Source organism: Pinus tabuliformis, chromosome 9 (genome assembly GCF_031772625.1).
Source record: "Pinus tabuliformis cultivar Carrire ecotype Pingquan chromosome 9, CPIR1, whole genome shotgun sequence".
In the NCBI taxonomy this organism is placed as follows: Eukaryota; Viridiplantae; Streptophyta; class Pinopsida; order Pinales; family Pinaceae; genus Pinus; species Pinus tabuliformis.
In genome coordinates, this window is record NC_142307.1 from 638,817,260 (window position 1) to 638,961,438 (window position 144,179).

Sequence of the window (144,179 nt, forward strand, 5' to 3'; positions counted from 1 at the left end):
CGGTGGGGAGAGCTGTTAGAGCTCGGAGTTAAGGTGAAAAGCACGAGGGAAGTCATTTAAAGCTGTAGACAACCTCCCTATAAACATGCAATGCCACCTTTGCTGTCTCTTTGCCTCCTTTTGCGTGGTCTTTTGCTCTCTTTAATGCCAAGAACCTGAAATCATCATGTATTAGTCACATAGATATAATGCCTGCCCTTCTTCCTACAAACAACACGAATATACTAAGAAATGAATGCATAAGTGGTAAAAGATGAATGGTTGAACAAGGTAAGTAGGCAAATATGAGCCCAAATTGTACCAAAAATTGGGGCTCATCATCACCCCCCAGCTAAACTATTTGCTCATCCTTGAGCAACTTTGCTCTGGCTCCTCGTCTTTGGCCGAGAACTAGAGCCTGGAGCATGCTCTTCCTTTCCTGTTTTTGGTGGCCCTGCCTTTTCTGCCCCTGGTGGTGACGAGGGTGGCGCTTCTTCCCCATTTTCCATTTCCTTGAGCCAGGCTTCAGAAGGCGATTGGCCTATTTTTCGTGTCCAGGAAGTTATTTTTGGGCTTCCCCTCTCGGGGGTGGCTGATGTTTTAGAGGGGGTTCTTGCACTGGGTGAAGTAGGGACATCCCCTAAAATGGTTTGGCTGCTGGGTGGAGGCTGCGGCTTGCCCATGTTTATCCTCTTACTTCTCCTAGCTTCAGATGGTAGAGGGTTCTCCCTCTCTCTCTTCTCCTTCGGCTTTGGAGGTGTACTGAGGGCGGCCAGCGCAGCTGCTGCCTCCTTTTCGAGAATACCAGCCTTCTCTTTCTTGCATTTTGCTTTCTCAGAGCTCCTTGTAGAGGGCCCCTTCTTTTCAGATTTCGGGCTTCCTGTAGAAGACCCTGCTTTGCCCACTTCCGGGCCTTCTGTAGAAGATCCTTTCTTTACCAATTTTGGGCTTCCTGTAGAAGACCCGGTTTTAGCCACTCTCGGGCTTCCTGTAGAAGCCCTTGTCTCTGTTTTCGGGCTTCCTGTAGAAACCTGTTTCTGCTTTCCTGTAGACACGGGTGTCACCACCTTTTCTTGCTTAGCCGCATTGGTTTTGCTCTTTGCTTTGGTTGCAGGTGCTGATGAGGTACTTGGGCTGACGTGGACTACCTCAGCTTTGTCCATTCTGCTCTTCAACCTCTTCTCTCTTGCTGACAAGATGGGTGTGCCACCTTTTTCTTTGTCATCCTTTTCTTCATGCTTCTTCTTTTGTTCCTTCTTCTGTACTGTGGTCGGGGTCTTCTGGGCTACTTCTTTCTTCCCCTCGGCCACTGCTTCTTGTTCCTCACTGCTAGAGGAACCACTTTCTTCAGCCAACATCTTTATGTCTCCATCTCGTGTTAGATTCCTGAATGCTTCCCATGAGAGGGGGACCTTATAGGAATGAAGTGCATCCTCCACAAGCAGCTTGATCAACCCATGGTGGGCTACCTGATCCGATATGCCATCCTTTAGCTTTGTGGCACACTCCATTAGAGACTGCAATAGGAAATAAGGGATGCTCAGTTTTTGTTCTACAGGAAGATCAATCCGGTGCCTTAATTTAGTGAGCAACCGAAAGTGATATGCATACACGATGCTAAAACGGCCTTCACAGGTTATATATTTCATTATCTGTAGGCTGACTTCGTTCCAAGGTGGTAGCAAACTGGTTCTGCGCACTCCATTTTTGTCCTCCGAGAATTCCTCCTCAGGTGGAAAGAATTCTTTCTTTGCCTGCTGGCTCAGCTTTCTTTCTTCCTTATCCCACGGAAAACCCATAGGAAGTTCTTTAATCCGACTGATATACTGTGGGGTGAGCTTGAGGCTTAGGCACCTGAAGGTTACTGTAGCCAGTGTTTTGGATTTCGGCCTTAGAGCTTGCAGAAATTCTTCGGCCACTTCATCATCGTAACCCTGCAATTTATCACAAAAAGATATCCATTGAACCCGTGTGAAGAGTTCTACCACCTCCTGGTTTTCCCTTAATTTGGTTGAATCAGTGGGTTCCCATCTTATAAACCCACCTGGCATGATGAACACGGTTGTTTTAACTAAAGGTGGCAAATGCGAAAGAGATTTGGTCTATTGAGACAGAGCATGCACATAATCCACAAAATTTATCCCTGATGATCTCAACACAGTCTAATTACACTGACATCCTGTAGAACGACAGTATAGGCACAACAAACAAAAATCTCACCGATATCTTTATGACCAGACTGTGGACGATGATCCTGCCACCTTTGAAAACCAATTGCATGAAGAGTTTCAGGGTTACCTTTTTCTGTGACCTTTTTTACGTGGGGAACTCGCCTTCCTGTAGAACTGCGTCCCTTTAGAGACTGCGTTCCTGTAGAAACTGTGTTCCTGTAGGAGCAGTGCGCAAATTTCGGGGAGGACTATAGTTGGCCTGCGCTCGAGGTGTGCTTCACCAGCGTTCTGGTAGCCAAAAGCTTGGCGTATCAAAGTGCAGAAGAGATCAGAATAGCCACTCGAGTTTGAAGTGGTGGTTGATAAATGCATGCGCACAATCTAGCCGATTAGATTTTGAATCGGCACAATCCGTGGCGCGGGGGGTGAGCTGTCCCCGCCGGACCGTTGGGCGACGTCATCCATCATTCGCCTGCATATTCACTTGCTGCCGCATCCATTCCCACAGATTTGCCGCCGCCTCTTTCTGTTAAACTCATTGCTTCCGACGGGAGTGTTCTCACGTGCGTGCTGCTCATTCTCTTTGTCGTGGCCGCCACACAAACATCCAACTATACCATAACTAGCCGACGTGGCCAGTCGACTGGCCATTCGGCCGCTCAACCATTCAATTTTACGCTGTGCAAACAATTCAAAGTAAAATTCATGCGATTTGATGGAAGGAAGGGTCGAGACACTTACCTGCGTGGCTGCACACGATTTTTCCAGTTTTTGGACGATGGTGAGTTGATCTACCTGCTGCATGCGAACTTACACAGACCCGGAGGCTCATGGTTACAGGTTGCCGACGATGGAGTGGATGCTTTGGTTGCATGCGCCCGCGTTTCATTACAGATGGCGGTGCTGTGAATGGTATCCACTCTAGCAGGTTTAACTATTACAGGATTCCCGCGGGGTGTCTCATAACAGTTCTTCCTCCTTGGGTGCATGCTGCACGACGGAGGATCTGGCCTTTCGATCACGCTCCCGGAGCTTCTGATGCCTGTGGTATGAGATCTCAGCACTTGTTTATCTTTGAAAATGGCTTTTCCTGCGAGAACTCATCGATCTGCTTTGCTGGTGGAGGGAACTTGGTTGCATGTCGACAAGGATGGTGGAGCAAGGTAACAGCAATGTGCAAGGGTGCCAACAGAGGCTTGCATGCGTCCAAACCGATCCTTAGTTGCTAGATCTCCTTTTAAAATGAATTCTGGGCCGTCCAAAACTTCTACAGGAAGTTTCCTGTAGAACACAGAGCTTCCTGTAGAAAGTTCGGGCTTCCTGTAGAAAGTCTGCACTTTCCTGTAGAAAATCCGCGTCTTCCTGTAGAAAGACTGCATCTTCCTATAGAAGATTCAAACCATGATAAAATTGCACATACCTTGAAAAAACATGGGTATCCTTGGAGGAGGTGCTGGTGAGGTCCCTTGACAACATGATAAGGACCCTTCGCTTTGAGTTGAGAGGCTTCCTCTCCTCCATAGAACATCTGCAACCTGCATGCAATTTTACCATATTTTGCTTATTGTTTTTTTCTTTTTGTTTTCCTCTTTTTTTCTCTTTTTTTTTTTGAAAGATAACAGGGGCGCCTCAAAGAGGTTTTCACCCGTGCCATCTGCCCTGAGCGCCTCAGAGAGGTTTTCACTCAAGGATCTTTTTCAAACCTTTTCCTTTTTTTTTGAAAGACAATAGGGGCGCCTCAATGAGGTTTTCACCCCTACCACCTGCCTTGGGCGCCTCAGAGAGGTTTTCACCCAAGGATCTTTATTATTATTATTATTATTATTATTATTATTTTTAAATCCTTCAGGGTATGCCAAAAGCAGAGGCAGAACCCTTCTCTATGACCAATACAGATTTCTCCATAGTTTTGATGAACTCTTGTCTTGAGAGAGGTCTCCTGTAGATCTTCAATCGATGCCCATTGACAAGCATGGGAATGGCTTCCTCATCAATGGTTCGAATAAGGACAGATCCATTGTCATGGCATTTTTCCACTGCATATGGTCCTAGCCATCTGGTTCTCAGCTTCCCCTTGAAATCTTTGTATCTGGAGTCATACAACAAAGCCCAATCTCCCAGCTGAAATTGCTTGTCATGGAGATGTTGGTCATGCCACACCTTTCTCTGAAGTTGAACCACTTCCGAGTGAAGGAGGGCCTACATTCGGTGCTCATCCAATCCATTCAGCTGCAATAACCTTTCTTGCTGTGCATGGCTGAGATCTAGGTCCAGCTGAGCTGCCATCCTCAAAGTGTTGTATTCAAACTCAATGGACAACAAAGATTTTTTCCCATAGACCAACTCATAAGGTGTGAAGTTGGTGGTGGTCTTCCAAGTGGTGTTGTAAGCCCATGTGGCTTCAACCAGGCGATCTGCCCAGTCCTTTCTGGTGACTTCCACCTGCCCATTTGCTTGAGGGTGATAGGGGGTGGAAGTCCTATGCTTGATCTTGTGATGAGCTAGTAGATCTTCAACCAGGTTGGATGTGAACTGGCTCCCTTGATCGGTGACCAGCTCCCTTGGATAGCCAAACTTATAGAAGATGTTTTCTCTTAGGAACTCGGCCACCTTTTCTTCTGTTGCTGCTTTGATTGCTTTAGTCTCTGCCCACTTTGTCAAATAGTCAGTACACACAATGATGTAAGACCTTTGCCTCGAAGGAGGGTTGATTGGACCCACAAAGTCCATGCCCCACTTCTCAAATGGCTCAAGAGTCACTTGAGGTTGGAGAGGCATCTCATCCCTTTGAGTCAGTTTCCCCATTCTTTGGCATTGGTCACACTGGCTAACATATCTTCTGACATCTTGATGAAGTGTGGGCCAATAGTAGCCTGCCTGCAGGATTTTGAAGGCAGTTCTCTTTGCTGCAAAATGACCTCCACAAGGCCCATCATGACAAGTGAGGAGGATATCAAAGAATTCCTCCTCCCTTACACAATGCCTTAAGATCTGATCGAGGCCAAGCTTGAACAGATTGCCCCCGATCCAAGTAAATGAGGCACTTTTTCTGATGATTCTGCTCTTCTCTCTGGAAGATAGGTGCAGAGGAAACTGTGCTGAAACGAGGTAGTTTGCTATATCAGCAAACCATGGAGAGAGTACTGAAATAGAAAACAGATGTTCATCGGGCATCTGGTCATCCACCGTTCCATCCTCATCTGCAGACAAATCCAATCTAGATAAAAAGTCAGCAACAACATTTTCTCTACCTGGTTTGTCAACAATGGTCAAATCAAACTGCTGCAATAGAAGTAACCATCTGATAATACGAGCATTCACATCTGGTTTATTCATTAAATATCTGATTGCAGCATGGTCAATATGTACAAATGTTTGATAGCCAGTAATATAATGTCGGAACTTGTTCAGTGCATGGACCACAGCCAAGAATTCTTTCTCGGTTACAATGTAATTCAGCTCAGCTTTGGTCAAGTTTTTGCTAACAAAGTAAATGGCATATGGAAGTTTTTGCTCAACTTGTCCTAAAGCTGCACCTATGGCTTTGTTCGAGGCATCAGTGTGGATGTGGAAAGGTAGGGCCCAGTTTGGACCTCTTAGGATTGGTGCTGACACCAACTTGTCCTTTAATTCATTTAAAGCCTTCTGACGATCGTCAGTCCAATTAAACTCCACATCTTTTGCCAACAGGCCAAACAATGGCGAGGCTAGCTTGCTAAAGTCTTTAATGAATCTCCGGTAATATCTTGATAATCCCAAGAAACTCCGGACATCCCTTACCTTTTGAGGAGGTGGAACCTTCTTGATGAGAGCAATTTTGTTAGGATCCACCTGTAACCCTTGGCAAGAAATGGTATGGCCTAGCACGGTCCCTTCAGTCATTAGGAATTCACATTTTTCAGGACTAAGGGACAAGTTCATCTCAATGCATTTGGTTAGGACTTTTCCCAGATTGGACAATGCTTCCTGGAAGTTGGCCCCATAAGGAGTAAAGTCATCCATATAGATTTCCATTGCATCATGGACCAGCTCCGAGAAGATGCTCAAGACAACCCTCTGGAAGGTAGCAGGAGCATTGCATAGCCCAAAGGGAAGAACTCGGTAGGCAAAGGTACCCCAAGGACAAGTGAAGGTGGTCTTATCTTGGTCTTCTGGGCTGATTTGGATTTGGTTGTACCCGCTAAACCCATCCAGGAAAGAGAAGAACTTCTTTTCTGCCAGTCTATCCAACACTTGATCTATGAAAGGTAGAGGGAAATGGTCCTTCTTGGTAGCTTTGTTCAGTTCATGGTAGTCCACACAGATTCTCCATTTCCCATTTTTCTTGGGAACCAACACCAGAGGGGACACCCATTCACTATCTGAGATGGGGTAGATGAATCCTGCATCCAACAATTTTTGCAATTCTTCCTTGACAATGTCCTTAAGAGCTGGATTCATTCTCCTCTGGGGTTGCCTAACCGGTTTACAATCCTCTTTGATGTATATATGATGGGTACAGACCGAAGGATGGACTCCTTTTATTTCCTTATAGCTCCAAGCAAAAGCATCTAGGTGGTTGGCCAACAGACTACACAACTCCTTTTTCTGGGAAGGAGATAGGGATGAGCTGATCTTCAATGCTTTCTCAGGGCCGAACTCCACATTCTTGATTCTGGAAGTGACAGGGTTGGTTGTACAAAGATCCACTAAGGTGCTAGCTTGGGCATCCTCCACCAATTTCTCTAAGGGTAGTGCACTGGAAGGTGGATTCTGGATCAAGGTCTCGATCAAGTCATCCTCGGTTGGGGGGTCTCTTCTAGTGGTCTCTAAGGTGCACAGAGGTGCTGAGTACACCTCGTCTTCCTCTCCTTCTTCCAACCAGAGTGGTAAGTCATGCTCTAAGGAGGGTTGGGTAGGAGGGTATAGGACTAGCTGCTTGGACATGGGACCATTTTTGATGGTCATGTTTCCTGCACGACAACTTATGTAAGCATCTGCAGTAGCTAACCAAGGCCTTCCCAAAATGAGGGGATATCCAGTAAGATTTGCCTTTGGTTGCAGAACCAGGAAGTCTGCAGGGTATTCCCAAGAGTCAATAGAGACCAAGACATCCTCCACAATCCCTTCGGGAGTCACGGTGGAGCAATCTGCCAGTTGCAGTATTGTCGAGGTCTTCCTCAAGGAACCCTGAAGATTGAGTTTGAGCATGGTATCCCTGGTCATCACATTAATGGCAGCCCCCAGATCAATCAAGGTGTGAGGTATGATGGTGCCATTGATGTGGACATCTACTACAGGACTTCCAGGATCTAGGTACTTTGGGCAGATGACTTGTCCTAGCATCAGGTCAGACAGTTGTCCTATGACATTAATGGTTGAAGCATCTTTCTTCCGCCTGCCTGGGTGTTTGAAGCACTTTTCCTTAACCAATTTGTTGTATATTGGCACATCCTTGATGGCTTGGAGAAGGGGTATTTTCACACACAACTGCTTGAGCTCTCCCAGAAGCTCATCCTCCTCTGGGTTGGGTTGTGTGGTGGTTGTTAGTCTCTCAGGAAAGGGTGGAATAGCCTTCGGTTCACTCTCCTGATGGTCTTCCTCATCCTCTGGGGGAGGAGGTTGGCGATCTGGTAGAGTCTTTCCAGATCGAAGATTGATCTCCTGGATCTCCACAGCATAGGTAGGGCATGAGGTCTCCCCAGTGTATACCTGCTGGACCTGTCTATTGTTGGGGTTCGGGTTCGGTTGAGCAGGCATTTGAGGTTGCCTTGGAGGAGCAGGAGGTAATGGCTAAGGTTGAACTGGAGGTGGAGGCAAGATGGCAGGAGGAGTGTTGTATTGGGGCCTCCACCCCAACTGAGGTGCATTCCATTGAGGCTGTGGCTGGGCATGTGAATGATATGAATGAGAAGTAGGTTGAGTGGGGTACTGAGGTGGATAAGACCATGGAGGAGGCATGGACCATGAAGGATGAGTAGGGGGACCCCAGGAAGGCATAGGAGTCGATTGGTTGGGGCTGTAATAAGCTTGAGATGCCCCTTGCATCCCCTGCTGATAAGGTCTAGATCCTTGTGGCCTCCTTTGGTTGAGGTAATAGAGAGGTTCAGTGGGAGCTTCTGTCCCTTGGTACATGGCTTTAAACCCAGGTAAGGTTGGACACTGATTTGTGGGATGGTCCTCCTCACAAACGAAACATACTTCAACCGAATGCAATGGGCATTCGTTCTTAGGGTGTCTCCTTGTGCACCTAGGGCAGAAGACAGCCAAGGCTCTCTCAGCTTCTTCTTTCTTCTGCTGGATTCTGAATGTGTCCAGCTGCATGGCAATGGTCTGTCTCACCTCACTCTTGAGATCTTCTAATTGATTTGCAAGCTCATGTTTGGAGAAAGGAACACTAGTTGAGAGGAGGTTTCCCCTACCTCATTTCCTAGCTGCCTTGGAGTGGTTTCTAAACATAGTCTTGATGTCCTCATAAGGCAGTTGGTAAATGTCCCCCCCAGCTAACATGTGAAGGGTATCTAAGAGGTCTTCAGGGACTCCTCGGAGCATGACCAACTTGAGGGATTCAGGGTCAGGTGTGCACCTGGCCCGCTTATAGCTTAGTTGGAACCTCTCCTCATAATCCTCTAAGGACTCATCATTTCCCATGGTCATCCGAAAGATTTCTCCCTTGGTTTCCTTAGACCTACAATAATCCCTGTACTTGGTATTGAAAGCTTGCTGCATCTGAGCCCAAGTGGTGATACTATTCCCAGGTAATCCCATGAACCAACGCAATGCTGCATCTTTAAGAGTTGAAGGGAAGAGTTTCAGCTTTTGCTCATCTTCATTATAGTCATAGGTTCTACAAAGGATAGCAAACTCAAACAGGAAGGTATCAGGATCTTCAGTAGTCAGTCCATGGAAGTGAGGTAAGGCGGAGGGGCTAATGTTCTTCATTTTCATTTCTCCATTGGTCTCTCGGATGGGGAAGGCACCTTCTATTCTCTCATCTTCCCTTCTATTGTCAGCCATAGCTTCAGATGGAGTGGTCTCTAACTCTTCTTCTACTATAGGATCTTTGTGTATCTTTGGATGTTCACCTATAGGTTCTTCTGGGTCACTGTCACCAAAGAAGAGAGAAGGGTGACTCAGTGATGTGGTGGGGGTGTTTGGTACGAATTTGCTTGATCTATCTCAGTTCCTACGAGGCATGAAATGGAAAAGACTTTCTTTTTCTTTTGATTGTTTGAGCTTTTTATTTTGTACCTGCAAAACTGAAACAGATTGATCTACAGCTAACTAGAAAGATGCAGAATTAAACTGAAAGTAGGAAAGAACTAATCTACTTTGCTCAAATGAAATTGCAGAAATGAAACACTAGTCTACGCTTGCAGAAATGAAAGGCTAATCTATGAAACAGGAAATGCTAATCTATGAAAGCAGGAAATGCTAATCTATGAAAGCAAGAAATGTCTATGCTACTTTTGCAGAATGGAAATGAAATAAACTACTTAGCAGAAGATTGTAGTGGAAAATAGAAGAAAAGCAACAATTACTAATACTTTGACGCTTCCTCGGCAACAACGCCAAAAAGATGGTGGGCTCCAGTATTGTAGCAATAATGCTACAACTCCTGGGGCTCCCTATCTCTAATTTTATCAACCCGGTAGTTCGTACAAACTTGGAAGCGACGGTGCTGTATGCACAAGTACTAGCTCTTGTCGCAGCTGTCACTTGGTCAGCTGGCACAAGTCCGCTAGGGCTCAAGCAAACTTCTATATGCTCTCAGAAGAAGCTTTCTAAATGATGGACGAAGGCTATCTCAAGGGAAATTGATCTACTTTGCAACAATGAACTGAAAGCCAACCAAAGCATGGAAACCCTAGTAAACCCTAATCTGACTAGTTTAACCTCTATGATGCAATGGGTGGAGTGCAAGTGTCTGGAAATGATGCCATTACTTCTAATGATGTGAAATGCATGAACTTAAACTACTTTGATTGAAAAGAACATGTTTTTGGATTTTTGCTTAAGTGGATGGAGTGATTGTGAATTTGTTTCTTATTAGGGTTTGGCTGTGCAGAGGTGGTGCGAAGGGAGAGAAAGCTTGGGAAAGGTCAGGATGGCTAGGAGAGGTCCCAGAGGGTCCCTAGCATTAGTCCACAGAGGTCTACAACATTCAGATGCTCGGAAACCAAGTTTGCAGGCTTCTACAGGATGTCTGTAGGGGATCCTACAGGAAACTAAGGAATTCTACAGGAAGTCTGCTGACTTCTATAGGATGTGCTGTAAGTGGAAGTTTTGGGTGATGGTGAAGGGATGGAATGGTTTGGGTGGATAGGTAAGGTGGAGATGGAACTGGTGATGACTCAAGGGCAGAGAAATAGGACCGAGAATTAGTGCACGAAGTTGGTTGGTGGATAGAAGGATGGCAGCAACGAAAGGTCAAAAAGATGAAGCTACGTGGCAATGGATGAGTTGGAGGGTAAACGAGCTGGACAGAGGTCGAGTAGGTGGCTTGAGGAGAGGTCAAGAAGAAGAAGAAGGAAGTGGAATGATATGGAGCAATGTAAATGAAACAAATGACTTATGTCTTGCACCAAAAACGAGAATTCATTGACCTATGATACCTGTGCCATTAAACCTATGAACAACAATGTAAAACAGAGAAAAGAAACCGTGCATGGAATGAAAAATGTAGAAGTATGGTTCAATATCAAAAGTGCATGGATGGATCTTCAATGAAAATGGCTATGTTGCAGCTTGCATGGAAGTAAAAGACTGCGTTTCTTTTTGGTGGTTGATATGGACTGCACCCCAATCCCTAAACAGAGATGGCAGTGATCTCTAACAACCTTTTTCTTGGAGCTCCTGCGTATTACAAACCTCCTATCGAATCTAAGAAACTGAAAGCAAAGTAACCATAAGCTAATCCTACTCAATCACACAAAAACTAAATCAGCAGACTGTAAATTCGAATTGCATGTCAAAGTAAAGAAACAAAGTGTTGGAACGAAAGGCAAATAACACTACAAAACAGAGGAGGTCTATTGCTCTCAGGTTGGGCCCTAACCTGAGAGCTATAGCTCCCTTAAAAACTCAGAATTAGATCCAAATCTGCTTGCCTTTATTCATAATCAAAAGTCTAATGTCATGCCAAAACTGGCTTACAAAACAACAAAAACCGTGCTGTAACTCGTGCTCAGAGATTACAATAGTAATTCCAAAAGTCAAAAAGCTTCTAACAAAGGCTACGGCCTCCATATTTATGCAAAATGAGGATCAAGCTGGCTGCCTTCATTCGTGGAGCTTGGCTGTCCAACTGAAAGTCAAACTGCTGTAAAACTGCTGATCCTGTAGAACGTGTTGGCTGCCTTTGAGCTCAGTGGGGAGAGCTGTTAGAGCTCGGAGTTAAGGTGAAAAGCACGAGGGAAGTCATTTAAAGCTGTAGACAACCTCCCTATAAACATGCAATGCCACCTTTGCTGTCTCCTTGCCTCCTTTTGCGTGGTCTTTTTCTCTCTTTAATGCCAAGAACTTGAAATCATCATGTATTAGTCACATAGATATAATGCCTGCCCTTCTTCCTACAAACAACACGAATATACTAAGAAATGAATGCATAAGTGGTAAAAGATGAATGGTTGAACAAGGTAAGTAGGCCAATATGAGCCCAAATTGTACCAAAAATTGGGGCTCATCAGCCTACATAACAATAATAATGTAAAGACACAACAACAACAATAGTGGGCTTCTATGGGGCACAACAATAATAACATGGGCATCATAATAACAATAAGAGGCTACACTAACAATACCAATAAGGGGAATACACTAGTATTATAGGGACCTAACATGTCCCTCTCCTTCAAAAAAGTGTTGTCCTCGATGTTTGAGTAGTTATGGATGCTTCTGTATAAAATTATTATCCTCCCATGTGGAATCTTCAGCGGGTAATTTCTTCCCCTTAATGAGATACTCTAAAAATAATTGATTCTGTAGTTGTCGAATTCTTGTTTCCGTGACTACTTCAGGCTCAAATATGATTTTTCCTTCTTCTTAAAGTTTTAGAAACACTGTTTAAGCTAGGAACATGTCACTGATAACCTTCTTTAAGCATGAAACATAGAAAATTGGGTGTACTCGGGAAGGTGCAAGAAACTCCAATTTGTATGCCATAATACCAATCTTTGGCAACACCTTGTAAGGACCATAGTACTTGGGTGATAATTTATTATCCTTCTTAGGTTGCTTGAGGGACATTTTTTTGTATGGTTGTAACCGTAAAAATACCCAATCGCCTACATCAAAACTTCTTTCACTGCGATGTTGATATGCCTGTTGTTTTATTCGATTATGTATTAGGGTGAGGTTATCCTTGAAGAGTTGGAGAACTGATTGTTGATGCTTGATGTGATCTTCCACTGCTTGAACCTTAGAATTTTCTCTTAAAGATGATGTGATGGATGGTGGATTATATCCATTAAGTGCCATAAATGGAGTCATTTTTCTGTAGTATGGAAGGAAGTGTTATACCACCATTCAACTAGAGGTAGCCACTTAATCCATTATGTTTGTTTTTCAGATACAAAGAAATGAAGATATCATTCCAAACATTTGTTCACTATCTCAGTTTTCCCGTTAGATTGAGGATGATAAGATGAACTATGTGAAAATTGAGTACCATGACAAGAAAATAATTCCTTCCAAAAATTTCTAGTGAAAATGGGATCTTTGTCACTTACAATAATATTTGGGTTTCCATGTAGGTTTTGAATTGTTTCCATAAATGCAATAACAACTGTACTGGCTTTAAAAGGATGAGATAATGCGCAAAAGTGTGCATACTTGGTAAGTCTATCAACTACCACCATGATGAAACTCTTTTCTTCAGACTTGGGTAAACATGTAATAAAATCCATTGAGACCTCCTCCCAATGCTAACTTGGAATGGCTAAAGGTTGTAACATACCTAGGGTCTTAATTGACTCAACTTTATTTTGTTGGCAAACCAAACATTCTGCCACAAAATTCTGAATATAAAATTTAAGGCCATCCCAAAAAAATTCCTTCTTGATCCTGTGGTAAGTTTTTAAAATTTTTTAGTGCCCTCCTAAAGGGGAGGTTCGTAATTCCAAAAGAATATTTTTCTTGAGTTGGGAATTCTTGTAAAGATATAAGCAATATTTGTACGATAATGAATTATTTTTCCATCTAAATGTATAATATGTACTAGGATCCTGTTGAACCTTTTGAACGAGTGTCCACAACTCTTCGTCATTCTTCTATTCATCCCTTGCTTCAGTTATCCAATCAGTTTGGATAATATAAATGGCACAAAGCAATGTTTCCACATCTTCATCCTTTCTTGAGAGTGCATTTGCAACAACATTTTGCTTCTGTTTTTTGTAGATGATTTCAAAGTCATAACCCAACATCCTTGTGACCCATTTTTGCTGCTCTTATGAAGATAATGATTTTTCCAAAAAGTATTTAAGACTATCATGATCTGTTTTTACCTTGAAGTGTCTTCCCATTAGGTAAGGTCACCATTTATTTAGTGCATGTAGTATTGCCAACATTTCCTTTTCGTAAATATGTTTTTGTAAATACTTTCCTTTGATTTGATGACTTTCAAAAGAAATGGATTTTTCTTCTTGCATTAAAACATCACCAATTCCATTTCCCGAGTCATCACATTCCACAATAAAGGTTTTTGTGAAGTCTGGTGTAGCTAAGACTCGTGCTTGGCACATTGCCTCTTTAATATATTCAAATGCCTTAGTTGCTTCTGGAGTTCATGAAAATTCATCTTTGTTTAGTAATGTTGTTAGAGGTGCTACCATTCTCTCATAATTCTTAACAAACTTGCAATAATACCCTGTCAACCCGAGAAATCCTCAAAGATGATTTACATTTGTGGGGATTTTCCATTCCTTAGTGGATTTAATTTTGTTAGGTTTACCTTAACACCCTCATGAGATATAATATGACCCAAATATTCCACCTCAAGTACTCCAAAGAAACGTTTGAAGGTTTTTGCATATAATTGTTTCTCCTCCAATAGTTTGAGCACGCCGTCAACATGTTGAACATGATCCTTCCAAGACTTGCTGTAGATTAGTATATCATCAAAAAACACTAACACATTTTTTTAAGGAAGGGTTTTAAAATGGAATTCATCAAACCTTGAAATGTGGAAGGTGAATTAGTACGGCCAAAAGGCATGACCAAAAATTCATAATGACCCTCATAAGTTTTAAATGATTTTTTTAGAATGTCTTTAGTTTTCATTCTAATTTGATGATATTCAAAACAAAGATCCAACATGGTGAAGTAAATTTCTCCATGTAATTCATCCACCAATTCATCAATGACAGAAATGGGGAATTTATGTAACGACCTCCTATGAGACATGACAAGAAGGATCACCACCTTCTCCCTTGAACTATTATGACATCAATTAGGTCTTTCATCCATCATTTTAACAATTACAAGTAAATCCATGAAATAACCATGAAATGAACTAGACGATTAACCATGCTTATAACCAACTTAAAACCATGGAAATAACAGTGAGATGACAACAATTAAATCCACATATAAACAAGTAAAAAATCAAGAGAATTTAGCTTTTATTAAACATAGGAAAATTCGACCAGGTTCAGGGCTTCCACGTACCACCCAACCGTAGACATGGTTGAACCAAATATTTCTTTCAGCTAGTCACCCCCATGCCATATTACAAGCATGAATGTGGGATATCATGGATAAACCAATCCAAAATCAACCAAGTGAATCCAGAAGTTAAATCACTTCCACCCTCACCAAATAGTGATCACACCAAAATCGGTGCTTCGATCACAAAACCAAACTGAACTTGGAATGCCATTGAGAATCCATCACTATTGTTATGAAACCAGCTCACAAAAAGATAGAAAAGATAGATCAACGCCATAGAATTCAGCCTTTTGAGGGGGCAACCTCCTTTACATTACACAAATGAACAATTCTTGGATGATTCAAATGACAAAACCTCCTTTCTATATATAGGAGTCTAAGGGGTCACGATATAACCAAGTCAACCTAACAATAATAATATAAAGGCACAAAAATAACAATAGTGGGATTATATAGGGCACAATAATAACAATGTGGGGACAATAGGGGCACAACAATAACAATAAGGGATACAATGACAATAATAATGGGGGAATCACTAGTATTATATGGAACTAACATGCCCCTCTCCTTCAAGAAAGTGTTGTCCTCAACACTTGAGTAGTTATGGAAACTTTTGTATAAAATTATCATCCTCCCATGTGGAATCTTCAACGGGTAAGTTCTTCCACTTGATGAGATTCTCTGAAATTGATCGATTTCGTAGCTGTCGAGTTATTGTTTCTTTGATTGCTTTAGGTTCCAATATGATTTTTCCTTCCTCATTAAGTTCTAGAAATATTGTTTGAATTGGAATCTTGTCACCTATAACCTTCTTTAAGCATGAAACATGGAAAACTAGGTGCACTCGGGAAGCTGCAGGAAGCTCCAATTTGTATGCCATAGTACCTATCTTTTGCAACACCTTGTACGGTCCATAATACTTTGGTGATAATTTATTATAATTCTTAGCTTGCTTAAGGGACATTTTTTTATATGGTTGTAGTCGTTGGAATACCCAATCACCTACATCAAAACTTCTTTCATTGCGATGTTGATTTTCCTGTTGTTTCATTCTATTTTGCACCAAGGTGAGGTTATCCTTTAAGAGTTGGAGAACTTGTTGCTGATGCTCGATGTGATCTTCCACTGCTTGAACCTTAGAATTTTCTCTTAAATATGATGTGATGGATGGTGGATGATATCCATAAAGTGCCATAAATGGGGTCATTTTTGTTGCAGTATGGAAGGAAGTGTTATACCACCATTCAGCTAGAGGCAACCGTTTGATCCATTGTGTCTGTTTATCAGATACAAAGCAACAAAGATATCCTTCCAAACATTTGTTTACTATCTCAGTTTGCCCATCAGACTGAGGATGATAAGATGAGCTATGAGCGAACTAAGTACCAAGACAAGAAAATAATTCTGTCCAAAAATTTCCAGTGAAAATGGGATCTCTGTCACTTACAATAATCTTTGGGTTTCCATGTAGCTTTTGAATTGTTTCCATAAATGCAGTAGAAACTGTACTCACTTTAAATGGACGAGATAATGAAAAAAAGTGTGCATACTTTGTAAGTCTGTCAGCTACCACCATGATAATACTCTTTCCTTCGGACTTGGGTAAACCTGTGATAAAATCCATTGAAATCTCCTCCCAATGTTGGCTTGGAATGGATAAAGGTTGTAATAGTCTTGGGGTCTTAATTGTTTCAAATTTATTTTGTTGGCAAACCAAACATTCCGTCACAATCTTTTGAATATTTGATTTAAGGCCATCCCAAAAAAAATCCTTCTTAACCCTGTGGCAGGTTTTTAGAAGTCCCGAGTGCCCTCCTAAGGGAGAGGTGTGCAATTCCCTAACAATATTTTATTTGAGTTGGGAATTCTTACATAGGTATAACCAATCCTTGTACCATAACGAATAATTTTCCAGCTAAATGTATCATATGTATTGGGATCTTATTGTATATTTTGAATGAGTGCCCACACTTCCTCGTCATTCTTCCATTCATCCCTTGCTTCGTTTATCCAATCTGGTTGGATAATAGAAATGATACAAAGAAATATGTTGGGTCCCTATAATACTAGTGATTACCCCATTACTATTGTAGTTATACCCCTTATTTATATTGTTGTGCCCCTATTACCCCCATGTTGTTATTTCTGTGCCCCATAGAATCCATCTATTGTTATTTTTGTGGCTTTATATTATTATTGTTAGGTCGGCTGGATTATATTGTGACTCCTTAGACTCCTATATATAGAAAGGAGGTTTTGTCATTTGTATTATCAAAGAATTGTTCATTTATGTAATGTAAAGGAGGTTTCCCCCTCAAAGAGGCTGAATTCTAAGGCGTTGATCTATCTTTTCTATCTTTTCTTGAGTTGGTTTCATAACATTTGGTATCAGAGCTTTGGATTCTAGGGTTTCCCTGCTCCAAACAGGTCATCGTGGCATTTTCACTATAACTTTTTTTCTGTGATGTTTCAGAAGTCGCAAAAAAACCCATTTGAGAAGAAATCGCGCTGAACCTTGGGTTCAAATTTCAAATCTTTTTGCACGATATTTGCGGAGATATGATCTGAGGAAGTTGGTCTTTTTCCAGAATCCTGAATTACATTCAAAACAGGTGACCTGGGGAAAATCGTCATAACTTTCTCTCTGGGGATCAGATTGAAATTTTGTAAGAAGGTACAGAAAGAGGACGGACTGTAGTTTCTTGTATGTCTGTTTCAGATTCAAAAGTTGAAACAGTGACTCGTGGAACGTCGTACAAGTTCGCTCTACTGAACTAGTCTAAAAGAAAGTCACTGTGGGAGATTTCACATAACTCTTCCTTGGAGAATCCAATTTGGGTAAGAATTGTGGAATTGGAAAGAGGACGTAGAAGGCTACTACAGGTCGCAATTTCAGAACTGGATGATCCGAAATTACAGAGATACATCCGATTCAATATCAGACATCTATAAAGTGAAAAAAGGTGTGTAGTTTTTTTTTTTAAATTTTTGTGTAACATTTGTTTAACGGAATTCAAAGGGCATAGTAAAGCATTATTATCGGTAATTGATGCCCCGAGGAAAGAAAATGCAAACACCTAGTAAGGAACCTGAAAGATCTAGCATGACTCGTGAATAAGAGGAAGAAATGCTTCATGATATATCAAAATTACAAGAACAAGTGCAACAAATGTCACGCTCACAAAAGCTAACAGAAGCTAAGATAAGTGGCATGGAATCTAAGATAAATGGCGTGGAATCTAAGATAAAGGGCATGGAAGCTAAGATGGATGATTCTAAGACAGATTTGAAGAGAGACATGGCAGATTTGAAGACAGACATGGCAAATTTGAAGACAGATTTGACAAATTTTCTACAAGAAATACTTACTAATGGTGAAAAGGTTGTAAAGGAAACTCATGATGTGAACAAAAGTAATGTTAATCATGATTCCATAGACGCTAATGTTGGATCGAAGACCCACCATATTCCAAAAATTGATATGAGGAAGTTTGATGGCAAGGATCCCGCCACATGGATATTACAGATGGAGAAGTTCTTCGATCTCAATAATGTGCAAAACACACAAAAGGTACCTATGGCAACTGTATATTTGGAACCAAATCAGTTTGTATGGTATCAATGGCTTTGCTCTCGTAAAAAAATTATCACTTGGGCAATTTTTACGGAAGAATTGATAGCACATTATGAAGATACAAAAAGCAACACTTTTTTTAGCCAATTGATAAGTCTCAAACAAAAGGGTTCAGTAATGGAACACATTGAGGAGTTCTAAAAATTGAACATAAGAGTAAAAGATATTCCAGAGGAGCATAGGATTGATGTGTTCATAGGGTCTTTAAAGGATAATATCCAACATGATGTTCGCCTTTGGGAACCTGATTCATTAGAGAAGGCATTCAGGTTAGCAAGAAAAATGGAAAGCAAAATTATGGCAACCAGGAAGCATACCACTCACAACTATAAAGACGGAAGTGTTGTTTCCCCTAGTCTTCCACAACCTATAAGGTTGACACCACAACAATTGGAAGAAAAAAGAGCAAAAGGGCTTTGTTACAGTTGTGATAGCAAATACACTAAAGGTCATAAGTGTGTTGAGAAGAAATTATTCTACATAGATTGTGAAGAGGAAGAAGAAAAGGAAAAAGAAAGTTCAAAAGAAGAAGATATACTCCAGGAACAAAGCCTAGATGAAGAACAAATAAATCCGACCATATCTTGTAATGCATTGGCATGAATTACCACTCCTCAAACCATCAAGATAGAAGGACAAATCAAGAAGAAAAAGGTAATAGTGTTGATTGATTCAGGAAGCACCCACAATTTTATTCATTGTAGGGTAGCAAAAGAAATTCAATTGCTTCCTATATCCAGCACCAGAGTGTCAAGTGATGATTGCAAATGGAGGAACAATAAATTGCTCTGGAAGGTGCCATAATATCAAGCTATCCATGGGAGAATATGTATTGACTAGCCCAATGCTTTCCATTCCAATGGGAGGTGCTGATGTTGTACTAGGAGTCCAATGGCTACAATCTTTGGGTACAATAGCTTTTAATTTTCAAGAACTTTTGATCAAATTTTCTACGGAAGGAAAGGAAGTTGAATTAAGGGGTATTGTAGGGAAACCAGGAAAGATAATCAGCTCTAATGGCATGACAAAGCTTCTAAAAAAGGAGCAAAGAGATGTAATTGCACAATTATGTTTGCTAGATGTTTCCACATCGGAATCATCTATTTCTCCAGATCTCCAAAAAGTCCTGGACAATCATTCCAAGGTATTTGAGGCTCCCAAAGGTCTCCCACCTATGCGTGATCATGATCATGCTATTCATCTGATTCCAGGAAGTGTTCCTCCAAACATCAGGCCGTACAGATATCCCTATGTCCAAAAAAGTGAAATTGAACATATGGTTGCAGAAATGCTAGAGGTTGGTATAATTCAACCAAGTCAAAGTTCTTTCTCTGCTCCAGTAGTATTGGTGCACAAGAAGGATGAATCATGGCGCATGTGTCCGGATTATAGGGAGCTCAACAAGCTCACTATTAAAGATAAGTTCCCCATTCCTGTCATTGATGAATTATTGGATGAATTGCATGGATCAATTTACTTCACCAAGTTGGATCTTCGTTCGGGATATCATCAAATCAAAATGAAGATTGAAGACATTCCAAAAACGACATTTAGAACTCATGAGGGTCATTATGAATTTTTGGTCATGCCTTTTGGCCTTACTAATGCACCTTCAACATTTCAAGGTTTGATGAATTCAATTTTCAAACCATTCCTTAGAAAATTTGAGTTAGTATTTTTTGATGATATACTAATCTACAAAAACTCTTGGAAGGATCATGTTGAACATGTTGACAGGGTGCTACAACTATTGGAGGAGAAACAATTATATGCAAAAAGATCCAAATGTTTCTTTGGAGTCCAGGAGGTGGAATATTTGGGTCATATTGTATCTCATGAAGGAGTTAAGGTAGACCCTAGCAAAATTAAAGCCATTAAGGAATGGAAAATCCCCACATCCATAAAGCATCTGCGAGGATTTCTTGGGTTGACAGGGTATTATCGCAAGTTTTTTAATAATTATGGGAGAATAGCAGCACCTCTAACAACATTATTGAAGAAAGATGCATTTTCATGGACTCCGGAAGCAACAAAGGCCTTTGAACATCTTAAAGAGGCAATGTGCCAAGCACCGGTCTTAGCTACACCGGACTTCACAAAAACCTTTATTGTGGAATGTGATGCTTCAGGAAATGGAATTGGTGCTGTTCTAATGCAAGATGAAAGACCCATTGCTTTTGAAAGTCGTCCAATCAAGGGAAAGTTTTTAAGCAAAGCTATTTATGAGAAGGAAATGTTGGCAATACTCCATGCACTTAAGAAATGGCGACCCTACCTAATGGGAAGACACTTCAAGGTAAAAACGGATCATGATAGCCTTAAATACTTTTTAGAACAAATATTATCCTCTGAAGAGAAACAAAAGTGGGTCACAAAGATGTTGGGTTATGACTTTGAAATCATCTACAAAAAAGGGAAGCAAAATGTGGTGGCAGATGCACTCTCAAGAAAGGATGAGGATGTGGAAGCATTGTTGTGCGCCATTTCTATTATCCAACTAGATTGGATAAACGAAGCAATGGAGGAATGGAAGAACGATGAAGAAGTATGGGCACTTATTCGAAAGCTACAACAAGATTCTAGTACGTCTGATACATTTAGCTGGCAAAATGATTCATTATGGTACAAAGATCGCTTATACCTCTGTAAGAATTCCCAGCTAAAACAAAATATTCTTATGGAATTGCACACTTCTCCCTTAGGAGGGCACTCGGGATTTTTAAAAACTTACCACAGGGTTAAGAAGGAATTCTTTTGGGATGGCCTTAAATCAGATATTCAAAAGTTTGTGGCGGAATGTTTGGTTTGCCAACAAAATAAAGTTGAAACAATTAAGACACCAGGTCTATTACAACCTTTATCCATTCCAAGCCAACGTTGGGAGGAGGTTTCAATGGATTTTATCACAGGTTTACCCAAGTTTGAGGGAAAGAGTGTCATCATGGTGGTAGTTGACAGACTTACCAAGTATGCACATTTTTGTGCATTATCACATCCATTTAAAGCCAGTACAGTTTCTACTGCATTTATGGAAACAATTCAAAAGCTACACGAAAACCCAAAGATTATTGTAAGTGACAGACACCCCATTTTCACTGGAAATTTTTAGACAGAATTATTTTCTTGTCTTGGTACTCAGTTAGCTCATAGCTCATATTATCATCCTCAATCTGATGGGAAAACTGAGATAGTAAACAAATGTTTGGAAGGATATCTTCGTTGCTTTGTATCTGATAAACAGACACAATGGGTCAAATGGTTGCCTCTGGCTGAATGGTGGTATAACACTTCCTTCCATACAACAACAAAAATGACCCCATTTATGGCACTTTATGGGTATCAACCACCATCCATCACATCATATTTAAGAGAAAATTCTAACGTTCAGGCAGTGGAACATCACATCGAACATAAAAAACAAGTCCTCCAACTCTTAAAGGATAACCTCGTGTTGGCACAAAATAGAATGAAACAACAGGCAGATCAACATCGCAGTGAAAGAAGTTTTGATGTAGGTGATTGGGTATTCCTACGGCTACAACCATATAAGCAAATGTCCCTAAAGCAAGCTAAGAAGGATAATAAATTATCACCAAAGTATTATGGTCCGTACAAGGTGTTGCAAAAGATTGGTACTATGGCATACAAATTGGAGCTTCCTGCAGCTTCTCGATTGCACCCAGTTATCCATGTTTCATGTTTAAATAAGGTTATAGGCGACAAGCTCCCAGTGCAAACAATAATGCTAGAACTTGATGAGGAAGGAAAAATTACATTGGAATCGGAAGCAGTCACAGAAACAAGAACTCGACAGCTACGAAATCGATCAATTTCAGAGTATCTTATCAAGTGGAAGAACTTATCCGCTGAAGATTCCACATGGGAGGATGAGAATTTTATGCAGAAGTATCCAGAACTACTCAAGCGTTGAGGACAACACTTTTTTGAAGGAGAGGGGCAAGTTGGGTCCCTATAATACTAGTGATTACCCCATTACTATTGTAGTTATACCCCTTATTTATATTGTTGTGCCCCTATTACCCCCATGTTGTTATTTCTGTGCCCCATAGAATCACTCTATTTTTATTTTTGTGGCTTTATATTATTATTGTTAGGTCGGCTGGATTATATTGTGACTCCTTAGACTCCTATATATAGAAAGGAGGTTTTGTTATTTGTATTATCAAAGAATTGTTCATTTATGTAATGTAAGGAGGTTGCCCCCTCAAAGAGGCTGAATTCTAAGGCGTTGATCTATCTTTTCTATCTTTTCTTGAGCTGGTTTCATAACAAAATACTTCCACATCCTCATCCTTTCTTGAGAGTGCATTTTCCACAACATTTTGCTTTCCTTTTTTGTATATGATTTCAAATTCATAGCCCAACATCTTTGTGACCCATTTTTGCTGCTCTTATGAAGATAGTCTTTGTTCTAAAAAGTATTTAAGACTATCATGATATGTTTTTACCTTGAAGTGTCTTCCCATTAGGTAAGGTCGCCATTTCTTAAGTGCATGTAGTATTGCCACATTTCCTCTTTAAGATGTTTAAAGGCCTTCGTTGCTTCTAGATTCCATGAGAATGCATATTTTTTCAATAATGTTGTTAGCGGTGCTGCTATTCTCCCATAATTCTTAACAAACTTGCGATAATACCCTGACGACCCGAGAAATCCTCGTAGATGCTTTATGGATGTGGGGATTTTCCATTCCTTAATGGTTTTAATTTTACTAGGGTCTACCTTAACACCTTCATGAGATACAATATGACCCAGATATTCCAACTCTTGTACTCCAAAGAAGCATTTGGAGATTTTTTCATATAATTGTTTCTCCTCCAATAGTTTGAGCACCATGTCAACATGTTGGACATGATCCTTCCCAGACTTGCTGTAGATTAGTATATCATCAAAAACTACTAACACAAATTTTCTAAGGAAGGATTTGAAAATAAAATTCATCAAACCTTGAAATGTAGAAGGTGCATTAGTAAGGCCAAAAGGCATGACCAAAAATTAATAATGACTCTCATGAGTTCTAAATGCTGTTTTTGGAATGTCTTTAGTCTTCATTCTGATTGATGATATTGTGAACGAAGATCCAACTTGGCGAAGTAAATTGATCCATGCAATTCATCCAATAATTTATCAATGACAGGAATGGGAAATTTATCTTTAATAGTGAGCTTGGTGAGCTCCCTATAATCTGGACACATGCGCCATGATCCATCCTTCTTGTGAACAAATAATACTGGAGCAGAGAAAGAACTTTGACTAGGTTGAATTGTACCAGCCTCTAGCATTTCTGTAACCATACATTCAATTTCACTCTTTTGGACATAGGGATATTTTTAAGGCCTGATGTTTGGAGGAACACTTTCTAAAATCAAATTGATAGCATGATCATGATCACGAATAGGTGGGAGGCCTTTGGGAGTCTCAAATACCTTGGAATGATTGTCCAAGACTTTTTGGAGATCTGGAGAAATGGATGATTTTGATGTGGGAACCTCTAGTGAACATAATTGTGCAATTATGCCTCGTTGTTCTTTCTTTAGAAGCTTTGTCATTCCGTTAAAGCTGATTATCTTCCCGGTTTCACTGTGATACCCCTTAATTCAACTTCCTTTCCTTCTGAAGAGAATTTCATGAAAAGTTTGAAAATTAAAAGCTATTGTACCCAAGGATTGTAGCCATTGGACTCCTAGTACAACATCAACACCACCCATTGGAATGGAAAGCATTGGGTTATTCAATACATATTCTCCCATGGATAGCTTGATATTATGGCACTTTCTTGAGAAATTTATGGTTCCTCCACTTGCAACCATCACTTGACACTCTGGTGTTGGATATAGGAAGCAATTCAATTCCTTGGCTATCTTACAATGAATAAAATTATGGGTACTTCCCAAATCAATCAACAATATTACCTTTTTCTTCTTGATATGCCCTTCTATCTTGATAGTTTGAGGAGTGGTAATTCCAGCCAATGCATTACAAAATATGATCGGATTCATTTCTTCTTTTTCTATGGTTTGTTCCTAGTGTATATCCTCTTCTTTTGACATTTCTTGTTCATTTTCTTCCTCCTCTTCACAATCTATGCAAAATAATTTCTTCTCGACACACTTATGACCTTTAGTGTATTTTCTATCACAACTGTAACAAAGCCCTTTTGCTCTTTTTTCTTCCAATTTTTGTGGTGTCAACCTTGTAGGTTGTGGATGGCTAGGGGCAGAAACAATTCCATCTTTATGATTGTGAGTGGTATGCTTCCTTGTTTCCATAATTTTACTTTCCATTTTTCTTGCTAACCTGAATGCCTTCTCCAATGAATTTGGTTCCCAAAGGCGAACCTCATGTTGGATGTTATCTTTTAAAGTCCCTATGAACACATCAACCCTATGCTCCTTTGGAATATATTTTACCCTTATTTTCAATTTTTGGAAGTGCTCCATCATTGAACCCTTTTGTTTGAGAGTTATCAATTGGCTAAAAAAAGTGTTGCTTTTTGTATCCTCATAATGTGCTATCATTTCATCTGTAAAAATAGCCCAAGTGACAATTTGTTTATGAAAGCAAAGCCATCGATACCATACAAACCGATTTAGTTCCAAATATAAAGTTGCAATGCGTACCTTTTGTGTGTTTTGCACATTATGGAGATCAAAAAATTGCTCCATCTGTATATCCATGTTCCGGGATCCTTGCCATCAAACTTCCTCATATCGATCTTTGGAACATGGTGGTTCTTCGATCCAAAGTTAGAGTCTATGAAATCATGATTAACATTTATTTTGTTCTCATCATGAGTTTCCTTTACTACCATTTCACCATTATTAAGAATTTCTTGTAGAAACTTTGTCAAATCTGTCTTCAAATCTTCCATGTCTGTCTTCAAATCTGTCTTCAAATCACCCATCTTAGCTTCCATGCCGTCCATCTTAGCTTCCACACCATCCATCTTAGATTCCACGTCATCCATCTTAGCTTCTACGCCTTTCTTTAAACAATCCATCTTAGCTTCCACGCCTTTCTTTAAACCATCCATCTTAGCTTCCACGCCATACAAATTAGCTTCTACGTCTTTCTTTAAATCATCGATCTTAGCTTCTGTTACTTTTTGTGTGAGTGAAATTTGTTGCACTTGGTCTCGTAATTTTGATATATCATGTTTCATTTCTTCCTCTTCTTCATGTGTCATGCTAGAGATTTCAGGTTGCTTACTAGGTGTTTCCATTTACTTTCTTCGAGGCATCAATTACCGATAATAATGCTTCACTATGCCCTTTGAATTCCTTCAAAATAATTTTTCAAACCAAGCTTATGTAAGAATTTAAAAAAAACTACACACTTTTTTTCACTTTGTAGGAGCTTGATATTGAATCTGATGTATTTCTATAATTTTGGATCACCAAGGTCTAAAATTTCTTCCTGCAGTAACCCTCTGAGTAATATTTCTAACTCCATAATTCTAATCAAGGTTGGATTATCTAATGAAAAATTATGCCAAATCTCCCACAATGACTTGAGTATAGACTTGTTCAGTAGAGCGAACTTGTACGATGTACCGCGGGTCACTGTTTCAACCTTAGGTTCTGAAAATGGTAGCCAAAAAACTACAGTCCATCCTCTTTCTGTAAATTCTTAAAAAATTCAATCTGAGGCCTAGAGAGAAAGTTATGATGATTTTCCCAAGGTGACCTGTTTGGAATGTAATTCGGGAGTTTGCAAAAATCCTAACTTCCTCAGATTATATCTCCGCAATTATAGTGAGACAGGAACTAAAATTCGGAGCGGAGGTTCAAACCGATTCTTCTTAAATGGGTTTTTTTTAGCTTCTGATACTTCGTAGAGAAAGAGTTATAGCGAAAATTCCACGATGACCTGTTTTAGATGAAATTTTGGAGCTTGCAACAACCCTAACTTCCTCAGATCATATCTTCGAAAATATAGCAAGACAAGATATGAAATTCTGACCCGAGGTTTAGCAAGATTTTGTCTTAAATGGGTTTCTTTTTTTTGCTTCTGAAATGTCGCAGAAAAAATTTATAGCGAAAATTCGACGATGACCTATTTGGAGCAGCGAAACCCTAGAATCCAAAGCTCTAATACCAAATGTTACGAAACCAGCTCACAAAAAGATAGAAAAGATAGATCAACGCCTTATAATTCAACCTCTTCAAGGGGGAAACCTCCTTTACATTACACAAATGAAAAATTCTTGGATGATTCAAATGAAAAAACCTCCTTTCTATATATAGGAGTCTAAGGGATCACAATATAACCAAGCCGTCCTAACAATAATAATATAAAGGCACAAAAATAACGATAGTGGGATTATATGGGGCATAATAACAATAATATGGGGACAATAGGGACACAACAATAATAATAAGGGATACAATGACAATAGTAATGGGGGAATCACTAGTATTATAGGGACCTAAAAACTATCCTTGAGGAATTTTTTGTCTCCTTGTCTCTCAGGCTTTACTGCAATCCAATCCTAGATCACTAGACCCTAAATCGAGACACCTCCCTCATGCTTTACCATCTATCCTGCCAAAACTGATCAAGGGATTCCTAGGCCTTTGGGAATGAACCATGAGACCACCTCTGCCCCGGATTCCGAAATCCATCTACAAATTCCAAAGCTCAAAACAAAGATCATCATCCCAACACACCATGGCATCTGAAAAAAGGCAAGGCTAGGTTTAAAACCACTGTCATAACTCGGTAAAACCATGCCACCGATAGAAAGAGAACAATACACCAACAAAACTAGGAAACATGGAAAACTAGGTGCACTCGGGAAGCTGCAGGAAGCTCCAATTTGTATGCCATAGTACCTATCTTTTGCAACACCTTGTACGGTCCATAATACTTTGGTGATAATTTATTATAATTCTTAGCTTGCTTAAGGGACATTTTTTTATATGGTTGTAGTCGTTGGAATACCCAATCACCTACATCAAAACTTCTTTCATTGCGATGTTGATTTTCCTGTTGTTTCATTCTATTTTGCACCAAGGTGAGGTTATCCTTTAAGTGTTGGAGAACTTGTTGCTGATGCTCGATGTGATCTTCCACTGCTTGAACCTTAGAATTTTCTCTTAAATATGATGTGATGGATGGTGGATGATATCCATAAAGTGCCATAAATGGGGTCATTTTTGTTGCAGTATGGAAGGAAGTGTTAAACCACCATTCAGCTAGAGGCAACCGTTTGATCCATTGTGTCTGTTTATCAGATACAAAGCAACAAAGATATCCTTCCAAACATTTGTTTACTATCTCAGTTTGCCCATCAGACTGAGGATGATAAGATGAGCTATGAGCGAACTAAGTACCAAGACAAGAAAATAATTCTGTCCAAAAATTTCCAGTGAAAATGGGATCTCTGTCACTTACAATAATCTTTGGGTTTCCATGTAGCTTTTGAATTGTTTCCATAAATGCAGTAGAAACTGTACTCACTTTAAATGGACGAGATAATGAAAAAAAGTGTGCATACTTTGTAAGTCTGTCAGCTACCACCATGATAATACTCTTTCCTTCGGACTTGGGTAAACCTGTGATAAAATCCATTGAAATCTCCTCCCAATGTTGGCTTGGAATGGATAAAGGTTGTAATAGTCTTGGGGTCTTAATTGTTTCAAATTTATTTTGTTGGCAAACCAAACATTCCACCACAATCTTTTGAATATTTGATTTAAGGCCATCCCAAAAAAAATCCTTCTTAACCCTGTGGCAGGTTTTTAGAAGTCCCGAGTGCCCTCCTAAGGGAGAGGTGTGCAATTCCCTAACAATATTTTATTTGAGTTGGGAATTCTTACATAGGTATAACCAATCCTTGTACCATAACGAATAATTTTCCAGCTAAATGTATCATATGTATTGGGATCTTATTGTATATTTTGAATGAGTGCCCACACTTCCTCGTCATTCTTCCATTCATCCCTTGCTTCGTTTATCCAATCTGGTTGGATAATAGAAATGATACAAAGAAATATGTTGGGTCCCTATAATACTAGTGATTACCCCATTACTATTGTAGTTATACCCCTTATTTATATTGTTGTGCCCCTATTACCCCCATGTTGTTATTTCTGTGCCCCATAGAATCCATCTATTGTTATTTTTGTGGCTTTATATTATTATTGTTAGGTCGGCTGGATTATATTGTGACTCCTTAGACTCCTATATATAGAAAGGAGGTTTTGTCATTTGTATTATCAAAGAATTGTTCATTTATGTAATGTAAAGGAGGTTTCCCCCTCAAAGAGGCTGAATTCTAAGGCGTTGATCTATCTTTTCTATCTTTTCTTGAGTTGGTTTCATAACATTTGGTATCAGAGCTTTGGATTCTAGGGTTTCCCTGCTCCAAACAGGTCATCGTGGCATTTTCACTATAACTTTTTTTCTGTGATGTTTCAGAAGTCGCAAAAAAACCCATTTGAGAAGAAATCGCGCTGAACCTTGGGTTCAAATTTCAAATCTTTTTGCACGATATTTGCGGAGATATGATCTGAGGAAGTTGGTCTTTTTCCAGAATCCTGAATTACATTCAAAACAGGTGACCTGGGGAAAATCGTCATAACTTTCTCTCTGGGGATCAGATTGAAATTTTGTAAGAAGGTACAGAAAGAGGACGGACTGTAGTTTCTTGTATGTCTGTTTCAGATTCAAAAGTTGAAACAGTGACTCGTGGAACGTCGTACAAGTTCGCTCTACTGAACTAGTCTAAAAGAAAGTCACTGTGGGAGATTTCACATAACTCTTCCTTGGAGAATCCAATTTGGGTAAGAATTGTGGAATTGGAAAGAGGACGTAGAAGGCTACTACAGGTCGCAATTTCAGAACTGGATGATCCGAAATTACAGAGATACATCCGATTCAATATCAGACATCTATAAAGTGAAAAAAGGTGTGTAGTTTTTTTTTTAAATTTTTGTGTAACATTTGTTTAACGGAATTCAAAGGGCATAGTAAAGCATTATTATCGGTAATTGATGCCCCGAGGAAAGAAAATGCAAACACCTAGTAAGGAACCTGAAAGATCTAGCATGACTCGTGAATAAGAGGAAGAAATGCTTCATGATATATCAAAATTACAAGAACAAGTGCAACAAATGTCACGCTCACAAAAGCTAACAGAAGCTAAGATAAGTGGCATGGAATCTAAGATAAATGGCGTGGAATCTAAGATAAAGGGCATGGAAGCTAAGATGGATGATTCTAAGACAGATTTGAAGAGAGACATGGCAGATTTGAAGACAGACATGGCAAATTTGAAGACAGATTTGACAAATTTTCTACAAGAAATACTTACTAATGGTGAAAAGGTTGTAAAGGAAACTCATGATGTGAACAAAAGTAATGTTAATCATGATTCCATAGACGCTAATGTTGGATCGAAGACCCACCATATTCCAAAAATTGATATGAGGAAGTTTGATGGCAAGGATCCCGCCACATGGATATTACAGATGGAGAAGTTCTTCGATCTCAATAATGTGCAAAACACACAAAAGGTACCTATGGCAACTGTATATTTGGAACCAAATCAGTTTGTATGGTATCAATGGCTTTGCTCTCGTAAAAAAATTATCACTTGGGCAATTTTTACGGAAGAATTGATAGCACATTATGAAGATACAAAAAGCAACACTTTTTTTAGCCAATTGATAAGTCTCAAACAAAAGGGTTCAGTAATGGAACACATTGAGGAGTTCTAAAAATTGAACATAAGAGTAAAAGATATTCCAGAGGAGCATAGGATTGATGTGTTCATAGGGTCTTTAAAGGATAATATCCAACATGATGTTCGCCTTTGGGAACCTGATTCATTAGAGAAGGCATTCAGGTTAGCAAGAAAAATGGAAAGCAAAATTATGGCAACCAGGAAGCATACCACTCACAACTATAAAGACGGAAGTGTTGTTTCCCCTAGTCTTCCACAACCTATAAGGTTGACACCACAACAATTGGAAGAAAAAAGAGCAAAAGGGCTTTGTTACAGTTGTGATAGCAAATACACTAAAGGTCATAAGTGTGTTGAGAAGAAATTATTCTACATAGATTGTGAAGAGGAAGAAGAAAAGGAAAAAGAAAGTTCAAAAGAAGAAGATATACTCCAGGAACAAAGCCTAGATGAAGAACAAATAAATCCGACCATATCTTGTAATGCATTGGCATGAATTACCACTCCTCAAACCATCAAGATAGAAGGACAAATCAAGAAGAAAAAGGTAATAGTGTTGATTGATTCAGGAAGCACCCACAATTTTATTCATTGTAGGGTAGCAAAAGAAATTCAATTGCTTCCTATATCCAGCACCAGAGTGTCAAGTGATGATTGCAAATGGAGGAACAATAAATTGCTCTGGAAGGTGCCATAATATCAAGCTATCCATGGGAGAATATGTATTGACTAGCCCAATGCTTTCCATTCCAATGGGAGGTGCTGATGTTGTACTAGGAGTCCAATGGCTACAATCTTTGGGTACAATAGCTTTTAATTTTCAAGAACTTTTGATCAAATTTTCTACGGAAGGAAAGGAAGTTGAATTAAGGGGTATTGTAGGGAAACCAGGAAAGATAATCAGCTCTAATGGCATGACAAAGCTTCTAAAAAAGGAGCAAAGAGATGTAATTGCACAATTATGTTTGCTAGATGTTTCCACATCGGAATCATCTATTTCTCCAGATCTCCAAAAAGTCCTGGACAATCATTCCAAGGTATTTGAGGCTCCCAAAGGTCTCCCACCTATGCGTGATCATGATCATGCTATTCATCTGATTCCAGGAAGTGTTCCTCCAAACATCAGGCCGTACAGATATCCCTATGTCCAAAAAAGTGAAATTGAACATATGGTTGCAGAAATGCTAGAGGTTGGTATAATTCAACCAAGTCAAAGTTCTTTCTCTGCTCCAGTAGTATTGGTGCACAAGAAGGATGAATCATGGCGCATGTGTCCGGATTATAGGGAGCTCAACAAGCTCACTATTAAAGATAAGTTCCCCATTCCTGTCATTGATGAATTATTGGATGAATTGCATGGATCAATTTACTTCACCAAGTTGGATCTTCGTTCGGGATATCATCAAATCAAAATGAAGATTGAAGACATTCCAAAAACGACATTTAGAACTCATGAGGGTCATTATGAATTTTTGGTCATGCCTTTTGGCCTTACTAATGCACCTTCAACATTTCAAGGTTTGATGAATTCAATTTTCAAACCATTCCTTAGAAAATTTGAGTTAGTATTTTTTGATGATATACTAATCTACAAAAACTCTTGGAAGGATCATGTTGAACATGTTGACAGGGTGCTACAACTATTGGAGGAGAAACAATTATATGCAAAAAGATCCAAATGTTTCTTTGGAGTCCAGGAGGTGGAATATTTGGGTCATATTGTATCTCATGAAGGAGTTAAGGTAGACCCTAGCAAAATTAAAGCCATTAAGGAATGGAAAATCCCCACATCCATAAAGCATCTGCGAGGATTTCTTGGGTTGACAGGGTATTATCGCAAGTTTTTTAATAATTATGGGAGAATAGCAGCACCTCTAACAACATTATTGAAGAAAGATGCATTTTCATGGACTCCGGAAGCAACAAAGGCCTTTGAACATCTTAAAGAGGCAATGTGCCAAGCACCGGTCTTAGCTACACCGGACTTCACAAAAACCTTTATTGTGGAATGTGATGCTTCAGGAAATGGAATTGGTGCTGTTCTAATGCAAGATGAAAGACCCATTGCTTTTGAAAGTCGTCCAATCAAGGGAAAGTTTTTAAGCAAAGCTATTTATGAGAAGGAAATGTTGGCAATACTCCATGCACTTAAGAAATGGCGACCCTACCTAATGGGAAGACACTTCAAGGTAAAAACGGATCATGATAGCCTTAAATACTTTTTAGAACAAATATTATCCTCTGAAGAGAAACAAAAGTGGGTCACAAAGATGTTGGGTTATGACTTTGAAATCATCTACAAAAAAGGGAAGCAAAATGTGGTGGCAGATGCACTCTCAAGAAAGGATGAGGATGTGGAAGCATTGTTGTGCGCCATTTCTATTATCCAACTAGATTGGATAAACGAAGCAATGGAGGAATGGAAGAACGATGAAGAAGTATGGGCACTTATTCGAAAGCTACAACAAGATTCTAGTACGTCTGATACATTTAGCTGGCAAAATGATTCATTATGGTACAAAGATCGCTTATACCTCTGTAAGAATTCCCAGCTAAAACAAAATATTCTTATGGAATTGCACACTTCTCCCTTAGGAGGGCACTCGGGATTTTTAAAAACTTACCACAGGGTTAAGAAGGAATTCTTTTGGGATGGCCTTAAATCAGATATTCAAAAGTTTGTGGCGGAATGTTTGGTTTGCCAACAAAATAAAGTTGAAACAATTAAGACACCAGGTCTATTACAACCTTTATCCATTCCAAGCCAACGTTGGGAGGAGGTTTCAATGGATTTTATCACAGGTTTACCCAAGTTTGAGGGAAAGAGTGTCATCATGGTGGTAGTTGACAGACTTACCAAGTATGCACATTTTTGTGCATTATCACATCCATTTAAAGCCAGTACAGTTTCTACTGCATTTATGGAAACAATTCAAAAGCTACACGAAAACCCAAAGATTATTGTAAGTGACAGACACCCCATTTTCACTGGAAATTTTTAGACAGAATTATTTTCTTGTCTTGGTACTCAGTTAGCTCATAGCTCATATTATCATCCTCAATCTGATGGGAAAACTGAGATAGTAAACAAATGTTTGGAAGGATATCTTCGTTGCTTTGTATCTGATAAACAGACACAATGGGTCAAATGGTTGCCTCTGGCTGAATGGTGGTATAACACTTCCTTCCATACAACAACAAAAATGACCCCATTTATGGCACTTTATGGGTATCAACCACCATCCATCACATCATATTTAAGAGAAAATTCTAACGTTCAGGCAGTGGAACATCACATCGAACATAAAAAACAAGTCCTCCAACTCTTAAAGGATAACCTCGTGTTGGCACAAAATAGAATGAAACAACAGGCAGATCAACATCGCAGTGAAAGAAGTTTTGATGTAGGTGATTGGGTATTCCTACGGCTACAACCATATAAGCAAATGTCCCTAAAGCAAGCTAAGAAGGATAATAAATTATCACCAAAGTATTATGGTCCGTACAAGGTGTTGCAAAAGATTGGTACTATGGCATACAAATTGGAGCTTCCTGCAGCTTCTCGATTGCACCCAGTTATCCATGTTTCATGTTTAAATAAGGTTATAGGCGACAAGCTCCCAGTGCAAACAATAATGCTAGAACTTGATGAGGAAGGAAAAATTACATTGGAATCGGAAGCAGTCACAGAAACAAGAACTCGACAGCTACGAAATCGATCAATTTCAGAGTATCTTATCAAGTGGAAGAACTTATCCGCTGAAGATTCCACATGGGAGGATGAGAATTTTATGCAGAAGTATCCAGAACTACTCAAGCGTTGAGGACAACACTTTTTTGAAGGAGAGGGGCAAGTTGGGTCCCTATAATACTAGTGATTACCCCATTACTATTGTAGTTATACCCCTTATTTATATTGTTGTGCCCCTATTACCCCCATGTTGTTATTTCTGTGCCCCATAGAATCACTCTATTTTTATTTTTGTGGCTTTATATTATTATTGTTAGGTCGGCTGGATTATATTGTGACTCCTTAGACTCCTATATATAGAAAGGAGGTTTTGTTATTTGTATTATCAAAGAATTGTTCATTTATGTAATGTAAAGGAGGTTGCCCCCTCAAAGAGGCTGAATTCTAAGGCGTTGATCTATCTTTTCTATCTTTTCTTGAGCTGGTTTCATAACAAAATACTTCCACATCCTCATCCTTTCTTGAGAGTGCATTTTCCACAACATTTTGCTTTCCTTTTTTGTATATGATTTCAAATTCATAGCCCAACATCTTTGTGACCCATTTTTGCTGCTCTTATGAAGATAGTCTTTGTTCTAAAAAGTATTTAAGACTATCATGATATGTTTTTACCTTGAAGTGTCTTCCCATTAGGTAAGGTCGCCATTTCTTAAGTGCATGTAGTATTGCCACATTTCCTCTTTAAGATGTTTAAAGGCCTTCGTTGCTTCTAGATTCCATGAGAATGCATATTTTTTCAATAATGTTGTTAGCGGTGCTGCTATTCTCCCATAATTCTTAACAAACTTGCGATAATACCCTGACGACCCGAGAAATCCTCGTAGATGCTTTATGGATGTGGGGATTTTCCATTCCTTAATGGTTTTAATTTTACTAGGGTCTACCTTAACACCTTCATGAGATACAATATGACCCAGATATTCCAACTCTTGTACTCCAAAGAAGCATTTGGAGATTTTTTCATATAATTGTTTCTCCTCCAATAGTTTGAGCACCATGTCAACATGTTGGACATGATCCTTCCCAGACTTGCTGTAGATTAGTATATCATCAAAAACTACTAACACAAATTTTCTAAGGAAGGATTTGAAAATAAAATTCATCAAACCTTGAAATGTAGAAGGTGCATTAGTAAGGCCAAAAGGCATGACCAAAAATTAATAATGACTCTCATGAGTTCTAAATGCTGTTTTTGGAATGTCTTTAGTCTTCATTCTGATTGATGATATTGTGAACGAAGATCCAACTTGGCGAAGTAAATTGATCCATGCAATTCATCCAATAATTTATCAATGACAGGAATGGGAAATTTATCTTTAATAGTGAGCTTGGTGAGCTCCCTATAATCTGGACACATGCGCCATGATCCATCCTTCTTGTGAACAAATAATACTGGAGCAGAGAAAGAACTTTGACTAGGTTGAATTGTACCAGCCTCTAGCATTTCTGTAACCATACATTCAATTTCACTCTTTTGGACATAGGGATATTTTTAAGGCCTGATGTTTGGAGGAACACTTTCTAAAATCAAATTGATAGCATGATCATGATCACGAATAGGTGGGAGGCCTTTGGGAGTCTCAAATACCTTGGAATGATTGTCCAAGACTTTTTGGAGATCTGGAGAAATGGATGATTTTGATGTGGGAACCTCTAGTGAACATAATTGTGCAATTATGCCTCGTTGTTCTTTCTTTAGAAGCTTTGTCATTCCGTTAAAGCTGATTATCTTCCCGGTTTCACTGTGATACCCCTTAATTCAACTTCCTTTCCTTCTGAAGAGAATTTCATGAAAAGTTTGAAAATTAAAAGCTATTGTACCCAAGGATTGTAGCCATTGGACTCCTAGTACAACATCAACACCACCCATTGGAATGGAAAGCATTGGGTTATTCAATACATATTCTCCCATGGATAGCTTGATATTATGGCACTTTCTTGAGAAATTTATGGTTCCTCCACTTGCAACCATCACTTGACACTCTGGTGTTGGATATAGGAAGCAATTCAATTCCTTGGCTATCTTACAATGAATAAAATTATGGGTACTTCCCAAATCAATCAACAATATTACCTTTTTCTTCTTGATATGCCCTTCTATCTTGATAGTTTGAGGAGTGGTAATTCCAGCCAATGCATTACAAAATATGATCGGATTCATTTCTTCTTTTTCTATGGTTTGTTCCTAGTGTATATCCTCTTCTTTTGACATTTCTTGTTCATTTTCTTCCTCCTCTTCACAATCTATGTAAAATAATTTCTTCTCGACACACTTATGACCTTTAGTGTATTTTCTATCACAACTGTAACAAAGCCCTTTTGCTCTTTTTTCTTCCAATTTTTGTGGTGTCAACCTTGTAGGTTGTGGATGGCTAGGGGCAGAAACAATTCCATCTTTATGATTGTGAGTGGTATGCTTCCTTGTTTCCATAATTTTACTTTCCATTTTTCTTGCTAACCTGAATGCCTTCTCCAATGAATTTGGTTCCCAAAGGCGAACCTCATGTTGGATGTTATCTTTTAAAGTCCCTATGAACACATCAACCCTATGCTCCTTTGGAATATATTTTACCCTTATTTTCAATTTTTGGAAGTGCTCCATCATTGAACCCTTTTGTTTGAGAGTTATCAATTGGCTAAAAAAAGTGTTGCTTTTTGTATCCTCATAATGTGCTATCATTTCATCTGTAAAAATAGCCCAAGTGACAATTTGTTTATGAAAGCAAAGCCATCGATACCATACAAACCGATTTAGTTCCAAATATAAAGTTGCAATGCGTACCTTTTGTGTGTTTTGCACATTATGGAGATCAAAAAATTGCTCCATCTGTATATCCATGTTCCGGGATCCTTGCCATCAAACTTCCTCATATCGATCTTTGGAACATGGTGGTTCTTCGATCCAAAGTTAGAGTCTATGAAATCATGATTAACATTTATTTTGTTCTCATCATGAGTTTCCTTTACTACCATTTCACCATTATTAAGAATTTCTTGTAGAAACTTTGTCAAATCTGTCTTCAAATCTTCCATGTCTGTCTTCAAATCTGTCTTCAAATCACCCATCTTAGCTTCCATGCCGTCCATCTTAGCTTCCACACCATCCATCTTAGATTCCACGTCATCCATCTTAGCTTCTACGCCTTTCTTTAAACAATCCATCTTAGCTTCCACGCCTTTCTTTAAACCATCCATCTTAGCTTCCACGCCATACAAATTAGCTTCTACGTCTTTCTTTAAATCATCGATCTTAGCTTCTGTTACTTTTTGTGTGAGTGAAATTTGTTGCACTTGGTCTCGTAATTTTGATATATCATGTTTCATTTCTTCCTCTTCTTCATGTGTCATGCTAGAGATTTCAGGTTGCTTACTAGGTGTTTCCATTTACTTTCTTCGAGGCATCAATTACCGATAATAATGCTTCACTATGCCCTTTGAATTCCTTCAAAATAATTTTTCAAACCAAGCTTATGTAAGAATTTAAAAAAAACTACACACTTTTTTTCACTTTGTAGGAGCTTGATATTGAATCTGATGTATTTCTATAATTTTGGATCACCAAGGTCTAAAATTTCTTCCTGCAGTAACCCTCTGAGTAATATTTCTAACTCCATAATTCTAATCAAGGTTGGATTATCTAATGAAAAATTATGCCAAATCTCCCACAATGACTTGAGTATAGACTTGTTCAGTAGAGCGAACTTGTACGATGTACCGCGGGTCACTGTTTCAACCTTAGGTTCTGAAAATGGTAGCCAAAAAACTACAGTCCATCCTCTTTCTGTAAATTCTTAAAAAATTCAATCTGAGGCCTAGAGAGAAAGTTATGATGATTTTCCCAAGGTGACCTGTTTGGAATGTAATTCGGGAGTTTGCAAAAATCCTAACTTCCTCAGATTATATCTCCGCAATTATAGTGAGACAGGAACTAAAATTCGGAGCGGAGGTTCAAACCGATTCTTCTTAAATGGGTTTTTTTTAGCTTCTGATACTTCGTAGAGAAAGAGTTATAGCGAAAATTCCACGATGACCTGTTTTAGATGAAATTTTGGAGCTTGCAACAACCCTAACTTCCTCAGATCATATCTTCGAAAATATAGCAAGACAAGATATGAAATTCTGACCCGAGGTTTAGCAAGATTTTGTCTTAAATGGGTTTCTTTTTTTTGCTTCTGAAATGTCGCAGAAAAAATTTATAGCGAAAATTCGACGATGACCTATTTGGAGCAGCGAAACCCTAGAATCCAAAGCTCTAATACCAAATGTTACGAAACCAGCTCACAAAAAGATAGAAAAGATAGATCAACGCCTTATAATTCAACCTCTTCAAGGGGGAAACCTCCTTTACATTACACAAATGAAAAATTCTTGGATGATTCAAATGAAAAAACCTCCTTTCTATATATAGGAGTCTAAGGGATCACAATATAACCAAGCCGTCCTAACAATAATAATATAAAGGCACAAAAATAACGATAGTGGGATTATATGGGGCATAATAACAATAATATGGGGACAATAGGGACACAACAATAATAATAAGGGATACAATGACAATAGTAATGGGGGAATCACTAGTATTATAGGGACCTAAAAACTATCCTTGAGGAATTTTTTGTCTCCTTGTCTCTCAGGCTTTACTGCAATCCAATCCTAGATCACTAGACCCTAAATCGAGACACCTCCCTCATGCTTTACCATCTATCCTGCCAAAACTGATCAAGGGATTCCTAGGCCTTTGGGAATGAACCATGAGACCACCTCTGCCCCGGATTCCGAAATCCATCTACAAATTCCAAAGCTCAAAACAAAGATCATCATCCCAACACACCATGGCATCTGAAAAAAGGCAAGGCTAGGTTTAAAACCACTGTCATAACTCGGTAAAACCATGCCACCGATAGAAAGAGAACAATACACCAACAAAACTAGGAAACATGGAAAACTAGGTGCACTCGGGAAGCTGTAGGAAGCTCCAATTTGTATGCCATAGTACCTATCTTTTGCAACACCTTGTACGGTCCATAATACTTTGGTGATAATTTATTATAATTCTTAGCTTGCTTAAGGGACATTTTTTTATATGGTTGTAGTCGTTGGAATACCCAATCACCTACATCAAAACTTCTTTCATTGCGATGTTGATTTTCCTGTTGTTTCATTCTATTTTGCACCAAGGTGAGGTTATCCTTTAAGTGTTGGAGAACTTGTTGCTGATGCTCGATGTGATCTTCCACTGCTTGAACCTTAGAATTTTCTCTTAAATATGATGTGATGGATGGTGGATGATATCCATAAAGTGCCATAAATGGGGTCATTTTTGTTGCAGTATGGAAGGAAGTGTTAAACCACCATTCAGCTAGAGGCAACCGTTTGATCCATTGTGTCTGTTTATCAGATACAAAGCAACAAAGATATCCTTCCAAACATTTGTTTACTATCTCAGTTTGCCCATCAGACTGAGGATGATAAGATGAGCTATGAGCGAACTAAGTACCAAGACAAGAAAATAATTCTGTCCAAAAATTTCCAGTGAAAATGGGATCTCTGTCACTTACAATAATCTTTGGGTTTCCATGTAGCTTTTGAATTGTTTCCATAAATGCAGTAGAAACTGTACTCACTTTAAATGGACGAGATAATGAAAAAAAGTGTGCATACTTTGTAAGTCTGTCAGCTACCACCATGATAATACTCTTTCCTTCGGACTTGGGTAAACCTGTGATAAAATCCATTGAAATCTCCTCCCAATGTTGGCTTGGAATGGATAAAGGTTGTAATAGTCTTGGGGTCTTAATTGTTTCAAATTTATTTTGTTGGCAAACCAAACATTCCACCACAATCTTTTGAATATTTGATTTAAGGCCATCCCAAAAAAAATCCTTCTTAACCCTGTGGCAGGTTTTTAGAAGTCCCGAGTGCCCTCCTAAGGGAGAGGTGTGCAATTCCCTAACAATATTTTATTTGAGTTGGGAATTCTTACATAGGTATAACCAATCCTTGTACCATAACGAATAATTTTCCAGCTAAATGTATCATATGTATTGGGATCTTATTGTATATTTTGAATGAGTGCCCACACTTCCTCGTCATTCTTCCATTCATCCCTTGCTTCGTTTATCCAATCTGGTTGGATAATAGAAATGATACAAAGAAATATGTTGGGTCCCTATAATACTAGTGATTACCCCATTACTATTGTAGTTATACCCCTTATTTATATTGTTGTGCCCCTATTACCCCCATGTTGTTATTTCTGTGCCCCATAGAATCCATCTATTGTTATTTTTGTGGCTTTATATTATTATTGTTAGGTCGGCTGGATTATATTGTGACTCCTTAGACTCCTATATATAGAAAGGAGGTTTTGTCATTTGTATCATCAAAGAATTGTTCATTTATGTAATGTAAAGGAGGTTTCCCCCTCAAAGAGGCTGAATTCTAAGGCGTTGATCTATCTTTTCTATCTTTTCTTGAGTTGGTTTCATAACATTTGGTATCAGAGCTTTGGATTCTAGGGTTTCGCTGCTCCAAACAGGTCATCGTGGCATTTTCACTATAACTTTTTTTCTGTGATGTTTCAGAAGTCGCAAAAAAAACCCATTTGAGAAGAAATCGCGCTGAACCTTGGGTCCAAATTTCAAATCTTTTTGCACGATATTTGCGGAGATATGATCTGAGGAAGTTGGTCTTTTTCCAGAATCCTGAATTACATTCAAAACAGGTGACCTGGGGAAAATCGTCATAACTTTCTCTCTGGGGATCAGATTGAAATTTTGTAAGAAGGTACAGAAAGAGGACGGACTGTAGTTTCTTGTATGTCTGTTTCAGATTCAAAAGTTGAAACAGTGACTCGTGGAACGTCGTACAAGTTCGCTCTACTGAACTAGTCTAAAAGAAAGTCACTGTGGGAGATTTCACATAACTCTTCCTTGGAGAATCCAATTTGGGTAAGAATTGTGGAATTGGAAAGAGGACGTAGAAGGCTACTACAGGTCGCAATTTCAGAACTGGATGATCCGAAATTACAGAGATACATCCGATTCAATATCAGACATCTATAAAGTGAAAAAAGGTGTGTAGTTTTTTTTTTAAATTTTTGTGTAACATTTGTTTAACGGAATTCAAAGGGCATAGTAAAGCATTATTATCGGTAATTGATGCCCCGAGGAAAGAAAATGCAAACACCTAGTAAGGAACCTGAAAGATCTAGCATGACTCGTGAATAAGAGGAAGAAATGCTTCATGATATATCAAAATTACAAGAACAAGTGCAACAAATGTCACGCTCACAAAAGCTAACAGAAGCTAAGATAAGTGGCATGGAATCTAAGATAAATGGCGTGGAATCTAAGATAAAGGGCATGGAAGCTAAGATGGATGATTCTAAGACAGATTTGAAGAGAGACATGGCAGATTTGAAGACAGACATGGCAAATTTGAAGACAGATTTGACAAATTTTCTACAAGAAATACTTACTAATGGTGAAAAGGTTGTAAAGGAAACTCATGATGTGAACAAAAGTAATGTTAATCATGATTCCATAGACGCTAATGTTGGATCGAAGACCCACCATATTCCAAAAATTGATATGAGGAAGTTTGATGGCAAGGATCCCGCCACATGGATATTACAGATGGAGAAGTTCTTCGATCTCAATAATGTGCAAAACACACAAAAGGTACCTATGGCAACTGTATATTTGGAACCAAATCAGTTTGTATGGTATCAATGGCTTTGCTCTCGTAAAAAAATTATCACTTGGGCAATTTTTACGGAAGAATTGATAGCACATTATGAAGATACAAAAAGCAACACTTTTTTTAGCCAATTGATAAGTCTCAAACAAAAGGGTTCAGTAATGGAACACATTGAGGAGTTCTAAAAATTGAACATAAGGGTAAAAGATATTCCAGAGGAGCATAGGATTGATGTGTTCATAGGGTCTTTAAAGGATAATATCCAACATGATGTTCGCCTTTGGGAACCTGATTCATTAGAGAAGGCATTCAGGTTAGCAAGAAAAATGGAAAGCAAAATTATGGCAACCAGGAAGCATACCACTCACAACTATAAAGACGGAAGTGTTGTTTCCCCTAGTCTTCCACAACCTATAAGGTTGACACCACAACAATTGGAAGAAAAAAGAGCAAAAGGGCTTTGTTACAGTTGTGATAGCAAATACACTAAAGGTCATAAGTGTGTTGAGAAGAAATTATTCTACATAGATTGTGAAGAGGAAGAAGAAAAGGAAAAAGAAAGTTCAAAAGAAGAAGATATACTCCAGGAACAAAGCCTAGATGAAGAACAAATAAATCCGACCATATCTTGTAATGCATTGGCATGAATTACCACTCCTCAAACCATCAAGATAGAAGGACAAATCAAGAAGAAAAAGGTAATAGTGTTGATTGATTCAGGAAGCACCCACAATTTTATTCATTGTAGGGTAGCAAAAGAATTGAATTGCTTCCTATATCCAGCACCAGAGTGTCAAGTGATGATTGCAAATGGAGGAACAATAAATTGCTCTGGAAGGTGCCATAATATCAAGCTATCCATGGGAGAATATGTATTGACTAGCCCAATGCTTTCCATTCCAATGGGAGGTGCTGATGTTGTACTAGGAGTCCAATGGCTACAATCTTTGGGTACAATAGCTTTTAATTTTCAAGAACTTTTGATCAAATTTTCTACGGAAGGAAAGGAAGTTGAATTAAGGGGTATTGTAGGGAAACCAGGAAAGATAATCAGCTCTAATGGCATGACAAAGCTTCTAAAAAAGGAGCAAAGAGATGTAATTGCACAATTATGTTTGCTAGATGTTTCCACATCGGAATCATCTATTTCTCCAGATCTCCAAAAAGTCCTGGACAATCATTCCAAGGTATTTGAGGCTCCCAAAGGTCTCCCACCTATGCGTGATCATGATCATGCTATTCATCTGATTCCAGGAAGTGTTCCTCCAAACATCAGGCCGTACAGATATCCCTATGTCCAAAAAAGTGAAATTGAACATATGGTTGCAGAAATGCTAGAGGTTGGTATAATTCAACCAAGTCAAAGTTCTTTCTCTGCTCCAGTAGTATTGGTGCACAAGAAGGATGAATCATGGCGCATGTGTCCGGATTATAGGGAGCTCAACAAGCTCACTATTAAAGATAAGTTCCCCATTCCTGTCATTGATGAATTATTGGATGAATTGCATGGATCAATTTACTTCACCAAGTTGGATCTTCGTTCGGGATATCATCAAATCAAAATGAAGATTGAAGACATTCCAAAAACGACATTTAGAACTCATGAGGGTCATTATGAATTTTTGGTCATGCCTTTTGGCCTTACTAATGCACCTTCAACATTTCAAGGTTTGATGAATTCAATTTTCAAACCATTCCTTAGAAAATTTGAGTTAGTATTTTTTGATGATATACTAATCTACAAAAACTCTTGGAAGGATCATGTTGAACATGTTGACAGGGTGCTACAACTATTGGAGGAGAAACAATTATATGCAAAAAGATCCAAATGTTTCTTTGGAGTCCAGGAGGTGGAATATTTGGGTCATATTGTATCTCATGAAGGAGTTAAGGTAGACCCTAGCAAAATTAAAGCCATTAAGGAATGGAAAATCCCCACATCCATAAAGCATCTGCGAGGATTTCTTGGGTTGACAGGGTATTATCGCAAGTTTTTTAATAATTATGGGAGAATAGCAGCACCTCTAACAACATTATTGAAGAAAGATGCATTTTCATGGACTCCGGAAGCAACAAAGGCCTTTGAACATCTTAAAGAGGCAATGTGCCAAGCACCGGTCTTAGCTACACCGGACTTCACAAAAACCTTTATTGTGGAATGTGATGCTTCAGGAAATGGAATTGGTGCTGTTCTAATGCAAGATGAAAGACCCATTGCTTTTGAAAGTCGTCCAATCAAGGGAAAGTTTTTAAGCAAAGCTATTTATGAGAAGGAAATGTTGGCAATACTCCATGCACTTAAGAAATGGCGACCCTACCTAATGGGAAGACACTTCAAGGTAAAAACGGATCATGATAGCCTTAAATACTTTTTAGAACAAATATTATCCTCTGAAGAGAAACAAAAGTGGGTCACAAAGATGTTGGGTTATGACTTTGAAATCATCTACAAAAAAGGGAAGCAAAATGTGGTGGCAGATGCACTCTCAAGAAAGGATGAGGATGTGGAAGCATTGTTGTGCGCCATTTCTATTATCCAACTAGATTGGATAAACGAAGCAATGGAGGAATGGAAGAACGATGAAGAAGTATGGGCACTTATTCGAAAGCTACAACAAGATTCTAGTACGTCTGATACATTTAGCTGGCAAAATGATTCATTATGGTACAAAGATCGCTTATACCTCTGTAAGAATTCCCAGCTAAAACAAAATATTCTTATGGAATTGCACACTTCTCCCTTAGGAGGGCACTCGGGATTTTTAAAAACTTACCACAGGGTTAAGAAGGAATTCTTTTGGGATGGCCTTAAATCAGATATTCAAAAGTTTGTGGCGGAATGTTTGGTTTGCCAACAAAATAAAGTTGAAACAATTAAGACACCAGGTCTATTACAACCTTTATCCATTCCAAGCCAACGTTGGGAGGAGGTTTCAATGGATTTTATCACAGGTTTACCCAAGTTTGAGGGAAAGAGTGTCATCATGGTGGTAGTTGACAGACTTACCAAGTATGCACATTTTTGTGCATTATCACATCCATTTAAAGCCAGTACAGTTTCTACTGCATTTATGGAAACAATTCAAAAGCTACACGAAAACCCAAAGATTATTGTAAGTGACAGACACCCCATTTTCACTGGAAATTTTTAGACAGAATTATTTTCTTGTCTTGGTACTCAGTTAGCTCATAGCTCATATTATCATCCTCAATCTGATGGGAAAACTGAGATAGTAAACAAATGTTTGGAAGGATATCTTCGTTGCTTTGTATCTGATAAACAGACACAATGGGTCAAATGGTTGCCTCTGGCTGAATGGTGGTATAACACTTCCTTCCATACAACAACAAAAATGACCCCATTTATGGCACTTTATGGGTATCAACCACCATCCATCACATCATATTTAAGAGAAAATTCTAACGTTCAGGCAGTGGAACATCACATCGAACATAAAAAACAAGTCCTCCAACTCTTAAAGGATAACCTCGTGTTGGCACAAAATAGAATGAAACAACAGGCAGATCAACATCGCAGTGAAAGAAGTTTTGATGTAGGTGATTGGGTATTCCTACGGCTACAACCATATAAGCAAATGTCCCTAAAGCAAGCTAAGAAGGATAATAAATTATCACCAAAGTATTATGGTCCGTACAAGGTGTTGCAAAAGATTGGTACTATGGCATACAAATTGGAGCTTCCTGCAGCTTCTCGATTGCACCCAGTTATCCATGTTTCATGTTTAAATAAGGTTATAGGCGACAAGCTCCCAGTGCAAACAATAATGCTAGAACTTGATGAGGAAGGAAAAATTACATTGGAATCGGAAGCAGTCACAGAAACAAGAACTCGACAGCTACGAAATCGATCAATTTCAGAGTATCTTATCAAGTGGAAGAACTTATCCGCTGAAGATTCCACATGGGAGGATGAGAATTTTATGCAGAAGTATCCAGAACTACTCAAGCGTTGAGGACAACACTTTTTTGAAGGAGAGGGGCAAGTTGGGTCCCTATAATACTAGTGATTACCCCATTACTATTGTAGTTATACCCCTTATTTATATTGTTGTGCCCCTATTACCCCCATGTTGTTATTTCTGTGCCCCATAGAATCACTCTATTTTTATTTTTGTGGCTTTATATTATTATTGTTAGGTCGGCTGGATTATATTGTGACTCCTTAGACTCCTATATATAGAAAGGAGGTTTTGTTATTTGTATTATCAAAGAATTGTTCATTTATGTAATGTAAAGGAGGTTGCCCCCTCAAAGAGGCTGAATTCTAAGGCGTTGATCTATCTTTTCTATCTTTTCTTGAGCTGGTTTCATAACAAAATACTTCCACATCCTCATCCTTTCTTGAGAGTGCATTTTCCACAACATTTTGCTTTCCTTTTTTGTATATGATTTCAAATTCATAGCCCAACATCTTTGTGACCCATTTTTGCTGCTCTTATGAAGATAGTCTTTGTTCTAAAAAGTATTTAAGACTATCATGATATGTTTTTACCTTGAAGTGTCTTCCCATTAGGTAAGGTCGCCATTTCTTAAGTGCATGTAGTATTGCCACATTTCCTCTTTAAGATGTTTAAAGGCCTTCGTTGCTTCTAGATTCCATGAGAATGCATATTTTTTCAATAATGTTGTTAGCGGTGCTGCTATTCTCCCATAATTCTTAACAAACTTGCGATAATACCCTGACGACCCGAGAAATCCTCGTAGATGCTTTATGGATGTGGGGATTTTCCATTCCTTAATGGTTTTAATTTTACTAGGGTCTACCTTAACACCTTCATGAGATACAATATGACCCAGATATTCCAACTCTTGTACTCCAAAGAAGCATTTGGAGATTTTTTCATATAATTGTTTCTCCTCCAATAGTTTGAGCACCATGTCAACATGTTGGACATGATCCTTCCCAGACTTGCTGTAGATTAGTATATCATCAAAAACTACTAACACAAATTTTCTAAGGAAGGATTTGAAAATAAAATTCATCAAACCTTGAAATGTAGAAGGTGCATTAGTAAGGCCAAAAGGCATGACCAAAAATTAATAATGACTCTCATGAGTTCTAAATGCTGTTTTTGGAATGTCTTTAGTCTTCATTCTGATTGATGATATTGTGAACGAAGATCCAACTTGGCGAAGTAAATTGATCCATGCAATTCATCCAATAATTTATCAATGACAGGAATGGGAAATTTATCTTTAATAGTGAGCTTGGTGAGCTCCCTATAATCTGGACACATGCGCCATGATCCATCCTTCTTGTGAACAAATAATACTGGAGCAGAGAAAGAACTTTGACTAGGTTGAATTGTACCAGCCTCTAGCATTTCTGTAACCATACATTCAATTTCACTCTTTTGGACATAGGGATATTTTTAAGGCCTGATGTTTGGAGGAACACTTTCTAAAATCAAATTGATAGCATGATCATGATCACGAATAGGTGGGAGGCCTTTGGGAGTCTCAAATACCTTGGAATGATTGTCCAAGACTTTTTGGAGATCTGGAGAAATGGATGATTTTGATGTGGGAACCTCTAGTGAACATAATTGTGCAATTATGCCTCGTTGTTCTTTCTTTAGAAGCTTTGTCATTCCGTTAAAGCTGATTATCTTCCCGGTTTCACTGTGATACCCCTTAATTCAACTTCCTTTCCTTCTGAAGAGAATTTCATGAAAAGTTTGAAAATTAAAAGCTATTGTACCCAAGGATTGTAGCCATTGGACTCCTAGTACAACATCAACACCACCCATTGGAATGGAAAGCATTGGGTTATTCAATACATATTCTCCCATGGATAGCTTGATATTATGGCACTTTCTTGAGAAATTTATGGTTCCTCCACTTGCAACCATCACTTGACACTCTGGTGTTGGATATAGGAAGCAATTCAATTCCTTGGCTATCTTACAATGAATAAAATTATGGGTACTTCCCAAATCAATCAACAATATTACCTTTTTCTTCTTGATATGCCCTTCTATCTTGATAGTTTGAGGAGTGGTAATTCCAGCCAATGCATTACAAAATATGATCGGATTCATTTCTTCTTTTTCTATGGTTTGTTCCTAGTGTATATCCTCTTCTTTTGACATTTCTTGTTCATTTTCTTCCTCCTCTTCACAATCTATGCAAAATAATTTCTTCTCGACACACTTATGACCTTTAGTGTATTTTCTATCACAACTGTAACAAAGCCCTTTTGCTCTTTTTTCTTCCAATTTTTGTGGTGTCAACCTTGTAGGTTGTGGATGGCTAGGGGCAGAAACAATTCCATCTTTATGATTGTGAGTGGTATGCTTCCTTGTTTCCATAATTTTACTTTCCATTTTTCTTGCTAACCTGAATGCCTTCTCCAATGAATTTGGTTCCCAAAGGCGAACCTCATGTTGGATGTTATCTTTTAAAGTCCCTATGAACACATCAACCCTATGCTCCTTTGGAATATATTTTACCCTTATTTTCAATTTTTGGAAGTGCTCCATCATTGAACCCTTTTGTTTGAGAGTTATCAATTGGCTAAAAAAAGTGTTGCTTTTTGTATCCTCATAATGTGCTATCATTTCATCTGTAAAAATAGCCCAAGTGACAATTTGTTTATGAAAGCAAAGCCATCGATACCATACAAACCGATTTAGTTCCAAATATAAAGTTGCAATGCGTACCTTTTGTGTGTTTTGCACATTATGGAGATCAAAAAATTGCTCCATCTGTATATCCATGTTCCGGGATCCTTGCCATCAAACTTCCTCATATCGATCTTTGGAACATGGTGGTTCTTCGATCCAAAGTTAGAGTCTATGAAATCATGATTAACATTTATTTTGTTCTCATCATGAGTTTCCTTTACTACCATTTCACCATTATTAAGAATTTCTTGTAGAAACTTTGTCAAATCTGTCTTCAAATCTTCCATGTCTGTCTTCAAATCTGTCTTCAAATCACCCATCTTAGCTTCCATGCCGTCCATCTTAGCTTCCACACCATCCATCTTAGATTCCACGTCATCCATCTTAGCTTCTACGCCTTTCTTTAAACAATCCATCTTAGCTTCCACGCCTTTCTTTAAACCATCCATCTTAGCTTCCACGCCATACAAATTAGCTTCTACGTCTTTCTTTAAATCATCGATCTTAGCTTCTGTTACTTTTTGTGTGAGTGAAATTTGTTGCACTTGGTCTCGTAATTTTGATATATCATGTTTCATTTCTTCCTCTTCTTCATGTGTCATGCTAGAGATTTCAGGTTGCTTACTAGGTGTTTCCATTTACTTTCTTCGAGGCATCAATTACCGATAATAATGCTTCACTATGCCCTTTGAATTCCTTCAAAATAATTTTTCAAACCAAGCTTATGTAAGAATTTAAAAAAAACTACACACTTTTTTTCACTTTGTAGGAGCTTGATATTGAATCTGATGTATTTCTATAATTTTGGATCACCAAGGTCTAAAATTTCTTCCTGCAGTAACCCTCTGAGTAATATTTCTAACTCCATAATTCTAATCAAGGTTGGATTATCTAATGAAAAATTATGCCAAATCTCCCACAATGACTTGAGTATAGACTTGTTCAGTAGAGCGAACTTGTACGATGTACCGCGGGTCACTGTTTCAACCTTAGGTTCTGAAAATGGTAGCCAAAAAACTACAGTCCATCCTCTTTCTGTAAATTCTTAAAAAATTCAATCTGAGGCCTAGAGAGAAAGTTATGATGATTTTCCCAAGGTGACCTGTTTGGAATGTAATTCGGGAGTTTGCAAAAATCCTAACTTCCTCAGATTATATCTCCGCAATTATAGTGAGACAGGAACTAAAATTCGGAGCGGAGGTTCAAACCGATTCTTCTTAAATGGGTTTTTTTTAGCTTCTGATACTTCGTAGAGAAAGAGTTATAGCGAAAATTCCACGATGACCTGTTTTAGATGAAATTTTGGAGCTTGCAACAACCCTAACTTCCTCAGATCATATCTTCGAAAATATAGCAAGACAAGATATGAAATTCTGACCCGAGGTTTAGCAAGATTTTGTCTTAAATGGGTTTCTTTTTTTTGCTTCTGAAATGTCGCAGAAAAAATTTATAGCGAAAATTCGACGATGACCTATTTGGAGCAGCGAAACCCTAGAATCCAAAGCTCTAATACCAAATGTTACGAAACCAGCTCACAAAAAGATAGAAAAGATAGATCAACGCCTTATAATTCAACCTCTTCAAGGGGGAAACCTCCTTTACATTACACAAATGAAAAATTCTTGGATGATTCAAATGAAAAAACCTCCTTTCTATATATAGGAGTCTAAGGGATCACAATATAACCAAGCCGTCCTAACAATAATAATATAAAGGCACAAAAATAACGATAGTGGGATTATATGGGGCATAATAACAATAATATGGGGACAATAGGGACACAACAATAATAATAAGGGATACAATGACAATAGTAATGGGGGAATCACTAGTATTATAGGGACCTAAAAACTATCCTTGAGGAATTTTTTGTCTCCTTGTCTCTCAGGCTTTACTGCAATCCAATCCTAGATCACTAGACCCTAAATCGAGACACCTCCCTCATGCTTTACCATCTATCCTGCCAAAACTGATCAAGGGATTCCTAGGCCTTTGGGAATGAACCATGAGACCACCTCTGCCCCGGATTCCGAAATCCATCTACAAATTCCAAAGCTCAAAACAAAGATCATCATCCCAACACACCATGGCATCTGAAAAAAGGCAAGGCTAGGTTTAAAACCACTGTCATAACTCGGTAAAACCATGCCACCGATAGAAAGAGAACAATACACCAACAAGAAAAGCCATGCATGTAAAAACCACCTAGGAAATCACACATGAAATATGTTACCTGTAAATATTCCTTCTAAAACTGCTTGATCATTCTCTTCCTTGCCTACTCCTTGCTTTCCTTCATTCCCTTTTGCTTGCTTTTCCTTCCTTGCTCCAAAGCTAGAGTGCTCCAAGAAAATTCCAAGTGTCCAAGAGTGAGTGTGAGAGTCAGAGAATAATGAGAGAGCTCGAAAACTGAACTGATCAAGCTTACACTATCCAAGCTTTCCCACTGATCCTCAGAAGCCTTTTTATCAATGAGGCCTCTATTTTCTTCATTTTCCATTATTTTCCTTCATTTTCCTCCTCACATGCAACCTGTGGCCTTTCACCTTCCTTTCTCATATTTGACTATATTTTCTTAAATAAGTGTGACAAAAATGCCTTTGCCTTTGCCAATTTCTTTAGCCATAATAAACCGAATGAACATCCACACCCGGATGTCCTGCCCAACATTCAACTTGGAATAAGTGTCCCTTAATTGTGGTCTTATTTTTCCTTCATTAACTTTTACTACGTGAAATTTCACCGAGGATGTTACAAAATCCTCCCCCTTGGGGAACACTGTCCTTGTTGTTCACCAAGACCTCAACAAAACTGATGAAAGCAAACATACTGCCCATGGAGCTTTATAACTTAGCTCATTGCAGTATTTACAATGAAAGAACTTCTCAAAAGAAAAACATCATGACAACATGACAACATAACAACCATACTGCTTACTAGAGATTTATAACATAACTCATTACGATATTTACAATAACCATATATACATAGATGCACATTTTATAAACTAACAAATAAAAGGATACTATGTCTGCATCCTTAACAAGGGAATCCAGAGGCTCACATCTCCACCCTCAAAGTAATACTAGGATTCACCTCCTTCCCAGGAAGTCCAAAATCCACTGCCATAGTAAAACTGAATCCAATGTCCAATGCTATAATCCTGCGCCACTTTTCATATTAGCTAACGGTTACCGACTCATTGTTCTAGGTCACACTCCCAATGTATATTTAATTCCATCTGGCAATGTTAATGACCAAAACAAATATATCCCTGACCTTCCCTTCTTTGCTACACAGTCCCTCGTGCAATTTGGTCACCCCTTCCATGTAGTCACTCACCTTCCAGGTTCCCCGACATCCCCTATCTCGGGCGATCCATCCCTTGACAAGGATTCCTCACATTAGAAAGTAAAACAACCAAGGCATATACTTGCTTCAAACCATCATACCCATCATAGCATGCTCATGGAAATCAACGGACACTATTGGGTACTAGTGTCCCACAATGACCCTGCTCCTAAAGTGCTTTACCAACATACTACTGCATGCTCCAATTCCTTTTTTCATTGCTGCTAATGCTTGCGGTCGATTTCAACCACCCAACCAGGCATTTCTGTGCTTCCTGTACTAGGCACATAACCTCCATTAGATTAAAATAAATTGAAATAACTTCAAATCAGACGTCATTGGTAGCTCATCAATAAGGTACACTTGCAATCCTGTTTGCTTCCTGTTACAACAAGTTAAACAAGCATCTTTGGCCAAATCATCATGTATAAATATATCACATCAGGTTATCGCATAACACAACCATCATAGATCATAATCATAAATCACATGAAACCATCATAAACCAGAATCATAATTCACACACATAATAAAACTGAAATAAAATATTGATACTTATCCTTTAATCAATCCTTAGCTTCTACCTTTGTCTTTATTTTGTACGCACTCCCGATCGATTTCCACACCCGAAAAACACCCAGTGCCTTCTCCTCCATCATGTGCACATACACATAGTGTGCATCACACACATACAACCGCACGCAACATACAATACCATGCAATACATGCACATATACCTGACATACAATGCATACACCTACATCTAGTGTACAACACAACACAATACATACACCTACGTCCAATTTACACCACAATAAATACATACACCTACACCCAATGTACAACACAATACATTTATGTACACAAAGTAAAACACAACGAATACACATGTCATGACACCACGACTACACCATGCACATACACAATATCACATGTACACAACATAACATGTACAACATGTAGATAATACCACATGTACACCAATACCATATGTACAATATGTACACAGTACCACCTATACACAACACCACCTGCATAACATGTACACGACATCACATGTACACGACACCACTTGCATAACATGTACACAATGCCACATGTACATTTTACCACTTGTACAACGTGTACACAACGCTAGACTTACACAACACCACATGCACACCATGTACACAGCACCATATGTACACAGTACCATATGCACGACATGTACACTGCACCACCTGCACACAACACCATATGTACAACATGTACACAACACCACATGCTCACAACACTGCTTGTACAATCATGAACACAACACCATATGTACATTTCACCACATGTACAACATGCACGCAACACCACATCTACACAACATTGCATATCCAACATGTACATCGTATCATTTGTACACAACACTACATATCCAACGTGCACACAACACCATATGCACACAACACCACATATGCAACATGTACATAACAACATCTATCCCCAACACTACATATGAAATATTCACACAACACTATCTGTACCACCCTGTACATAACATTGCATAACAACCTGTACACACACTATATACACACAACACTAGATGCACACAACATCACATATGTAACATGTACAACATATACAATATATGCACAATGGTAGTACCACACATCCAAAACCACATTGTCTCTATCAAGCAACCTTGCTTCCAGTGTCTCTCCTCCATCCATGCTTATCTTGGCATGCCACACATCACGCTATTTTAATTTCACTGATGTATCTTTCAACATTAGATTGCCCATAACATAAACATAGACATAGTACAATCACATAATATAAATGCCTATCCACATGTTACTAACCTCATAGATATGTCAGGCTACTCTTGCCACTTGATTCCTCATGAACCAAGAATCTCTTCATGCCATTCACTTGCATAAGCAATCATTCCTCCACAAGAACGATTCCTGATGACCCTATCATACATACATACATACATACATACATACATACATATATATAACATTAGCACAAAACAATCATGATCTCATTAGAAAATGACATACCTACATACATACATGTATACACATATATACATCAACAAAATCATGATCACAATGTAATTACCAACACAACACATGTCCAACATCGAGAACAACAATTCCCAACATAGCTAAGGCATATGATGCCTCAAATCTAGTTACTTTACCTTTCCTGATTACTTTTCTCATGACTATCCCGCCATCGTCCATTTACACCAATGGACCCAATTAATCCAACTAGTTGTTATACACTTGCCTCAGTTTCCCTTATACATGCACTGAGATTCATCCCCACGTTACATCACCTATTGGATTTCATTAAGCTCTCCCTAGGCTCCATTAACTTTCCTCTTTCCCAACCAATTCCCTAGACCCCAAAAGTAAAAGGCAAGACAAGAAACAAACAAAAATAAAACCATGGAAAACCAACAAGAATACGACACCATAACCAAAGTGGCATGGTCATGCATAAGACGTAAAAAAAACCAAAATCAAACACAAAATATCACCAAAAGACCAAAATCACAAGACTAACAACAGACACCATGACTTAATCCCCATGGTTCCTAGTGCTTCCAAGTGAAAGCTAAACCTGAACCTTCTTCAACATTCCATGGCAATTTCTTTTCCATGCAATCCCTTGCATCATACTGCCATCAACACATAACTGCCAATGCTTAAATAAACATAACAATACATTGGTTACCTTACCTTGCTGTGCCAAGCACGTTGCTTGCAACTAAACACATCCACACCATCTCTCAAGGGACTCCAATTCCCTTGACAGATCCACCTATAACTAGAGACTAGCTAATATACCTGTCAAATACAAGTTCATGAATCTAACACATATCCACATAATGTACGACAATATTAAGGTTAAAAATACTTCCTGTATGCAAAACAATCATTCGTTTGGAATTAGGGTTTCCAAACATAGCCAAAATAATTCTTGCCCAATTCCTTTCTTTGACCTTTTCCTTGCTGCAATTGAGTGTTACTATGCACTGTCACATCACCCAACTGTTAGTTATATAAACACATCAACTATTACCTTGTCATGCTAATACCAAGCATGTTTCCTGCACTATTTACACATGTCAAACACATGTTCCAAATATCAAGACAATCATATCTATCAGTTTAAAATCAATATTTACTGAGGCTAGCAATCATGTCATAATTCATAGTCAACTCATTGTCATTAGACATAATACTACCACTGTCACCTATTCCACTTAAGTACATGTCAGTTATCTCAGCACATATGTGTTAGTACAATCATCTTAAAATAAGATCGTTCATTCATTAAATCCTACGAGCACATACTCATATCATGCAAGTAATCAAACATTCAGATAATAGATAGGTGACATAATAGACAACAACACTCAAACACCAATTAAACGACACAATGAAACATTCAAGCACAAAGTATATGACGTAAACAAGCTCATACCTTAATGTATCTTAGGGGAGGCTATCTTGTATGCACAATAAATCCAGATTAACATGATATAACTTCACGACATATTGACTAAAAAATAAAATAAGGTCATGATCTATAATAGTCACTAGCTAACATGTTCACATCATAAACTCATAAAAAATTTTCATTTATGCATAACAATCACATATGTATGACCCATCTAGATTAATACAACACAATGTCACAAACAAATCTAATCATACCTGAATGTCATAACCCTAACCATCTACATAGGCCAATCCAATTTAGCATGATACATATAACATCAAGATCTTAATATAATAACCCTAATCATCAAGTTACTAGCATATAGCAAGAACAAGTTATATATCATGCTCATCAACAACATATAACGTAATCATTAAGCTAACTGTCATATAACAAAAATAAGTTAACCTATAACATACTCATCAACAACATATAACATAATAATCAAGTTATCTAACATAAAAGAACAAGAGTAATGCATAAAACCATAGGTTACTACCACTCATGACTATCTAACACATGTGCATATGACTACACTAATCAGCTAGAATCTATAATTCATGTAACCATAACGTCAATAGACATGTACATAAACCTAACGTATATAACCCTAGTGCATATAACAATCCATTAACTAACATACCTACATGCCCAACATCCAAACCTGTATGATGACATGCTCTTGCCTCGAGGTCCAATGCTGCAACTTCACTTTAATGATCTGCATCTCCTGCTCTATCTCAACCAACACATCAACATCATAACAACCAACAACATCATGATGACCTAATTGCATACAATGACCTCATAATGCATGTTCGACCTACCATACATGCATAACAAATGCATATACAACCATACACTCATGACGACACATCCCACAACAACACCCTCAACCTTCACATGGCGACACCACTACAACCATGATCAACACCATGTAAATGCAATACACACATGGACTACAAGCATAAACAACACATGCAACTAACATGAATGCATGACCAACACACCTCCCATCTAGTCTGAGGGGTGAACCATGCTATGATACTAGTCTGTGGTATCAAATATGGCCCAAAGAGAGAACAATCCGCTCTGATACCACTATGTAATGTCCTCCTCCCACATCTACCCAAGTAACCAACCAACCAGGGTAAACATGTGACAAGAAGTTACTATGATATGATTCAACCTCCTAAGTCACCTTAAGGAAGTGGAATCGATGGAAACACACCATACAAACCTTCCACATCAGCAACAAGACTCTCAGGAACCATCCCAATCTCTCAGGGAACATGCCCCTCAGTCCCAATGAGTTTTTAAGCTATTAAACCTATGGACACTCCCATGCTATGGGCATGCCAACATCCAGAGAGCTCTGGATGCTCCGACAAGCTTGCATGCTTGTGTCCAGGGACTATTTCTAGCAAACCTGTGCTAGAGTCTGTGGGATTTAAGGCACTTTTTAAGCCCAGAATTCCAGCCACTGCCCATAACTTTCTGTAACTTCTAGAATCCATTAAACACATGATAACACGAATAATAAACCAAAACCTAACTCTAGGACTAGGTCTGACCATCCCCAACCAGGACTGACATTCTGTCAAACAATTAACATCAATACAATCTAGAGGTCTAGGATACAAGACATAGCATGAATGAATGAAAAATATTATGAGACATGACAAGAAGGATCACCACCTTCTCCCTTGAAATGTTATGACATCAGTTAGGTCTTGCATCCATCATTTTAACAATTACAAGTAAAGACATGAAATAACCATGACATGAACTAGACGGTTAACCATGCTTATAACCAACATAAAACCATGGAAATAATAGTGATATGACAACCATTTAATCCACATATAAACAAGTACAAAATATCGGTTACCCTAATATTGAATTTTTGGAAGTCTTCAATGTGCTCTGCCATTGAACCCTTTTGTTTGAGATTTATCAATTGGCTAAAGAAGGTGTTGCTATTTGTATCTTCATAATGTGAAATCATTTCCTCTGTAAAAATTGACCAGGTGACAAGTGGTTTACGAGAAAGTTATGACACTTGTCCCTATGTCACTTGTTTGATATTGAATTCTGGAGCCTGCAAAAACCCTAGCTTCCTCGGATCATACCTTTGAAAATATAATGAATTTGTACACAAATTTCACTCATATTTAGGCTCTACATGGTTGCAATTTCAGCTTCTAAAGTGTCGTAGAAAAAACAGTTATAGTGAAAATTCCAAGATGACATGTTTGAAGAAGCGAAACCCTAGAATCCAAATCTTTGAAACCAAATGTTATGCAACCAACTCATAAAATAGAAGAAAATATAGATCAACGACATAAAAATTAGACTCTTCGAGGGGGAAATCTCCTTAACATACATAAATGAACAATTCTTGGATGATCCAAATGATAATACCTCTTTGGTATATATAAGAGTCTAAGGGGTCACAATATAATCAGAGCCCACATAACAATAATAATGTAAGGGCACAACAATAATAATAGTGGGATTCTACGGGGCACAACAATAACAACATGGGGGATACTTGGGCACAATAATAACAACATGGGGGATACCTGGGCACACCAATAACAATAGGGGGCTACGCTAACAATAACAATAAGGGGAATATACTAGTATTATAGGGTCTAAACATAACATGTCTATACCAAACACTTTATTTGAATTGGGTGTTGCCATCAATGCTGTGACCAAAGAGACTATGGGAAAACTTCAGTTTCTAAGATTAAACAAAACTTCTATAATTATTTAGTTGGTTGATTTTTTATTTATCTAACCAGAGGGAGTATCAGAAGATATAGTGGTTCTAGTTGATTATTGGTAATATCAAGTATAAGTTCAACTTTGGTAGATACCCATTGATATTAGGGAGTCCATGGTTGATTATGACATATGCATGGTTGGTTATAAATTTAATGACGTGATAATCTCTCGCAAAGACCCCGCTAAAAAGTTTACCCTGTATCCTCCAACCAAACCTTTTACAATTTAGAAGTACCTCTATGAATTGATAATGAGGATAGTAAATAAAGTATCTCAACACCATTCAACTTATCTCTACCATATTCACAAGGGTCCATCTTCACAGAAATTATGAAGTATTGAACAAAAAATCATTCCATTAACATGGGGTTAAGCATATTTGGATCACTTAGATAGGCTGGAAAATGAAGAAGGGAGTGCCACCCTCCACACAACTGTAGGCACTATTAACCACCCCTGAGCTAGATTCGATGCCTTAGGGGACAATTCACTTAGGGTTCTACGAGTTTCAATTTAGGGTAGAAAATGTGAAGGCCACTCTTCTTCACATACAAGGTTTGTGTTTTTTCTCTTTCCTTCCTCTATCTACTCTACCTATTCTATCTTCTAAATTCCCTAAGCTCTCTCCTACCCCATATGGGCCTCTCCCTTCTTTTCTTCAAAATTCACTATTATTCTCCCTCCACTCTTGTGCTTTTCACATTATTATTTTGTCTTGCACATGAGTGATACTACTTTTTCTATGCATGTTGATGCAGAAGCATCAGAGCACCCTTCATGAAAAATCAGAATCGAAAGTTGTGAAAAGGGAAACGTGGACAATCATTACAAACTGGGGCAAATTTAGTTAAAACATAGCTAATTTGATGGAATTAATAAGGCTTGATTCAATGTAATTATCTGCCATGTATGCGTATGGAGAGATTTAGGAGTTTGTTTGAACGATTTTAGGAGAAGATCATGGATCTATAATGATCTATGATTCAGTGGTTATTTCTATAAATTGCGTAACTGCGTGTTATAATAGGGGGAGAGATTGGATACAATGTAATCAGAGGGGAATTTGTGACTAAGGCTAAAATGCCTTAGATTGTAATTGATTCTGTATATAATTGAAATATACATGTTATGTGTATTTCGTGTGTCTGTGTAATGTTTAATCATAATTTAGATGTATGAGTTAAAATCTGTGTTAATATTGATTGACCATCGATCACTACAAGGATCGATGGTGATCCAACGATTATACGATATTATGAGTGAGCTGTGTATGACTAATGTGAGTGCATTATCTAGAGTATGGCAGAGATAAACATGTTTAATGTAATTCCACCAATAAACAAAAGATCAACGGCTTAAGCAGCAAAGAACGGGAACCTTCGGATCGTTTAGATCGACGGATACTATCGAAGTATAGAGGAATCTAGAGGATCCATCACAGTTGTCCGATGGGAGGAGATCTACGGTCATCACGCGGTGAAGATGGATAGGGGATAAATGGAGGAGTAAAGCGATTCTTGTAGGTGGGAAGTCGTTTTTCGTGCGGCCTCAAAACCGTAAGCGGTATTTAAATTCTAGAGCCAAGAAAGTTATGAACTAGGACTTAATCCAATTGAAGTCCGGATAGATCACAACCATCCGTTGGGTGATTGATCAGATGCATATCGTGTCGGGAAAAGAACGAGTCTTAACTCAGAAAATAGACGCGATGAGGGTTTATACAACAAGGTTAAAACCTTGTTGAGTCCAGACCATCATGACCGTTCGGTGGTTGATTGATCGGACGGTAATCGTGCGGGGAAGTGCACGTAGGTTAACATTTCGGGTGAACCCGATGTGCTATCAAAGTGGTTTGAAATTTATTTGGATTCCAGACTTATGCGTTCAAAGTGGGACCGATGTTTTATGTTAGATTTTATGGAGATTCCGTCGATTATGGGTTTATTTTGAAACACGCCAATTATAATTCTCTCGATATAAGAGTGGGCCATAACCCATAGGTCCACGCATGAATATATGTAAAGATGCTGCTTAGCTATGTAGAAGTAGCTTAGTTGGCATCAAAGTGGTATCAAAGAAGGGAAAAGTTTTCCTGCGAGAAAGTAGATTCCGCGTGCGAAGAGAGAAGGTACAGTTATGTGAAGATTGGTGAGTTTGTGATCTTTATGTTGTTATGCAGATTAACAACAGAAGAAGGTGAGAAGATTGCAACAACCTAGAGCATGGAGTGCTCAAATGGTTCCAAAGAGGAGAGGACCAAAGAGATGCTGAAAGACTAAGCTCAGAGGAGAGAATTTTGGTGAGGTATCATGTAGCAGAGAAGACTGTTACTACAGAGGTTTTGTTGCAGCTCACGGAAGATCATAAAGGCAATTCCATAAAGGATGTGGGTAGAATTGCCAAGGGATGATGGAGAAGCATATGACCAGGAGGTCTTAAATTTTCATACCTCGAGAGTCTGATGCAGGAGCATTCGAGCACCCTTCATGAAAAATCAAAATCCAAAGCTGCGAAAAGGGAAATGTGGACAATCATTGCAAACCAGGCCAAATTCAGTTAAAACAGAGCTAATTTGATGGAATTGATAAGGCTTGATTTAATGTAATTATCTGCCATGTATGCGTATAGAGAGATTTAGGAGTTTTTTTGAATGATTTTAGGAGAAGATCATGGATCTAGAATGATCCATGATTCTGTGGTTATTTCTATAAATTGTGCAACTGCATTGTTGTAGTAGGGGGAGAGATTGGATACAATGTAATCAGAGGAGATGTTGTGACTAAGGCTGAAATGCCTTAGACTGTAATTGATTCTGTATATAATTGAAATATACGTGTTATGTGTATTCCGTGTGTCTGTGTAATGTTTAATCATAATTTAGATGTATGAGTTAAATTCCGTGTTAAAGGTTAATTGGTTGACCATCGATCACTATAAGGATAGATGGCGATCCAACGATTATACAATATCATGAGTGAGTTGTGAATGAGTAATGTGAGTGCCTTAACCAGAGTATGGTAGAGATAAACATGTTTAATGTAATTCCACCAATAAATAGAAGGTCAATGGTGTAAGTGGCAAAGAACAGGAACCGTCAGATCATTTAGATTGACAGATACTATCGAAGTACAGAGGAATCTAGAGGATCCATCACAGCCGTCCAATGGGAGGAGATCTATAGTCATCGCGTGGTGAAGATGCACAGACATTAAACAGAGGAGTAAAGTGGTTTTCGTAGGTGGGAAGCTGTTTCTCGCGCAGCCTCAAAGCTATAAGCGGTATTTAAATTCCGGACCTAAGAAAGTTATGAACTGGGACTTAATCCAGTTGAAGTTTGGATAGATCACAACTGTCTGTTGGGTGATTGATCAGACTCATATCGCGTCGGGAAAAGAACGAGGCTTAACTCAGAAAATGGGCGCGATGAGGGTTTATACAACAAGGTTAAAAGCTCGTTAAGTCCTGGCCATCCTGACCGTTCAATGGTTGATTGATGGGATGGTAATCACACAGTGAAGTGCACGCAGGTTAACATTTTAGGCAGACCCCATGTGTTATCAAAGCGGGTTGAATTTTATTTGGATTCCGGCCTTATGCATTCAAAGTGGGACCGACGTTGTAGGTTGGGTTTTATCGTGATTCTGCTGTTTGTTTGCTTCCAGGTTTAATGTGAAGGCTGCCTATTAAAATGATTCCGACGTAAATGTGGGCCCATAACCCATAGGTCCACGAATACTTTTGTAAAGATGCATCTTTGCTGCGTAAAGCGGCTTAGCTACATCACATGCCTTTCCACGATTGTTCTTCTCCTTGAGAGAATGCTTCCATTTTTTTCTCTTGCACATGTTTTCTTTATCTTACTCTCTTTCATATGTCAACTACTTTGATATATTTCTATCAAATCTATCCACCAGATCAGATTAGAAGCTTCTTGTTAGCCCCTAGAAATCTTCTAGCGGTACGCTACCCATACCTTTGAGTAGTTCTTGTACTCCTTTTCCCATTCCTTCATAATTACTGGCAGTTTAAGAAGTTCAACCACCCCATCAAAGGTTTGATCAATTAGTTTGGTTAGATAGGAATTTTCTCTAATCCCCCTCACCACTTTCCCTTAGTGAAGTTTCTCTCCCAGGAATCATGATATATGTAGGCTCTCCTTTGCTCAATTTTTATAAATATATAAATTATATTTACATCATGATTTGGTATAGCATAATGTCCATGTTGATTATCCAACATTAAAAATCTTAATTTCATTTACAAAATATCGAGATTAAAAAGGAACCTTACAATCCCACCCCCCTTAAAGCAATGTTGTTCTTAATGTTCACCCCATTTCAGGCTCTCTTCCTTTACTGCAGGAACCTTCCTCAATGATTCCTCAATTGTTCCAGAAATACAATTCTCTTCATCTATTCTTCCTTGCCATTATCTCAATGTTTTTTGTTTCTTTTTTCTTTTTCTTATGTGGTTCACGAACCTCCGATATCGGTAACCACAATGTCCACAAAATATTTGTACTAGGAAAATCCACTCGAAGGGATCACTTCCTACTAGCTCAACCACAGAGCCTCACCCTGAGAGTGTTAATAGAATTGAACCAGTGACCTCTCAATATAAAATGTGCTTTAACAACAGGGACTCAACAAATTGAACTAGACCTCAAGGCTACCATTATGTCAAAGTTGCATGGACACCTCCAGAGTTTATCTTAATTAAGTACATACACTTGTCATGAGACGTTATATTGAGAATTTCAATAAGAAATATCATCATACATATTCTATATTTCAATCTGTTTTATCAAGTGACTATATTTTTTCATCATGAGGTGCCACATTCCTCAGCACATTCACTCTCACAATGGTAGATGGCAAGCTTTATAATGGCAGTAAATGTTTTCCATATCCAAGAGAAATTCACCTGTAATAAGGATCTCACTGTGTATAAACAATTATTAGTATTCAAATTTAGATATTTCTTACTACAACAATATATAGTCTACTCCCTTTCAACTATGCTAGCTTCCCTACTCTTGCGTACTAGCCTCATTTTTCCTATCCATTCTTTCCCAGTAGCTTTTGCAATGGTGTTTGTCTTAACAACTTGCTCACTTCTAGATTTATGGTGCCCCATATAATACCTACATTAGTATTTAATAGAACATATGTGTTAGGACCATTTTCACATATAACCATTAGTCTTTCAATAGGAGTCTCAAATTCCACAAAGTAACTTGCATTTCACCAAATGAAGTTTTGAATCATAATTTATATGTATGTTTTTCCATTAGTTCATTAAGGTTCCACAAGTAACAAGTTTAGCTCACTACTTGCATTGGACATACCCATCCACACACCTGAATCAGTGAGTTTGTGATGGGTCTCTTCTTCTTGGTAGTTGTTTTCCATTTTGGGACTAGGCACCCCGTTCCTCAGGCGATCTACTTGACTAAGGTTTTCCTTCATGGGAGTAGTGAAGGAATTGTTAGTCTTATAGCCAAAACATCCTATTGAATCACTCCTAACAATGTTTACTTGTCCTACGGTCTAATGTTTCTTTATTGACCTTGTTCTTGGGCTCTCTGATTCACAAATTTAGTCAATCCTTCTGAATGATTCATAATTTCACTTGTTTCACAATACATGATATATGCTTCATAAAACATTCAATCAAAATTTTATTTGCTAACTTGCTCCATACATAAGCCAAGTCTCACAAACACGAGACTCTTCTCATATTGGTTGGTTATTTGCAGGTGGCGATATTTTAAACTTCAATTATGGGCTTTCACTCCATAACTTTCCTAAGGTACTCTACCTTCAAATATGCATACCTATTCAACCAAGTAATGTTTGTTTATTGTGCATACAATTATTTTGACATATTATTTACATAAATACTAAATTAGTTCTTTAAAACCATTCACATAGTCAGATCATTTTAATCGATTCAAATGCATTCTATATAAATAAAAAGAACATCATTGCACCACAATTCCATTCAATATCATCCCAACTATTTCAGAAATTTATATGTAATCAAACTTTTTGTGCCACTAAATATTTTTTATCAAGGATGAGAGCTTCATACTTGTTGAAAGCTAGGAAATTACTAAGAGGGGGGTTAATCAATAATTGTATCTTTTAAATTACCAATTTTTTTTTTTTCTAACAACCTTCTAATATGTTCAACAATTAACCATGAATTCACAAGCACACACACAAGAAATTCATTTAACACATGTAGAGACTAGATATAAGTGGAAGTCCATAAAGGGAGAAAAACATGAATTTTTGTTGTGATGTAAAGGAAAGAAACCACTCCCTATTTTACATCAATTTTGTAGGCTTCTACCTACATGAGGCTTCAACCTCTATTTTCTTCTGAAGGCTACAATTTTTTGGGACCACCCACTCCCTCTTCTATAGGCTCCAACTTGATTTTTTTTAGGCTACTTCCTGAAAAGAGACACCAATCCCTTGATAAGATTACAAAATTACTTTGTTTGTTTACCTAGTCTTTGTCTCTGTTTTGAATTTGGTCTCTATCCTTTTATTTTTTATTTTTTTTTATCTCCTCTACTCATCTTCCTCAATTCTACTTCACTTTTTCTCGTCTTCCTCTTTCTCTCTTTACCAGGTAATTCATGAACTTGTTCTCATAGAATTCAATCCTCTAGCAACTATATCATTCAAAAATGCATCCTTTTATATACAAGGCTCGCTCATTGTTTATATTCCATGTAGGGATTTGAAGTGAAATGTTGTATTTTTGTATTCAAGGGCTCTTTATGATTTACCTATTCATTTCCAACTTTGAATATTAATGCAAGACAAATGGACCTCATACTATTAAATAAAACATGAAGTAACATAAACTAACCACAATGATTGCATAAACCAACACTTATGATTTTCTTTATTCATGTGTTTTTTCTACTACAACACCCTCCAAATTTTGCTTAAATTCAAATTTTGGAGTCACCCATTGATCGCGTGAACTGTCATTTTGAGTCGTCGAAGTTTTTCCATGCTTGTTATCTAAGTTTTTCTAAGTGTTCAAGTTCCTTTCTAAATAAACTTGAAATGTCGTCTTTTGTTAGCACCTTTAAAAGGCAACTCCAATGCACTCTCTTGCATTAATTGGTCCTATTTTATATTAGAATATGTGTTGGACAAATTCTCATGGAACAATGTCATATTTTGGTTGTAGTTGACACTTGTGTTGTAAATATATATACCCTAAGTGTTGCACTTAGATACCAGTGTTGTTTTACTGTCATTTTGTTGTATGCATGTTGGTTTTGGGTACTGTGTATCTTCTTGTCATGTTCTTGGTTGTATATGTGTGTGTGATCATGTTCAAGGCCTATTATATGCTCTTACTCTCTTGTCTCATTGATCTCACACTTAGTCAATTTTGGAGTTCTTCTTTGTCCTAACCTCTTTCACAACCCATGATCACATTAAACTTCTAGCCAAGTGATGAGTGCACAGTGAAATCCTAAGCCTTAGAGATGATACCCTTACCTCCTAGAAATGTGCACTTTGCCCATCTAGAAGACAACCTCCTTCACTACACATTGAGAAACCTCAGAGCATAATCACTCAGCCCTACTGCTTACACTTGCCAACTACAAAAGCGTGGACCAACCTCCCCTTGAATTGCGCATTGCACATTATCAATGGATAGTAGGGCCATTTTTGGACCCCTACAGTGGAAACCTATTCAATCTCTTGAGCCTCCTCTTCAACTACTTCACATTGTGAAGTCACAGTGCCCAATCTTTCCACCCTTGTCTCCTAGACTTGCTCACTACGAAAATCCTTCCCTCTCCCTCTCTTGCCACTCGTACTATGCACTTCCAATGCCCATAACTGTCATCCTTGCCTCCTGACCCTACACACTGGACCCAACAAGGTATCTCTCTCAACCCTTGTGCACTATCACATCACAGTCAATACCTTGCATGAGAAAACAAGATATACTATGTGATTTTGGGACTGATATTGTCTTTTCATGAGTGAAATTCATTTGCAGGTTTTGTCATTCCAACATGGCTAGATGATGCTCAAGGAGGACGTCAAGGAGAAGTTATGATAAGACACTTGTGGAGGTGAGATACAAAGAGACCATTAATCAAGGAGATAAATGAACTCTAAACTATGACATATAGATGAAGACTGAGATGACATGGAAGAATCAAATACTATAACCAAACACTTTTGGAAGGTGAAGATGAAGTACAAGAAATATATATCATGAAGGGCATAATACATAGTAAAAAAGATAAGAACTTGGCATTGATACACTACAATGAAGTGTCATGCCAAAGTCGCCAAATTGTTACTCTTCAAAGTATCAACATAAGAGTGTTGTCTTGTGTCACGTATTTTTGCCACATTATTGGTGGAAATTAATTATGTAATTTTGAAAATTGGAATATTTAAAATGTGTGGAAGCCCAACGGTCACACATGGAATGTGTAGTAACTAGGAAGTCCAAGAGTCATAAGGGGGGTGAAGAGTCACCTAATTTTTTATAAATAAACCCTCATAGCTCAAGCAAGGGAATTTTGACCTTGGCTTCTCAAGCTAGGCATAGGAGAGAAGATCATTCTTTTGAGGAGAAACTGGTGGTTTAATGTTCCACTATTGGAGCTAGTGATGAAAAATTGTAATTGTGCATCTTGGAACTTTCACTTAATAATTTGAAGCTCTCAGAGTTGACACACTTCCATGCATGTATCATGGATGTTGTAACACTATTCTTTTAATGTTTGTGATATATGTTTGTGTTCATACTTACTAAGGAAAATTAACTATTTCATTGGATTTGGTATATATTTTTGAATTGTGCGTCCGTTTTTCTTTCATGTGTTGTAAAGTGTAACTAGGGTTGGTCTTCATAATGATATGTAATTATGATATTTATAAATGATGAAATAAAAGAATAAAATAATTTTTGTAATGCCTTGCTTCATGGGTTTTATGAGCAAGAGTTTTTATTTCTAGATGGCTCCCATTGAGATATTTAGGATTTTTCAAAGAGTCAATGTCATGTATGAAGAGCTCTTCTTGGGCATGGGTCAATGTATATAATTCTATGAATATGTCTAGATAGCCCTCCAACGACAAGAAATTTCCATCCTCTTAAAAGTTGGCCTCCAAACTATGTGGAAGATATCATGTCAAATTGCATCAATAGACACATCCATTTGTACTGTCATGTCAACTTATTTATGGAAAAACTACTATATATACGTGGCTATGGTCTTCACAAAAGGTCAATTCACAAAATTCGGATACCTCTGCAATTTTGATGGTTAATTATAGTAAGTAATTACAGTGGACAACACTTTGCAATCTCTGAGATTTTAGTGAGAATTATAGTCACCAAGTTCAGATAAATTCAGAGAAGAGTACAGTGTTCGGATCTCTGCATTAAGGGATATTTTGGTGTTATATTACAATCATCTAAACTTGGATTCAAACCACAGAAAGGAGGGAAACTTGGATAAGTTTAAGAGAGGTGTTTAAAGGATAGAGAAGGTCTGTCATATGAAAAGGAAGGAAAATTTAGATGGAAAAAAATACGTGATGAAGGAACAATGAAGCTATGGAACTAGTGTTTAGTGATGTATCACTGTGTTTTGATGATACTGTAGAGGTCACATCTTGATGAGAATACATTGAAAAGTTTTCGGTGTCATGAATAATATATTTACAGTTCGTTGAAGAGATGATATCAGAGTGAAGAAGGTCGATGAAAAGGTGGAATCAATAAGAAGAATAGAGGACTAGTGTCTTGGTCTTGGAGTGGCTAATAGGTCAATGGTCTTGGTCTTGGTATTTGTCAATTGGAATCTCTATAAGAAGAATTTGTGCGGGTTTTCTTCTCAAAGAGTGAGAGGTTTTGGCCCTAGATCATGCCTACATGATGTGTCTCTTGTGTATTTATGTTCATGCATTGGTTATTGTTTGATGAAGAAGAACACTAATAATCTAACATGAAGAAGATCCTAATCTAAAGAAGTAAAAAGCATTCACAAGCAGTCACTAATGGAAGAGAAATCAACTAACACTAATGCCCTATATTTCTCAACATGGTATTAGAGATAAGGTGCTGAAGTCAAAGGAAGGGCATCTAATCAAAGAGACATTGAAGGATCAAATTTCAAGAAAAGACATCAAAGAAAGTTGAAGGTTATCAAAGAAACAGATTAAGATCTACATTGAAGAACCAGACCCTAGATCGAAGAAGTAGTCTACAACAACAAGAGCCTTTATTTCTATAGTCATCATCAAAATAACACAAAGACCTGTTTGGTCAATTTAGAGTGTCCTAAATTGCTATATTAATTGTCAATCCGGGAGTCATAAACTGTTGAAGTGTGGCGCACTATATGTGCAAGATAACCTATTTCTTACTTTTTGTCGTTTTTTATTTTTTATTTTGTTTTGGGGGTTTTTATCTTCGTTTATCTCCTAATGTGAAATGGAAATTCTAAAAGACAAGTATGGATATAAATTTTCAAGGAAATTATGTCCTTTATAATGATTTCCAAAACTTAAAACTTCAGAGGGTCTTAGAACATACTAATGATGAAATTAATTCTTAAAAGAAAATGAAAATGTACCACTATTCTAATCAAACAAACAGTGAACTATTGATCATGAAACCATTATCCTTGCTGCTGTCTAAATACAAAAGAAATGAATTAAGCTACTGCACTCAACGAAATCCAAAACCTGCAAGTAAAGTAAAGCTAAAATCAAATTACATCAGTTCATATTCTGACCCCTCGCCAGTTAGTCCCGCTATGGATTTCGGAGGTAATCATCAACAACTTGAGCAATCTGATATCTAATTGTAGAAAAGTAAAACTCAAATCAATTCATAGTTTGACCCCTTGCCAGTTAGTCCAGCTATGGCTTTTGGAGGTAATCATTAACAACTTGAGCAATCTAATATCTAATTGCAGAAAAGTAAAACTTAAAATCAAATCACATCAATTCATAGTCTGACCCCTCGCCAGTTAGTCTAGCTATGGCTTTTGGAGGTAATCATCAACAACTTGAGCAATCTGATATCTAATTGCAGAAAAATAAAACTAATATCAAATTACACACTCATACTTCAATCCCTCGCAAGTAGTCCAGCTATGGCTTTCGGAGGTAACTGATAATGATATGCGCAATTTAATATCTAAGCTAACTAATAAAGCCAATGAACAAGACTGAAATCAACAAAGCATAACTGAAATTAAAAACTAGGAAAAGCAAAGACAACAGAGAATTAATCCCATGTCATTAATCATTGTGAAAACTATACGCAAATCCCCGGGCTACCTACTGTAATCTGGAACATACACACTGATCAGCGTTAACAACAATGTACAAAGCATGTAAAATTATGAACAAGAATGAAACGTTAGTACCATAGTAAATGAAATATACATAAGTGAATAACTATGGCATAATAAACATAAAGAAACACAGCATGAAACTGTACAACAATAAGAAACAAAACCTCGGTGTGTGCAGGGGCCCTCTGCACAACCTCGGGCAATAGCTATCAATCAAGAATTACGCTTCACGCAATCATGTAGAAATAGAGTCTTCTCATATATTTCAAAACGCAGTCACAACAATGAAACTAGTGTCACAACACAGTGGGCTTTTTATGAACAAAATTATATTCAAAAGACTAACTACTATTCGTATAGAAATGCATTATTTATAAAAAAAGGTTACATAACTGTTTTCCTATTAAACTACGCTGACAGAGGACATGTAAATGATAGCGTCCATGGATTTAGCATCATGGCTGTCGAGATTGTGCAATCTATTGAAAATGACTTGTTGGATTCACATCGTGGGCAGCCTACAGGTGTCAGCGTGCCTCCAGAGATCTAGAAACGGCCATGAAAATATTTCACGTGCTTGGAAATGGAGTCTTGTTGCCGTAGGACTCTTCTGTTTGACCACCGATTGACCACCGTTGACCACGACTTCCCCTGATGAATCCGACTGAGCCAATAGGACTCGGTCCATGTCCAAGTCATTTCCAACTTGCCCATGTGGCTCGCTTTGCCTGATGACACCTATAATGTAGACTTTAACAAAAACAATTGCGGAAAGTTGAAGCAGCTGTGGAAAGTGACAGGATTCTGCAGCTCAATGAGAAAAAATATAGTTCAAACAGCAGACACAAAAAATAGTTAAAAACCACTTTAAATGCTCTTTTATGATTAATATGCAATGATGTTGATAGCTTAGGAGGTCCAGGTGAATGGAAAGAGTCTAGGAAAGTGTATAGGAAAGGTGCAAGTTCAGGGCTCAACAAGACCCTCATCAAGTTATCTACAAGGAATTATAAGTTCTAAAGAATTTTAAAGATGAAGATCACATCATCTTGAAAAAAGTCGAAACCCTAGAAGCATTTCTGATCTACACTAGAAGAGAAGTCAAAGTATATTGAAGGAAAGAAGGCATTTTCATAATTTTCAAAGTTATAAAGCAAGCAAGGATTCCCTCCTCGCCCTTGAAGAAGTTCATCCAAGGAAGAAACAAATCATCCTCATCAAAAGAGGAAAACTTCTATGTTGAAGAAAGGTCTGGTCATTTGGAAGAAGATCATCCAAGAGGGAGAATTAATACATCTTCTTCAACCTCATCAAAGTGATCAAGGTGAAGATTTCATTTTCACTTGTCAAGTAAGTATCTTTCATTCTTTAATCAATTTGGTAAAATGACTTCGTGTTTGCAAGGAGATCTATAAGTTGGTTAGGTCATCAATATTCCTTGCATGAAAATGGAGGATAGACATAGTCCTCTATGAATTTGAAGTCATTGAACATATCAAAAGGTCTCCTCTGAATTCATGGAAAGAGATACTTATGAAAGATCTCCTCATATAGCAGTATTGGAGACATAAAAAAGATGCATATGATAATCTAATTCTCTGAAGGTACGATAAAGTAGGTTACATGAATTAGATTTTATCTACAAAAAAGTAAAGATATCAAAGGACGAAGGATATCTTCATAATATCTCATCTAAAATATCTAGGAAAGAAGATAACCATAATTGATCTATAATGCAAATACCATCTGTGAAAATTTCTAACACGAAATTCCACCGTAAAAGCTGATTTATTTCTCTTACTTATTTCTCACAAAAATTTGTTTACAAAACCCTTCAACAAACATTAAAATAAATTCTACTGCAATTATCACATAATAGCATAGAGAAAAATAACAGTGATATAAAAGCACAAGAATCAATCACATCAATACAGTTATTTTTGGACAATTGTCCCTGGAAAAACCCAATGCGGGAAAACCAATGCAACAAATGAGGGTTTATTATTATTCTTCAGCAACAATCTCTTTACAAGGAATAATTTTGTAGTACATAGAGAAACCGTCATGAAAACACCTGAGATAATTTTCCTCTTTAGCTCAAAGATATTCTGACACCCTTGAGACCCCTTAGCCTCCATTGTGTCATGTCCTCCTTAGTCCCCGAATGATGCTGAAACCCTCCTCTTCCTTCACCCTGCAACTCTCCCTCTGAAATTGAAATCTTTCTCCTTGAGAATCGATTGCCCTTGGGATACTGAGTATTTTCCCTGTGTGTCTCCAAATGACTCTCTAGTCTTCTCTTATAAGTTTCCTGTTGATGAATCAATGACCGAGATTAAGTCTCTAATCAACGACTAAGATTAAAATAGACTTGATCCTCATCTCTTAGAAGCTTCTCACCCATATATTTATTAATGTTATGGAACCAACCCAAGAAAAGATAGAAAAAATAGATCAACGCCTTAGAATTTAGCCTCTTCGAGGGGGCAACCTCCTTTACATTAAATAAATGAACAATTCTTGGATGATTCAAATGACAAAACCTCCTTTCTATATATAGGAGTCTAAGGAGTCACAATATAACCCAGCTACCCTAACAATAATAATATAAAGCCACAAAAATAACAATAGAGGGATTCTATGGGGCACAGTAATAACAATATGGGGATAATAGGGGCACAACAATATTAATATGGGATGCAACTACAATAGTAATGGGGTAATCACTAGTATTATAGGGACCCAATATGCCCCTCTCCTTCAAAAAAGTGTTGTCCTCAAAGCTTGAGTAGCTTTGGATGCATCTGTATAAAATTATCATCCTCCCATGTGGAATCTTCAGCGGATAAGTTCTTCCATTTGATAAGATACTCCGAAATTGATCGATTTCGTAGCTGTCGAGTTCTTGTTTCTGTGACTGCTTCTGGTTCCAATATAATTTTTCCTTCCTCATCAAGTTCTAGCAATATTGTTTGAACTGGGAGCTTGTCGCCTATAACCTTTTTTAAACATGAAACATGGAAAACTGGGTGCAATCGAGAAGCTGCAGGAAGCTCCAATTTGTATGCCATAGTAGCAATATTTTGCAACACCTTGTACGGATCATAATACTTTGGTGATAATTTATTATCCTTCTTAGCTTTCTTGAGGGACATTTGCTTATATGGTTGTAGCCATAGGAATACCCAATCGCCTACATTAAAAATTCTTTCGCTGTGATGTTGATCTGCCTGTTGTTTCATTTTATTCTGTGCCAACACAAGGTTATCCTTTAAGAGTTGGAGGGCTTGTTGTTGATGTTCGATGTGATGTTCCACTGCTTGAACCTTAGAATTTTCCCTTAAATATGATGTGATGGATGGTGGCTGATATCCATAAAGTGCCATAAATGGGGTCATTTTTGTTGCTGTATGGAAGGAAGTTTTATACCACCATTCAGCCAGAGGAAACCATTTGACCCATTGTGTCTATTTATCAGATACAAAGCAACGAAGATATGCTTCTAAACATTTGTTTACTATCTCAGTTTGCCCATTAGATTGAGGATGATAAGATGAGCTATGAGCTAACTGAGTACCAAGACAAGAAAATAATTCTGTCCAAAAATTTCTAGTGAAAATGGGATCTCTGTCACTTACGATAATCTTTGGGTTTCCATGTAGCTTTTGAATTGTTTCCATAAATGCAATAGAAACTGTACTGGCTTTAAATGGATGTGATAATGCACAAAAGTGTGCATACTTGGTAAGTCTGTCAACTACCACCATGATGACACTCTTTCCCTTAGACTTGGGTAAACCTGTGATAAAATCCATTGAAACCTCCTCCCAACTTTGGCTTGGAATGGATAAAGGTTGTAATAGACCTGGTGTCTTAATTGTTTCAACTTTATTTTGTTGGCAAACCAAACATTCCGCCACAAATTTTTGAATATCCGATTTAAGGCCATCCCAAAAAAATTCCTTCTTAACCTTGTGGTAAGTTTTTAAAAATCCTAAGTGCCCTCCTAAGGGAGAAGTGTGCAATTCCATAAGAATATTTTGTTTTAGTTGGGAATTCTTATAGAGGTATAAGTGATCTTTGTACCATAAAGAATCATTTTGCCAGCTAAATGTATCAGACGTATTGGAATCTTGTTGTAACTTTCAAATAAGTGCCCACACTTCTTCGTCATTCTTCCATTCCTCCCTTGATTCATTTATCTAATCTGATTGGATGATAGAAATGGTGCCCAACAATGCTTCCACATCCTCATCCTTTCTTGAGAGTGCATCTGCCACCACATTTTGCTTCCCTTTTTTGTAGATGATTTCAAAGTCATAACCCAACATCTTTGTGACCCACTTTTGTTGCTCTTCAGAGGATAATATTTGTTCTAAAAAGTATTTAAGGCTATCATGATCCATTTTTACCTTGAAGTGTCTTCCCATTAGGTAGGGTCACCATTTCTTAAGTGCATGGAGTATTGCTAACATTTCCTTCTCATAAATAGCTTTGTGTAAAAACTTTCCCTTGATTGGACAACTTTCAAAAGCAATGGGTCTTTCATCTTGCATTAAAACAACACCAATTCCATTTCCTAAAGCATCACATTCCACAATAAAGGTTTTTGTGAAGTCTGGTGTAGCTAAGACCAATGCTTGGCACATTTCATCTTCAAGATGTTCGAAGGCCTTTGTTGCTTCTGGAGTCCATGAAAATGCATCTTTCTTCAATAATGTTGTTATAGGTGTTGCTATTCTCCCATAATTCTTAACAAACTTGCGATAATACCCTGTCAACCCATGAAATCCTCACAGATGCTTTATGGATGTGGGGATTTTCCATTCCTTAATGGCTTGAATTTTGCTAGGGTCTACCTTAACTCCTTCATGAGCTACAATATGACCCAGATATTCCACCTCTTGTACTCTAAAGAAACATTTGGATCTTTTTGCATATAATTGTTTCTCCTCCAATAATTGTAGCACCTTGTCAACATGTTCAACATGATCCTTCCAAGACTTGTTATAGATTAGTATATCATCAAAAAATACTAACACAATTTTTCTAAGGAATGGTTTGAAAATGGAATTCGTCAAACCTTGAAATGTTGAAGGTGCATTGGTAAGGCCAAAAGGCATGACCAAAAATTCATAATGACCCTCATGAGTTCTGAATGCTGTTTTCGGAATGTCTTCAGTCTTCATTCTGATTTGATGATATCCTGAACAAAGTTCCAACTTGGTGAAGTAAATTGATCCATGCAATTCATCCAATAATTCATCAATGACGGGAATGGGAAACTTATCTTTAATAGTGAGCTTGTTGAGCTCCCTATAATCCGGACACATGCGCCATGGTCCATCCTTCTTGTGCGCTAATATTACTGGAGCAGAGAAAGAACTTTGACTCGGTTGAATTATACCAACCTCTAGCATTTCTGCAACCATACATTCAATTTCACTCTTTTGGGCATAGGGATATCTGTACGGCCTGATGTTTGGAGGAACTCTTCCTGGAATCAGATGAATAGCATGATCATGATCACGAATAGGTGGGAGACCTTTGGGAGTCTCAAATACCTTGGAATGATTGTCCAAGACTTTTTGGAGATATAGAGAAATAGATGATTCCAATGTGGAAACATCTAGCGAACATAATTATGCAATTACACCCCTTTGTTCCTTTTTTATAAGCTTTGTCATACCGTTAGAGCTGATTATATTTCTCGGTTTCCCTGCAATACCCCTTAATTCAACTTCCTTTCCTTCTACAGAAAATTTCATGAAAAGTTCTTGAAAATTAAAAGCTATTGTAACCAAGGATTGTAGCCATTGGACTCCTATTACAACTTCAGCACCTCCCATTGGAATGGAAAGCATTGGGCTAGTCAATACATATTCTGCCATCAATAGCTTGATATTATGGCACTTTCCAGAGAAATTATTGTTCCTCCATTTGCAACCATCACTTGACACTTTGGTGCTGTATATAAGAAGCAATTCAATTCTTTTGCTACCTTACAATGAATAAAATTGTGGGTACTTCCTGAATCAATCAACACTATTACCTTTTTCTTCTTGATTTGTCCTTCTATCTTGATGGTTTGAGGAGTGGTAATTCCCGCCAATGCATTACAAGATATGGTCGGATTCATTTCTTCTTTATCTGGGCTTTGTTCCTGGAGTATATCCTCTTCTTTTGACCTTTCTTGCTCCTTTTCTTCTTCCTCTTCGCAATCTATGTAGAATAATTTCTTCTCAGCACACTTATGACCTTTAGTGTATTTGCTATCACAATTGTAACAAAGCCCTTTTTCTCTTTTTTCTTCCAATTGTTGTGGTGTCAACCTAGGGGCAACAACACTTCCATATTTATAGTTGTGAGTGGTATGCTTCCTGGTTGCCATAATTTTGCTTTCCATTTTTCTTGCTAACCTGAATGCCTTCTCTAATGAATCAGGTTCCCAAAGGCGAACATCATGTTGGATATTATCCTTTAAATTCCCTATGAACACATCAATTCTATGCTCCTCTAGAATATTTTTTACCCTTATGTTCAATTTTTGGAACTCCTCAATGTGCTCCATTATTGAACCCTTTTGTTTGAGACTTATCAATTGGCTAAAAAAAGTGTTGCTTTTTGTATCATCATAATTTGCTGTCAATTCTTCCATAAAAATTGCCCAAGTGATAATTTGTTTACAAGAGCAAAGCCATTGATACCATACAAACTGATTTGGCTCCAAATATAAAGTTGCAATACGTACCTTTTGTGTGTTTTGCACATTATTGAGATCGAAAAATTGCTCCATTTGTAATATCCATGTTGCGGGATCCTTGCCATCAAACTTCCTCATATTGATTTTTGGAATATGGTGGGTCTTCAATCCCACATTAGAGTCTAAGAAATCACGATTAACATTTATTTTGTTCGCATCATGAGTTTCCTTTACTACCTTTTCACCATTAGTAAGTATTTCTTATAGAAAATTTGTCAAATCTGTCTTCAGATCTGCCATGTCTGTCTTCAAATCTATCTTCAAATCTGCCATGTCTCTCTTCAAATCTGTCTTCAGATCTATCTTCAAATCGTCCATCTTAGCTTCCACTCCCTTTATCTTAGATTCCACGCCATTTATCTTAGCTTCTGTTAGCTTTTGTGAGAGTGACATTTGTTGCACTTGTTCTTGTAATTTTGATATATCATGTAGCATTTCTTCCTCTTCTTCATGAGTCATGCTAGAGCTTTCAGATTGCTTACTAGGTGTTTTCATTTTCTTTCCTCGGGGCATCAGTTACCGATAGTAATGATCTACTATGCCCTTTGAATTCCTTCAAAATAAATTTTCAAACCAATCTTAAGCAAAAATTTAAAAGAATCTACACACCTTTTTTCACTTTGTAGGAGCTCGATATTGCCTCTGATGTATCTCTGTACTTTCAGATCATCCAGTTCTGAAATTATGACCTACAGTATCCCTTTGTGTCCTCTTTCCAATGCCACTAGTCTCATCCAAATTGGATTCTCCAAGGAAGATTTATGCGAAATCTCCCACAGTGACCTGATTATAGACTAGTTCAGTAGAGCGAACTTGTACGACGTGCCACGAGTCACTGTTTCGACCTTTGGCTTTGAAAAATATATACAAGAAACTATAGTCCATCCTCTTTCTATAACTTCTTACGAAATTTCAATCCGATGCTCAGAGAGAAAGTTATGATGATTTTCCCCAGGTCACCTGTTTGGAATGTAATTCAGGAGTCTGCAAAAAGACCAACCTCCTCAGATCATATCTCCATAAATATAGCGCGAAAAGATCTGAAATTTGGACCCAAGGTTCAACACGATTTCTTCTCAAATGGGTTTTTTTAGCTTCTAAAACATCGCAGAAAAAAGTTATAGTGAAAATGCCACGATGACCTATTTGGAGCAGCGAAACCCTAGAATCCAAAGCTCTGATACCAAATGTTATGAAACCAGCTCAAGAAAAGATAGATAAACGCCTTAGAATTTAGCCTCTTCGAGGGGGAAACCTCCTTTACATTACATAAATGAAAAATTCTTGGATGATTCAAATGACAAAACCTCCTTTCTATATATATGAGTCTAAGGAGTCACAATATAACCCAGCCGACCTAACAATAATAATATAAAGCCACAAAAATAACAATAGAGGGATTCTATGGGGCACAGTAATAACAATATGGGGATAATTGGGGCACAACAATATTAATAAGGGATGCAACTACAATAGTAATGGGGTAATCACTAGTATTATAGGGACCCAACAATTAATACCCATTAATATTTTTATTTTTTCCTATGTTTAGACTTAGGAACCCATTAAAAATATTAATTATTTTAATAACTCCTCATCCAAGTGGAATTTCTCCAAATGATTTCTGATTCTTGGAGATCTCATTTGTTCTAGCCCCTCCACAAAATTTCGGAGCTAGAGAACATTTGATGATACCCAAAATCAATACTATGAACATTACAAGAAAGATTGTCCTTAGCTTAAGAAGGAAAATAACAAGAAGGATAGAGAAGAATTCCATTTCACTGAAGAAGTGGAGGAAGTTGAAAGAAGGAAGTCTAAGGAAGAGAAGCATTAGAAGTAAGATCTTGTGACATCACCATAGGGAAACATGAAGGAACATTGAAACAAAATATATGGTAGTCAACTTTGAAGAATATAGCTCTTGGTGACCTCATTGGAAGATCAAAGGAAGAATTCATCCAGGACAAGTCTCATCATACATCATTTTAAAAGGGAAACATCTGCTAGATACAGATATACGAGATGGAATTCTCATTGGAGGATTCACCGATCGAGAAAGGAAGTAAGTGTTTCATCAAGAAATCCAACTTGTGGAATTCATGGGAGGATGGTATGATGGCATGAGAGATGAAGCAGATCAAGGGGTTGAATATCTTTCAATCAAGGAAGCTGCTAAAAGAAGCCTAGAAGACCTAAAAGTAAAATGAGGTATGTATGCTTGTATTTAATATTATAAATTCATGTCGTATGATTGTAGGTAACAAGGATCACTACTTCTATTTTGAGAATCATGATCAAAGGAAAGGAATCTACTCCTATGAAAGAATGTCGGAAGGCATGAGTCACACTAAATGCAATCAACATACTATGTCCTCATATGAAGTATGAGGTGGTTAACTATGATTGATTGGAAGACCCTGGGAATGAAGTGTGTGAAAAAGTAGGAAATGATCGTGATAATATGCAACAAAGGTAGAAGGAATTCAACATCTAAAGTCCAAGAAAATTTGACTAGAAGATCTCCTGGAAGGATGTGAAGACTCTAATGGACTGAAAAAGATAAAGGCCCTTGCACTAAACATTTGTGGGAGATGTGTCAATCTGCATGCTGGATGTTGATCTTTACAGGAAGATGTCATGGTGAAAGAATCACAAAGGTAAATATGATTTGAAGTGTCCAATGATTATTTTTGAACTAACATATAGTTGGGCTTATGTAGGATTGTCAAAGGGAAGATTTATGAATGAATTCCAAGCATCTTATATAGAAGGATGTAATGTCATTCCGAGAAATATGGCATTAAAGCAGAATGACATGAAGCAAATCCAGATGGAAAAATTGATGGATCACTTTCTGATGAGTTAGGAACATGAATAACTCATGGAAAAAATCGATGGATGATCTGTGCCTTATATATAGAAGTTCCCAAAAGTTGAAGACTCCTTAAAACAATTCATGACATCGAAGAAATGAGCTCTTCATGCAGCTAAGTGTTCTAGGGTTTCTATAAGTCCCTGGTTAAGAGGGAGTCTAAGAAGAATTTTCTTACTTGGAGGAAACTCTGAAATTTCTAAGCCGAAAGCTTAGGTACATTCCTTTGTGATAGGAATGGGTACATCAAAGGAATAAAACTTCCTGGTATAAGAAGGAGTGATAGAAATGTTGTTTTGTGTTTCACCTAAGAAGACATAATGGAGGATTGTGCAACCATTTGGCATCTGATCCTCTTGTGGGATGAGATAGGGAATCCCATGGAAGAGTAGTCATGGGGGACCAATATTCTTTTGGGGTCTGGGGAGTCCAAGAAAAGAATAGTCCTCATGGAGCATATCTTGTGAGAACCCAGGTGGGGTATGTTCTGAGAGGGACAACGATGAGGATGTTTATAAATCATTTGTCTCACCAATATTTTTCTCTAATATTATGGAGAGATAGAGCTATTAGTTAAGGCCTTTATATATAAATGCTGGTTGGTATGATGCTATACAAATGAGTTACAAATCCGAATTCTTTTTATGAGAAATTCTTCATATTGAGAATGACCAATTACCATTATGAATACCTCCCTAGTTAAGAGGGAGTGTTGTAAAATGTAACTAGGGTTGGTCTTCATAATGACATGTAATTATGATCTTTGTAAATGATGAAATAAAAGAATAAAATTATTTTTGTAATGTCGTGCTTCATGCGTTTCGTGAGAAAGAGTTTTTATTTCTAGATGCCTCCCATTGAGAGCTTTAGGATTTGTAAAAGAGTCAATGTCATGTATGAAGATATCTTCTTGAGAATGAGTCAATGTATATGAGTCTATGAATATGTCTAGATATCCCTCCAACAATAAGAAATTTCCATCCTCTTAAAATTCGGCCTCCAAACTGTGTGGAATATATCATGTCAGCTTGCATATATAGAAACATCCATTCATACCTTAATGTCATCTTATTTATGGATAGAACACTATATATACATGGCTATGGTCTTCGCAAAAGGACAATTCATAGAACTCAGATACCTCTACAATTTCGGTGGGTAATTACAATAGATAATTATGGTGAACAACACTTCACAATCTCTGAGATTTCGGTGAGAATTACAGTCATCAAGTTTGGATAAATTCCGTGAAGAGTACAATGTCTAGATCTTTGTATTAAGGGATATTTCAGTGTTATATTACAATCAATTAAGCTTGGATTTATACCATAAAAAGGAAGGCAAATCATATATGTTTAAGATAGGTGTTTAAAGGATAGCAAAGGTCTGTCACATGAAAAGGAAGGATGGTTCGAATGAACAACAATAAGTGATGAAGGAACAGTGAAGCTATGGAACTAGTGTCAATGATGTATCACTGTGTTTTGATGATACTGTAGAGGTCACATATTGATGACAATACATTGACAAGTTTTCAGTGCCATGACTAATATATTTACAATTAGTTGAAGAGATGATCTCAAAGCAAAGAAGGTCGATGAAAAGGAGGAATCAAGAAGAAGAATAAAGGAATAATGTCTTGGTCTTGGAGTGGCTAATAGGTCAAGGGTCTTGGTCTTGGTATTCATCAATTGGAATCTCTATAAGAAGAATTTGTGTGGGTTTTCCTCTCAAAGAGTGAGAGGTTTTGGCCCTGAATCATGCCTACATGATGTGCCTCTTATGTATTTATGTTCATGCATTAGTTACTGTTTGATGAAGAAGAACACTAATAATATAACATGAAGAAGATCCTAATCTAAAGAAGTAAAAAAAATTCACAAGCAGTCATTAATGGAAGAAAAATCAACTAACACTAATTCTCTAGATTTCTCAACATCATGATTGTTGTTGCTTTGTGAACTATTTCGCAGGTTAACTAACAATTATTTCTACATATATGTGTGCATATTTATTAGGATAGTACTATTACTTTTCTTTTAAATGCTCACTTTTTCTTTTCCCCTTTGTGAAATAACCTTGCACACATTGCAACTGTTTGTTTCACAAAATCTTACTTGCTTATCTCAAAAGTATATGAATGCTCCCTTATGTTGTAAATTATAGCCAAGGAAAATATTTAAGAATATAATAATGGAAACCAGGCTATTTCTTAGGTGGGGCTCCTACTCAAAATGGTGTGAGGTCTAGTTGGGAGTTCATATCGAGAGACCTACTATGTGTTGGCATTTTCCAGCACCGTCAACATTCTTGGTGCTAGAAGGATTCACCAAGTGTTGTCGTTGTTACAACACCCTCCAAATTTTTCTTACATCCAAATTTTGGAGCCTCCCATTGATCATGTGAAATGTCATTTTGATTTGTTGAAGTTGTTCCATGATTTTTCTCTAAGTTTTACTAAATGTTCAAGTTCCTTCCTAAATAAGCCTGAAGTGTTGTCTTTTGTTAGAGGTAGCATTGGTGCACCTTTAAGACCCAACTCCAACACACTCTCTTGCATTAGGTGGTCCTATTTGTTATTAGAACACGTGTTGGAAAAATTCTCATGGCTTATCACAAATTTTGGTTGTAATCAACACTTTGTTTGTAAATATATATACCCTAAGTGTCGCACTTGGAGATAAGTGTCATTTTACTGTTGTCTTGTTGTATGCGTGTTGGTTTTAGGTACTGCGTATCTAATTTTCATGTGCTTGGTTATATATTATTGTGTGATCATGTTCAAGTCCTGTTATATTCTTTTACTCTCTTGTCTCAATGATCTGGATTTCTTCCTTGTGACGAGTGATGAGTGATGAGTGATGCACATTCAACTTCTAGCCAATTGAAGAGTGAACTACGCACTCCTAAGCCTTAGTGATGAGACCCTTACCTCTTGGACTTATGCATTGTGCCCATCTAGAGGATGACCTCCTTCGTTTCTCATTAAGCAACCTTAGAGCACTGTCACGTAGCCCTAATTCTTACACTTGTTTAATGGGTAAGCTTGGACCAACCCTGCCTTGAATTACACACTACGCATTGTCAATGGATATTAGGGCCATTTATGGACCCATGCAGTGGCAACTTGTGAAATCTATTGGCCTCCTCTTCAACCACCACTCACTGCATAGTCATAGTGCCCAAGCTTTCCACTCTTGTCTCCTGGATTTTCTCATTTCTCAAAGCCTTCCCTTTCCCTCTCTTTCCATTGCACTCTATGCACTTCCAGTGCTAATAATTTCCATCCTTTCCTCCCGACCCTATGCATTGTGGCCAAGAAGGCCTCTCTCTGAACCCTTACGCACCATCCCATCACAATAAATATCTTGCATGAGAAAAAAAGGTAGACTAGGTGATTTTGGGATTGATATTGTCTTGTCATGAGAGAACTTCATTTGCAAATGCTATCATCCCAACATGGAAATATGACACTCAAGGAGGACATCAAGGAGAAGCTGTGAGAATACACTTGTGGAGGTGAGACACAAAGAGACCATTAAACAAGGAGATAAAGGAACTCTGAACTATGACATATGGATGAAGACTGAGATGACATGGAAGACTCAAATACTATAACCAAACCCTTTTGGAAGGTGAAGATGAAGCACAAGCAAGATCTATCATGAAGGATAGAAGACATAACAACAAAGAGAAGAACTTGACATTGATACACTACAATGAAGTCTCATGTCAGAGACACCAAATTGTAACTCTTCAAATTATTAACACAAGAGTGTTGTCTTGTGTCATGTGTTTTTGCCACATTATTGGTGGAAATTAATTAAGTAATTTTGAAAATTTGAAAATGTAAAATGTGTAGAAGCCCAAGGGTCATACATGGAATGTGTAGAGTCACTAGGAAGACCAAGAGTCATGAGGGAGGTCAAGAGTCACATGGGAGGTGAAGAGTCACCTCACTTGTTATAAATAAACCCTCATAGCTCAAGCAAGGGACTTTTGACCTTGGATTCTCAAGCCAGGCATAGGAGAGCAGATCATTCTTTTAAGGAGAAAGTGGTGGCTTAATGTTCCACTATTGGAGCTAGTGATGCAAAATTGTAATTGTGTATCTTGGAACTTTCATATAATAAATTTAAGCTCTCAAAGCTGACACACTTTCATGCATATATTGTGGATGTTGTAAGATTAATTTTAATGTTTGTAGTATACATTTGTGTTCATACATACTAAAGAAAATGAACTATTTTGTTGGATTTGGTATATATATTTAAATTGTGCATCCATTTTTCTTTCATGATCATTGTTTCTGAGTGAAATATTTTGTAGGTTAACTAACGATTCTTTCTACATATATGTGCGTGTCTAGATGAGGACAATACTATTACTTTTCTTCTAAAGGTTCACTCTTTCTTTACCCCTTCATTAAATAACCTTACACACATCACACCTATTTGTTTCACAAAATATTACTTACTTGCTTATATCAAAAGTATATGCATGCTCTCTTATGTTGTAAATTTCAGCCAAGGCAAATATTTAAGAATACAATAATGGAGACATTTTTTGTCCCCCACTCCTTGCCCCAGGCTATTAGGGTTTGGATCATGCCTTCAACTGGCTACTCTCCCCATGACCCTTCCTATCAACCCCTGTTGGTGTATCCATCCACGCTGCACATATTGAACATGCACACCATGTGTTGTCTCAGATATTAACCTTATCATTCCTTTAGGGTTTTGAAGGTTCATAGTTTCATCGATGTGTTAGGAGTTTCCCCTAACTCCAAAACTTATATTTCCATAATTTGCATCACAATAACTACATGTACTGTGTGTGGGCGAGCAAATTTTCTTTTGGCTTCCCTTATGATAACCATGTTAGGGTTTGGCAGAAACCCTAAATTGGAAAAAGAGTGGTCCCCTTCCCGATTTTACCAAATTCGAATGCTTCTAGGGATGCATTCTTATCGGCATCACATTGCATCATTGTCATAATAATTGAAAGTAAGGTTCCCCTAGGTTCATGATTAATTCCCCATCTCAGCATTCACATGAGGATTTGTTAGAAAGCGATATTTCCCTTGCATCCTGGTGACACTAGAATTATGTGATTGAGGATCCAGCCTTACCTCGCATTGGTCTACTCCCTCCAGATGCATGTTCGTAAATACTTCATCAAAATTGCATTACAATTGCGTTATCATGTTAGGCATCTCATGGCTTGTCAAAGTCACCTACAACCAATAAGTTACTACTTGTCAAATCTTGTATGCAATTCAAGTCCTTAAAGAAAAAGTGGTGAAGGCCATTTGTATTGAGGGAATTCGTAACCATTTTATTTTATCTTTTGAAGCTACCATAGACCTTTGTGAAAGCTTATCTAAATTATTTCACATCTCCTTTTATTGAGCTATTAAGATCACAATAATATCGTTATAAAATATTTCCTTACATTACTACTAATACCTTCCATTGTTCATGTGTGCTCACAGGGTGAACAATCAGGAATGTACCTAATGACATCTAGAAGGGTGCAATGTTGGAATGATACAAGACCATGTAGTAATTAAGAAAAATCTTCCCTATATGCATAAAAATGCATGACAACACTCAACCATGTGAGTTGACCAATGCTTGATAGTGAGACTGATTCTCTAGAGCACTTTGAACACAAGGATACACTACAACCACCAATCACAAGTCATGCAATAGGAGGGTCCCACTCACACCTAAATTCCAACTGTTTGGAATAAACTAAGTTCTTGACTGTGCTATGTTTTAAGGATCGCTTTGGATATTATCATTTACAGGAAACGAGTAAGAGACAAGATACGAAGCCCCACGTTATGTAAAGAGCGAAAAAAATAAACGTTGTTTGGTGATATTTGTGCATAAGACAACATCGAAGGGGATCTGGTGTCCCATTCCAGTGAGTTGGTCCTATACACATGTGCATCATTTGGCATCAAATAAAAACAATGGAGGTCGTGGAAATACATGACAAGGAATACATCGACCATTCAGTAAAAAATATATGTTAATTGCAAAATATCTTTTAACTGGGATATACTCTATGTTTATCTAGAGGTGAGAGGTTCAATAGAGTTAAATGGAAAAGTGATTAATGTGATATCAACGACTTGTTAAGTTTAGGTATGTTCTATTCTTAGAAATTTATTTCAATTTTCATAGTTAGCTCAATATCTTTTCCAGATTAGCAATCACATTATAATTAAAGTAAACTATAGATAGAACATAAACATAAATCGTAGAAGACAAGCCAAGACAGAAGGACACAAGATGTGGCGCTAGCTAGGGACAAACCCCAATGTGGGGAAACCCTTGATCAATTCTTCTTATATGTTCTTCAATAGTTCAACAGAGAGAGAGAGAGAGAGAGAGAGAGAGAGAGAGAGAGAGAGAGATAGTACATTTACAACAGAAGTCAACACTTTGACTTATCTAGATAGGAGCATAGATCATCTCTAAGAAGATGATACATGAGATCAGTTGAAGACAAACTGCTTCAACTGATTCTCCATCATGCTGCATCTCGTCATCATGCTGTACCCATTCACTGAGCTGCTTTTGTCACAAAAATGTAATCAGTCATGGTTGTACCCATCACGGTGCACTATGCTACACCACTCACAGTTGTACCCATACATGCTACTATAGAAACTACCTCCACTATGATGTAATCATTATAGTTGTACCTATACACGTTGTTGTACATACTACCTCCATTATGCAACCATTGTACCTATACATGCTGCTGTACATACTGCTTCCACTACAACAGTTGTACCTATACATTCTCCTGTACATACTGCTTTTGTCCCATAATATGTCCAACATATCATACCCAAACATGGCCCTGCTGTCACCTACAATGGCAACATCTAGGGGACCTTTCAAGACAACAACCAATTGTAGTATTGATCCTAAACTAGGATCCAACACCCCTGCAGAACACTATTGAACTGATGTTTGCTTCTGTGTTTGTGACAACCCTAGTTAGGGCACGTGTTTCAGCCCTAAACCCTTATGACAGTCCACAAACCAACCCTCAAAGGTTTGCAACATTCCTAGTGAAGCCTCCTCTTTGTTGACGTTTCCTTCTGAGGGGCTAGTCCACCTTAACAACCCTTTATGCAACTCTTTCTGTGTGCTACGCCTACGACCTAGCACTATCATGAGACAGTCCCTACACATACCCAAACACACCTTCTTCTTCAACATTTTGTCCCTCTAGCTCTTCGGCCTTCACTACCTAGCATCTCGGCCTTTGAAAAACAACTCAGACTTGTCTTGATAGCCCTCAAACAGTCCTAGGACAGTCCCAAATCAACCCAGCAAACTATCCTCTTCTTGATCCTCTCTTACTATGGCTAGGGAATCTTCATACCACCCTTAGGTAGGGCAGCGTAGGGCTTCCTCTAGCTACAGATTAGGGCCTAACCTTTGCCACAGATTAGGGCTCCCTGTAGTTACATATTAGGGCCCTTTTAGCTGCAAATTAGGGCCTCTTAGATCTGTGGCCAGATCTCCTACAAGTTTGCTGCTAGGGCTCTCCTAGATGACCCTTCTTTGGGCTACGTAGAAGGCATCTCCTCTAGACCTCCTCTTCCACCAAAAACCCAAAACAAGTGGAGAGTGAGATCACAAGAGATGAGTGTTAAATGACTTGAAGTCCTCCTTTATTTATACTAAAACGTTGAGCACAAGCGAGGTTTATTTGGTTGCTGGATGACCTTGACGAATTGTCCCATAACACTAATAAATTCATATCTCCATGAATACTTGTCAGAATTGGATGATATTTAGATAAATCCTACACCTCTCAATGAGAGGGATCCAAGAAAAATATCATCTACCATAAATAAGATGACCCACATGGATTTTGGCCCTAGTTTCCAATTTTAACACTCTCTCTGAACTAGGGAGAACTCCATCCACTGATCCATATGTCCAACTGTACTATCTCTACCATCAATGCCCTGCACTGCTCTTCTCTGCTAAACCATGAAGAAGAAGAATTGATCGAGAATGTCTCATACCATTCTCTAAAGAACCAAAGTCAATTTTGTTCATCCCAGATCAATATCACAAGAGAGTGTCTCAAACCACTCATACTAATCCCAGATCATTTTCGTTGATCCCAGATCAATGAAGGTCATCCTAGCATAGGGAGTACGGTAGATACAAAAACGTGTCCATAGATAGTACTACTATGGTCCCTAACCCCATTTCCCTGCTCATTGATTAGATGAGAGGTACTTCCCATGAATCCTAGACTCCATGGGTAGGGTGCCTCAACAGGAGAACTAATCATCCTTTCCATAGGAGAACGAATCATCCTATCCATTGGTCACCAAAAGAGAGCTAATCATCCTGGCTCACAGTTGCCACGGGAGAACTAATCATCCCGACCCACAGGAGAACTAATAATCCTATTCCATAGTTTCCACAGAAGAACTAATCACTCCAGCCCACAGGAGAACTAATCATCCTGTTCCATAGTCGCCATGAGGTATCACATGGAAAGCTTGAACCTGTCACCCTATACATAACGCACCACCAGGGGAGGGTGAGTCGCCATGTGGTTGTATGTTGCTCCAGTAAGTAAGCCCCCCAGAGCTCCCAGAGCTCAGTGCATGCAACATGTAGGACCCTTATATGAAGGTCTCTCAACGACTCCAAGTCGTTTGAGAAAATCACAAATTTGACCTTTCCCCGGGGCTTTGACAAAGTGTCTGCGACCTGTACATCAGTCTCAATGCGATGGAGCCTCCTCACTCATCGACTTACCATATCCCAGATAAGGTAGTATCTGATGTCTATGTTATGAAACCAGCTCAAGAAAAGATAGAAAAGATAGATCAACGCCTTAGAATTCAGCCTCTTCGAGGGGGCAACCTCCTTTACATTACATAAATGAACAATTCTTGGATGATACAAATGAAAAGACCTCCTTTCTATGTATAGGAGTCTAAGGGGTTATAACATAATCAGAGCCGACATAACAATAATAATGTAAGGGCACAATAATAATAATAGTGGGCTTCTATGGGGCACAATAGTAACAATATGGGCACTACATGGGTACATCAATATAATAAGTGGGTTATACTAATAACAATAAGGGGTTACACTAGTAGTATAGGGGCCTAACATGCCCCTCTCCTTCAAAAAGCGTTGTCCTCAACGCTTGAGTAGTTCTTGATGCTTATGTATAAAATTCTTGTCCTCCCATGTGGAATATTCAGTGGGTAAGTTATTCCACTTGATAAGATACTCTGAAATTGATCGATTTTGTAGCTGTCGAGTTCTTGTTTCTGTGACTGCTCCAGGTTCCAATATGATTTTTCCTTCCTCTTCAATTTCTGGCAATATTGCTTGAATTGGGATATTTTGCAACTTTTGAATAAGTGGCCATACTTCTTCGTCCTTCTTCCATTCATCCCTTGCTTCGTTTATCCAATCTGGTTGGATAATATAAATAACACAAAACAATGCTTCCACATCCTCATCCTTGAAGAGTCTTCCCATTCGATAAGGTCGCCATTTTCTAAGTGCATGCAGTATTGCCAACATTTCCTTCTCATAAATAGCTTGCTTGAGATGTAGCAGTAACAATACCCAATCACCTACATCAAAAAATATTTCACTACGATGTTGATCTACCTGTTGTTTCGTTTGATTTTTCACTGAAGTGGCATTATCCTTTAAAATTTGGAGAACTTGATGTTGATGCTCGATGTGGTCTTTCTCTGCTTGAACCTTTTTCTTCTTGATATGTCCTTCTATCTTTTGAGGACTGGTAATTTCTTCTAGTCCTTTACAAGATATGGTCGGATTCATTTCTTGATGCTCAATGTGATCTTTCATTTCTTGAACATTTTTCTTCTTGATGTGTCCTTCTATCTTGATAGTTTGAGGAGTGGTAATTCTTGCCAATGCTTTACAAGATATGGTCCGATTCATTTCTTCTTTCTCTGGGGTGGTGTCTTGGCGTATATCCTCTTCTTTTGATGTTTCTTGATCATTTTCTTCCTCCTCTTCATATTCTATGTAAAATAATTTCTTTTCAGCACACCTATGACCTTTAGTGCATTTGCTATCACAATTGTAACAAAGCCCTTTTTCTCTTTTTTCTTCCAATTGTTGTGGTGTAACCCTTGTAGGTTGTGGAAGGCTGAGAGAAACAACACTTTCATCTTTATAGTTGTGAGGGTTATGCTTCCTGGTTTCCATAATTTTGCTTTCCATTATGTCACAAAGCCCTTTTACTCTTTCCAATTGTTGTGGTGTTGCTCTAAAGAAGGTGTTGCTCTTTGTATCCTCATAATGTGCTATCATTTCCTCCGTGAAAATTGACCACGTAACAAGTTTTTTACAAGAGCAAAGCCCTTCATACCATAAAAATTGATTTGGTTCTAAATATGAAGATGCAATACATACCTTTTGTAACAGTTGTACACCATGTAGATCAAAATATTGCTCCATCTGAAGTATCCAATTTACCGGATCCTTGCCATCAAACTTCCTCATCTTGCTTTTTCTTGATTTTAGGAGCTCGACCTTGAAACGACTGTAACTCTGTACTTTCAGAGATTTAAGTTCTAAAATTGTGAACTATAGTAGCCCTCAATGTCCTCTTTCCAATGCCACCAGTCTGATCCAAATTGGATTCTCCAAGAAAGAGTTATGCACAATTTCCCGCAGTGACTTGATTATAGACTAGTTCAGTAGAGCGAACTTGTATGAAGTTCCACATGTCATTGTTTCAACCTTTGACTCTGAAAAATATATAAAAGAAAACTATAGTCCGTCCTCTTTCTGCACCTTCTTACGAAATTTCAATCCGATGCTCAGAAAGAAAGTTATGATGATTTTCCCCAGGTCACATGTTTTGAGTGTAATTCAGGCGTCTGCAAAAGACCAACTTCCTCAGATCATATCTCCGAAAATATCACGTGAAAAGCTCTGAAATTTAGACCCAAGGTTCAGCGCGATTTCTTCTCAAATAGGTTTTTTTTTGCGACTTCTGAAACGTCACAGAAAAAAAGTTATAGCGAAAATGCCACGATGACCTGTTTGGAGCAGCGAAACCCTAGAATCCAAAGCTCTGATACCAAATGTTATGAAACCAGCTCAAGAAAAGATAGAAAAGATAGATCAACGCCTTAGAATTCAGCCTCTTCGAGGGGGCAACCTCCTTTACATTACATAAATGAACAATTCTTGGATGATACAAATGAAAATACCTCCTTTCTATATATAGGAGTCTAAGGGGTTATAACATAATCATAGCTGACATAACAATAATAATGTAAGGGCACAATAATAACAATAGTGGGCTTCTATGGGGCACAATAGTAACAATATGGGCACTACATGGGTACATCAATATAATAAGTGGGTTATACTAATAACAATAAGGGGTTACACTAGTAGTATAGGGGCCTAACAGTCTATCTGTTGGAGCAATCATTGAATACGGGATTCCTCAATAATCAAATCCCCCCTGGTTGTTACAAAGAATCACAGTGGTATTCATCATGTGTACAAACAACTCACTGATGAGCTTCCACAACCAAGCAGCTTCACATGAGATCATACTCGTAGTTATGTATTCAGTCTCAGCAGTGCTTATAGAAACTGACTTCTACTTCCTTCTCATCCATGATATCGAAACAGAATCCAAAGAGAACCAGCACTGAGAAGTGCTCTAGCAATCCTCCACACTGCCTGCCCAGTTAGCATTCAAATAATCATGTAGCTTCATATTTTCGGCAGTGTATCTCAATCCATGAGAGATTGTGCCCTCAAGATATCTCGAGAGGTTCTTGGCACCAATTTAGTGAGGCTCAACCAAATATGAGCTCACCATGCTAACTATAAAGCATATATACAGACGAATGTTCACCAAGAACATCAATGCAGATGAGTTTATGAAACTCAGAGGCATTTTGGCATCACCACCATATAACTTCTGCAAGGTAAGATACTCAAGGTAGTCATGTGCTTGCAGTTTACCATTCCATATCTGGAATCCAACTCCCTCTTACTTCTGCAAGTGAGAGGGTCTACACCTGTCAAAAATAGGTCGTTTCTCAGAAGGTGACGGTATGAGAGGTCTATCATACATAACCTTCAAACAATGGTTTGGATCGGCTTCACTTTTAGTGAATCTCAGCTTCATCAGACAACTATCAATCCTCTCATATTAGGCCCATGTGTTTTAGTTCAAGCCATAGAGGGATTTCTTCCACCTATATACATGAGATTCCCAATAATGAATCTTAAACCCCTCAGGTTGTTCCAAACCTGTGGACCTATTACATGAGGGGAATGGTCCCCTTGTAAAATCTTCCTTCGGTACATCTCAGACATGTACTTTCATGCTCTTCTTGAATTCAGGTATCTAAGTCACCATTTGACTCACATAGGTTAGGGCCTCATAAAGTAGATATCAGGTGTTATAGATGAGATATGTCATGATCCCCAATGGACCATCCAGCAACTTAACACAACTTGCCGACCCTGAACCCATGAGTAATACCTTTCCATTGATGAATGCCACCTTGTAACCTTTGACTTCCATTGCCAAAATGGACACCAGGTTCTTCGTGTGATCAAATACATAAAAGAGATTCTGTAAATGAATCGAGTTACCCTCATTCAATTGAGGGGTGATATTCCCTACACCCTTTTCGAGATAGGTGGCATCGACTCTAAGTATAATCCCACGATTGTTTCCATCTCTACCAAACCATAGAGATCACCCTTATATCTGATGAAGTTCCTTGAAGCACTATAATCGATAAGCCATATTCCCAAAGAATCTGAAGGAGAGGGCCAATGCGAGATAGCACTTCTTTATCTTATCATAAACAACATTTGATTCTTCATACCTAGGGTTCCTTTCCTTCTCTAAAGAGTCAGTCATTTCCTTGATGACATGCATTACCTATCATTTGTCTTACCATTTAATATGTCCCTGGAATGATTGTTATCATCATCAAGTGATGTGTCCCTACCATTCAGACACTCCTTCGCATAATGGCCGAACTAGTTATCTGCCTTTCCTTCCACCCTGAGATCTGGTCTTCCCAATGAAGTGATCATTAGGTAGGCCATATTCCGTTGCGACATTCTAATAATATTATCTACTTTGATTTCACCCTCGGTGAATTTGAAGATGGATGAGGAACCCATTGATCCTTTTTTCCTTTCCTAACTGTCTTCGGTGATTGCTCTTTCACTCTTGCTTGGGCATTGTCTTCACCTCAGCTCTAATACCATGTTAAGTTTAGGTATGTTCTATGCTTAAAGAATTTATTTCAATTTTCATAATTAGTTCAATATCTTTTCCAGATTAGAAATCACATTAGCATTAAAGTAAATTGCAGATAGAACATAAACATAAATCTCAGAAGACAAGAGGACACAAGATGTGGCGCTAGATAGGGGCAAACCCAAATGTGGGGAAACCCTTGATCAATTCTTCTTATATGTTCTTCGATAGTTCAGCAGAGATAGAGAGAGAGAGAGATAGTACATTTACAACATAAGTCAACACTTTGAATTATCTAAATAAGAGCATAGATCATCTCTAAGAAGATGGTACATGAGATCAGTTGAAGACAAGCTGCTTCAATTGATTCTCCATCGTGTTGCATCTCGTCATCATGTTGCACCCATTCACTGAGCTATTCTTGTCATGAAAATGCAACTAGTCATGGTTGTACCCATCATGGTGCACTATGCTAAACCACTCACAGTTGTACCCATACATGCTGCTGTACATACTGCCTCCACTATGGTGCAATCATTACAGTTGTATTTATACATGCTGCTATACATACTGCCTCCATTATGCAACAATTGTACCTATACATGCTACTGTACATACTACTTCCACTGCAACAGTTGTACCTATACATGCTGTTGTACATACTGCTTCTGTCCCATAATATGTCCAACATATCATACCCAAACATGGCCCTGTTATCACCTACAACGACAACTAGGTGACCTTTCAAGACAACAACCAACTATAGTATTGATCTTAAACTAGGATCCAACACCTCTGAAAAACACTGTTGAACTGATGTTTTCTTCTACTTTTGTGACAACCCTGGATAGGGCACGTGCTGCAGCCCTAAACCCTTATGACAATCCACAAACCAACCCTCAAAGGTTTGTAGCATTCCTAGTGAAGCCTCCTCTTTTTCCACGTTGCCTTTTGAGGGGATAGTCCACCTTAACAGCCCTCTATGCAACTCTTTCTGTGTGCTAAGGCCTGTGGCCTAGCATTGTCATGAGACAATTCTACAGATACCCAAACACACCTTCTTCTTCAGCGTTTTTCCCCTCTAGCTCTTTGGCCTTCACTACCTAGAAACTCGGCCCTTGAACAGCAACTCGGACTTGTCTTGATATCCCTCAAACAGTCCTCAAATCAACCCAGCAAACTATCCTCTTTTTGATCCTCTCTTGTTGCGGCTAGGGCATCTTCATACCACCCTTAGGTAGGGCAGTGTAGGGCTTCCTCTAGCTGCGAATTAGGGCCTCCCCTTTGCTGCAGATTAGGGCTCCCTTTAGTTGTGGATTAGGGCTCTTCTAGTTGTGGATTAGGGCCTCTTAGATCTACGGATAGATCTCCTACAAGTCTGCGGCTAGGGCTCTCCTAGATGACCCTTCTTTGGGCTTCATAGAAGGCATCTCCTCTAGACCTCCTCTTCCACCAAAAACCCAAAAAAAGTGGAGAGTGAGATCACAAGAGATGAGTGTTAAATGACTTGAAGTCCTCCTTTATCTATAGTAAAACGTTGAGCACAACTGGGGTTTATTTGGTTGCTAGCCGACCTTGACGAATTTTCCCATAAAACTAATAAATTCATATCTCCATGAATACTTGTCAGAATCAGATGATCTTTAGATCAATTCTACACCTCTCAATGAGAGGGATACAAGAAAAATATAAGTTTCCATAAATAAGATGACCCACATGGAGTTTGGCCCTAGTTGCAAATTTTAACACAACTGCAATGCCACAACAAATAATAGCAACTGTATATAATTTCAGATCCGTATGTTGATTGGCACTACAAGTTTGAATGAAGATTATCCAAATATTGTGAATGAAAGAAGGGAAGAGCATTGGCTTCCCAATGCTGAAGATGGGTCGAATGACAATAGATCGCTCTGAGGGATGAGTGCGTGCACCATTTCAACTTCGTGAGTGGATGCAACTTTGTCATAATCATGCCTCTAGTTGTGATTGGAATCGTAGTCACAACAACACCCTACTAAAATCGTGACTACCCCATAGGTCATATAAGCGTAGTTCTAGCTTTAACAAATTTTCTGGAAAGTGCAATTTTCTTTGGAAGGCGACCGTGCGACTTACCAAGGTCGCATTTCTTGCTTGCGACCATTCCCCAAATCTAAAAATCACACTGCAGGATCACATACAAGTGATTGGAGAGTGTGGCATACTCATGTTGTGACTCTGTTGAGTGTGATATTCTCCAGATTGCATTCCTCACCTTTACCTCAGTCACATCTCCCTAAGTCGCTCGATCATAGTTTAAGTTCCAACAAACCATCCAAATGTGCGACTTGCTTTATATTGCAACTAGGAGACCTCTAGTAGGTCACTCTTCCACCCAAGAGGCACGGTTGAATTTAAATAACTTAGACAAGCTTATAGAAAGTGTGACTTGACATCCAACATGCGACTGTGCAGCCTCCAGTGAGTCACAATTCCACCCAAGTCACGTCGTCGTGTTCTTATATCTTAGGGAAGGCATCTAAAGGATGCAACTCTATTATAGCATGATTGTGTGACCTTTGTAAGTCGCAAACTACCCCATAGGTCACTTTTTCTCTCGAAGGTCATGATGTATTCAATGGGTCATATTTTTATTAAGTTCATTGAGTCACACTTGTGAATGCGATTGGTCCAATGATTACAAAGTGCCACGATCACCATGTTAAGTCCTGCATCTAGTACCAATAAAGGGATTTATTGAAGAAACTTTGAGAACATGAATCAAATGGAATTTGTACACATGTTTGATTATATGACTGATAAATCTATCGACAAAATGATAAATGTGCAATACATTGATTGCAAACTAACTTTCGGATAGCACTACCAATGGTAGAGGGAGACATCCTCAATACCCTAATGACAAGGCCTTTCTCTGCATGCCAAATATTGTAAGTAAACACCATTATATCATGTCCAAAAATAAAGGGTTACATGAAGGAAATATAGAGCACTCTCGTATTTCCAGGTGTTGTAGGAATTCAAGGTCATGCCACAGGAAAATAAGGATTAAACATATGTGGCCTTAAGAAGAAACCTGCATGGTTGTCCAACATCAGAGTTAAGTAAGTAGGCCACATTAGAGTGTTAAATCCCAAATCCCATGAATCTATATGCCTCTTGTTAATATGATTCCTCCATAGGAGATAACAAAAAGCTCTAGATCCTTCACCCTAAACACTGCTTGATGATTGATTCAAGCAAAAGAGAGAGATGGTCATCTCTTTCAAGAGTCACTCTAAACATTTAGAAGCCCAAGGACACTTGATGGAGTCTGCATGCATTGATAACACTGTGGCACAAGAATTGACAACAAATGGGTCTAAATTAGTTACTTATTAATGTCATTCGTTCAATTACTTGATTATATTTCCACTATTATTATTTAAATATGACCAATTCCATTTGTTTGTAGATGGGAAGTTTGTATGGAGAGAGTTGTGGTTTCCGTAGAAGCTACAACTTGGGTGTGAACAAGATTGAAACTGGATCCATTCATTCCCTTAAAATACGGTGGAAATGTCAAGAACACAACGTTAGAAGATGATTGGATGCAAGAAAGACACAATAGCAAGAAGTTCAATCATTCATGGAAGTCTCCATGTTTTCACATCAATATTGGCAACCAGAACCAACTCTAGGGTTTCTCAAGACTTCTTTCCTCCTCACATTCTCTCCTCTACCAGCATGCAAATGTTCTCATCATGGTGTCAATAGTTATGTTGAGATCAATTCAACATGTACTAAGCAATATGCATGAGGGAGCATTAAGGAAGTTCAAGAGTCATAAGGGTCGCTGAAAGGGCGTGAGGGAAGGTCAAAGGTCACAGTAGGTGAATGATCACCTGACCTCTATAAATGTGCCCTCCTGTATCATTAAAGAGGACATTAGCACTTGAGTTGAGGCTAGGATTAGATAGCGGATCGATGCTTGAGAGCTAGTGCCACTCAAATCTTGGCAACTAGTAGAGTGGAGTTATTGTAAGGCTAGGGTTTTGCATTGGGAAATTGTATGAGCATCCCATGTTCCACTGTTGGGTTTTGACCAACTGCTAGTTATGTACTTGAAGTTGCAACAACATTAATAAGATGTTCTCTCTACTCGAAACTGATTACTATGCTTACTCATGGTGGTTGTGTTGGATGTCAGATACTTCACTATATTTGTATGTGTGCTTTCATATATGAAATATGTTATGGACTGATTCATAGAGGTTGCATGTATGTTTTTCTTTCGAATATGTGTTTATTTGTTCGTTTCCATGTTGGTGATATATTGAGAAATAATTTTCAATTAACTTCTAACATGTTCTTGTTCATGTATGTCTGGTTGGGTTTTAGCTCACCAATCCCTCTCATGGCCTACCCCTTATTATTGTTGTTGATACTTGTTTGTATCCCTGTCTGTAGTTTGTCAATCTTGGACTTATTTTATTTCACTATTTGGGTATTTCACCATTGTCCCCACTCCAACACCTTATCATTTGACAGCCAAGAGAAGAAACATTCACGGTGGCATCTGGGCCCACATATCGGATGAATCCTATCCCAAACGGTATGAGGTCTAATAAGGAGTTCACACTGGGGAGACCCCTTGATTGTTGGCAGTACATTTCAGCCCATCAACAAATTGGCACTAGAAGGAGGGCCAGATGACAAGCTCAACCCTTGGAGCATGCAGTTTTGTAACACCCTCCTCCCACATATACCCAAGCAAACAACTAGCCAGGGTAAACATGCAACGAGAGGCCACTATGATAAAACTCAACCTCCTAGGTAACCTTAAGGAAATGGAGTCTATGGAAACACAACACACAGGCCTCCTTCAGGTGCTTCAGGACCCCCAAGAGCTAATCCACCACTCTAGGTGCCCAAACCTTGAGTTAACCTATCATTTAGATGAATTAAACCCAAAATCACTCCCATGACAAGGCATGCATGCAAATGTAACCCTGTAGTCGCTCTCATAGGCTTTCCTCCCAGTGACCAAAGACCCAATTTGTCAGTGTTATGCCAATGAATCTGGGATTTGAGCCTCCTTTTCAGGCCCAGAGCCCATGTCATTGCCCAGAATTAAACCATCTCTTCAAATCAGCAAAATAACATGGTAATGAAAGTAGTAAAGCAAATACTTGTTCAAGACCTTGACTAGACCCCTACTAGCCATGACAAGCATTTTATCAAACACTTCGTAAATATGCAACTTACAGGTGTAAATAACATATCTGAGCATAGGGGTCTCATACCTATTTGAAATTCACTATAGAGAATTGTCTCCTTATCACATTAGCTACCATTTCATCCATTAGGTCATACATACATTGATCATTCAATAACAAGTAAGAACATGATGAGAGCCACTCATGGTTGCTGTCATAAAAAATGTAAATAACCAACATAATAGGGACATAAATACCAATGAAATCATAACTGTATAAACCACATATAATCCATCATAATGCTCATAGAGATACAAGGATAATTAACCTTTCATTGATGATGCAAAATCCAAACCCGAGATGGGACTTCCACGTTCCACTAGACTGTAGAATGACTGAGCCAAAACTCTCTTCGGCCATTCACCCTTGTGCCATATTCCAAGCATGAATGTGGAATCTCATAGAACACATCAATCAAAACTCATCTAGGGCTTCCAGAGGCCATCCAACTCAACCCATCAAACAATGATTCCACCTCACGGTCGAACATCACAAAACCAATATCAGATCGGTCTCTATCCCAACCATCCAGGGCTCCAAATTTTTTGTCCAACCAAGGCTCTAGGAGTAGTAACTCAACCCAAAACTTTTACCGGGCTCGAGATCGTTTGTCAAACCAAGATTCCAGGACTAGTAACTCGACCCACCAAGGGCTCCAGAACATTTGTCCAACCAAGGCTCTAGGACTAGTAACTCAATCCAAGTTGATACAAGGCTCCAGAGTGTTTGTCCAACCAAGGCTCTAGGACTAGTAACTCAACCCAAGCTAAGGAACATGAGAACCAACCAAAAAGAAACAATCAAAGTAACCCACAATCACCATGGCTATCTAGGAAATGGCAAGGATAGGAAATTCACGGCCGATCTAGGCAATCCTCCATGCCAATGATAGATCATGACCAAAAAACCACATGCATGTGCCATGCATGCCAAAACTAGTGAAGAAATCATACATGGAACTCGGTACCTGCAAGTAAATTTGATGTAGTTGTTGATCTATATGCCCTATTTCACTTTCTTGCTCTTCCTTTGCCTTATTGCTCCAAAAAGCCTAGTATTCCACACCCTCCAAGAGTGATCCATTAAAAACTCTAATTATCCAATAGTATGAGAGAGAGAGAGAATAATGAGAGAGCTCCAATACTAAACTGATCAAGTATTGCCCACTGATCCTCAAAAGCCTTTTTATTAATGAGGGCTCTATTTTCTTCATTTTCCATTACTTTCCTTCATTTTCCTCCCCACATGCAACCTGTGACCTTTCACCTCCCTTTTTTCCTAATTTCCTTATTTTCATAAATAAAATTCCAATAAATGCCTCATGCCTTTCTAAATCATTAGCTATTTCCTTTGCCAATTTCCTTAGCCATAATAAACTGAATCAACACCCACTAGGATGTTCCCCCCACCATTAAGCTTGGAATACATGTCCCATCGACCATGGCCTTTTATATATTTTTACATGTAATTTTACTAGGGATGTTACAAGTTTAGTCTCATATCTGTAAATGGATCCGTCTTGAAGCTTGATCACAAGGTATTTATCTGATTTGTCCATTTTTCAATGTTCAATCCCTAATGAGAATCTCTGTCACTTGTCTCAATTGAATTTTGATGGTGAGGATGGAACTTCTGTAACCGAGCACATTTTTATTTCTTCGAGTTTTGCGAACCTTACGAGATTGACGATGAAGAATTTGCTTGTGTGTTCTTTTCCCTCACCCTTGAAGGCCACGTCAAGTGATGGTGCCACACATTTCTAGAAGCTTCCATCCATTCATTCGAACAACTCATCGGTAGACTCCAACAAGCGTTTCATAGGTACAATTTTCAAGATGTGTTTAGAAGGATAAGTGAGCTTAGAGTGAAACCTAAAGAATCATTAGAGAATTTTGTTGTTAGATTTGCTCATATTTGTTTTGAATTTCTTGAATGGAATGTCGATTGGGTGTATCTGAGTAAAAAATTTCAACGGTTGGTTCTTGTTTCTCTGCAACACTTTCAATCTGAAACAAGTCTTGATTCTTATGAGTATCAGGATAATATGCAAGTTACAAGTTCTCTAGTTTTTACCCCTAATCGTGTTTTGCCTATCTCTCTAAATCTAGAACAACCTCAAGCCTCCGCAGAGGAAATTATTGCTTGTGGGATTTCTTATCCTCATCTATTACATAATAAGATTTTGTCTGTAAATGGTTCAGATGATGAAAAGTGCTTTAAGGGAAATCAATCAAATTGTCTTACCTCTGATGCTCATGTACATCCTTTTGATTTTGAATCTTAAATTTATCTTGATATAACATCTCTTCCTGCTGATGGAACCAAGATCAAGTCCATTGAGCACATGTCTCACTCCATCCCTGGATTTCATTCACCTATTGACAATGGCTTGGGTCTTATCTCACACAAAGTTGATTTTCCTATCAAATCCAAGGACCATGACATGCATGAAAATCCATTTCTCCCTCTAGCTAACACTAATGTGGGGGAAATGAGTCCCACTCGCATTGGCACGCCTTCATCTGACCCTTTGCATCCATTGTATGCTGACTTATTTCATGGGTCTACTCATTCATAACTTTACCCTACTGGTGTTTCTTGTAGTGATGAACATGAGGGCAATTTTTCAAAATTGCATTATGAGAATGATGAATATCTAGTTCTTGATCTCTTCCACCCACTGTCTTTAATAGGTGAAGAATAAGGTCTTGAATCTTGGCCAATTGAAGATGGTTCTCTCATTAATTCCTCTTCACTCTCAATCCAAGAAGAGCCTTATGTGCCAGATACCCAACCTGATCAAACTCGTGGCTTCAACAATTGTCATTATACCAAAAACATATTCACTCGGACTTCTAGTGATTATCATTCGTACCCATATTTTGATCCTACGAAGCCAACATAATTTGATGATTTACCTTCTGAATGTTTGGGTGCTCATCAAGAAGTTGAGGCACTTCAGCTTCTGCTGATGATTATGTCAGGTTCTCACATTCCTAATGAGACCCTTGAACCAAGTCAAATTAGGGTTTCTAAAATTAGGGTTTTTGCACATCAGTCTCCTCTTAGCATCATCTTGCTAGATGCAAGCTCATCTCAGAAATCATATGATTCGAGTGAGGTTTCTATGAACACATATTTCCACCCCCTGTCAGTCAACATGCATAAACCTCTATAACGAAATTTGTTTGCTGAAGGGAGTACTTTGGCCACTGTCTCAAATCTTTTTTACTATTGCCCAGCCGGTATAGTTTGTGAACATATACAAGAAGATGATGTCTTACAATCCCCTAAATGAGAAGGTGTCAATCGCATAACCTCTCCTTTGCCTGAGACTCTTCCAGTTGATTCAATTCATTCTTGGAAATCTAAAAAATTTGATTTGTTGAACTGCCAATCTATCAATATTCAGGCATATGATCCAATCAACAATATTTTCACAGATAGTTTTCTTGTCGTAGCTAATAAATTATGACCATATGCATTCACCTGTCAATCTTGTGAAACCATTGATATTTTATGGATTTTCATTTGAAGGTTCACAGATTTGTCAGGACAGTGAGGCACTTCAGCTCCTACTGATGGTTATGTCAGGTCCTCATGCCCTTAACGAAATCCATGGACAACTTCAATTCCAATATTAGGGTTTCTATGCTTGAATCCTCATTTATCTTAGTTACTCCTGACAAAAACCCCTCTTTTCAGAGTCATCCAGTTGATCATCCTCCATATCATGATATGGTCACTGATTGGCTTGAAGGATCTTTTTTGGCGGATTTCTTTGCTAGCAGGCAACATCTTGCCTCACTCACATTGGATTTAGGGTTAAACATGAATGGATGTATATCATGTCTAGATGATTATAGATTTGAAGTTTGTGATTTTGTTTACTATGGTTGGATTGGAGCTTTTCTTGAATGGTCTTTTATGTCATGTTTTCCTGTAAGTAGACATGACTTTCTTACTGTTGTGCATGTTTCACAAGAAAGCATTTCAATTTTTTCACTATTCTTTTTACAGATTCTAAACGTTGACATATGTGTTTTCGCAGGTTGAGAACTAATGCTGTGGTTTTATTGGAAGTTTTATTTCACATAATCCAACCTCTTCTCTGGTTAAATTAGGGTTTTAGGGTTTAGACTAGTTAATTTTTATGTTTTTCTTATTATTTCGCTAATTAGGGTTTTCTGATCAAAGTTTTCTTATTAGGGTTTCTTTGTCAAAGTTTTCTTACTATCATTTTCTTCCATGGCTAGGATTTAGATATGCTTGGTTGTGTTTGCTTTATCATAGGATTTTAGTTCTTGTATAACACTTGGAATTTAAGCATGCATTCATCTCTTGCATTTCAGTCTCTGCGTATGCATTGCATTGGTATTTCTTTGCAGTAGGATGTTTTCTTCTTTGCATTTACATAGAATTGCATTGCATCTTAAGCCCTTCTTGTTTCATTACATCATGCATTTTTCGTCTTGCATGACATACACTAGTCGTTGACCCAATCTTGCACTTTTGTCTATGTTGCATACCACCGCATGGGCCTTCATGAACCTGGAGCTTTCAAACCTTTGGTGTTGTTCCTAGCTTTCTCATGCCTTTTTTCACATGATCAAACCTTAAAGTGATTACTTCAACCTCTTCATACATGTTGAAACCCTAGAAGAGCTTCACTGGTTACCTTGCCCTAGCATTAAAACCCTAGCCCTAATGATTGTTCGTAGTTGGGATGGTTACTCCAATAGGTAGCTTCTTTTAGAACCAGTCATGAAAATTACCTCCTGGATATCTCTCCTACGAGTCTAACTTATTAACAAGGAAAATAAGAATAGATTGCTTGTGGGGAACCCTAATCAATTTGAACGACCTATACCCATAACGCCGTCTTTGTGCTCAGAGTGGTCTTGAATGTTTTGATGACTTGTTTTCATTGTTCACTTGTTGATTGGATATGAGGTGTGAAAGATTGGCATGAGGGAAAACTTAAATCAAAATATCTTTTAGTTTCTATCAAACAAGAAACGACCTCTCTTGCTCATAAAATAAGTTGGGATCCCTCATCCACCCTGGCGCAATGGACGCCCAATAATAAGTGCAAATGAAAACATGAAAGAAAATGAAATTAAAGGAAGGGTAAAGGATCGAGAAAGGATTCTTTCAAAGGGAGGTAAAGCAATGAATCTATCGGGGTACTGACTAGGTTCACTGGTAGTAGAGAAACATTTGTGATTTCTTGAAGTGACTCTGTTGGGGTATTGTCCAAGAATGTTGGCTGTGGAGCAACACCAGAAACATATTTTTTTTTTTTGAATACATTAAGTCCTCTGCCTCGTTCTTTGCATCATCATCAACTACTGGCATGTGGGAACTTATAATTGGGTGTTTAGTAACTAGCAAGACCCAGCTGAGACATAAAGGGAAGGCATATTTGAAAAGGTTGACGAAACACAAGAGGTACCCTAGTGGCTGTTCAATATTCCCTTCCATCATTATCCATACTCGAACTATTACAGGGATGTTGATAGAGATACTATATTCTACAAGTGGTTCACCAATTGTTGTAGCTGCTACATCAACACCTAAATTTTTTGGCCATATAGAAAATTTTGGGTCCCCCACTCCTCACCACATGCTATTAGGGTTTGGATCATGCCTTCAGCTAGTTACTCTCCCTATGACCCTTCCTATCAAACCCTGTTGGTGTACCCATCCACGCTGCACATATTGAACTTGCACACCATGTGTTGTCTCAGATATTGACCTTATGATTCCTTTATAGTTTTGAAGGTTCGTAGTTTCATCGATGTGTTATGAGTTTCCCTTGAATCCAAAACTTATCTTTCTTTAATTTGCATCGCAATAACTACACGTACTTTGTGTGGGCGAGCAAATTTTCTTTTGGCTTCCCTTATGATAACCATGTTAGGCTTTGGGAGAAACCCTAAATTGGCAAAAGAGTGGTCCTCTTCCTAATTTTACCTAATTCACATGCTTCTAGGGATGAATTCTCATTGGCATTACGTGACATCATGGTTATAATCATTGTGAGTAATTTTTCCCTAGGTTCATGATTGGTTCCCCATCTCAGCATGCACATGAGGGTTTGCCAGAAAGTGATTTTTCCCTTGCATCTTGGTGGCCCTAGACTTATGTGCTTGAGGATCTAGCCTTACCTCGCATTGGTCCCCTCCCTCGAGATGCATGTTCACAAATACTTAATCAAACTTGCATTACAATTGCGTTATCATGTTAGGCATCTCATGGCTTGCCAAAGTCACCTGCAACCAAAAATCCACTAATTGTCAAATCTTGTATGCAAATCAAGTCCTTAAAGAGAAAGTAGTGAAGGCAATTTGTGTTGAGGGCCTTTGTAACCATTTTATTTTATTTTTTGAGGTTACCACATATCTTCGTGAAAGATTAGCTAAATTATTTCAAATCTCCTTTTATTGAGCTATTAAGATCACAATGATTTGGTTATAAAATATTTCGTTATATTCCTCCTAACACCTTCCATTGTTCATGTGTGCTATAGGTTGAACAATAAGGAATGGACCTAATGACATCCAGAAAGTGTGGTGTTGGAATGATAGAATACCATGTAGTAATTAAGAAAAATATCCCCTATATGCATAATAATGCATGAAAACACTCAACCATGTGAGTTGAGCGATGCTTGATAATGAGACAGATTCTCTAGAATGCTTTGAACACAAGGATACACTATAGCCACCAATCAGAAGTTATGTAATAGGAGGGTCCCACTAGTGCTTAATTTCCAACAATTTGGCATAAACTAAGCTCTTGATTGCGTTATGGTTTAAGCATCGCTTTAGATATTAGAATTTACAGGAAAAGAGTAAGAGACAGGATCTGAAGCCCCACGTTATATAAAGAGCGAAAAAAAACAAACCATGTTTGGTGATATTTGTGCATAAGACAATGTCAAATGGGTTCTGGTGTCCCGTTCTAGCGAGCTAGTCCTATACACATGTGTATTGTTTCACATCAAATAAAATTATGGAGGTCATGGAAATACATGATGAGGAGTATATCAACCATTCAATGCAAAATATATTTTAACTGGGATATGATCTGTGTTTATCTCGAGGTGAGGGGTTCGATTGGGTTAAAGGGAAAAGCAATTAATGTGATATCAACGACTACAATGCCACAACAGATAACAACCATTGTGTATAACTCCAGATCCATATGTTGACTGGCACTACAAGTTTGAATGAATATTCTCCAAAAATCGTGATTGAAAGAAAGGCAAAGCATTGGCTTCCCAATGCTGAAGATGAGTTGAATGACAATAGATCACTCTAAGTGATGAGTGCGTACACCATTTCAACTTCGTGAGTGGATGCACCTTTGTCTTAGTCATGTCTGTAGTTGTGATTGTAATCACAGTCACAACAACACCCTACTAGAATCATGACTACCCCACAGGTCACATAAGCACAGTTCTAGCTCTAACAAATTTGCCGGGAGGCGTGACTTGCTTTGGAGGGCAACTATGTGACTTACGAAGGTCGCATCTCTTGCTCGTGACCGTTTCCCAAATCTCAAAATTGCACTGCAGGATCACATACAAGTTCATAGAGAGTGAAACATACTCATGCTGCGATTCTGCTGAGTGTGATCTTCTCCAGATTGTATTCCTCACCTTTGCAATGTTATGAAACCAGCTCAAGAAAAGATAGAAAAGATAGATCCACGCCTTAGAATTCAGCCTCTTCGAGGGGGCAACCTCCTTTACATTACATAAATGAACAATTCTTGGATGATTCAAATGACAAAACCTCCTTTCTATATATAGGAGTCTAAGGAGTCACAATATAATCCAACCGACCTAACAATAATAATATAAAGCCACAAAAATAACAATAGAGGGATTCCATGGGGCACAGAAATAACAACATGGGGGTAATATGGGCACAACAATATAAATAAGGGGTATAACTACAATAGTAATGGGGTAATCACTAGTATTATAGGGACCCAACATGCCCCCCTCCTTCAAAAAAGTGTTGTCCTCAATGCTTGAGTAGTTCTGGATACTTCTGCATAAAATTCTCATCCTCCCATGTGGAATCTTCAGCGGATAAGTTCTTCCACTTGATAAGATACTCTGAAATTGATCGATTTCGTAGCTGTCGAGTTCTTGTTTCTGTGACTGCTTTTGGTTCCAATATAATTTTTCCTTCCTCGTCAAGTTCTGGCAATATTGTTTGAACTGGGAGCTTGTCACCTATAACCTTCTTTAAACATGAAACATGGAAAACTGGGTGCAATCGAGAAGCTGCAGGAAGCTCCAATTTGTATGCCATAGTACCAATCTTTTGCAACACCTTGTACGGACCATAATACTTTGGTGATAATTTATTATCCTTCTTAGCTTGCTTTAGGGAAATTTTCTTGTATGGTTGTAGCCGTAGGAATACCCAATCACCTACATCAAAACTTCTTTCACTGCGATGTTGATCTTCCTGTTGTTTCATTCTATTTTGTGCCAACACGAGGTTATCCTTTAAGAGTTGGAGGACTTGTTGTTGATGTTCGATGTGATGTTCCACTGCCCGAACCTTAGAATTTTCTCTTAAATATGATGTGATGGATGGTGGTTGATACCCATAAAGTGCCATAAATGGGGTCATTTTTGTTGCCGTATGGAAGGAAGTGTTATACCACCATTCAGCCAAAGGCCTGTTTATCAGATACAAAGCAACGAAGATATCCTTCCAAACATTTGTTTACTATCTCAGTTTGCCCATCAGATTGAGGATGATAAGATGAGCTATGAGCTAACTAAGTACCAAGACAAGAAAATAATTCTGTCCAAAAATTTCCAGTGAAAATGGGATCTCTGTCACTTACAATAATCTTTGGGTTTCCATGTAGCTTTTGAATTGTTTCCATAAATGCAGTAGAAACTGTACTGGCTTTAAATGGATGTGATAATGCACAAAAGTGTGCATACTTGGTAAGTCTGTCAACTACCACCATGATGACACTCTTTCCCTCAGACTTGGGTAAACCTGTGATAAAATCCATTGAAACCTCCTCCCAACGTTGGCTTGGAATGGATAAAGGTTGTAATAGACCCGATGTCTTAATTGTTTCAACTTTATTTTGTTGGCAAACCAAACATTCCACCACAAACTTTTGAATATCTGATTTAAGGCCATCCTAAAAAAATTCCTTCTTAACCCTGTGGTAAGTTTTTAAAAATCCTGAGTGCCCTCCTAAGGGAGAAGTGTGCAATTCCATAAGAATCTTTTGTTTTAGCTGGGAATTTTTACAGAGGTATAAGCGATCTTTGTACCATAACGAATCATTTTTCCAGCTAAATGTATCAGACGTACTGGAATCTTGTTGTAGCTTTCGAATAAGTGCCCACACTTCTTCATCATTCTTCCATTCCTCCCTTGCTTCGTTTATCCAATCTGGTTGGATAATAGAAATGGCGCACAACAATGCTTCCACATCCTCATCCTTTCTTGAGAGTGCATCTGCCACCACATTTTGCTTCCCTTTTTTGTAGATGATTTCAAAGTCATAACCCAACATCTTTGTGACCCACTTTTGTTGCTCTTCAGAGGATAATCTTTGTTCTAAAAAGTATTTAAGGCTATCATGATCCGTTTTTACCTTGAAGTGTCTTCCCATTAGGTAGGGTCGCCATTTCTAAGTGCATGGAGTATTGCCAACATTTCCTTCTCATAAATAGCTTTTCTTAAAAACTTTCCCTTGATTGGACGACTTTCAAAAGCAATGGGTCTTTCATCTTGCATTAGAACAACACCAATTCCATTTCCTGAAGCATCACATTCCACAATAAAGGTTTTTGTGAAGTCCGATGTAGCTAAGACCGGTGCTTGGCACATTGCCTCTTTAAGATGTTCAAAGGCCTTTGTTGCTTCCAGAGTCCATGAAAATGCATCTTTCTTCAATAATGTTGTTAGAGGTGCTGCTATTCTCCCATAATTCTTAACAAATTTGCGATAATACCCTGTCAACCCAAGAAATCCTCGCAGATGCTTTATGGATGTGGGGATTTTCCATTCCTTAATGGCTTTAATTTTGCTAGGGTCTACCTTAACTCCTTCATGAGATACAATATGACCCAAATATTCCACCTCCTGGACTCCAAAGAAACATTTGGATCTTTTTGCATATAATTGTTTCTCCTCCAATAGTTGTAGAACCTTGTCAACATGATCCTTCCAAGACTTGCTGTAGATTAGTATATCATCAAAAAATACTAACACAAATTTTCTAAGGAATGGTTTGAAAATTGAATTCATCAAACCTTGAAATGTTGAAGGTGCATTGGTAAGGCCAAAAGGCATGACCAAAAATTCATAATGACCCTCATGAGTTCTAAATGCCGTTTTCGGAATGTCTTCAATCTTCATTCTGATTTGATGATATCCCGAACGAAGATCCAACTTGGTGAAGTAAATTGATCCATGCAATTCATCCAGTAATTCATCAATGACAGGAATGGGGAACTTATCTTTAATAGTGCACTTGTTGAGCTCCCTATAATCCGGACACATGCGCCATGATCCATCCTTCTTGTGCACCAATAATACTGGAGCAGAGAAAGAACTTTGACTTGGTTGAATTATACCAGCCTCTAGCATTTCTGCAACCATACGTTCAATTTCACTTTTTTGGACATAGGGATATCTGTACGACCTGATGTTTGGAGGAACACTTCCTGGAATCAGATGAATAGCATGATCATGATCACGCATAGGTGGGAGACCTTTGGGAGTCTCAAATACCTTGGAATGATTGTCCAGGACTTTTTGGAGATCTGGAGAAATAGATGATTCCGATGTGGAAACATCTAGTGAACATAATTGTGCAATTACACCTCTTTGCTCCTTTTTTAGAAGCTTTGTCATACCATTAGAGCTGATTATCTTTCTTGGTTTCCCTGCAATACCCCTTAATTCAACTTCCTTTCCTTCCGTAGAAAATTTGATGAAAAGTTCTTGAAAATTAAAAGCTATTGTACCCAAGGATTGTAGCCATTGGACTCCTAGTACAACATCAGCACCTCCCATTGGAATGGCAAGCATTGGGCTAGTCAATACATATTCTCCCATGGATAGCTTGATATTATGGCACCTTCCAGAGAAATTTATTGTTCCTCCATTTGCAATCATCACTTGACACTCTGGTGCTGGATATAGGAAGAAATTCAATTCTTTTTCTACCCTACAATGAATAAAATTGTGGGTGCTTCCTGAATCAATCAACACTATTACCTTTTTCTTCTTGATTTGTCATTCTATCTTGATGGTTTGAGGAGTGGTAATTCTTGCCAATGCATTACAAGATATGGTTGGATTTATTTGTTCTTCATCTAGGTTTTGTTCTTGCAGTATATCTTCTTCTTTTGACCTTTCTTGCTCCTTTTCTTCTTCCTCTTCACAATCTATTTAGAATAATTTCTTCTCAGCACACTTATGACCTTTAGTGTATTTGCTATCACAACTGTAACAAAGCCCTTTTGCTCTTTTTTCTTCCAATTGTTGTGGTGTCAACCTTATAGGTTGTGGAAGACTAGGGGCAACAACACTTCCATCTTTATAGTTGTGAGTGGTATGCTTCCTGGTTGCCATAATTTTGCTTTCCATTTTTCTTGCTAACCTGAATGCCTTCTCTAATGAATCAGGTTCCCAAAGGCGAACATCATGTTGGATATTATCCTTTAAAGACCCTATGAACACATCAATCCTATGCTCCTCTGGAATATCTTTTACCCTTATGTTCAATTTTTGGAACTCCTCAATGTGCTCCATTACTGAACCCTTTTGTTTGAGACATATCAATTGGATAAAAAAAGTGTTGCTTTTTGTATCTTCATAATGTGCTATCAATTCTTCCGTAAAAATTGCCCAAGTGATAAATTGTTTACGAGAAAAAAGCCATTGATACCATACAAACTGATTTGGTTCCAAATATACAGTTGCCATACGTACCTTTTGTGTGTTTTGCACATTATTGAGATCGAAGAATTGCTCCATCTGTAATATCCATGTGGTGGGATCCTTGCCATCAAATTTCCGCATATCGATTTTTGGAACATGGTGAGTCTTTGATCCAACATTAGAGTCTATGGAATCATGATTAACATCTCTTTTGTTCTCATCATGAGTTTCCTTTAGTACCCCTTCACCCTTAGGGACTATTTCTTGTAGCAACTTATTCATATTTATCTTCAATTCGTCCATGTCTGTCTTCAAATCATCCATCTTAGCTTCCACGTCAATCATCTTAGCTTCTACGCCTTTATTTAAACAATCCATCTTAGCTTCTACACCTTTCTTTAAACCATCCATCTTAGCTTCTACATCTTTATTTAAACCATCCATCTTAGATTCTGTTCCTTTTTGTGCAAGGGACAGTTGTTGCACTTGGTCTTGTAATTTTGATGTATCATGTTGCATTTCTTCCGATTCTTCATGAGTCGTGCTAGAGATTTCAGGTTCCTTACTAGGTGTTTGCATTTTCTTTCCTTGGGGCATCAGTTACTGATAATAATGCTCTACTATGCCCTTTGAATTCCTTCAAAAAAAAATTTCAAACCAAGTGTAAGCAAAAATTTAAGAAAATCTACACACCTTTTTTCACTTTGTAGGAGCTCGATATTGCCTCTAATGTATCTCTGTACTTTCCAATCATCTACTTTTGAATTTGTGAGTTGTAGTAGCCCTCTGTGTCCTCTTTCCAATGCCACAAGTCTGACCCAAATTGGATTCTCCAAGGAAGAGTTATGTGAAATCTCCCACAGTGAGTTGCTTATAGACTAGTTCAGTAGAGCGAACTTGTACGACGTGCCACGAGTCACTGTTTCGACCTTTGGATCTGAAACATGCATAAAAGAAACTACAGTCCGTCCTCTTTCTGTACCTTTTTACGAAATTTCAATCCGATCCTTAGAGAGAAAGTTATGACGATTTTCCCTAGGTCACCTGTTTTGAATGTAATTCAGGAGTCTGCAAAAAGACCAACTTCCTCAGATCATATCTCCGAAAATATCGCGCTAAAAGCTCTGAAATTCGGACCCAAGGTTTAGCACCAATTCTCCTCAAATGAGTTTTTTTTGCGACTTCTGAAACATCACAGAAAAAAATTTATAGCGAAAATGCCCCGATGACCTGTTTGGAGCAGCGAAACCCTAGAATCCAAAGCTCTAATACCAAATGTTATGAAACCAGCTCAAGAAAAGATAGAAAAGATAGATCCACGCCTTAGAATTCAGCCTCTTCGAGGGGGAAACCTCCTTTACATTACATAAATGAACAATTCTTGGATGATTCAAATGACAAAACCTCCTTTCTATATATAGGAGTCTAAGGAGTCACAATATAATCCAGCTGACCTAACAATAATAATATAAAGCCACAAAAATAACAATAGAGGGATTCCATGGGGCACAGAAATAACAAAATGGGGGTAATAGAGGCACAACAATATAAATAAGGGGTATAACTACAATAGTAATGGGGTAATCACTAGTATTATAGGGACCCAACAACATCAGTCTCATCTCCCTAAGTCACTCGGTCGCAGTATAAGTTCCAGCAAACCATCCAAATGTGCAACCTATTTTATATTGCGACTAGGCAACCTCTAGTAGGTTATTCTTCCACCCAAGTCACATGGTCGTATTTCAATGCCCTAGAAAAGCTTACAGAAAGCGTGACCTGACCAACAGGCGACTTTGCAACCTCCAGTGAATCGCAATTCCACCTAGGTTGCATCATCGCATTATTATATCTCAGGAAAGGTAGCCAAAGCATGCAACTTTGTTGTAATGTAACCGTGTGACCTATGTAAGTTGTAAACTACCCCACAAGTCGTTATTTCTCTCAAAGGTCACGATGTATTCAATGGGTTGTATTTTCATTAAGTTCTTTGAGTCACACTTCTGAATGTGTTGGGATAAGGTCCCTTGGGGTTAAGTTTTGGTACTTAGTCTTTGTATAATTGTAAAGTCTCCACGATTTGTGGAAGCGAAGAGCGAAGGTAAATAAGAGTCAAAAGGGGCTTTAGTCCCTTAGGTTCTTAGAAGATAAGAAGTTTTGAGACCCTCCCATGGTCCACGAACCATGGTATTGTAAAAAAAAAGAATATATATATAGAAGGGTCATAGCGAGTCTAGAAGATAAGTAACTAATAGAAGATCATTGTTGGGCAAGTAAGCTAAGGCAGGAAAGTCTGTTTCCTATACTTAGGTGAAGGGGAAGGCTTCTGCAGCTGAGTGCGCGAAGACCTTGGTAAGTTCGTAGGGAAGAAGAGTTTTTACTTGAAAGAATACATCTAATAAAGACAATTTCAATCCATAAATTGTGCATCTGTGTATCTATATTTACTTCTGCAGTTTTCTGTATTTTCACTCTATATTGAAAATTATATGAATGAATGCTTATCTTATGAACGAAAGTGGTAGATCAGTAAGATTTATTAGTGTTATGAATGTTTAAATACCTTCGCGAAGGTATAGATGTTGTTTAGGTGAATTACTGTAATTAACTATTCTATAAGGGTTAGGGTTCACAAAGACAAACCTAAGCCCTAGAAGTCGCAAGAACCCATCATATAGAACTCTAGATGCAGAAACCTGGTTATTTCATCCCCCAATACTACTTCAGGTGAGACTGCAGCCTGCACTAAGCAGGTTGTTGCTGAAAGGGCTAGCAGTTAAGGGTTTTGTTGGTTGGCGCAACTAACTTTGAACCCAGGTTAGGGCCCATGAAATTATCTTCTAGACTCGCTACGACCCTTCTATATATATTATTTTCTTTTACAATACCATGGTCCATAGACCATGTGCGGGTCTCAAAACTTCTTATCTCATAACAACCTAAGGGACTAAAGCCCCTTTTGACTCTTATTACCTTCGTGCTCCACTTCCACAAATCGCAAAGACTTTACAATTATATAGCGCGAGGTCGAGGGACCTAAAGTATAAATCCCTGACATATCAGAGCCTTTAAAGACTAAGCACGTAAATATTTGATCGGACACACAACTAAAGTTTTCTTAGATAGGTGACTATTGGGATGAAGATATGGTTGATAAGGTCGCGGAGCTGCTGCGTGATTATTAAGACTTGTTTCCCACCAAGTTTTTTTATCTAAAGGGGATAGTAGGGGATTTGGGCGTCATGAAAATTACTTTGAAGCCAGACATGAAGTCTGTAAAGTAGCACCCCTACCGATTAAATCTCGAATATAAGGAAAAGGTGCACAAAGAGTTGGATAAGATGCTAGAATCTGGGATCTTTGAACCTTTGGAGGAATAAGACTGGGTAAGTCCCATGGTAGTCCAAGAAAAGAAGTAGGAGGATGAAATTTAGATATGCGTCGACTTGAGGAAATTGGATGATGCGTGCATCCATGACTCATTACTGACGTCATTTACGGATGAAATGTTGGAGAATGTTGGAGGGTAAGAAGCCTACTCGTTTGCTGATGGGTTCTCAGGGTACCATCAGATCAAGATTGTGTCAGAGGATCGAAGTAAGACCACCTTCACAATGGAATGGGGTTGTTTTCAATATTCGGTAATGAATTTTGGACTGAAGAATGCGACTGCGATCTTTTCAAGATCAGTATTTGCAGATTTTAAGGAATTTATCCGTAAATTTTTAGAAGTATACTTTTATGATTGGACCATGTTTGGGTTGGTCAAGTGCCATGTTGCTAGTCTGCGCCTCATGCTAGATACCTGTCGAAGACATCAAATCACCCTTAACCTGAAAAAGTGCATCTTCTGCATATCGTATGGAATATTTCTAGGTCATGTGGTTTGCAAGAAGGGATTGATGGTAGATAGCTGTCATTGTTAATTTAGAGGTCCCGAAGAATGTAAAACAACTATGTGCAACGTTGGGTCATTCTAGATATTATAGGAAATTTATCAAGGCATACACGCAAATAACTGTGCCAATGGAGAGGTTGTTGAAGAAGGACACAATATTCTGCTGGGACGAAGATTTCGAAAGCAGTTTAGACATTTTGAAGGAAAAAATGGTCAACGCGCCCATTCTAGTGTTCCCGAATTGGAAAAAGGGGTTTCATGTTCATGTGGATGCGTCCTGTATTATGGTAGGTGCAGTGTTGACCCAACCAAGTGAAGGAGACATTAATCATCCTATAGAATTTGTGAGTAGGAAATTATCAATGGAGGAGAAGAAATACTCGACTACAGAGTGCTAAGGACTAGCGATGGTGTACGCGCTATAGAAATTTTGGTACTATCTCTTAGGCACACACTTCAAAATGTATACAGACCATTCTGCGCTAAAATACCTAGTCAATAAGCTTGTGTTGGTGGGGGAAGATTTGTAGATGGTTGTTGCTATTCCAAGAGTATGATTTTGAGGTGATTGTGAAGCCAGGACACCTGAATGCTGGTCCTAATCACCTATCCAGGATTGGGATTGGTGGTGAGCCTACAAGTTTAGAATAAGGGTTGCCTGAAGCGCAACTCTTTGTTGTTCGTGTCGTAGATGATCACTTTGCTAATATAATTCAATTTTTGTCTATAAGCACAACCCTGGAAAGATATTCAACACAATAGAAGAAGTAATTGGTGGTTTGCACGGTTTACTTCTCTGTGATCGCTGGACACTTATATAAAATGGGCTCCAATGAGATACTGCACAAATATGTCCTAGAGTACGAATGACCAAGAATTCTTGCAGAAGCGCATGCAGGAGTAGTAGGGGGACATTATGTAGGCAGAGCGACTGTGCAAAAGATCCTATGCATAGGATTTGGTGGCCCACAATGCATAAGTACTCGAAGGTGTTGGAGACCATTGCGAAGGGACAAGTTGCCATTAAATCCGCAAATAACCTTATAGGTGTTTGATAAATGGGTGATCAACTTTGTGGGTCCAATTTAGCCACCAGGGAAAAAGACTGGGGTGCGATACAATATTGCTGCAACTGAATACTTGACACGGTGGGGAGAAGCACAACCAGTCAAGGACTGTAGTGAAGCTACCACTACGAAGTTCATCTTTGAGTTTATTTTATCCAGGTTTGGCCTCCATAAAATCTTGATGAGTGATAGGGGCACACACTTCCTGAACAAAAAAATCACTGCGATGCTTGAGGAATTCCAGGTATATCATCAAAAGAGTACGCCATATCACCCTCAAGCTAATGGTATGATAGAAGACTTCAACAAAATCTTGGAGAGCGCCTTGACCAAGGTTTGCAACATGAAGCAGAATGACTGGGATGTGCACATACCAGCAGTCATTTGGGCGTATAGGACCACTTGTAAAAGGTTGACAGGCCAAACCTCTTTCCGACTGGTATATGGGCATGAGGCTGTAATGCCCATGAAATACATTGTGCCAAATCTGCGGATTGCAACATTGATGGATATGGCTGATCGTGATACTATGGAGGAGTGTCTCATGCAACTAGTCGAATTAGAAGAAGATCGTTTTCTAGCATGATTTCATCAACAGGTGCAAAAGGATCGTGAAAAGGCATGGCATGATCACCATATAAAGTAGCGCACCTTCCAATTTAATGATTTGGTATTGCTATATGACAACAAATTTACAAAATTCCTGAAAATTTTTCAAATGCATTGCTTAGGACCTTATGTTTACAAATGGTGGCATAGTTCAACTTGTGAAGCTGAACGGGGAATTGTTTCCAGGCAAAGTCAATGGTAGTTGATTGAAGCTATACAGGGGTGATCCCACCCCTGCACAATGACTATATGATGGCGGAAGAGTCTTAGCACTCTAGGCAGCTGCGAGGAAGTATGGGAATTTAAACTACACTGCCCAAAAGTGGGAAAGAAGAAGCAAGAGGCTGCGCGATGGATGGAAGTAAGGCAGAGAGGGGAGCTACGCCGAAGAATCTGCACCACGAGGATTGGTGCTGCGCAACTTGGTCGACAAATGACCATTGGAAACACTGTAGATGATTGTATGGAAAAATTTCCTTTGAAAGGATCAGGGAAGACGCATTTATGTAGCATGTCTTTGGAAATCTACTGCCAAAGATGCATTAATGATAAAAAATTGGAGGGAATGGTTGGATTCGAATTCAAAATCATTTATAAATATGACCTGTTTCTCCACATTCGAACACTTATCTTCCTGACAAGTTGTATTGAGAATTTTCAGCGTGTCATGTGTCAATTGCAGAACTGTATGTCTGAGCCAGATTGGGAAGAACTCTTTTCACGACCAAGGTTGGCTTACGTAACTGACTTTCTCCGAGAATGTTTTGTGGCCAGAATGACTGCAACTACCCCTGAGACGGAAGCAACACCATCTATCCATGCATGATTTCTGTCTACGGTGCTTAGGTCTCCCCGACCTAAGCCTTCAGTATCACAACCTTCTATGTCCAAGGCGACCGATAAGAAGTAGAAGAAACCTCAGCAAGTCCCAGTGAGGTAGTCACTGCGGAAAAACCCCACGAAAGTCCGCTAGAAGGGGAATATGGATCGGTCACAACAACTGACAGAGTCGAGGGATTTGAGTGAAGAAGAACAAGGCATCGAGGAGATTGACGCTGAGGAGGGTGATTCGATGACTCATCTATTGAAGTATATCCCACCATGCAAGGCCACAACTAAAGTGCCAAAATATCCAGACAACGCAAAATTCATGTTGACTACGCCACTCTTGCCGGAGAAGGTGGTGTTTGTGGGTGCGTTGTTTGCCCACATACTGACCCTAAAAATGGAGGACTGGGAATTAGGGGATCACGAGAAATTCCCTCAGTTGGAGCCAACCAAATACCTGTCCAAGGTATACTATGAAGCATTAGAGGTTACTTAGTTGGAGCCGATGAAGTGGGTCGCTGGTGTTGGGGCTGCGAGGCTCCTGAATATGCTTTGGGTGCTGCATTTTAGTCGCGCCAATATAAATACCGTTTGTGTATGACAATTTCTTATGTTGGTGCATGATGGGTGTATCTAGATGGGAGAACCCATCCCAATCACAAACATGCTGGTCCACCGGATCACCTTGCTTCCATATCAAGGTGTGGATTCAGAAAAAACATTTGGAGGAAAAACATAGCAGAAGAAACTCGTGGACCAGATGAAGAGCGAGTTTGGGATAATAAAGAAGTCACGTGGATATTCTATCCACTCTATCACGAATCCTACAATGGTAGTTTTCCACGTCGATATTGGTGTGAAAGATCACGTGTAAGTGCTGCGCAAATGAAGTTTCAACACCAGTTGTCTCTTTGGCTACGCAGTGTGCCAAGAGAGTCCAATATAACTAGGCTTAGTACTTGTGCAAATAAATTTTGGACAACTGTAGGGAGGCCTAGGATGAGGGCAATGCATTTCATTATGCTTGGTTGCTATTGCTGATAAAATTGGTGGCATGGAAGATTCTAAAAGACAACCAGTTTTCTCCTCAAGAGACGGACCTTCTGGAGGCAGTGAAGTTTACTTCACTCTGGGCTACAAAGGACCTTGTGCGTGTCACTGAGGCCAAGATATTCTGGGTCCTGTTTGAAATGGATCTGTGGATAGCGATTAGCAAGAGGTCGAGGCTGTCACCCACACTGTACGCCCAATACGAGCCCCTCACTGAATTCAAGGCTGATTTCCACAACCTGCATGTTCGCGCAAGGAGGGATCCCAAGAAGACATGGCACAAGTTGCCTTACTTGGTGGCTGAGGAAGACGTAGTAGAGATTGTGGCGAAGTGGCCACTTGAATGGCTAACCCCATCAGATGCGAGCACATGTACAAGCAACAGTACAAAGGATACCACCGTGTAGACAATAGCATTAGAGAAACAAAAGGAAGCCAAAAGGGCTGCCACACAAGAGAAAGCTGCGTAGTGGAAAGAGGCTACTGCTAGAGAAAATGAAGCGATAGACAAATCATGAGTAGCCCGCACAACAACAATATCGCAGACCATCATCGATGTTAAAAGTTCACACCGAACCAAGAAGAAACAAAGGAAGAATAGGGAGGGGGTGTAGAGCAGGGAACCACCTTCATGGTAAAGAAGTGATGGAAACAGACATCCATGGGGTCGCGGAAGAAACAAAAGTCTGATCGATCAGCTGGGCAACCCCTTTAGTCCTCACTGAGGGGGACTTAGATGAAATTAGTGATGTGGTTCACTGATCTAGGTGGATATTGGTGGCCACCTACCTATTCCACTTGGACCCCCACCATTGTTTCTTTTAGTTTTTTCAGTTTCCTTATTTGTAGTATAATTTACAATTTTTGGCATTTTGTTCAGGTCCTGAACATCCAGAGCCATTTTGAGGCCCTAAACGACATTTTTTGGGAAAACTAGGACCAACATGGATTGTAAACTAATATTTTTCATTAAAAAGTTGTAGTCCTTGGATAGATCTTTATAATGAGGTGTTGTGCACTTCAAATAGAGAACATATGCCAAAATTACGACCTCAGGAAGTTGATGTACCAATTTACCCAAACAGGGCCCATAGTTTGGCACTTCATCTCCTAGGGTTAGGTTTTTGGATTTTTAGGGTTTTCCATTGTTTCTCAATAATAATAAGCCTTTTAGCCTCATTGCAATACAATTAAAAGGCATGTAGCCGCCACATCTCTTCTCAGAGATAAGCTACCATTGCCCAAGCTAGTCTTATTTCCATTATGTTTGTAAGCATATTTCAATGTTTGAGATTAATGAAATGAAGTGTTATTTCTACTGCATCTTTGTATTTATGGTTAGATCTGTAATTTGTTGCTTTCCTATTTAAATCCGGATCATTTGCGACACGACCTCAGAAATTTGAGGCCACTTCAAGGAACAATACCAGTAGGTGCTGGGAAAGGTTCAACAAGACTTGCGTGAGCTGCAAGTCCAAACAGGTCAAGTACAGGCGAGCATGGGACAGACGAGCGGGGTGTAAGTGAGCTTGCATCAAGCGGGCACATCAGTTATGGATACGTACAAGAATTTGGATCTCTGTATAGTTCAACTACCAGATGGAGCCCTGCGTGCTGAGATAGAAGAAGTAATGGCCCAACTACTGTAGATTAAAAATCTGGGCCTAAACCTCGCAACACTCCCTATCCAGACCGTGAATGAGCTTCACTAGGGGGTCTCTGATGAGTTGCAGATTAGGGAGTAGCACGCACTATTGGTTATTAGTGAAGTGAAAACAAACAACCAACAAATATTTGCAGAGAAGGTGCATGCGCTAAAGGAGAAAGAGGACATCACCGTGCTATGTCAGCAATTAGAGGTAACCATTACACAGGTTTGCAATGAGCTGCTCGAACTCAACATTTTAGTTGAAGCAACTTCTATGGAGAAGATCCAAAATCTACTTGTGGTAGTAAAAGAGTCAAAGGATGAAATCAAACGAGTCCAGTTTGAATTGAAATTACAGATATCAGAGCTGCAATTGAAGTTGCAACCTATGACTCCTCTAGAGGTTCGGGAGCAGCACGGAGCTGCATTGAGTTGTTTGAGCAAGCCATGGAGTTATGGAGTTCACTACAGTTGGACATGACTCTGTAGAAGAATGGCGCGGACATCAGGGAAAAGCAGATGTAGTTCAATGAGATCCAATCGACTGCGTGAACACTAGTGCAAGTACAACGATTCATGAGGCTGCAAGAAGGAAAGTTGTTGCAAAATGAAATTGATGAGCTACACTGAAAGGAATAAATTCTTGTTGCATGAACAAAGCATTGGACAGAGGAGGCTAGCCAGTTGACTTTGTCAGTACAAAGTAAACTTAAGGGGATGCAGCAGACTCAAAGTACCATGGGCCTCGCAGTGGAAGGCCCCACTACTAAAAACTGGTCGAGGAAGTGCATCAAGCTTCTATGCAGGGAAAAAATGACCTGCAAGTTTTGAAGTTGGGGTTCCACAAAATCCAAGTGAAGATCAAAGCACCAACAAGGTGACTCGAGGACGAGTCACGAAATTATGTTGGGGGCCTGTTGGGATAAGGTCCCTTGGGGTCAAGTTTTGGTACTTACTCTTTGTATAATTGTAAACTCTTCGTGATTTGTGGAAGTAGAGCACGAAGGTAATAAGAGTCAAAAGGGGCTTTAGTCCCCTAGGTTGTTAGGAGATAAGAAGTTTTGAGACCCGCCCATGGTATTGTAAAAGAAAATAATATATATAGAAGGGTCATAACGAGTCTAGAAGATAACTAACTAATAGAAGATCATTGTTTGGGCAAGTAAGCTAAGGCATGAAAGTCTGTTTCTTATACTTAGGCAAAGGGGAACACTCCTGTAGTTGAGTGCGCAGAGACCTTGGTAAGTCCACATGCTAAGTGCGCGAACCCCTGCAGCTGAGTGTGCATAGAAGAAGAGTCTGTACTTGAAAGAATACATCTAATAAAGACAGTTTCGATCCATAAATTGTGCATTTGTGTATATGTATTTACTTCTGCAATTTCTGTATTTTCGCTCTGTATTGAAAATTATATGAATGAATTCTTATCTTATGCATGAAAGTGGTAGATCAGTAATATTTACTGATGTTATGAATGTTTAAATAATTTCGTGAAGGTATAGATGTTGTTTAGGTGAATTACTATAATTAAGTTTTCTGAAAGGGTTAGAGTTCGTGAAGACAGACCTAAGCCCTAGAATCCACATGAACCCATCACACAGACCTTTGGATGCAGAAACCTGGTTCTATCATCCCTCAATAATGCTTCAGGTGAGACTGCAGCCTGCCCTACATGGGTTGTTGCCGAAATTTCCAGCAGTTTAGGGTTTTGTTGGTTGGTGCAACTAACTTTGAACCTGGGTCAGGGCCCATCAAGCCAACATAATGCGATTGGTCCAATGATAGCAAAGTGCCATGATCACTGTGTTAAGTCCTGCATCTAGTAACAAAAAATGGATTTGTTGAAGAAAATTTGAGAACACGAAGTAGATGGAATTTGTGCACATGTTTTCTTATATGACTAATAAATGCACCGAAAAAATGATAAATTTGTGGTACACTGGTTGCAAACTAACTTCTGGATAGCACTATCGATGGTAGAGCGAGAAACCCTCAATGCCCTAATGATAAGGCCTTTCCCTGCATGCCAACTATTGTAAGTGACCACCATTATATTATGTCTAGATATAAAAGGTTTCATGAAGGAAATATAGGGCATTCTCATATTTCCAGATGTTGTAGGAAGTCAAGGTCATGCCACAGGAAACTAAGGATTGAACATATGTGGCATTAAGAAGAAACCTGCATGGCTGTCCACCAATAGAGTCAAGGAAGTGGGACACATGCATTAGAGTGTCAAATACCAAATCCCATAAAGCTATATGCCTCTTGGAACTATGCTTCCTCCATAGGAGATAACAAAGCTCTGGATCCTTCACCCTAAACATTGCTCAATGATTGATTCAAGAAAAAGAGAGAGGTGGACATCTCTTTCAAGAGTTACTGTAAACATTTTGAAGCCCAAGGACACTCGATGGAGTCTACATGCATTGATAACACTGTGGCATAGGAATTGACCACACAGGGGTCTAAATTAATTGCTTATTAATGTCATTTGTTCAATTACTTGATTGTATTTCCACTATTATTCTTTAAATATGAACAATCCCATTTGTTTGTAGATGGGAAGTTTGCATGGAGAGAGTTGTGGTTTCTGTAGAAGCTACAACTAGGGTTTCAACAATATCAAAAATGGATCCATTCAGGCCCTTGAAATATGGTGGCAATGTCAAGAACACAACAACAGAATATGATTGGATGCAAGAAAGATGCAATAGAAAGAAGTTCAATCATTCATGCAAGTCTCCACAGTTTCACATCAATATTGGAAACCAAAACCAACTCTAGGGTTTCTCAAGACTTCTTTCCTCATCACATTCTCTCCTCTTCTAGTATGAAAGTGTTCTCATCATGGTGTCAACAATTATGTTGAGATCAATTCAAGATGTACTAAGCAATATGCATGAGGGAGCAGTGAGGAAGTTCAAGAGTCATAAGGGTAGCTGAAAGGGCATGAGGGAAGGTCAAAGGTCATGGTAGGTGAATGGTCACCTGACCTCTATAAACATGACCTCCAATCTCATTAAAGTAGACTTTAGCACTTGAGTTGAGGCTAGGATTAGATAGCGGATTGATGCTTGAGAGCTAGAGCCACTCAGATCTTGACGTCTAGTAGTGTGGAGTTGCAGGAAGGCTAGGGATTTGAATTGGGAAATGATATGAGTAGCCTGTGTTCCATTGTTGGATTTTGACCACCTGCTAGTTATGTAATTGAAGTTGCAGCAACATTAATAAGATTTTCTCTCTATTCGACACTGATTCCCATTAGGGGAATTTTTAGGTCTAAAATGGGCCTCCTAAGAAAAATTTACAACTAAAATAAACTTTATAAGAACCAATAGGAGTCAAGATGATGATGTCAACCATGAGGGATGATTCACCATTTTTGGAGTAAAAATGTAAAAATATTAAAAAATAATAAAATAATAAAACTACTTTTTCAACTCGTATTTTCAACTTATATCCCTAAGGTTTTACTCAAATTTCGAGCGAGAGTACTCGTTGGATGCAAAATTTAATTCCTCATCTAAGGAGTAACCATGTTGCATACTTTTGATGGACCCTGCTACATGAAAAAAGAGAAATACAAGAAAAAATGTGATTGCAATCATGTTTTTCTCATTTTTTTTGTAGTATGGTCCATCGGAAGTATGCAACATGGGTACTCCTTAGACAAGGAATCAAATTCCGCATCCAACGAGTGTTTCCATTCGAAATTTTAGTAAATCCATAGGGAGATAAGTTGAAAAAATAGTTTTTTCTTTTTCCCTCTAAAATTTGATGACGTAATCTAATATTATTTTATTATTTCCACTATTATTTTATAATTTCCTTAGGAGACCCATTTTAGACCTCAAAATTCGCTTAATATATGCTTACTCATGGTGGTTGTGTTGGCTGTCTGATACTTCAATATATTTGTATGTGTGCTTTCATATATGCAATATGTTATGGACTGATTCATTGTGGTTGCAAAATGTTATGGACTGATTCATTATGGTTGCTTTAGAATCTGTGTTTACTTGTTCCTTTCCATGTCGGTGATCTATTGTGAAGTAATTTGCAATTAAGTTCTGACATGTTCTTGTTCATGTATGTCTGATTAAGTTTTGGCTCACCAATCCCTCTCATGGCCTACCCCTTCTTATTGTTGTTGAGACTTGTTTGTATCTCTGTCTATAGTTTTCCAATCTTGGGCTGATTTTATTTATTGTTTGGGTATTTCACCCTTGTCCCTACTCTGACACCTTATCTTTTGACATCCAAGTGAAAAAACATTCACGGTGGGAACTAGGCCCACATACTGGATGGGGCTCTTATCTCAAACAATGTGAGGTCTAATCAAGACTTCACATTAGGGAGACCCCGGATTTTGGGCAATGCATTTTATCTCATTAACAAATCCTAGTCACCAATCGAAACAACTTAGTCTGAATTAGATTGGTATGTGTTTTGCCGATGAAGAGAATGGTAGGGACTCTATCTTTAACTCAAGCTAAGTGAAAAAGGTGTGATAATCGATGAATTGGACAATACTTCTGGAAGAGTTAGACCTATTTTGCATGAGACAAGATCCATATAGAGAGTTGGAGTCCTACCGGTGTCTCAATAGTGTTCTAGCGGCTACAACCATCCTCCAAAATTTTTCTTATGCTTTGAGTTTGGAGCCTTCCTTCTTATCCACAAGAGCTAATGTTGTATTGATTCAAGTATTCATGCTTTTACTAGACTTATCTTTTTCATTTGTGCTTTTGCTTGCTTTTTTCACACGTGACTGATATTTCTAACTCACAAGTTGATCTTTCGACTTGGTTTGACAATATTTCAGGGCTTGCCTCCAAAAAATGTGCAATCCTTGAGGGCAAGCAACCTTGATGATGGGAATTGTGCAATTCTGATTGCTAGTTAGCCTTGAGCTCAAAAGCTCAATAGTTGTAACACCCTCCTCCCACATCTACCCAAGTAACCGGCCAACCGGGGTAAACATGTGGCAAGAGGCGACTATGATTTCATTCAACTTCCTAGGTCACCTTAAGGATGTGGAACTGAAAAAACACAACCAAAATGACCATCCAAACATCTAACAAAACCTCCACAATAATCCACCAAGTAAGGACTAATATAACTATAATTAGATCTAGGGTTAATCAAAATAGAACAACTTGGTTACAAAGCTTACTTTCCATCTCAATGATAGATTCTTGATGATCGACCTACCTGTTAGCCAACGCTGCATAGATCCAAGGAATTCTCTACCCAACATCCCAAATAGTTTGCGCCTCCTATGCACTATAGATCTGAGGCCTCCCGTTCTAATTCTACGAACAATCCCTCTTAATATGGTCCTTACCACATGTCCAAAACTCCAACCGTCCAGTACCATCACCTCTATTCTGTTGTTGTGACCCATGTCCCTGTTTAGCTCCATTGAATTTCTTATGCGGTGCAACATTCTCTTTTGCTTCTACATTTTGAGGCCTTGTTCTTTTTGGCTATCAATTACCTTTACATTCATCTTTCCATTTCCATCCTTTCTGAGATTTTGTCTTACACTTTGACTGTTCATAGAAATTCTTTAGTTTCCCAATAACTTTCTCAAGTAATCGACACCCATCATACTCAATCCAATCTCTAAATGCTAATGGAAAATCACTGACAAATATTTGAACTTTAGCCTTTTCATATTTAAGATATGGTACAGACCTTAATAGCTCCAAGAACTTGGTCATATACTCCTCGTCTGTCATCGATCCCATTTTGAGCTCATATAGTTCCTTGGATTTGCTATCGTAATACTTTTCTGACTAGTACTTCTTTATGAAGAGTCTCTTGAATTCATGCCAACTCAACTCCTCTACCTGAATGTCTCTGACCTGTTTTACATCTGTCCACCAGATTTTCGCTTTCCCTTTGAGGCTGAAGATAGCTATTTTGGTCTTCATATTCTTTGTATACTCATGTAGTTCAAAGAACTTAATCATACCAATTAACCAAGCCTGTGAATCCTCAAGCTTCTTCAACTCTCCATCAAAATTCAGTGGCTTCGATTTCTTAAAATCATCCAGAAAGTATCCCCTATCGCTCCTCTTGTAAGGGTGATAACATTGACGATCATGATACATGTCAAAACCAAAACTAGAATAGTACCTGTGTTCATCACCTCTCCTATATGGAGTATCCAAGAATCTACCATCTCTAATCGTGTCATCCCTATCTAACCTGTGACGACCCTGAGACCCACTTCCATATGCCCCATTAGTCTCATTATCCTGAACATAGTTGATCCAGAGTGGTCCCTGTGTCTGCAAGTATGAAAAACTATGAAGGATTACTGCATTGACTTTTTCTTATTTCTCCTATGCCTACATGATTATGTCATTATCTTCTTAACAAATCCTTATTTCCTCCTTGAAACTCCTCAATGTGTCTTCTAAGTCAGAAGAGTTCCCAACACCATGCTACTCATCTGATTCATAGGGAGAATCTTTGTAGTCTACCATCTTGCTAGTCATCTTGATCTCTTCTTGCAAGGCACACTATGTCAGCTAACCCAAATCATAAACAAACCAACATACCTTAGTATAACTCGAGAAAGATATATCATCTGCAAGAATGACCATATTATAAAAATACATGTATAAACATATTCATAAGAACATGTAGTTATCATACTAACCATTATCCAGTCATCAATGCATGACCATACCCACCACACATCATGACCCCATGCGTGGAAACTATAACCATATTATTGTATGCATAAAAACATATGTATGAAACACACACATACACATTACATACAAACATTGACATGCATATCTAGTGCATAACTGACATAAAATTATGACAAACACATCCCACAATAACGCTATTAACCTTTCACATCGAAACATCACTGCATCCATGAAAAACACCATGCATATGCAACAAGCACATAGGCCACAAACATGAGAACACATATGCAACCAACATGAATGCATGACCAACACATCATCCATCTAGTCCAAGGGGTGAAACATTCTCTGATACCACTCTGAAACACCCTCCTCCCACATCTACCCAAGTAACCGACCAATCGGGATAAACGTGTGATGAGAGGCTACTATGATCTGATTCAACCTCCTATGTCACCTTAAGGAAGTGAAACTAACAAAACACAACCAAGCTGACCATCCAAACATCCAAACATCCAACAAAAAATCCATGAGCTACCCCACCTTTCCAGGTGACCAACCCCTGAGGAAACTTAATAGTTCAAGGACCTAGAGGCCCAATCACTCCCTTGCAAAGCCCTCCAACTGACTAAGGGTCCCAATCGCTCCCATGAGCTTACCTAAGTGTGAATGTAGCCTTTTTCTATAAGTTTTATGCCAAAAATGATGATATTTAAGGCTAAATTCCAGGGCTAGGACCCAGTCGCTGCCCAAAACTTCATAGAATTCACAAAAATGAAAAGGAACATAGAGACAATGATGCCAATGCAAATTCTTAAATAAGGACTTCACTAGACCCCTATTAGCCATGACAAACATTTCATCAAACATATCACAATTATGCATTCTATAGGTTTAAGAAACAAATATGAGCATAGGGGTCTCATACTTATCTGAGAACCACTAAGAAGCATTGGTGCCTTACCACATTATCTGCATTATCATCTATTAGGTCATATATTCATTTCTCATTCATTCACAAATGAAAACATGATGACAAACATACATTTCCACCGTCATAATAAATATTCATAAACAACATAAATAATGAGGATACAATAGCTATAAATGCCACATATGAACCATGATATTTACACATAAAATACCAAGGAAAGGAACTCTTACTAATGAATGCTAAATCCAACCCAGTATGGGACTATTATGTTCCACTCGACCACAGATTTCCTGAGCCAAATCTTTGTTCCGCCAATCACCCTCGTGCTATATTCTAAGTATTAATGTGGGACTCAAACCAAAAGAACCAACTAGGGATTCCTAAGGCTAAACCACCTCACCCTCATAAATAGAATCAGGCTTTAACACAATCCTCACCGGATCAATAAGCCATAAACAAGCATGGATGCCACCATATTTCTCCACCTACACCGTGAGGAATTTTCCTGTCTCCTAGTCTTTAGGCTTTATCGAAATCCACAGTCCGATCCAACGGTCATTAGGCCATAATTAAGACACCACCCTCCATGCTTTATCGTATATCCTGCCATTCACCGACAAGGATTCCTGGGCCTAATCAAGGGAAACCACCTCTAGGATTTACCGTATATCCCACCATTCATCAGTAGAGTATTCCTAGGCCCATCGAGGCACACAATACCTAGATGTACCGCAACCCATAGTCTCGTTCATCGGTCACTAGGCTAGTGGATTTATTGTAATCCACAGTCAAGTTTAGGGATCACTAGGCCATGTGTTCTTTCATTCACAAATCCACCTCACTCATCTTCGAATCCATCCAAAAATCTAGCTCAACCAAAACATGAGAACCCCATCTCACCATGGATATCCATAAATGGCAAGGCAAGGCTAAAGAACGCTATTGCAACTAGAAAAACCCATGCCCATAACAGAAAGAGAACTAAGACCACACATGCATAACCATGCATGCCAAATCTAGCAAGGAAATCAGACGTGGAAATCGATACCTGCTATTGTAACATAATTTGGTTTTTATAAGTTAGTATATTAGTCAAAAATAATTTTAAAATGATAAGTAGGATATGGATGTAAAAGAAAGAAAAGTTAAAATGTTAGGCCAATTTAATGTTTTATAGGCATCCATATCAATAAAATGATAGGTGTTAGTTGCCCTAAACAAATAAGGCAAAAGAAAAATAAAATATTAGGGAAGCAAAAAGAAAAGAATGACTTCATTTCATATTTTTATAAATGCAAAGGCTGCTAGTAAAAATGTGCCACATTAGAAAATGTCAAATTATGTTAATATATAATTAGTTCCTTAAATGAGATTAATTATTTGATTATAAACCTTGGCATTTCAATTATATTCTAACACACAAGTTTGATTTGACCCAAGAATAAATGAAAAAAAGTCTTGTCGCATTTGAATAACAAACGTGCAGGATCTGACAGATGACCTACTCCCTACTCAGATCAACAACGGGGAGAGATTTCGCACTCCCCTCCACTATTTCACGTTAACGCAATGGGGGAGGGGGAGGGGGTCCACAAAAGGGTTTCAAGGCGGACTCCTCGATCTTACGAATCACCCTCACATCTCTTCGCACCTCACCCACACAAAACCATAAACAAATCCCTACCCCCTGCAAACCACTCCTGGTTTTCTTCGCCAATGACTCTTTCACCCCTCCTAAAAATCCGTTATCCCTCCACTAATCTCAACTTGACACCTCACCTATCCGTTGATTATTTCTCTCGTCCGTTACCTCCTTACATGCTTGTGCCCCTATTCAACATACCATTGTATCCATCCGTTGAGTCCCACTCCCTTGCATTTAAAGCCACTACAGTTATCAACAAAACCATTACTCCTTCCCACACCTTATAAATAAAATGAACTGACCCTTTGTCATTTTCTTTTGATTATTCTCAAATTGTTTGTAGGTTTACAGTTGCAAAACTTCTTTCCTTTTGCTCAGTCTCTCAATTATAATCATTTTACTCCTTGCTTGCCACCATGGACCCAAAAGCAAAATCCAAGAAGCAGACCACAGAGGAGAGTACTGTTACCTCGACCCAACCTGACATTGACCATATCCCAATTGTTGATTCACTGTTCAAAGTTGCAAAAGCCAAGTGTGAGTTTGATTTTCATGAACTACACTTGTGGCTTAAACAGAATTATCTTGATCAGCAAGATCTAATTAGGTTTTGGGAGTCCCTGTTTCCTTTTTACAGTTTCCAAAAGACACATGAATTCCCTGATCTTATTACCTGGTGTCAAGCCAAGTATGACCCTGTGAAAAGGGTAGTCATAGCTCATAATGGAGACATTCTGATAACTATCTCTGCTCAAACTATAAATGAAATGCTCTTAGTTCCTCAAATTGACTCCTTGACTCAATTCTCACCAGCAACACTTATGGATTTGTACCATAAGTTAACTTTCCCACAGAGAGCCCAAATATTCGAAATCTTTTTGTGTGAGGATGTAGAATTAAAAAAAATAAATCCACCTTATTCATCTGCCATGTTTCTTGAAGCCTCTAGACATTTCATTTCCCTTCTTTCCTATATATTAGGATACCCTAATGACCAATCTGTTGATGAGGTAATCCTTGGTTTCCTATCCATTTTCAATAAAGACCAACAACCAACTTTAATGTATAATTATAGCCAATTCTTGGCTAATAATATACATGAGAAATTCATGAACTTCACTATGCAGGGAGTGCTCAATTACAACTCTGTAATTGTTCACATGCTTCTTTTTCAACAAGGTGATCAATTACCAATTAAACTCAGCAAGCAAGATGAACAAGGAGTGAATCAATCAGTGATTCACTAGACATAAATGGTCAGGGAAACTTATACCACCTCATCATTTGCAGAATTTGTGGATGCATTCATACATCCAGTAGTACAATTCCTTAATAGTCAGACAGAGCCCCAAATTGGGAATGATATTAAAAGGATCCTACACCTAACTGAAAAAACCAAGACCGGTGACTGGTATTTATATCAGAACTACACTGAAATAAGAGTATATGGTTGTAAGCTTGCACCATACAAGCTACCTAAATATGTTCCTTTGATAATATTTTCTCTAGAATATATTGGGCAAATGATTCACATGGATGAACTACATTTTGTATAAGGTAAAAGAAAGTCTCAGTTCAAGCTCAAAGCACAAATTGGGTCATTTATTTGCAACACCAAATTAGTTGGTGTTGAGGCAAATGCATTATTAAAGAAGATGCATTTCCAGCCTAGTTTCACCTTGTCCAATGATCCTTTTGGCTCATTTCTGCCTTAAGGGTTAGTTTCAAAATGACTCCTTACAACCATATGCCAAGGCCAAAAATTGAGAAATTTATGAATCAAGAAACGTGGGTTGATGGGACTCTTCAAGAAGTAGATGAGCAGGTTGTCTACTTCCACCGACTAGACTCCAGTTGCTCAAAGTAAGAAACATAAAAGGATGAGAGAAGAAACTTCATCCACTGAAGATGTTTTGAAAGGATTCATTTTTCAAAAAAAGAAACCTAAAGTCAACATGATCACATCAGCAAAAGAGACTCCACCAGTGATCATTGATCTTGGAGATCCAAAAGTATCTACACCAGAAGGTGTTAGTACAACTACTCCTCCCACAGTTAGTGCTTCAACTACTCCTCCTGCAACTTCACCTGTTAGAGAACCTTCAGAAATTATTCAGTCAATAGGAACCAACACTTTGGATGATTCAAATATATTTTCAAGATTCCTAGAAATTAAAGCAGAAAAATGAGATTTTAAATTCCAATGTATATAGTCATTTTTGGAACAAACTTCAGCCTCTCAACATAGGCTCCTTTATGATTTTGATAGTGAGAAGGGCAGAATGTAAATGGTTTGCTTACAAGCCCAAATTCCTTTTCCTAGATCACCATCTGATCACAAGAAGACTGTGTTTTCATTTGACACAAGTCAAATCCATCCAATTGACCAGATGGACATGCACAAACTGCTGAGATGCTATTTTCCACTATGACAACTACAACCATGTCTCCTCTCTAGCTAAAGACAATAGGATAAAATCACTAGAGGATTTTTTGATTAAAGAGGGATATGATCCCAAGGATGTAAAGGCTGCAGAACTACTTCTTAAGAAGAAATATGCAGACATTGTTACATTGAAGAAAGAGTTGAAGTTGCCTTCAACAGAGGATCCACTGACCAAGGATATGGCAGAAAGTGAACAAAAAAAGGAGGATATGCTCAATCTGATCATTGAGTAGAGTATACAGTGAAAGAAGATGGAAGAACATATTGAAGAGCTATTGAAGGAGAAGGAAACATCACAATTTGCCATGGTGCCCATTACAATAGTCCCAATAACAGTTGCGGGTACAGAGCCTAGTTCCTCATCTACAACCATTGAGTCTACATCAAGAATAGATGACCCAACCAGATTAGCATAGGAAATATCAATTTAGAAAAAGGAAAAACAAAAGCTACTTCAAAAATTTCAAATCTGGAATTGCAGAAAGTGAAAAATGATATTAAGTATTTGGAAGAAATGCAGAAGACTCACAAATTAGATCTTAAAATCTAGAAGTTAGAGAGTGATTCACTAATGCTAGACAATTTGGCCCATGCCAAGGAGAGTATCTGAACAAAAATCAGTCAATCTATGACAGATGTATGGCCACCCATACAAATTATTTTTGAGCAGCAAGAACTCGTCACTAGGTGCAGAGCAGTGATTGAAGAGAAAAAAGAAGCCTTGATGACCAAGCCAATAGAAGCTACAAATATGATCAAGGTTTTAAATTCAAAGAGTAGAGAGGAATTATAAGAAATAAACATCTCTGATAGAACAACTGCCATCTTAGAGATCAAAAAGTTATTACAAAAAAATAATTTGGTCAAATCGATTGGAAACTAAATGTCAAACCCTGGAGATTTTTGTCAAAATATTTCATTCAAAATTTAATGTTTTAAATCAGAAAGGATTGCCAGGATTAGTAGGTTTTAATGATAAGTTGATTACATTAGATGATTGTTGCAAGGATTTACATGTTATTGCAGTAGATAGAGCCAAATTTGCAGGATTGAAAGGACATATAATAGGGAGGGATTTTCTAGAAGTCTTGGAATATGATTTAACCATCTTACATCAAATCAAGCACTTGTTTCTCACCAAGCCTAATTTCGAAAGATATACAGAGGTGGATGAAACATTCAGGAAAATGGTAAATGTGGAAATCCCAAATGAAAAAAAGATAGGATCATTTGTGTGAAACAATTTAGTAATTCCTCATTGTGACAACAGGACAACTCATCAGTGTTTTTAGGCCAGATCATCAACAAATTCCAAAAGGATAGAGCCACCTCTTCAACAAATTTTCGGTTCCTATTATATTTTTCTATTTTTATTTTTTTTTTGTACTATTTTGGTATTTTATTCCAAACAGATTGTAGATCTTTTGAAAAGTTTTGTATAAATAACTCCTTCTTTGAGTTATTATGGGTTGAACCCTTGAAAAAGTTATCAAGAATATTTGTACTAAGCTGGAGCATTTTTGAGATAATAAAAGATTCTGGATTTGCCTCATATGGTCTGTCTCTCAGTGAGTTGTATTCCATCTTGTCTATTCGTTATGTTTTCTTCATATAAATTAATTCTTTTGTAGTCACCCGATTTAAAATTAAATTGAATATCAATTTAGTTTTGAATCCTCTGTGAAGTTGTAATTTAAATAAGAGATTAATTTATAGAACTATTTGTTATTGCAAATTCCTGTTTGAACATAAATTACACTAGATCTCTGTAATAGATTAATTATATTTTGTTGATTAAGAAAGCATCGTTTTCCTAATTTCTTCTTGTAAATGGTTAAATATTCAATTTGAATATCAAATCAATTATACCTCTCCATACTCTACTTATCCATCACATTAAAATCAAACTAACCATGTGCAATTAAAGAACAACTTTTCATTTTATCAAAAATCTGTCTAAGTTTAAAGCACCTGTTTATAAATAGTTCACTGGTCATTCAACCACTCAAACCAAAAAAACATTATAGATGCTTCAGCATAACTAATTGACCTTAGGTTATCTCAAAGGACAACATCAGATTGGCGCCATTTTCGGGGAGCAAAGGATTGAAAACTAAATTTTCCCTGGGGCAATGATTCTCCCTTTCCTCTAAGGTGAATAAAGGATAAGGATATAGATCAAAATCTTTCACTGGTGATTCCACTGGTTCAAGCTAGCTCCTTTCAAGCATAATAAATCATGTTCTGATTTTGATATTGTTAATCCTCTACTAGATCCAAAAAGACTTATTAGGGGAGCCTCTTTAAGGAGAAGACTTAGAACCCCTTCTTCTTCTTCAACTTTACACCCTAAAGACATCTCATCTGTAGATCCCTTTTCATTTGTGCCATCCCATCCTGATTGGACTGAATTACCTCCTAGGGTTTTTGAACTCCATTCTAGAGGAGTAGATCTTCCATCAACCATTATAATACAATCACTTGAGTCATATCAAGTCCCATCTATTCCTATCAAATCACCTTCATCTGAGGAACGATTAGGTTTACATTTACCTAAATTCAAACCCAAAGACTTCATTTCTCCAACTCCTTATTCTATTCCATCAACCTCTACTAATCTTGAAGAGACATTTTCTTTCTATTCAAATCCTTTGTTTGATAATAAGACTTTCCACCAAGAGTTCAAAACTTGGTTATTAAAACCCCTTTGAAATCCTCAAAGAGTTCTCCTCCCTCTTTCTCTCCTCCACATACTAATACCCCTACCGATTCATCTTCATCATCTTCCTTTTCTTCATCATCATCCACTCAGTCACCCCAAACTCCTACTATTATGGCTTTTCGACCCATTGTGCAAGCAAGGTATGCTGCTCTAGGTCTCCCTGCAAACTTGATAATTTTTCCTGATGGATATCTAAAACATCTGCCAAGATTTAATGGAGAAACAGGTCCCTCGGCAAAGAATCTTGTATCAGCTTTCCTAGATTTTGCTGACAATATGAACATAGAACAAGAAGATGTTTATATGAGATTATTTGTGAAATCTTTAGAAGGAAATGTTAGGATCTGGTTTAGGCAACTTAGATATGACTCTATTAGAACATGGAATGAACTCATAACTATCTTTAAAAGCTAATGGGGGGTAAAGAAAGATATTGTTTACTTTCTAACTGAATTTGAAGAATTGAAGAGAAACCCTGGTGACCCAGTTGTTGAATTCATCAAAAGATTTAACAAACTCTATCATAAAATCCCTGCTGATTGTAAACCACTAGTAGCAGCTGCAAAGTTTAGATTTTCCAAAGAATTTGAAGACGACTTTGCAATCATGCTAAGGGAAAGGGTTTCTAATAGATTAGAAGACATGAAGACAAATTCTATAGAGGTAGAAGCTAATAGGTTAGCTTATAATGGACAACTTAAAGCTAAAGTAGAGAAAGAAGAAAGAAAATTAAAAGCTAGGGTTGATGACTCATCTTCTTCCAAATATAAACTTGAAGATAAGAAAATTGATGAAATTACTTAGAAACCTTTCTAATAGGATTTCTAAAATTGAAACACAACCTAGAAATACTCAACAAACTGCTGTCAGACCTCAAGCTCAAACTCAATTCTGAAGAACTCCTCAAATGTAGATTCTTCAGAGACCAGGTCTTAATCAAAACGTTTAACCACCCTTGTTGATTGATGATCAACAACCACAAGATACATGCCATTTAATCACTGAAGATATCAATAATATTGATTCTTCAACAATACAAATGGCAATAGTTACTTCATCTTCACTTCAGCCTTTTGAACAAGAACAAGGATATGCTCAACTTTCAAAATACCAAGCATTCTCTGAATTTTTGATTGGAAAATTGAATAAGAGGTATGATCTAAGACCTAGATCAGGTTTTGGTAGACCTTCGAAATCTACCACTATAATTGAACCTGCAATAAAATCCATTCAAACACAAACTCCAACACCTCGGACTATAGAGTCATCCACTGAAACCTTTTCATCTGACAAGACCATTTTGATAACTTTCAATATTGAAAAGGAATTGGAAAGGGTCAAGATCCCTATCCCTTTAGCTAAAATTTCCAAAAACCCTAGTTATAAAAATCAAGTGTCTAAATGGATAAAATTCTCTAGTGTAGATGCCGAGGGAGATGTTATTAATTTACAGGATGAAAAGCCCTCAGTAGTGTTTGGCCCTAGTTCTGATATGATTGATGAAATTGTTCCACCATTTTATGTAACTTTAAAGGCTTATGACTTTCTTTTGTATAACTGCATGCTGGACTTTGGAGCTTCTCATAACCTTATGCCAAAGGTAATTATGGACCAGCTTCAGTTACAAGTTACTCGTTCTTATCATGATCTTTACACCTTTGATTCAAAGAAAGTACCATGCCTAGGATTGATCAAAGACCTAGTTGTGACCTTAGCTCAAATACTTGTCAAGAGTATAGTTTTAGACATAGTTGTCACTGATATTCCTGCCTAGTTTGGCATGCTTCTATAGAGATCACGTTGTGCTAAACTTGGAGGATCTCTTCATATGGACATGTCTTTTGCTACTATTCTAGTCTATGGAGGTGAACATTTAAGGTGATATAGGGAAGTCAGATTCCTTCATACTTTTTGTAGGTCTGATCAAGAAAAAAACCACCCTATCTATGCAGTGGATCAAGATTTTGGTTGCTTTTAGTTGTCTTTTGTGATTGAAAATATAGTCTCCAAACCTAAAATTGAAGAATCAAATATTTGGAAACTTTATTTTAATTGCTCTTGCTCAAAGGAAGGAGTTGGAGCAGGAATTGTTGTAATCTCACCAAATAAAGAAAACATAACTCGGTCATGTAAACTTGAATTTGAGGTCACCAATAATGTGGCTGAGTATGAGGCTTTTCTTCTTGGTCTTGAACTAGTTAAGAGTCTAAAAGTTCAAAACTTGAGTGTATTTTCTGATTCTGAGCTAAACACCCAAGGCTTAGGTCCTATAGAAATGAAGCTTGGGACACAATTGAAAATTTCTTCCAAGGATTTAACATAACTGCTATTCCTAGAGATGAAAATATGCATGCTGACTCACTAGCTGTCTTAGAAATATATTTCAAAAGCCCTGACCCAGTATTGTTAGAATACCAGATTCAAGTCAAGTATAGACCATCAATTCATGATAACCTTAAACACTGATAGATTTTTGAGGATGATGAATAATTAAAATATTTCCTTCAAGTCATTGATGAATTTTCAAATATGCAAATGGAAGAAGATCAAAAATATGTTCAAGAATCAAATCACCAAAGTCTAGAAACTTCATTCAATCCTAAAATTCTTGATCATGATATCATCCAATTGTCTAATAATTTTATTCCTAAAGGCTTAATTCCGTTGGAAAAACTATTTGATAATAACGATGTCTCTAAAAACCCTTGTTCAATTCACCTAAAGAAGAAATGGAAGAATGAAATATTGGGACTTTGAATGATGTAAGAAATGTTAAATTGTAATCAACCTTGCTTTTGGATGTAAAAATCAAATACTTGAACCTTCTTAAAAACTACAAAGATGTTTTTTCCTGGTCTTATGATACATCTTTGATTGAGCATAAGATTCCTTTGAAACCAGAAGCAATACCCTTTCAAAAAAAATTAAGAAGAATTAATCCCATACTACTTCCAACCATTGAGAAAGAGCTTAAAAGGTTGCTTGATGCTCATATCATAGTACCTTTAAGGTATTCTGATTGGGTAGCCAACCTAGTTCCTGTCAGAAAGAAAAAAGGTGAGATTAGGCTATGTGTAGACTTCTGAAATCTGAACAAATCATCTTTAAAGGATAAGTATCCATTGCCCAAAATGGATCATCTACTTTAGAAAGTTTTAGGTGCAAATAGGATTTCTATGCTAGATGGATTTTCTCATTACAACCAGATCATGGTAAGTGAAGATGACCAAGAAAAAACTACTTTCGCCACTCCTTGGGGTATATTTATGTATGCTAGAATGTCATTTGGGTTAACCAATGATGGAGCCACTTTCCAGAGAGCCATGGATCTAGAATTTGTAGGTAAAACATCTGAATTTACGTCATTTATTTAGATGATTTAACTGTTTTCTATGATTCTGATGAAAATCATTTAAAACGCTTGAGCAAGGTTTTTGACAGGTACAAGAAATTTGGCATATATATTAATCTGAAGAAATATTTATTTGTTGTAAAGGAAGGCAAATTACTAGGGCATATAATCACCAAGGACAGAGTTGTAATTGACCCAAAGAGAGTTTAAACTATTCAGACCCTATCTCTACCAAGGAATAAGAAAGAGATACAAACCTTCCTTGGAAAGATTATTTTTCTCAAAAGGTTCATCCCTAATTATGTAGAGATAGTTAAGGATATAACTGATATGATAAAGAAAAACAATGAAGTGAAATGGACAGTTTCTGCTGTATATTCTTTTGATCAGATAAAAAAGGCTATATCTGAGGCCCCTACATTAGCTAGCCCTGATTATTCTTCACCTTTTAGCATATTTTCTTTTGCATCCGAGACAACCTTAGCTGTTGTACTTTTATAGGGAAACACAGATGGTGATGACCAGCCTATAGCCTTCTTTCCAAAGTTATGAGGGATGCTGAACTTATGTATGATATTATTGAAAAACAAGCTTATAACTTAATTCAAGCCCTCAAATCCTTTAGAACCTATGTCCTACATTCTCACATTACAACTTATGTCCCTAATCATAATGTTAAAACTATTTTGACTTAGCCTGATACTGATGGAAGAAGAGGGAGATGGATTGCTAAAATCCTTGAATTTGAACTTGAAATTAAGACCACAAAACTAGTGAAAGGTCAAGGCCTAGCCAAATTGTTAGCTAAATCCAACTGCAAAGTATTGGGGATAAATATCGTTTCTGAAATTTCCTCTGGGGAGAATCCACAAGAACCTTCATTAATATCTGGGGAGAATCCACAAGAACCTTCCTTAATATTTGGGGAGAATCCAAAAGAACCTCCTCCTCTTATAGAAGGGGAGAATCCACAAGAACCTCTTTCTTCAGATCAAGCCATTCTTGTTCACATAGGTCGGAAATATCTACTCTCTGATTGGTATTTTGATATTGGGCAATTTCTTAGCGATTTCCAATGTCCATCTGATCTTAAATTGAAGCAGTGCAAAGCCATGAAGCTTAAAGCAGTAAAATACTGCATTATCAATGCTAATCTATACTGGAAAGGCCCTCTTAATAACCTTTTTCTTTGTTTAACTGAAAATCTAACAATAAACTTTGCCATATTCTTCTTTGGATTTAGCCAATAATAAAACTCCTTTACCGTTGTCAATGTATTTTGGTAGCCTTAGTGGTACACACTCTGAGACTGACTTCAGGTCAGTGGAGAATGGCATGAGACATTCTCGATCAATTCTTCTTCTTCATAGTTCAACAGAGCTAAGTTGAGCAGAGCCAGTAGTGTATCTCAATCCGTGAGAGATTGAGCCCTGAATATATCTCAGAGGATTCTTGGCACCAATTCAGTGAGGCTCAACCAAATATGAGCTCACCATGCTAACTACAAAACATATGTTTGGACGGAAGTTCACCAAGAACATCAACGTGATTGAGTTTATGAAACTCAGAGGCATTTCGCAAATCTGGTTCGACATCACTACCATATAACTTCTGAAAGTTAATATCCTTGAGGTAGTCACAGGCTTGTAGTTTATCATTCCACATTCGGAATCCAAATCCCTCTTACTTATGCAAATGAGAGGGTCTGCACTGTTAGAAATAGTTCGTCCGCATAAGGTGCCGGTATGAGAGGTCTATCATCCATAGTCTTCAAATAATGGTTTGGATTGGTTTCACTCCTTAGTGAATCTCAACTTCAAAAAATAGCTATCAGTCCTCTCATACTACGCCCAGGGCGTTTTGCTTCATGCCATAGAGGGCTTTCTTCCACTTGTATACACGAGATTCCCATTCATGAATCTTGAACTCCACGAGTTGTTTCAAACATGTGGACCTGCTACATGAGGGGAATGGTCCCCTTGTAAGATTTTCCTTCGGTACATCTCAGATATGTACTTTCATGCTCTTTTTGAATTCAGGCATCCCTGTCACCATCTAACTCACAAACCTCCGGTGCTGTGTTAATGGACATGGTCCCCAATTGACTTCCTGCAACTTGATACAACCCTAAACTCAAAAACATCTTTGAAAAAATCTATTTTCAAACACGTACCTTTCCATCGATGAGTGCCACCTTGTAACCTTTGACTTCCATTGCTGAAATGGAAACCGGGTTCTTCTTGCAATTAGGTACATAAAATAGATTCTGTAAATGAATTGAGTTACCTTCATTCAATTGAGGGGTAACATTCCCTACACCCTTAGATCTGAACTTCCCAATGAAGTGATCTTTAAGTAGGCCATTAGAAACTTCCGCTGCGCCATTCTAATAATATTCTTTGCTTCCACTTCACCCTCGCTAAATTTGAACCCATTGATCCTTTTGTCTTGTCCCAACTGTTGTCGGTGATTTCTCTTTAATTCTTGCTTGGGCATTGTCTTCACCTCAACTCTGATACCATGTTAAGTTTAGGTATGTTCTATGCTAGAGCAATTTATTAATTTATTTTCCATATTAGCACTCACATTAGCATAAAGTAAACTGCAGATAGAATATAAATATAAATCGCAGAAGACAAGCCAAGAAAAAATGACACAGGATGTGGCGCAAGCAAGGGAAAAACCCCACAATGTGTGGGGAAACCCTTGATCAATTCTTCTTTTATGTTCTTCAAAGTTCAGCAGAGAGAGAGAGAGAGAGAGAGAGAGAGAGAGAGAGAGACAATACATTTACAACAGAAGTCAACACTTTGACTTATCTAGATATGAGCATAGATCATTTCCTATAATGATGAGATCAATTGAAGACATTTCGCTTCAACTGATTCTCCAAGGTGACTCCTTCACCTATCATCGTGCTGCATTTGGTTCTCTTGCTGTACCACTGCATACTGCACCATACTGCACTAATCATGCTGCTCATGTCCATGTTCTTATCCATCATCATGCTGCCCATACTAATGCACATCATCATCATGTTGTTGTTCTAACAGATGGCATTCTATCACTGCTGTTCATTGTGATAGGGCTGCTACAGGTATGCCATTCTACCACTGTTGTTTATCATGCTACATCTTTACTTCATCATTCCTTCCACTGAGATCATTATGTTGCACATTCATATTAGAGCCATTGAGATCATAAGAACATACGAAGATCATTCCTTATATACTTATTGATCACCAAGTATAAGTCATATCCCTACAGATGATGAATGTCGAGATATATATAGTGATCTTCTATACTATAATAGTTATGCAGAGAACGTAGTACTTCTACTTCAAACCCTAACCACTGCTGGCTTGCGGGTTCCATACATGACTGTGTTCTTCATATATGACCTGCGTTCCATATATAAACTGCAGGCTTCATGTATTATCTGCGTTCCATATATAATTCAACTACGGGCTTCATGTATTATCTGTGTTCCATATATAATTCAAACTGCAGGCTTCATGTAACTACTGCAGCTTCCATTTGTTAATATTGTGCATACTATAACAACGTATATGATAGTGCTATGACTGTGTATACACAAATATTATATGAGTCTCTCTGCAGCTAGATAACAACGTGTTAATGCTATGACTGCATATGTATACTATATCAGACTTTGCGTTCCTCATTATGTACATCATGGACAATGTGGTATATGAGAGCATTCTAGGATGGCTGCGTGGTATCCAATATATATCTTGCGTTCCATTATATATATGTTGACTTACATATGATTCTGTGTGGCATATTAACCTACGTATGGGTGCTTCAACATATCTATGTCTTCCATGAATTGCATATGGGATAACTGCTCCATTGACTGCAGTGCTCCCTTTGACTGTGATCATTACAGCGTATCAACGTACCATAAACAACATATAGGGTTTCTGCAGAAGATTCCATATATTACAGTGGTTCAATTTGTAGATGAATACATCTCAGTGGATTCATGACTTATGGCCTGCGTATATATATAGATATTGCGTTTATGGTCTCCTCATGTTATGACTGCAACTCTTTTATTTTACTACGGCTACATTTATGTTGGACTGCGTATAGTTGAGTACATACTAGTATATCCATCCACGCATAAGCTAGGGCATCATCCCATGTATCTTCTTGTGTATCTCTCCTTCACCAAAAACCCAAGACGTGGTGAGGAGGAGATCACATGAAGAGTGTCTCAAAATAACATCGAATCCTCTACTATTTATACCAAAAACCTATAGGATGAATAGACATGACGTTTGGGCTTCTTGAGCCTCCATAAGTCACAGGCCGGCTTGATAATAGTTACAACATCAAAATAAATTCATATCTCCATAAATACTTATCAGAATCGGACGATCTTTAGATCAATCCTACACCTCTCGATGAGAGGGATCCACTAAAAATATCAGCTGCCATAAATAAGATGACTCACATGGAGTTTGACCCTAGTTGCCAATTTAACACATAGTGACCTGAATACAGTTTCACATGAAACTCCCTCAAGATAATATTCTTGAGCTCACTGTTTTCTGGCACATATATCCTGTCCCTAAATCTGATCAAGCCATCTATTGAGAGATGATAGTCCACATCCTGTGCACCTGTACCACTACCTATACCTGTACCACTACATGTACATGTACCTGTACTCTATTGTAACCTGTGCATAAGCTCTCTATACCTATTATCCTGCTGACCTGCCTGTAAAATCTGATCTTGTAAGTCTGTCCCATAAGAACTCATAGTTGTAATGTGATTTCCCTGTATCCACCTGCTAGGAGCATCCACACCCTATTCTCTTTACCCTTGATGTAGTTGATCTCAAAGTCAAAATCGCTAATCGTGGCCAGCCATATAACTTGGCTAGCATTTATATTTAGTTGGTCAAACAAGTATCACAACCAAATGTGATCACTCATCAATAAAAACCTCCTCCTAAGAAGATAGTGCCTCAACATCTTCAACACATGAATGATCGTTGCCAACTTGAGATCATGTGTCATATATTTTTGCTCGTGCTAATTCAGTTTCTGTAACTCATAACATACTACCTATCCCTTCTGCATAAAGACTCCACCAAGTACTCTTGCAAGCATCTTTACACACTACAAACTCTTTTTCTTGGTTTGCAATATTTAACACTAGAGAGTTTGTCAACAACTACTTTAACTGCTCAAAACTTGTTGCACATTCCTCTATCCATTCAAGTTTCTTACCTTTCCTCTGCAATGCTGTAATAGGATATGAAATCCAAGAAAAGTTCCTAATGAACCTCCTATAATAGCCTGCTAGCCCCATGAACCTCCTTACCTCATCCACATTTCTAGGAGCTTCCCACTCCATGATAGTTCTTATCTTCTACGATCTACTTTTATGCCTTCCTTGGAGACCACATGTCCCATGTAATGTACTTCTATCTGAAAGAAGCTACATTTAATTAGCTTACCATACAAATGATGCTCTCTCAATAGTCTGTTATGTAAAAAATTAGTTAGGCTTTAATTTTAGATTTATTATTTAATTTTAGGATTAATTAGACGAAAGGGCATGATCATAAGATCATGCCCTTCCCCAAAGGGTTCCCGTGGCAGTATTTAAGCCAGGAAACCCCATTGTAAAAGACATCATCTGTAATTTCATCTTATTAATAAAATATTTATATATAATTTCTGCGCATCTTAAGTTTTTTGCTTCATCTGGTATCAGAGGCATCGAATCCTCCCTGTGCTAGTTTCACTCACTGTGTTTCACTCACCATCTGTCCTTCTTAATCGATCCGTTGCTCCTTGTCGCTTTGTTGCTTCCTATCCGGTACGTAACCCCATCTTTTTCTGTTGCGTGGCTTACGTCCTCCCAACAATCGTTGAACAGCACATCTCTTTCCGCTCTCCTCCACTGAATCAACGTCCAACACCATTCTTCCTCTACGCTTGTCTGTCCGCGAACTTCGTCCCAATCGTCTCGTCCACAGTCCAAGTCTCTGTTGCATCTGTCTTATCGACCTGTCTCAGTCCGTCCCCGCTGCGTCCATCCCATACCCACCATCGACCGTAGCCAGCCTGCGGTGATATTCGATATATTTTTGAATAGTCAAAGGGTTCAGTCAATCGACGTGACTGTTCAGAAGTTTATGATATATATAAAAAATAATTATAACGTGATTTAGTTATAATATATGTATATCATATTTTAATTTATATATAATATATATAACTTAATTAAAAGTTATATAATTTATAACTTTAATTTATATATATATATATATATATAAGGTTAATAATTATAAATTATAATTATTATAATTTATAATTACAAAAAAATTAATTAAATTAAATTATTAAATTAATTTAATTTAATTTAAAAAAAAAAACACCTTAAGCTGGCAGATAAATACACGCCCCCACAAACCCGCTCAATGTCGACAATGACAATGGCGGATTTCCAAAAAAAATTGGTTGACGCAGAGCATAAGATAAATAACAACCACGACGAGGTTAGTAAAAGATTAAATGAAGTCGAGAGCAAGCTTGGGGAGCAAGCAGACAAAATAAAAAATCTTCAAGATACGACAAATCGAATAGAAATAAAGATGGAAAATTACCATGTCCAGACAGAAGCAGGGATCAGAGAGGTCTTAACAATGCTGAAAAGTCTGTGTAAAAGGTCGAATTATACACCCGAACAACTACTAAAAGAAGGTGAAGAGAATCAAGAACACATCTCGTCAGATTCAACTAAGTCCACAGACTCTCATGACAAAGTGGAATCCCCAAAAAAATCAGCGACACCCCACCAAGAAGCGAGTAACACAGCCTTTACAAACAAGCAACTCTGGGATAACTTTACCAATCAACACCCTTTTTTCGCCCAACCAATAGCAACATACCAACGGAGGGCAAAGGTTGAGATGCCTAAATTCGATGGAAACGAAAAAAAACAATGTTGCATGGATAAATAAAGCAGAAGAATACTTTGAGATATATGACATCAATGACGATGACGAAAAGCTCAGGCATGCATCCATGAAAATGGAAGGAGAAGCATATAATTGGTATATGTGGTGGAAAAAGACAACACACGTCATTAGCTGGAGAAAATTTAAAGATGCATTCTTCAAAAGATTCCAAGGTGTAAAGGAAGAAGAATTCTTTTCAAAACTCATCAAATTATGACAAAAAGGAAGTGTGGATGAATACACTCAAGAATGGGAGACCTTAGTAACACGAGTACCTGGGTTATCAGAATCTCGTCTAATTCAGTCATACATCTCGGGACTCAAAACCCATTTACAAGCAGAACTTGAGATGCATGACATTACATCTATAGAAGTAGCAAGACGAAAAGCAAAAACAGCCGAAAAGAAATCCGAACCAATATTTTGGTCAACAGCGGAAAAAGCTTATGCAAGACGAAGGATACCCCAGTATGTGGACTCAAATAATACAAGATATGTTCCACCACATCGTCGTGAAGATGAAAAATCTAATGTGGAAATGCAAAGGATAAAAGAGGGTAAATGTAAACACTATGGTGAGAAGTGGGACCCCAAACATAGATGTGCTAAAGGAAAAGAACCAAAGAACCTATATAATTGTGAAGCAACCAACGATGCAAACAGTGAAGATTATGACATAGAAGACACAAAAGATGCCCCAGAATTCTCACCAGAACTAGATGATGGAAGTATTCCACAAGTATCATTATCAGCTATGACAGGTATATCACAACCTCAGACTTTAAAGTTAAAAGGACACATAAAGAAGAACAACGTAGTGGTTCTCGTCGACTCTGGAAGCACACACAATTTTTTAGATGCAACCGTGGCAAAGAGACTCAATATCTTTTCATTTCCCTTACCAAACA